At 54.4% G+C, this 141,030-nt stretch overlaps 3 protein-coding genes across 3 annotated transcripts; 1 reads left to right on the forward strand and 2 right to left on the reverse strand.

Moving 5' to 3' along the window:
• Positions 1 to 13,234: 13,234 nt before the first annotated feature.
• LDLRAD2 (low density lipoprotein receptor class A domain containing 2) lies at positions 13,235 to 23,270 on the forward strand (the record flags this gene model as incomplete). The annotated part of the gene is made up of 7 exons (XM_084244099.1): positions 13,235 to 13,316; positions 16,731 to 17,171; positions 19,095 to 19,226; positions 22,065 to 22,154; positions 22,546 to 22,635; positions 22,740 to 22,815; positions 23,249 to 23,270. 7 exons carry the CDS (start codon positions 13,235 to 13,237, stop codon positions 23,268 to 23,270), a joined length of 933 nt encoding a protein of 310 aa, XP_084100225.1.
• A 987-nt stretch (positions 23,271 to 24,257) lies between these two features.
• Positions 24,258 to 117,781, reverse strand: HSPG2 (heparan sulfate proteoglycan 2; the record flags this gene model as incomplete). The annotated part of the gene is given in 98 exon segments (XM_084243714.1): positions 24,258 to 24,430; positions 24,580 to 24,683; positions 25,114 to 25,197; positions 25,373 to 25,443; positions 25,593 to 25,668; positions 25,750 to 25,825; positions 27,296 to 27,349; positions 27,447 to 27,569; positions 27,672 to 27,843; positions 28,199 to 28,443; positions 28,719 to 28,940; positions 29,281 to 29,379; positions 29,747 to 29,855; positions 29,977 to 30,086; positions 30,238 to 30,337; positions 30,417 to 30,561; positions 30,845 to 30,956; positions 31,636 to 31,752; positions 31,835 to 31,982; positions 32,164 to 32,273; positions 32,908 to 33,174; positions 33,555 to 33,652; positions 34,147 to 34,345; positions 35,432 to 35,692; positions 35,983 to 36,162; positions 36,403 to 36,598; positions 37,015 to 37,196; positions 37,434 to 37,568; positions 37,889 to 38,029; positions 38,127 to 38,268; positions 38,591 to 38,742; positions 39,064 to 39,199; positions 39,605 to 39,744; positions 40,707 to 40,866; positions 41,050 to 41,201; positions 41,794 to 41,932; positions 42,167 to 42,318; positions 42,440 to 42,575; positions 43,159 to 43,310; positions 43,404 to 43,542; positions 43,900 to 44,051; positions 44,195 to 44,330; positions 45,020 to 45,171; positions 45,262 to 45,397; positions 45,573 to 45,724; positions 46,186 to 46,321; positions 46,406 to 46,562; positions 46,564 to 46,573; positions 47,220 to 47,352; positions 47,540 to 47,694; positions 47,778 to 47,913; positions 48,197 to 48,339; positions 48,433 to 48,585; positions 48,734 to 48,859; positions 49,754 to 49,934; positions 50,024 to 50,124; positions 51,740 to 51,850; positions 51,971 to 52,138; positions 52,350 to 52,408; positions 53,631 to 53,717; positions 53,852 to 53,979; positions 55,155 to 55,268; positions 56,541 to 56,771; positions 56,958 to 57,038; positions 57,375 to 57,467; positions 62,121 to 62,312; positions 62,668 to 62,808; positions 63,073 to 63,167; positions 63,477 to 63,526; positions 64,011 to 64,097; positions 64,448 to 64,575; positions 64,657 to 64,770; positions 64,941 to 65,052; positions 65,591 to 65,709; positions 65,852 to 66,031; positions 66,186 to 66,362; positions 66,461 to 66,601; positions 67,507 to 67,574; positions 67,733 to 67,791; positions 67,885 to 67,971; positions 68,330 to 68,457; positions 69,161 to 69,308; positions 69,416 to 69,612; positions 69,698 to 69,877; positions 70,352 to 70,515; positions 70,984 to 71,130; positions 71,224 to 71,375; positions 71,459 to 71,603; positions 71,713 to 71,844; positions 73,633 to 73,752; positions 73,841 to 74,083; positions 74,296 to 74,424; positions 76,239 to 76,399; positions 76,697 to 76,755; positions 76,854 to 76,963; positions 83,418 to 83,462; positions 83,977 to 84,118; positions 117,716 to 117,781. Coding segments are annotated over 98 exon segments (13,158 nt in total).
• An 11,242-nt stretch (positions 117,782 to 129,023) lies between these two features.
• Positions 129,024 to 129,854, reverse strand: LOC311177862 (uncharacterized protein; the record flags this gene model as incomplete). Its single annotated transcript, XM_084244100.1, has 1 exon — positions 129,024 to 129,854. One exon carries the CDS (start codon positions 129,852 to 129,854, stop codon positions 129,024 to 129,026), a length of 831 nt encoding a protein of 276 aa, XP_084100226.1.
• Positions 129,855 to 141,030: the final 11,176 nt, after the last annotated feature.

Below are 141,030 nucleotides of genomic sequence, written 5' to 3' on the forward strand. Positions count from 1 at the left end.
AGATTGACTGAAATACACTGCTGAGGGGAGCAGTGGGCGAGTCAGGAAAGGTCTGCTGCACCATGTGGGATAGGACTCGTGCTGCAGTGGCTGCGGAAAGCTTCATAGGTTGCGTCTTAACCCCTTGCGCCAGCAGGGAGGTCTGCAAGCACTTTCTTAACTTGCAGGACACCATTCTCTCCTGGGGTTCCCATCACTCCAGCCATTCTTTCTTGGTGTCCTTGCTGATTCTGTGTTACCGCTCTAACCTATAAACTTGAGTGGCCCGGGGTCCTCCTTGGGCTTCTCCTCTAACTACATTTTCTCCCTGGGTGAGCTGATCTCCTGTGGCTTTCATTACATTACAGTTGTGTGATGACTCCCAAATTCATCTCTCTAGACCTCACCTTGCTCCTAAAATCCCAGATCTTTATATCTTGCTGCATCTTTGACATCTCCCAAGTGCAGTAGGTGTTTCCCACTTCACAGGTCCAAAACATTTCCTTATTCTATTTCCAGCCCTTCTCCCCAAATATTCTTCTGCAGACTTTCCCATCTCAGCAGGTGACAGCTTAATTCTCCTACAAACCTTAGAGATGGCTTGAATGTCTTTTTCTTATATCCCCATCTAGGCCTTCCACAATCCTGTCAGCTGTGCCTGCAAAATATACACAGAATGCAACCACTGTTAAAAAAAAAAAAAATTCAACCCAGTAAATTTAGAGATCTAATTGGTTTTGTTAAAGGGACTCAAGAATTGAGCAGCATCTCAAACAGCTAGTATAAAGTGGAAAGTTTTTCAGTAGGGCAAAATGAGGGTGGGATTATTTAGCAAAAGAAAGGATTGGTATAGGCACCAAGCCACCTTCCCTTGAGGCAAGGGAGGGACCCCTAGGCAGATGTCTGGCTATTGTTGGCCCAGACTGATCAGCATTACTTCCCGGGAGGGGTTGAAACTACAATTACAATAGACATTAAATCTTGTTTGGTGACATGGGTTTAGCACAAGTGTCTCCATTTTGGGCCAGTTTCTTTTTGTTTTTAATACACTACAGTTACCATTGCCACCCTGGTCTCACCCAGGGTTATTGCAAAATCTTCCTAACTGGTCTTCCTTGTCTTTACCTCTGACAGTTCTTGGCATGTAAGCCAGATGGACATTCCTCTACTCAAAAAACCTCCAAAAACTTCCTCCCTCAGAATAAATAACAAATGCCCTCTCCTCTGTGCCTTGCTGCCCAGTACTCGTTGCCTACTGCTTTTCCTTCCCCCAGCTTTGTTCTGACAATGCTGTGGTCCTCCTTCAGGCCACAGAACTACTCAAGTAGCCTCCTGCCTCAGGGCCTCTCCTGTTTCTTTGGTCTAAAACACTTGCCCTGCACAGCCACTTGACAGGCTCCTTCACCTAACAAGTTTCAGGAGCAAAGGGAGGATCCTGGAAAGAAGGTCCAGAATGACTAATATTTAGATGTAAAGAGAAGCAGAAAAATTGAATATGGAGAAAAGTTTCACGTCAATGGGGAGTCCCTTTTTTTCCTCTCCATTCTGAAAAACTTTCCCTTCATAGAAAAAATTTTGAAACAATTATCTACAACCAGCACTACCCAACAGAAACATATGAGCCACTTAAGTCATTTTAAATTTTCTATTAGCCATGTTTTTTAAAAAGATATTTATGCATACAAGAGTTGGAGTGTAGGCCAGAGGTATGCAGAGATGAGAGGATTCACCAGAGACACAGTGGGGAGCAGAATAGGCGGATCTGCTGAAATACACTGCTGAGGGGAGCAGCAGGCAAGACAGGAGAGGTCTGCTGCGCCATGTGTGTCAGCTCCCTGGCCAGGGATTGAACTCGTGCTGCAGTGGTTGCTGACAGCTTCATAGAGCTAAGACTTACTAACCCCTTGTGCCACCAGGGAGGCCCCTCTAGTAGCCATGTTTTAAAAGAGTAAAAAGCAGATGAAATTGATTTGAATAATACATGTAACCTAATATGTCCAAAATCTTTACATTCCTACATGAACTTGATATTTTTACTATATTAATGAGATTTCAACATTTTTTTCACATTTTGGAAATTAATGTACATTTTACACCTACAGCCCATCTCAATTCAAACTTGACACATCCAAGTGCTGACAGCCACAAGTGCTGTGTTGATGGTAGTAGGCAGCAAGGGTCTCTACCCTCCTGACTTCGTCACCTACTCACTCTTCATCTAGCTCCAACCTGGCTTATACTCATATCACTGCTGCTTTTATTGACTTCATGGTACCAGACCAGGGATCCCTTCTGGCCTTAGCAGCCACTAGCACAGATGACCACTCATACCGTCTTGAGAGGTCCTCCTCTTGGCTTCTGGGCAGTATCTCTGGGTTTTCTATCTCCCTCAGTGACTGCTCATCAGTGGACTTTGCTGCCTCTTCCCTCTGTACTGTCAGTGCAAAGGAGAATCTCATTTTCTGTGCGTGTCTACTCTGTACTCCACTACCTCACTTCTGACACCAGATGTGTGGGTTTTCCACACATCAAACAATTCTGCAACACCGGCTAGGTGTCTAACTCAGTTTTGACACTAATCGACCTGGAGATAGCATCAGAGCAAACAGGGTTCAGTTACTGACCTCAAACAAAAGGAATTTGTTATTCCAACAACACAGTAGGGTTTATTAGGAAACAACAGAGCAGATTGTAGAATATGTTCCCAGTGAGGCCCAAGTGGACTTCCTGGAATCCAAGACTAAGACTATCAATCCCTCATGTAACCACTACAGAACCGCTCGCTGTGTCCCTTTAGCAGAAATAACATCACCTGGGGTGAGGAAGCTGAAAGGTGTGCTGGGTCCATGGCCTGCTGGTTTGCACATGCCTAGGCACACTCCAGCATCTTGATCTCATTTAAATCAAGTTCTGAAGAATAAAGATCACAAGTCCCATAAGACTGCACACGTAAGGCTTCCCTGATGGCCTTGGGCTTCAGTGACAGCACTATCCCCACAATGGCCCACCACAGTGGCTGGCCTGAGTTCAATCTCTGGCCAGGATGCTGACTCACATGGCACAGGAGACCTCTCCTGTCTCACCCACTGCTCCCCTCAGCAGTGTATTTCGTCATTCTGCCTGTTCTGTTCCCCACTCTGTCTCTGGTGAATCCTCTCACCACCACTCCACCCCGCCCCTCTGGCCTACACCCCAGTTCTTCTATGCATGAATAAATAAATCTTTAACAAAAAAAAAAAAAAAAACCTGCACACAGACCCCTCCAGACACTAACTGACCAACTGCAAGGCCAGGTTCTCAGTTGAGCTTCTGACCATCTGGCTATAAATCAGGGGTTTTCATGCCTCCTCTACTCCTCAGGTTTGATTAATTTGCTAGAAAGGCTGACAGAAATCAGGAAAACATTTCACCTATTAGTCATTTTACCTATTGCCTACTGGATATAACAGCCAGATGGAAGAGATGGATGGGACAAGAGCTTCTATGCCCTCCCCAGATATACCACCCTCTCAGCACCAGCTCTGCTCACCACCCAGAAGCTCTCTGAAACTTTTTGATTTTTACATTCATTATATAGCCATGGGTGATTAAATCATTGGCCTTTGGGAGCCTCCCTGGTGGCGCAGGGGTTTTTAAATCTCAGCACCATCAAGCAGCATGAGTTCAATTCCCAGGCAGGGAAGACCTCTCCTGTGTTGCCTGCTGCTCCCCTCAGCAGTGTACTTCAGTAGATCTGCCTGTTCCGCTCCCACTATGTCTCTGGTGAATCCTCTCACCCGCCCCTGCACCTCTGGCCTGTACCCCAGTTCTTGTATGCATAATGGCAACTGGGAGCAGAACAGGCGAATTGACTGAAACACGCTGCTGAGGGGAGCAGCAGGCGAGATAGGTGAGTTCTGCTGCACCATGTAGGTGCTCCCTGGCCAGGGATCGAACTCATGCTACAGTGGCTGTAGATATCTTCATAGGTTGCATCTTAACCCCTTGCGCCACCAGGGAGGCCCCATAAATAAATCTTTTTTAAAAAAATAAATCATTGGCCTTTGGTGATTGAGTTCAAGCTGTTATAGAGCAACCCCGATATTAAACGGGTTCCTAGCTGTGGGTCCTCACCCGCGCGCTTTAAAGGGACTTATGAATACTCTACTACAGACACACACAAAAGGGTTAATAAAAGGTTTATTTACAAGAGAAAAAGAAATAAGGAAAATGTACAACTCAGGGAGAAAATAGGGAAATAAAGTCTTTAATGTGTCCTACCCGATCCGACGACCTGGAAACCCAAAGTCACTCTCAGAGCTGGCCGGACGCTGCGAGCTGGTGGAGAGCCCAAAATGGGGTCCCCCAAAGCCCACGTGTCTGCCTTTTCTATCCATCTGGCTGCTTAACCCCACCCTCAGGTCCCAGCCACCTTCCCTTTGGTGGGGATGGGATTTGGAGTTCCCAGTGTCTTTGGCTTTGACCTGGGGTGGGGGTGGAGTCCACAAAGCCTATATGGAAATAGCTTTGGGACATCCTTTTCCCCCTAACATTTGGCCTTTGGTGATTGAGTTCAATCTAAATAAAACCCTTCAATGTCCCCTTCCTAGAGTAGAGGGGGGCTAAAAGTTCCAGCTCTCTAGTCACGGTTTATTCCCCTAGCAACCAGTGCTCGTCCCTAGGTTACTTCCGAAGGGCTTGCCAAACTTCAGCTCATTAATAAGTAAGTGTGCTTCAAAAGGGCTTGTTGGGAACAACAAAAGACACCTTCATCACTTATCACTTAGGGAAGCCCAAGAGCGTTAGGAGCTCTGTGCCAGGAATAGAGTAAGACCAAATCTGTATTTCTTCATATGAATCACAGTGTCACAGCTGGAGTTTTTCTAATCCATATTTTGGGCCCTCTCCTAAATCAATAAAAAGAAAAGAATTAAGTATAAACATAAATCAGATCATGCTGTTAGAGGGCAGGGAGAGGGGCACCCCAGACCCCACAAACCTGACTGCTCTAAATAGGTTCTGCCATCTGCCACATCAATACAAAACATATGAGAAACTTTCATGGGAAGGAACTTTAATACAATTAGGAAACAATACAGGAAAGGCAAAGAATATAGTTTCTAAATCAACCACCCAAAGTTACCCGTCCCCTCGTGGGTTAAAGTCCATCCAAATGGGATTGGCCCAGAGCAAGGCCCCAAAGCCTGCCCCAAGTCTAAAGCATCTTCCAGTGGGAACCCACAGAAAAGGGTCAGAAACAATCAGACAAGTCTGGGAGGAAAAGAGCAAAATCAAAATCAAGACAAAAACCGCCATTGTCACCTCCCCAAGGGTCTCTCACCCACATCTGTGTCACCCAGTCCATGACCAAAAGACAAGCGCAGTTTCTTCACATGTCTCTTGGCTCCATGTGCCTCCTCCAGGTCTCCTTCTGGCTCTCCATCCTGCTTCCTTTCTTCCTCAGTCCCCTCTGCAGCTTCTTCTCTCTCTGCTCAGCTCCACCCTCCCTTGGGTGGGGCAGGAACCTGGAACCTCCCCCTTTCCTGGGGACCACCCTGTTACAACGCCACTCTGTTTTGGCATTCCTTTGCACTTTTGTTTTTTTTTTAAGATTTATTTATTTACACATGCAAGAGCTGGGGCATAGGCCAGAGGTGTGGGGGGTGAGAAGATTCACTAGAGACAGAATGGAGAGCAGAACAGGTGGATCTACTGAAATACACTGCTGAGGGGAGTAGCAGGCAAGACAGGAGAGATCTGCAGCACCATGTGGGTAGCTCCCCAACCAGGGATCAAACATGTGCTGCAGTGACTGCTGATAGCTTCATGGTGCTGACGCTTAACCCCTTGCACCACCAGGGAGACCCTCCTTTGTGCTTTTAATAAAATCTATTTTTTTTATAATTTATAGGACTGCAATAGGCAGAATAACAGCCTCCACAAAGATTGTATACTGACTGCTTGTGTCCTCACCAGTCATATGTTAAATCCTAAGACCCAGTGTTATAGTTTTGGAGGTGTGATTTTGGGGATTAGGTCATGAGAGTTAATTGAAATAATCCCCTCTCTGAAATGAATTCAAAATTTAAAAGTTTAGGGGCCTCCCTGGTGGTGCAGGGGTTAAGACAGCACCATCAAGCTATCGCCAGCCACTGCAGCTTGAGTTTGATTCCCAGTGGGCCAGGGAGCTACCCACATGGCACAGCAGACCTCTCCTGTCTCTCCCGCTGCTCTCCTCAGCAGTGTATTTCAGTAGGTCTGCCTGTTCTGCTTCCCACTCTCTCTAGTGAATCCTCTCATGCCCCACACCTCTGGCTTACACCCCAGTTCTTGCATGCATAAATAAATAAATCTTTAAAAAAAATTTTTAAAGTTCATTAAAGAGGTTGTTCAGAGCCCAGGAGGACCCAGACTTGGGGACAGTCAACAGATTTTTCTGAGTCACTGACCTGCACTCAGCTTTGTCTCAATTTAAAGTTATTTGCACAGAAAGAATATGTAATTGTTCTTTAGAAGGGGCCTCCCCAGTGGCACAGTGGGTTGAGAGCTGTGAAGCTGTCCACAGCTTCTGCAGCACAGGTTCGATTCCCGGCTGGCCAGGGAGATTCCCACATGGCGTGGCAGACCTCTCCTGTTGTGCCCGCTGCTACCCTCAGCAGTGTGTTTCGGTCAGTCTGCCTGTTCTGTTCCCCACACTGTCTCTGGTGAATCCTCTCACCCATGCCTCTGGCCTGTAGCCCAGCTCTTGTATAAAAATAAATATATCTTAAAAAAAAAAAAACTCTGTAGTTTCAAAAAAAAAAAAAGAAGGCATCTAGTTAATTTCTAACATTTTCTGTTAACGAAAGGTTGACTTCTAACTTTCTTAGTTAATGATAAAAGAGAAGCATAACTCATAACTTCAAAATGATCCCTTCATTTTATAAAGTCAATTCGGAGCTATTGTTAGTGTATGACCAAGTGGTCTCCCAGGACACCAAACTGTTAAGGGGTACACGCACTAAAAGGGGTCCAGCCATCTGCTACAGAAAAGCAAAGGAAGCAGACCCTTAGAGTGAAAGATCTTTAGTTTAGTGTGCATAGAAAGAGAAGAAAAAGGGGGTCTCCCTGGTGGCGCAAGGGGTTAAGATGCAACCTATGAAGCTGTCCACAGCCACTGCAGCACGAGTTAGATTCCTAGACAGGGAGTTACCCACATGGTGCAGCAGACCTCTCCTGACTTGCCCGCTGCTCCCCTCAGCAGTGCATTTCAGTCAATCTGCCTGTTCTGTTCCCCACTCTGTCTCTGGTGAGTCCTCTCACCCCACACCTCTGGCCTTTACCCCAGTTCTTGTATGCATAAATAAATAAATCCTTAAAAAAAAAAAGAAAGAGAAGAAAGAATATCCCTACTAATAGTTTCCCAATAAAACCCCAAAACAACTCATCCCCTTTTGGGCAAATGCCCAGTCAAATAGGGTTGGTCCAGAGCGGGGCCACAGAGGCCCAAAAGCTTTCCGTAATTCTATAGTAACATCTGGTGGGGAACCCCAAGAAAGGTGTTAGGCAGGTACAAGAGAGCTGGAACAGGACAGGCTCAAATTTCAAACTAGAGTAAAAATCAAGAGAATGGCCACCATTGTCTCTGCCAAGGACAGCCTCTCACGTGTCTCTCCCAAGTACCTCTTCCAAGTGTTTCTACATGCCTCTCCTCCAGGTGTCTTCTCCAAGTTTCCTTCCCAGCACTATCAGGGTGCAAGTAGAGCTACAGAAGCAAGAAAGCAGATTTGCCTGCCTTCCGCTTTATGTAGGTCCGTCTGGCCACCCCTCATTCCCAGTAGCTCCCCCAGCAGGAAAGTCCAGTTCACGGCATACTGCCACTTTTAGTCCAAGTTGCTGCACATAAGTAGGGGCAGGGAAAATGGCACCTCCCCTTGACAGAGGCATATCTGTAACACTATCTGTGTCAGGAACAAATACACAGGCCCTTCATCGCCTGACTACTTCTAACTCCAACTTCTGGTTTTGTCTTCATTCACTGTGCTTTAGCCCTCAGTATCCGAGTACTCTCCTGCCCAGGGCCTCTGCTAGTAATGTTCCTTCCTTGCTCTTAACTTTCAGCTGAAATGTCACCTCCACAGAGAAGGCCTCCCTGACCTGCTGGAGGCCCCTAAGGTGTAAAGTGCTGAAGCAAGGAAAGTCTGAAGGTCATGACTGGAAGTCTGGTCAACATGGGCTGGGAAGACTGGCCCGTGTCCAGACTGTGATGTCCTTCCTTGTATCAGCAAAGCTAAGTTTAAAGGAGAAACAGGTGTGGGAATACAACAACCTGATAACGCAGAACCTTGGTGGTGAATGTGTGCCAGATTAATGCTCAATACCAAGAGAAAAAAATCATTGTCTTGTAACTAACCTAAAGGGGAGGGGGGCGTTTTGTCTCAATAAAAATGAGTTGCACTGGCACTTGGGGCGCTTGAGCTTGGACTGCGAAGCCTTGTGTCCCCTGGGTCCTGCTTCTCTTAAACTCTATTTTGTGTCTGTTATTTCTTTGTTTCTCAGTTCTTTCAGATTCCTCTCCTCAACCCTGTTCACTGGAACAGGCCTCCGGCACTGATCAGCCTGTTAAGAATAGATAGTCCTGGGCCTCCCTGGTGGTGCAAGGCGTTAAGACGCAACCTATGAAGCTGTCCGCAACCTCTGCAGCACGAGTTCGATTCCCGGCCAGCCAGGGAGTAACCCACATGGCGCAGCAGACCTCTTCTGACTCACCCCCTGCTCCCCTCAGCAGCGTACTTCAATCAGTCTGCCTGTTCTGGTCTCCACTCTGTCTCTGGTGACTCCTCTCACCCCCCCAACCCCCGCACCTCTGGCCTACACCCCAGTTCTTGTATGCATAAATCAATAAATCTTTGAAAAAAAAAATCATGTTTTAGTTTCAAGTAGTTTTTTTTCCTTGATGAGGGAGACTTGAATACTAAATGTTGTTAACAATTATTACTCATTTCACTAATACTTGTTAGTTAGATTTCTCTCTTGGCATCTCTGCTCCAGAAGAGGCGGGTTCCCGTGCTCTGTTCCCACGGCTCTGGCTCTTGCAACGCAGACTTGTACTTTTGTTTTGCTTGTCTTCTAGGCTCTGAGCTGCTTAAGGACAGACATGTCCTTACTGCTACCTCCCGCGCCCCCCCCCCCCCCCAGCTCCTAGTGCAGACCCAGGCACTTTAGAACTAAGGTCAAAGTGGGATGATGTAATAAAAATGGGGTCCAAAGCGCCTCAGACTCTAAGCTCCTGGACTCTGATAGGCAGCCAGTCCTAGCTGTGTCTCCCAATTCCTGGGCTCCTTTGAACAAATCTGAATCCCAAAATCAGCCTGGCCTTTTTTTTTTTTTTTTTTTTTTTTTTGTGGGACCCTCGCTGGCGGCCAGGGAACAAACCAGTACTGTAGAGGCTGTGGGCAGCCTCGCAGCCCTGCGCTCAACCTCTGCACCACCAGGGGAGGCCCAATCAGTCTGGATTTTGACTTCCGCCTTCAGGAAAGGAGATGGTTACACTTGCCTCGGGGCTTGCAGTCCAAGCTCTGGGCCTGGAATTGGCATCAATGAGTATTTACCAGTAGCTTATCAAACTCTAAATTGCATAAAAGAATGTGACAGATGAAATGATTGAGCCCATATCCAAGACTCAAGGGGGATGGAGAGGAAATTCCCTTAGGGATGACCCCACTGTACAGAATAAGGCACATTCATTGGGTGGGACAATTGTCCTTTCCGTCCCTAGTCACCTTAACTTGGGGAAGAAACCTTGAGATACTAAGCCCTTTCTTCTTAGCGAGCTGCCACCACCCTGGGCCTGTAAGCGAAGGGGTGTCCTGTAGCCTCGCAGCAGCAACTGTTTCAACGATGCAGCGAAACCCCAGTTGCGAAACCCCAGTTGGGGCTTGTTTTGCAAAAGGTGGTCAAAACTTTTTTGCAAAAGATTTGCCTCCTGACTCCCATTTTGCTTTTGTGGAAACCCCTCCCACTTATCTTACAGACGCAGCAGGCTTGACCAGAGAAAACCAGTTGGAATAGGAATGAACCTACTTTTGAAAGTGGGCTTCTGGGCACAAGCACAACCGCCAGGGACACTGCGCTAGAGTGACCCTGTGATGTCTGAACCTTCCAAATCCCCCAAGGATAAATGTTAACCGTCCCCATGCCCTCACCCCCAGAAGCACACGATCAGCCTGCGCGCTTGCCAACCATGAACTTTCTGTTTCTCTTTTCCCTTGACCTACCATTATTTCTCCCTGCCTTCCATCTACTTTTAAAAACCTGAGCCCCGTAACAGGACAGGCAGACAGACCTGAATACACTCCTACTCTTGCTTGGCCTCCCTATAAGTGCTTTCCACACTTGCAAAAGCGGGTCACAGAGTTTGGCTTACTGAGCGCGGCCGCCCACTTTCAGTTACTGCAGAGCAAGGAGCCTCCCCTGGAGTTGACCTTGACTGCCCCCTAGGGGACAGGCTTTTCTCCAGAACGGAGAGGGCCCGCGGAATTCCCCAGGAGGGGGGTTAGGACGCTGTGTAAGCCTGTGGTCCTCTTTCTCTCTCTCTCTCTCTCTCTCTTTTTTTTTTTGCTCAGACTCCAGCTCACATCACCCTCATCAGCAGTCTAATGCGTGGTGTAGAAAGTCATCACCGCGGGTACCCGCCGCTCAGCTACCAGAACCCAAATCCCGAGGGCAAACCTCCACTGCCCACCGCACACGGAGCCTCACCTCCTCAGCCGCAGAAAGCCAGCCATGGTCCTCTTTCATGTTCACTCCCTGGCAGTCTCACCTGTCTTATAACTTTACATACCACCCATGCGCTGACTACTCCCAACAATTAAACCCCCAGTCCATGCTTCCCCCCCGGCAGACCTGGAGATCCAAACACTACTTGTCATTATAGGGGTGCCAGGGAAATTCTTCTACCTCTCTGGGTTCTTCTAGCAAACAATCAAATGAATATTAGACAGATGAACAAGAAAACCAGGACCTCCCTGGTGGCACAGAGGTTAAGTCATAGTGCTATCAAGCCAGCCACTGCAGTATGAGTTCGACCCCCAGCCAAGGTGCTGACCCACATGTGCAGCAGACTTCTCCTGACTCGCCTGCTGCTCCCCTTAGCAATGTATTTCAGTAGATCCGCCTGTCCTGCTCCCCACTCTGTCTCTAGTGAATCTTCCCAACCCCTGCACCTCTGGCCTGTATGTACCCCAGTTCTTATATGCATAAATAAATCTTTAAGATTTATTTTTCTTAAAGATTTATTTATTTTACACAAGAACCAGGGTACAGGCCAGATGCACGGGAGGGTGAGAGGATCCACCAGAGACAGAGTGGGGAGCGGGGAGCAGAACAGGTAGACTGATGAAATGCACTGCTGAGGGGAGCAGCGGGTAAGGCAGGAGAGGTTTGCTGCGCCATGTGGGTTGCTCCCTGGCCGGGGATTGAACTCATGTTGCAGAGGCTGCAGATAGCTTCATAGGTTGCATCAGTGGAATTATTTTTGTTAATTTGTTTCTTATTGTATATATGGTCCATTGGCCCCTGCTAAAATTGAGTTCCATGAATGACCTGTTGATCTCTGAACCCCTAAATCATAGCACAGTGCCTGGCCCAGAGTAGGCATCCAAAAGCTAAGAATGAAAGTGTGATGTTGAGCCAATAATCTTTTTTCTTTATTTCCCTATGTGTAAAAGAAAGGCCCTGGACCATCTCAGCCTTTTTCAAAACTTGCTACTGGCGCCTTCACCTATAAAACTAAAAATTTTCAAGCCTCAGTTCTTTCTTCTATAATATAGGAAAATAAGAGTTTCAACCTCGGGCCTCCCTGGTGGTGCAGGTGGTTGAGCACAGTGCTGTGAAGCTGTCCGCAGCCTCTGCAGTGCTGGTTCGATCCCCGCTGGCCATGGAGCAACCCACATGGCGGGGCAGACCTCTCCTGTCTCGCCCGCTGCTCCCCTCAGCAGTGTATATCGGTTGTTCTGCCGGTTCTGTTCCCCACTCTGTCCCTGGTGGATCCTCTCACCCTCCCGCGCATCTGGCTTGTACCCGGGTTCTTGTATAAATTAGAATAAATCTTAAAAAAAAAAAAAAGAGTTTCAACCTCACAGGTATTTTGTAAGGATTAGTAACTTAATATAACGCGGGTACTTGGAATCCTGTCTGCCCAGTGCACGTTATGCTGGATGAAGCTATGGATGTCATCATTGTGTACCTAGAGGTAACCATGTTTCCAGAAGGCCCCAGCAGCCCGTAAGACACCACCTCACAGTCTGGGACCCTATGGGAAGGTTAAACCCCATTGCTATCTAAAGGTTCTCTTCTAGGACTGACATTTGCCACTCCCTTGACATCCTATGTATGTGAGGTCCAAGGCTAGGCCTGGGGGGCTCCATGAGGACACATGGTCTAAAGGATCTGCCATGGAGCTCAGGAAGCTGAAGTTTCAAAACCTGTCATTTGCACAGGAGAGGTCTGCCGTGCCCTGTGGGACCCTCGCCAGCCAGCCGGGATTGAACAGGTGCTGTAGAGGCTGCGGACAGCTTCATAACTTAACGCTCAACTGAGTGTTGGGATCATTTGGGGAGATGTGATTGAGTGAGAGGGAGGGAAAGTGCTGACCCAGACTAGGTAATCAGCAAGTGCGATTTGAGAAGCGACTTGTAAGCTGAGACCAGAAAGACCTGAAGAAGGCAGCCATGGAAGGAGGGGTATGGGAGAGCACTGGGAGCGAGCTGGGAGTGCAAAGGCCCTGAGACAGGAACACTTTGGTGCTAATAGAGCCAAAGGCTGGTCCAGAACTCTTTCACCATGTGCTGCTTCTGTAGGCCCTCACAGAGGCTCCTTGGAGTCCTGGGCCTCCTTTACGTCCTACGATGCCCACTTACCCAGGAAGGTAGCAGCTCTCTGAAGCCGTACTCCCCCTCTCCCCAACAGCCCTGCTGCTGAACAGGATCTGAGTTTCCTGGTTCCTTTTCCCCAAGGAGTGAGCAGACAACCTCCCCCATCATCTCTCCAAGCTCCAGCCCAGGCCCCAAATCTCCCAGGCAACCCTGGACACAATCCTGATCTGAAGGAGGATCTGCAACTGAGAGCACATACATCAGTGTAAAGACACCCAGGAGCTGGGGGACCTGCCTCCCCTTGTTCCTGGTGACCTGCTGGCCTCTTGGCTAACTCGCAGGTCCCCGCATCCTGGTCTCCCCCAAGACCCCAGGTGAAGAGTCCACAGGTCTGCCTCGTTACTGGGCATAGCAGGACCTGGATGGAGGCTTGTCTGCTACAGTTGCCCCTCAGGCTGCTCCTGTTGGGGGCCGCTGTTCTGATTGTGTCTGCTCTGGACACAGGTGAGTATGAGGGGGGTCCACTGGGGTGGGCGGGAAGTTTGGGCCCCACCACCCTTAGAGGCTGGATTTCCCCAATCAATCCTCACCTATATGGGCTGGGATCCCTTGAGTTGGGGGAGGTGGGGAAACCTTTTGCTTCATCTTGCCAGGCACCCCCTAAGTTCACCTCAAGCCCCTCTGGAAGGCTTGAGGTGACCCAGAAACAGGGACCTGGCAGAGTAAGGGACAGTTTTTGAGGTTTGGCAATGGAAAATATCATGGGCTTTGGAGTCAGACTCACTCACACCATTTCTTTCTACTCGAGATCATTGCTTCAACTCCCTGAGCCTTAGTGTCTTCAACAGTAAAATGGGAATAACAACAAGCCGTTGCTCCGTAAGAGATTATTATTGTGCATATGAAGATCTTGCAAGACACTTAGTGCTGGGCACACAGAAGGCACTACCTTTACCCACTCTCTGACCTCCCCCCACCTGTATGCCAGGGCTGACTCTGACTTTTTTTTTAAAGATTTATGCATAGGGCCTCCCCAGTGGCGCAGCAGTTGAGCACTGGGTTGTGAAGCTGCCTGCGGGCCTCTGCGGTGCCGGTTCGATCCCCAGCTGCTCCCCGGCCACCGGAGGAGGGTCCCACATGGCGCGCAGACCTCTCCTGCCGCCCGCTGCTCCCTTCAGCAGTGTACTTCGGTCCTTCTGCCTGCTCTGCTCCCTGCTCTGGCTCTGGTGAATTCTTGCACCCTCCCGCGCTTCTGACTGTACCCAGTGCTTGAATGAATGAATGGATGAATGAATAAATAAATAAATAAATAAATAAATAAACATGCCTCTATAAAAAAATAAATAAAAATAAAAATAAAGATTTATGCATACAAGAACTGGGATACAGGACAGATGTGTGTGTGTGTGTGGGGGGTGGTGGTGAGAGGAGTCACCAGAGACAGAGTGGGGAACAGTACAGGCACATTGACTGAAATACACTGTTGAGGGGAGCAGCGGGCGAGATGGGAGAGGTCTGCTGCGCCATGTGGGTCACCTCCCTGACTGGGGATCTAATTCATGCCTGTAGTAGCTGCTGATAGCTCCATAGTGCTGCATCTTAACCCCTTGCACCACTAGGGAGGCACCTGACTCTGACTTTCATAGGCCCACACAGATGCAGGAAAGTGCTCTCACATTCTGAGTCCTGATGGAAAATTTCTTCCCTGAAGCTTCACACCCAGGCTGGTCCTCAGGCACCTATCACACACCAAAAAAGTCACCTACTCTTCTCCCTCTAACCATAGGACACTTATTTCACTCAAGAAGAGCTCTTCGAGCATGGGCCTCCCTGGTGGCACAGGGGTTAAGTCTCAGCACTGTCAAGCTGTTGCCAGCCACTGCAGCACGAGTTCAATCCCCAGCCATGGAGCTACCCACATGGCATGACAGACCTCTCCTGTCTCACCCACTGCTTCCCTCAGCAGGTATTTCAGTCAAGCTGCCTGTTCTGTTCCCCACTCTGTCTCTGGTGAATCCTCTCAACAACCCCCCCCGCCCCCGCCTTTCTGCCCTACACCCCAGCTTTTGTATGCATAAATAAATCTTTAAAAAACAAAACAAGAGTGGGCACAGGTGAGTCAGAGATGTTCATTCAGTAGTTTGAGTTGGAGCTTCCCCATCATGCTCATGACCTCATCCTGGCAGAATGGTTGCTAAGGCCCTGGGCATCACATCCACAGAACAGCTTTCAAAAGCAGGAAGAGGGCCTCCCCTGGTGGCGCAGCAGTTGAGCGCTGGGCTGCGAAGCTGCCGGCAGCCTCTGCAGAGCCGGTTCGATCCCTGGCCGCCGGTGAGGGTCCCACATAGTGCAACAGACCTCTCCTGCCGCGCCCGCTGTTCCCCTCAGCAGTGTACTTCATCAGTCTGCCTGTTCTGTTCCCTGCTCTGGCTCTGGTGAATTCTCTCACCTTCCCGCGCTTCTGACTGTACCCAGTGCTTGTATAAATAAATAAATCTTTAAAAAAAAAAAAAAAGGGCAGGAAGAACCTTCTTACCACACAGTTCTCCCTCTTTAAACAAACAAACAAATAAATAAAACAACCAGGAACCTCTAATCCCAGGATCCTCCAGCAAACTTCTCCTTAAATCGCACTGGCCTGAACCAGGTCCCAAGCCAATCCCTAAAACTGGTGAAGTGAGTGAGAATTACAAGGCTTGGTTTAGGCCCGTCACGTGGGGTGCTGACATGCTGGTCCTTGACAGCTGAAGGAAATCAGGGTTCATTTAGCAAGGAGACACAGGGAATGGCTGCTGGATGGGCGGGTGTTAATCCACACCCCCTGCCCTCCTCCATTCTCATACTCTCTAACACTCATTCACCTCCAGGCACTGTCAGGACATGAACACATGTCCACAATCCTTTAGTTTCAAGTCCAGAATACAAACGCTTCTGCAAAGCAAATTTGCTCTTCAATAATTTACTGGCAGTGAGGCCTCCCCGGTGGCGCAGCAGTTAAGCGCTGGGTTGAGAGGCTGCCGGCAGCCTCTGCGGCGCCGGTTCGATCCCCAGCTGCTCCCCGGCCACAGGAGGAGGGTCCCACATGGCGCGCAGACCTCCCCTGCCGCCCGCTGCTCCCCTCAGCAGTGTCCTTCGGTCCTTCTGCCTGCTCTGCTCCCCACTCTGGCTCTGGTGAATTCTCTCCCCCTCCCGCGCTTCTGACTGTACCCAGTGCATGTATAACCAAACAAAGAAACAAATAAATAAATAAATAAAGCATGCCTCTATTAAAAAAAAAAAAAACTTATATAAAAAAAAATTTACTGGCAGCACCTGACCTGAACTGACAGGGTGCTGTTCATGTCATTATTTGCCCTCGAAAATAAGAGGGCTGCTGCAGAAGCCATTTGGGGTGCAACATAAAAAACCTTACATACATCATATTATCTTTCTAAAATCTGGAAAATTCTGAAGCACATCTTATCGTTTTGGTGTGTGTGTGTGTGTGTGTGTGTGTGAGAGAGAGAGAGAGAGAGAGAGAGAGAGCGAGAGAGAGAGGATCCACCAGAGACAGAGTGGGGAACAGAACAGGCAGACTGACCAAAACACACTGCTGAGGGGAGCAGCGGGTGAGTCAGGAGAGGTCTGCCTCGCCATGTGGGTTTCTCCCTGGTCGCCCAGGAATCGAACCCGAGCTGCAGAGGCTGTGGATTGCTTCATTGTGCCGTGCTTAACCCCTTGCGCCACCAGGGAGAACCGAGAACTTACATTATTTAATCCTCACAAAATTTTGACATTGCTTAATCACCCCCATTTTACCCATGAGGCAACTGAGGCTCAGAGAAGGCGAGTGACTTACTTGGGGTCACACAGCGAGCAGGGGCAGGGCCAGGCTGGGAACCTGGACGCGTGGTTCCAGGGTCCGTGCTTTTCGCGCAGCCGACCTGGTGGACCTCTGCGGGCAGACGCGGCAGGGGCCCGGGCTGCTGCTGCGCTCGCACTCCGCATCCCGCAGGTTCTACTTCGTGGCCCCCGACACCGACTGCGCGCTCTGGGTACGCGCGGCGGCCCCCGACGACAGCATCCGCTTCCAGTTCCGCTTCTTCCTGGTGTACAGCCTGACCCCCGCGCCCCCCGCGCCCCCCGCGGCCAACGCCAGCGCGTCTTCCCCGGAGCCGCCCGACCGGTGCTTCCCGGGATCCTACCTGCAGTTCTACGAGGGCCCTTCGGGGGCGCCCCGACCCCTTGGGGACCCGCTCTGCGGCCTGACCATCCCCGCCCCGGTGGCGTCCTCCGGACCCTTCCTGGGCCTGCGCCTGGTCACCAGAGGCCGCCAGCCCCGCGTGGACTTCGTGGGAGAAGTCACCTCTTTCCGTTTGGGTGGGTTGGGGCTGTTGTCCAAGACTGGGTCCTCCAGGCTGGGGTAGCTGCTCCCTGGAGCCACCACTGGGGCTCTTGGAACAGCAGAAGATGGAGGGGGCTGGGTCCTAAGAGGGTGAGCAGGTGGTGGCTGATTCCTGCCTTAGGGCGTCGCAGGACCGGACATTCCGGACCCAAAGAACTAATTCCACTATGTGTTCCGTGGATGTGGGCAGCAGACACCTGCCAGCACCTGACCCTCACTCAGCCTGCACTCACAATTCCCACTCCCACGTACTTACACACCTCACACTCGAACTCCACACACTGCACGTGTTCGTCACATACACACAGCTTACAACCGAGCATATTTAGATGCCTTACACTCTACAACACACAGCCCATACATACGTCTCACGCTGCACACATGCACAGCTAACATCACACACACAGTGCCACCTTGCACACTTCCACACAACTCATCTCATGTTCACACTCTGGCACCTCTGTCCTGGGCCAGCCCTTCTGATGTTTGACTAATTAGGGCTCTGGTGATTGTGACAGAGACCCACTTAAGCAAGGAAAGGAACTGATGTTAATAACCACGTGGGAAACAGTGCCTTTGGCTTTTGCATGCCTGATTTCATCCATTCCTCACAAACTCTCCTCTGCTGAGACTCTTACCCTCCTATTCACAGATGGGAAGCAGCCTTGGGGAGATTAAGTGCCCAAGGCCTCCCTATTCTGATGTGAAAGAGCTGGCCTGTAACTGCTGGCGTCCCTCAAGCCGAGTTCAAGGCCTCAGCACAGTCAGTCCCTCAAGGATTAGACACAACCCGCTGATGTCACAGCAGAGGCTGTGTCCAGTGATGGAGAACAGATGAGCTGCCCAAGCCCAGGAGACTCCAAAACCTTGGAGAAGCTTTATAGCCCCTTAAAATATCCAGACTAGACAATTAAACATGGGATCGTGGAACTTCAGGACAAGAACACGGAGGTCTCCGAGATCCAGCACAGGTACACCAAGAACTAGCCCTTGCCCTCCAGGCCCTGGACAGTCCTTTAACACTGAGTTGGAAAATGTCCCCAGGTGTCTCTTCAGTCAAGTCCCACTTTTCTTTTTTTTTTTTTTTTATAGAGGCATGCTTTATTTATTTGTTTGCTGGTTTGTTTGTTTGTTTTGTTTATACATGCACTGGGTACAGTCAGAAGCACGGGAGGGTGAGAGAATTCACCAGAGCCAGAGCGGGGAGCAGAGCAGGCAGAAGGACCGAAGTACACTGCTGAGGGGAGCAGCGCGCGGCAGGAGAGGTCTGCGCGCCATGTGGGACCCTCCTCTGGTGGCCGGGGAGCAGCCGGGGATCGAACCGGCGCCACAGAGGCCGCGCGCAGTTTCGCAACCCAACGCTCAACCGCTGCGCCACCGGGGAGGCCCAAGTCCCACTTTTCTTTCTTCTACCCTGGGGTTGTGCATAGTGTGAATTTTTTTTTTATATTTATTAGAAGATTTGGGGTATAGGCCAGAGGTGTGGGGGGACTGAATTCCCTCTCTGCTGCTTAGATTCAAGCTGTGTAGTCTTGATCAAGGGACCCGACCTTCCTGTGCCTTCTCCTTCTCATTTCTAAAAAGTAGGGCTAATAGCAACATTTATCCCCCAGGACTATTGCGAGAACTTAATGAGCTGAGATGTGAATGAAGTGTTTACAAGGGCGCCTGGCATGGAATAGGGACTCAAAAACTGTCACCATCACCACCACCACCACCAATATCATCACACTCGTGATCACATACTTCTCCCCTATGAAAAGCTCATCCACACTGTCATCCACACACACCTGGAAACAGCCCTCTTTGCTCACACCTCCCACATTTGCTCATTGCAGGGCCTTCTGTGTCATGGGAGACCCAACATACTCACCTCATGTGTCCCCTCTCCGTCCCAGGATCCTGCAGTGCCTACTTCCAGTGTCAGAACGGCGTGTGCATTCCCCCGAGCCTGGTGTGTGACCCCTGGGACATGGACAACTGTGGCGATGGCAGTGACCAGGCTTCCTGGCCGCCAGCCAGCTGCAGAGGTCAGTGGTGGGCACGCTCTGTGCCCTGCTGAGCCGTGAGGAGGGAAGTCCGGCTCTAATTTCCCTTCCCTGGGTCAGGGCTCCTGTGGGAAAGCTGGAGGCAGGGATAGCAGAGAATCCGGGGAGCACACGGGGGAATGGATTTAGACCAGACTACCTGAGGATCAGAGCAACTTAGAGCAGGAACGATGCTAGAGACATCGCCAGCTGCTTCCAAATGATACTTAACTGGTGGAAACTTTTCCTAAATGGAACTTTGCATCTCTCCTTAAAAGGAGAGATGTTTTATTTAAGTGAACTTGGGGGTGTTGATGCTCCACCAAGGAACCTGAACTTGACCCTCCACTAACCTTGAAAGCCCTTGATCTAGTTGGACTTCCACATTTTATAGATGGAGAAACTGAGGCCTTGGGAGGAGAAATGACTTCCCCAGGTCATAGCTTATGAGTGGCCAAACTATGAGCATTCTTGGTTATGGATGGGGGACCAGGTCACCCAGGAAGATCCTTCCTGGAGATATGGACATGCCCACCTCCTGATCAGGGCTGCCATGTACGATGAACAGGTTATTTAAGGTAAAAAAAGCACCTGGCTGAGTAGTGAATCCAGCTTCGGAGCACGCCACACCCTTACCTCTCAAGCCACACCTCAGAATCCTTTGTCGGAGGCTCCTTGTTCTCTCCCTGACACTTTGTGCCGTGAACACGGCTCCTCCATCCTCTCTTCCATCCCCTTCCACCCACATGCTCAGTGGTGTCCTTTCTCTCGCCAGCTGGACTGTCTTTGAACTCCTGTTGCATAACTGCCTCCCTCCTTGGCATCACACGGATGTGCAGGCAGCCTCTCCCACCTGACTCGCCCCCAACTGAACTCCTGATCCGCAGCCCCAGCCCCCAATCCTGCTCCTCACCAGCTTCCCCTTCTTCCAAGCTGTTGAGTCACCTGCATCATCAGCATTTCCCTGATGTTTTTTTCCTAAGACCAGGGCTGTGGGTCAGACCGCAGAGGTCAAGGGCCATCCCACCGCATCACACCCAACCAAGGCAGTCACCGCGATCGTGATCCGTGACCGCTGATGCTAGCCTTGGCCTCGGGGGTGAGGTCATGTTTGTTAGGTTTCTCCAGTGTTACTCTCTCTGCCTCCTCCTTCCACACCGTTGCCTTTGGAAGGAAGTCATTAGGTGCAGCCCACACTTATGGTGGAGCAGGGAGGCTTTTAAACTCTAAGTCACATCATGACTCCTGCTCAGCACCCTCCAGAGGCCTTGTCTCACTCAGCAAAAGCACAGCCTGCAGGGCCCACAGGCCCGGAGTCACCGCCCATGTCACCACCCACGCTGCCTGCTCACTCCCTCGGCTCTTGTGCTGCTCTGGGCTCCGCCTGGAAGGCTCTCAGCGATTTCCATGTGGGTTCCTTTGTCCCCTGCAGGTCTCCGCTCAACACTCACCCACAGAGAGTGCTCATTGAAAAACAGGAGTCCTGTGTCCACCCACACATGAACCAACAAAACGCACATGTACACACGGTGGAATATTATTCGGTCCTAAAAAGGAAGGGAATTCTGACACACATTATTATGTGGGTGGACCTGGAGGACATTATGCTGGGTGAAATAAGGGTCACCAACAGGGCAGTCTGCATGATTTCACTTTTCTCAGGTGCCTAGAACAGTCAGAGGCAGAAAGTAGGATGCTGCCAGGGGCTGTATGGAGGAGCGATGGGAGAGGGTCAATGGGTGAGTTTTAGTTTTGCAAGATGAAAATAATTCCGGCGATGACTGTACAATAGGAATATAGTTTATGCCGCTGACTGTCCACTTAAAAAAGTTAAGATGGTAAATTTTGTTTGGTATATTTTACTATAATAGAAAAAAACCAGGGCCTCCCTGGTGGTGCAAAGGGTTAAGCACAGCACTGTGAAGCAATCTGCAGCCTCTGCAACATGAGTTGGATCCCCCGCCAGCCAGGGAGCAGCCCACATGGTGCAGCAGACTTCTCCTGTCTCACCCGCTGCTCCCCTCAGCAGTGTATTTCAGTAGATCTGCCTGTTCTGCTCCCCACTCTGTCTCTGGTGAATCCTCTCACCCCCCTGCACCTCTGGCCTGTACCCCAGTTCTTATATGTATAAATAAATCTTTAAAAAAATTAAAAAAATAGAAAGAAAACCAGCAACCCCGCCCCTAGCCCAACGCTCTACCCCTTTACCCTGCTTAATTTTTCTCCATAGCACCTGTCTCCATTTGACCTGAGCTTTCTGTATTGTGAACTTCCCACCCTAAAATGCCAATTCCAGAGATGATATTTTTGTGTATTTAGCTCATGGTCACATTTCCCAGTTCCTAGAGCAATGCCTGGGGTAGAGTAGTTGCAGAAATACTGGTCAAGTGAGTGGATGAATGGACCTCTCCATGTCTGTCTCCTTGTCTGTAAGGTGGGGTGATAAACCCAAGCTTTCAGAGTTGTCAGAAACTTTTTCTTTTTAAGATTTATTCATTTATACAAGAACCGGGGTACAGGCTAGAGGCGCGGGAGAGTGAGAGGATTCACTAGAGACAGAGTGGGGAACAGAACAGGCAAACTGATGAAATACACTGCTGAGAGGAGCAGCGGGCGCGACAGGAGAGGTCTGCTGCACCATGTGGGACCCTCGCCGGTTGGCCGGGATCCAACTGGCGCTGCAGAGGCTGCGGACAGCTTCCCAGTGCGGAGCTCACCTGCCTGCGCCATCAGGGGAGGCCCGAGTTGTCAGAAACCTTAAGTGAATCGCCATAAGGGCTGGCCCTAGCGTGGTGCTCGGTACACAGAGAAGTCCTCCCACACTCCTGACTCTCCCCCCAGCTCTGGGGTCTGCGGGCACCCTCCGCACTACGGCCAACAGGAGTCCCATCACAGACCTGGACCCCGAACAACCAGGCGCAACTTGGGAAGGTCAGTGGCACTTGCTTTCCTTTCTTCCGCCAAGATCACGTGGTCCCTCTCCAGAGGACGTGAGCCCAGGCGAGGCCCGAGAGCTCTCCCTTTCCCAGGCCTTCACAGACACAGGCCTGGAGCAGGCAGCTGTGTGCAGGGCCCCCCAGCACTCCCTGTTCTGGAACCTGGGCAAGTGACTTAACCTCGCTGTGCCTCTCTCCCCTTATATGTAAAGTGGAACCACTGCTATTCAGAGAGGTCTGGGGACGGTTAAACTGGGCCTAGTCATGCCCGAGAAGGGGTAATGTCAGCATGTGGGCTCTCGTCTCCACTACAGGCCCCTCTCTGGTGCCCAGTCAAGCAGGGAGTATGCACGGTGATGCCGCCACGCTCCCGACTCTCCCACCAGCTCTGGGGTCTGCAGGCACCCTCCACACTGTGGCCGACAGGAGTCCCATTGCAGACCCGGACCCCAAACAACCAGGCATAACTCGGGAAGGTCAGTGGCACTTGCTTCCCCTCCTTCCACCAAGATCACGCAGTCCCCTCTCCAGAGGACACGAGCCCAGGCCAGACTCGAGTGCTCTCCCTTTCCTTCTACAGGTCCCCGACTGCAGGGGGTGGCACTGGCCTCCTTGCTGATCCTGGCCTCCACCGGCCTCCTCGTGGGCCTCCTCTGGTGCTGCTGCTCCTCCAGTCGGCTGGCCTGCTGGGCTGGTGCCCGTGGCCTCAGTCTTGGCTGTACCATCTGTTACCTGAGTCCTGGTCGGGTGGCTCCAGGAGGGCTGCGGCCGCGTGGGCCAGCCTCCCAGGGTCAGGAAGGCCATCTCTAGAGAGGCTGCAGGCATCAGAGGCAGAAGGGTGGGCTCTGGGGTCAGACAGACCCCCACCCCTCCCAAGGCCGTCGGCTTTTGGGCCTGACTCGTCTGCTCTCCTGGAGAGTGGGGGCTCCTGCCTCACAGGGTGATGTGATGGTCACAGGAGGTGAGGACCTGACCGCAGCTGGCATGAGGGCTGGCCCTCTGCTAGATGGGCCAAGAGCAGGGAGTGGGGCCCTCGCTCACTTCCAGACCGAACCGGCCCAGTTTTGCCCCATCCCTGTTCATCCTCAGGTCCCGCCCAACCAAGCCCTAGACCCAGGAGACGGCCCTGGCGGGGATAGCACCGTTTATTAAGAAAGATCAAGACAAAGACCACAGGAGGGTCCCTTCTAGCACACAAGAGGCCAGGTGTCCTGACCCCACAGTCTGGGGCTGCTGGTGGGGAGGGCGCTGTCTCCAGTTGGGCCCTCGGGCTCCCACAGATGGGGCAGGGCTGTCATGGCCCCTTCCGGCTCCTCCCAGTCACGAGTCCCCGCATCCCCTACTCAAGGCACTAACTCTTTTGATCACCAACACTCCCTCCCCCCATGTCCCCTGGGCCTTCACTTCCAGATCAGTGGGGGGATATGGCCTGGTGTAGGCGGGGGCCCTCTCAGTGCTGGGCTCTGCCTGTAGCAGCTCCTGGTAAGGGTGGGGGTGGTTTCCCTAGCAGCCCCAGAAGGCAGGGGTCCTAGGTGGCCATGGGGGTGGGGTGGGATGGGACGATGCAGGCCAGGAAGATTTGGCAGGAGGGGGCGGCTGGGACATGGGTTGGGTGAGGGCTGCCTGCTCACGGGTGAGCTGACTTTTGCTCCACAGCTGGCACTGAAGAGCTTTCCCAACCCAGAAGAGGGTGGCAAAGGCCCTGCCATGCCCTGCTCCAGGCTGGATGCAGAGGGTGGCTCTTGTAGGAACAAGGGCTGCTCAAGAGCTGCAGAGCGGGTGGCCCGGCTCTACCTTGGGGGCTCCATGGAGGGACAGTGGCGCCGTTCTAAGCCCACTCAGCCACCATGCCTGAGCCTAAGTCCGGGCGGCCCTCTGAGGCACTCGCTTCCATCCAACTGCCTTGCCTGCCGGCCTGTGGCTTGCCCAAGGATGTGAGTGGGGGTGACCCACCCCTCAGTCCAGCCCAGGGCAGTAGCAGCAAAGCGTGGCATTGCCTCAGTTTCTTACAAAATATTCATAATAATATTAATAATAATATACTCGACATTGTGGGGCTGGGGCGCTGCCCGGGAGTCCATGTGGGTCAGGCCAGTGCCTACGAGGGGCAGGGGCGTGTGTTGGCCCCCTCCCGGGCGCTGTGCTGTAGGTCCAGTGGCTGTGGGGGCGGGGCGCCGGGCCGGGCACAGTGCAGCACCAGGTTCTTGATACAGCCCGTGATGCCCGAGGTGAACCTGCCCCCGGTCAGTGTGGCCACATTGGGGGCTCCACCTGTGGGGAAGGGAGAGGACCGGCCCATCAGCTCCAGGGGTCCCATGTGAGGCGCCAGGGCCATGTGCTGTAGCTCTGCAGGAGTCCCGCTTCCCTCCTGGCCCCAGGAGGGGCCTGATGCCTGCACAAGGCCTGAGCCCAGAACTTACCGATGTAGATGCTGCCCTTGGTGTTGACCGCCACGTTGGGGCCCGGGGACTGGCCGGTGACCAGCTCCTCGCCGTCCACCTGGATGGAGCCTCTCCGGCCCTTGCTGCGGTGGAATGGGGTCAGGTGTCTGAGCACCTACCCCTACCCTCCTGTGTCGGTCCCTTCCCTCCACCACTGATTCTGGACGGAGAAGTCGCCCCCACTGACCCCTGAGATCTTTTCTCCCTCCACTGGCGAGAGCTGGCTCCACAAATGCTGCTTCCAGGTCCCCCTCCCAGGTTTCTTCCATCCCCGAGTTGCTCACTCGCCTGCCCCCCATGGAGTGATGGTCCCGGGCGGGGGCAAGGAGGGGGTGGGGGGAGGACTTGACCGATGTGCTGCCCCCGGGGGGGGGGGGGGTCTATGCTCTGGCTGGTGGGCTCTCCTGGACCCTGGCTTCAAGTTCTTATTTCCCAGAACTCATGCCCGCCTCTCTGCAGTCCCCCTCTAGAATGCTGGGCCCCTCTCCGCAGTGCCTGGGTGGGTTCCCTTACCGCAGTGCCGTCACCCGATGCCACTCGCCATCATTGATGGGGTCCTCAGAGACAAGATGCGCCTCCCCACTGCCCAGCTGGTAGCTGCAGTCACATAGGCCCAGAAAGTATGAGCTGGGGCAGGACTGCAGCGCGGGCGGGAAGGCTGTGGTGGTGTGTGACTGGGACACTGGGAGCTATAGCTTCCCATAGAGGAGCCAGGGGACTGAGTAAAGGTGGCTGAGGGGGTGCCAGGGAAGGGTCAGGTGCCAGGACCCACCTGAAGACAAGGTGCCCATCCTGAAGCCCGAGACTGATGAAGTCCTGGCCTCGGCCAACCTCTCCCAGCTCCTGCCAGGGAAGCACAGGGTTTTTGGGGTGCTCAGCCTGGAGAACTGAGGTCCCCAGTGGCTGTGGTCACAGCCTTCTTCTTTCCCACTGCGCTGGCCACCAGGAGGCTGGAAGCGTGAGGTACTGGGCTGGATGTCCACACTTACCACACCCTGCCAGAGCAGGAGGCCGCTGGGAGTGCTGCTCCGAACCTCCAGCTCGATGGTCTCGGGCACCTCGGGCAGGCTGTGGGGGAGCAGCAGGTGAGCACCTAACCTGCCACCCTCCTCCCCTGCAATCCACAAGCCCTTCCAACACCTTTCTCACCTCCTGGAGAAGACGCTGCTGGGGAGGGCTAGGAAGCCGTCATCATGGAAATAGGCTCCATACTGCCCAGGGGCGTCTGCAGGGGAACGGGACGGTGAGACACCTGCTCGCCTGTATTGAGCATCCATCTCACCTCGGTTCCCCCGACCCCCACCTCTAGCCTGACGTGTACCTCCAAGAGGGCGATGACCCACAGTCCCTGGATACCCGGGAGGGCTGTGAACTTGGATGGAAAAACATCACAACTCACTGAAATTGAGCTGTCCCCAGTGATGTTGGGAGCCAGTGAACCAAGGGGCAGCAGCAAAACTGTGGCTTTGTCACTAGCAGGTGATGCTGTATCACGTTAGCAGGTGCAAATATTTTAAAACAATGTTCATGCTTGTTGACGCTAATTGGTAGCTATTAGGCCTCTCATTGGATCTTATTATTTAATATGATAATAAAGCAGCACATATTGCAAATCAGAAACATTTAAGTATTTTGATGACCTTATGGAAGCATACTTTATTTATTTATTTATTTGTATTAATGATGTACCTTTATTTTTATTTAAGTATAATTGGCCCCCTTGGAATCCTATATATTTTAATTTATGAAGTGAGTAGGGTCCAGATAGGGCAACCCCCATTTACCAAGTTTGACCCTGGGTTTAGCTCTGAAAGTGCCACATCTGGAGAAACCCATCAGGCCTGAGCAAACTAGAAGAGTTGGCCACCTAGGCCTATACGCATAAGAGATCCAGAGCCCTTGTGCTTCCTCCATCACCCAGAGGGAGACTAGGTTCAGGGGGTGAAGGACTTGCCCAGGAGGTCAGGAGCGTGGATGGCAACCTGGGCCTTCATGTCCCATCTGCTCATACCCATCCAAGGCCAGTGCTGGCTACTGTGGGCCTGGTAGCTACAGGGGCAGGGGTAACAGCTAACATTTCCCAAGCTCCTACTGCATGCTAGTCACTGTGCAGGGTACAAACACCATTTCATTGAACTAAATCCGTATAATAATCCCATGACTTAGATATAGTGTTAACAAGAGCTAACATTCTATACCCAATCTCTACCCACTAGACATTTTTCTAAGCATTTAAATATACTAAATAGATTTTTCTCTCACATAACATTTTATGTAAAATATTGTGGAAGGATGTTATTTCTTTCTATTTTATACATAAGAAAAGCAATGAACAGAGAGGTTAAGTGACTGATCAAAAGTCACACAGTTGGCAAATGTAAGTATAAGGTAAATAAGGCAGGACCCTCATTCTCACAGGTTCTACAGTCTTACTGCTCTCAGGGCGAGGATGGGCACACAGATGTTTGCTGATGGAAAGCATGAAGGCAGAGGAGGAGACCAGTCAGAGTGGTTCAAGGGGCTGCCCAAGGTGGCCTAGCCAGTATGGACAGGCAGGATCCAGCTCCTTTATTTTGCCAATCTGTGCCCAGCAGATTCCCACTTGGGCCCGTTGTAGTGGGAGAGGGGGCGGAAAGCCGAAGCCAGGGAGGAGACAGCCCACCCGGCCTCTCTGGCTGCTAGAGCAAGTACGTACCGTTGCCCCCGCTGCCTTCGAGATGCCAGTCGGACTCTCTGCCATGTCCAGGGCCTATGGGGAAGACAGGGTTCAGTTGGTGGGCACAGATACCCATGAGTACTGGGTCCAGGGCCCCAAGAGGGCAGTGAAGAGAAGCGAGGGGTGTTACCTTGTTGGCAGCGTAGGCCAGAGAAGCCGGGGGGACAGAGGCAGCGGGTGCCCTGGCAGGTGCCCCCATGCAGGCAGGGTTCACGGAGTCGGCAGGGGTTCTCTTCGTGCTCACAGAGGTCTCCTGTGGGCCAGCGCAGGAATGAGGGGGCGGGCTGGAGGGGCGCTGACCCCAGGTACCACTCCCTCCCAGGGAGGTCCTCTGAGGACCCAGGCTGGCACACACCTTTGTAGCCATCTCGACACAGGCACTGGAACTCGTACTCTCCGGCGGGCATGCACGTGGCGCCGTGCTGGCAGGGCTGGCGCTCGCACGGGGAGCTGTCGTAGCACTGCCCGATGCCCCGGCTGCCCAGGAAGCTGTAGGTGAGGTCCAGCCGCTTTCCATTCACTGACACCTGTGGGCACAGTGACATTGCGGGACTCAAGAGCTGCAGGAGGCAAAGGCACAGCTAAGCCAGCGGGGAGGAGGCAGCACAGAGCAGCTGGGAACCCAAGTTGGAACTGGTTGAGATTCTAGGGCAGGGGAGGGGGGATATGACACACATCCCTGCTGTGTGCCGGCACCATCCATCAGTGCAGTCAATCCTTAGTACAACCTTTCCAAGCAGGTATTGGTAGCCCCCTTTTTACAGAGGAAGAAACAGAGGCTCAGGGTGAGGGGTCTGATCCCCAGGACCCTGGGCTGGCTGTGGGTGGAGGGGCCCAGTCAGTACCTTCTCACCCACCCATGCTCCCGAGACTGTTCCTCACCTCGCCCACACAGCCCCGGAAGTGAGTGCTGACGTTGGCGGCTGGGGGCAGCTGCACGGAGGGCTCCACGCCACCCAGGTAGAGGAAGGTGTGCAGGTTGAGGCCCTGGCTCTTGCCCGGAGAGGAGCGCAGCACGGGGCGGCCGCCGTTCACCTGCAGTTTCCCATCCTTGTTGAGGCGCTCGGCAAACACGCGGTGCCAGCGGCCCAGGGCCAGCGGCTCGGGGCTCCGCAGGATGGCCAGCCCTGGGGAGGACAATGGGTTGGGCTGGGCACGCAGATCACCCTGCCCTGCCCCGCCCTTGAGTGCTGAGCAGACAGAGGACTTTCTACTGTGTCCCGGTGTTGCAGGTCTAGGGACTTATCTTCCGTCACACCATGAGAGAAGGACGAGAAGGAACAGGGGGCACTTGGGGGGCTGACTTCCGAATTTATTCTTGTAAGCCTCCGTCAGACATGGAGCCGAGGGAGGCACAAAGCTTGATACCCAGAACCATGGGCATTTGGTGCCTGGTGCTCACCTGACCCCAGCTCGTAGCGGAACTCCAGGTGGCTGTCCACCAGCGCCAGGGACACGAAGTCCTCCACGGGCCCACTCTTCCCCCCACTGAACAGCAGGAGCCCATCTGGGGCCAGTGGCTTGAACTCCACATCCAGGTGCAGCTCGTGGTGCGTGTTGGTGAGAGCAGGCAGCGTCAGGTAGGAGCCAGTGCCCGACATGGAGGGGGTGGTCACTGTCACACCTGTAGCAGCCACAGCTCAGCTGGTCAGCGGGGATACTGCAACCCCTGACCACCCCGCTGTCCCTCCCAGAGGTGTAGGACAAGCTGAGCAACAGCAGCAGCAGGCAGAAGTCCCAGGCCCCGGCCCTGCCCACTAGCCTTGGAGGGGCCCAGTAACACGGGGCGCCCTTTGTGGATCTTCATGTGAAGAGTTCAGGCATAGCTCGAGCAGCTGACTTTGAGGCCCTCTAGATCTGAACAGTTTTACCATCCATAGGGCACATCATGCCCAGAGCGGCGCTGCCCAGCTGCCCCGCCTGCCTGTCTGGGCTCCCAGGGGTTCAGGCCTGGCTCCACTCACCTTCCTCACACCTCAACCCCGAACGGCCCAGGTGACAGCGGCAGGTGTAGCCTTGGCCGTCAGGTCGGTTTACACAGGTGGCGTCGGGTCCACAGGCCTCTGGGGGGACACAAGAGGAAGAGGAGGCATGGAGGTGACTCAAGAGAAGGTGGGACCCTGCTCATCACACCCTGGGGGCTTGGCTAGTCAGGGAGGGTGGGGAGGTGGCTGGGTGGAGCCTTGGGCTGTCCAGAAGACTGAAGTGGCAGGTGGACTAGAGCAAAAGTGGAGGCTAGGGAAGAGGAGGGCATGGGGGGAAGGGAACAGGTGACCCCGTGGGGTGCTCTTGAAAGACTATCTGGACAGCATATGGGGTGGCAGGGATTGGGGTGAGCACCAGTTGCAGCTGGGGTGTGGGTGAATATGAAGGGGCAGCAATTGACAGAGGCAGGTCCTGGGGTGGCAGGGATGGGGACAGGGCACACACCTGGGTGGCAGTGCAGGGCCTGCGAGTGCTCACAGCGGCTGCCAGTGAAGCCGGCCTGGCAGATGCACACGTAGCTGCTGCTCTCTGAGTCCTGGCACTGGCCGCCGTTCTGCAAGGCAGCCCCCCAAAGTCGGGCCCAGAATGCTCTGGCCTCCCACACTCCCATGAAGCCAGCCAGGGTAAGGCCAGTGACCAGGGGCAGCCAGGTGATGTGGGCAGTGTGGGGTTACCTGGCAGGGCCGATCCCGACAGGTGGGGCAGTGGGAAATGCCGTGCGCTGTGAGGTTGAGGTCGTGGAAGACGATCTCTTCACCCTGGATGCGCAGCTCCCGGACACAACCTGGGCCGGGGGTGCAGGATGAGCAAGGATGGGGCCCTGGGAGGCCTGTCCAGCCCCAGCCCACACCTGGCAGTACCTCCCCAGCTCCCAAGGGCTCTGCCAGCCAGTCAGGTGAGGCATGGCCAGGGCTGGAGGGCGGAAGGGCGCTCACCTACAAAGCCGCTGCTCAGCCCCACCTTGGGGATGGCTCTGTAGTCGGGGTAGCCCCCCAGGTAGAGCTCCTCATTCAGGTCCAGGCCCTGGAACTTGCCCTGGGGAGTGGGGGGGTCAGGAATGGCAGGCAGAGGTTCAGGTGAGGGGGCTGGAAATAGGGGATGGGCCTGCTCTTACCTGGGAGGTCCCGTTGACAGGGGCCAGGTTGCCCACAATCAGGGAGCCGTGGGTGAGGCTTCGCAGCAGGGTCACAGTGTGGAACTGGCCCAGAGCCAGCGGAGTCGGGTGGCGGATGGTAGCCATGCCTGAGCCTGCATCAAACCTGCTCCGTGGGATGGGGGAGGGCAGGAGAGCGTAGATAGGGGTTGAGTAAGGGGCCAGCCTGGGCATTTTCTGTAGTCCCTGCCCTGCTTCCTTCTCACCTAATACCTGCCCCTTCCCTGCCCCTCCAGGCCTTCTCTTTCTGTGCACCCCTGCCCTGGGGCTTGTTCAGAGCAGCACCCCAGCCCAGGCCTTTGCACAACTCAACCCAGGGTGGGACATGCCTGTCTAAAGCTCCCCCCATCCGGCCCCCTCTCCGTGAATGGGGAGGCTGAGGTTCTCACCGGAACTCGGGCCTTCCGCCCACGAGGCCGAATGAAATGAAGTCAGGCTGCCTGTTGGCCAGGCTGGTGGGGCTCCCTGGGATCCGCTTCTGCCCATTGTACAGCAGCATCCCTGGGTGGGCAAGGTGGTGTGAGGCCCCCCAGCCACCACAGGCTTCCTGTCCCTCCTGCCCCAAGAAGAGCCACCCCAGCTAGTGAGCCTTTCCAGCCCTCGGCTCCTGCCCATCACCCGGCACACACCGCACAGCGAGGGCCGGGGGCAGTCAGGGAAGCCCCGCCGTGGCCCAGAATGGTGCCCCGAGGAGAAGGGCCTCGCCTAGAGCCCCTGGAGAGAAACGGAATCTGCCCCAGTCACACCGCAGGGTCTACCTGAAGGAGCAGAGGGAGGCAGACTCACCCGAGAAGAGGAGGAGGCCTGGACAGTGAAAGTCAGAGACCCGGAAGAGACGGAAGAGACAGAGAAACAGATGAGACAAAGAGAGGAGAGGGGGAGGGATGGGAGGACATGGAGGGGGTGGAAAGAACAGAGCCAGGGTGGGGAGAAGGGGCGGGACTGGGTGCTGATGCTCCCAGGCCAGGGGGACCATGGGGAAGCTCAAGAGGGGAGTATGGGGGGTGGTGGGAGGCATGAGAGATGGCCCAGAGCGACTGCCCAGCAGCCTGGGGGCCCTGGGATAGGGAGGGCCACGGGAGGTGGTGAGACTGGGGCAGCCAGGGCTCATCGTGAGGGCAGTTACTCCAGGCCATCCCCTGCCCTGAGCCCCTCCAAATCAGCATCTCTCCCTGCTCACCATCAGCTGAGTCGGGCCGGAAAGTGATCTTGATCTCAAACTTCCTGTAGGCATCCTTGATGGTGGGCAGTGGCAGGAAGGAGCGGGGGGTCTGTGTGAAGTAGGGCACCACCCGCTCTGCAGCAGAGAGCACAGTTAGACGATGCCCAGCAGGGAGTGGGCACTGACAGTTCTGGAGGGGTGGTGGTTACTGTCTCACCTGGCACCTGCAAGTGGGCGAAGGCTTTGACCTTGCCCTGGCGGTTTGTGGCAGTACAGACGTAGGTGCCTGCGTCCTGGGGTCGCACCGAGGGCAGCACTAGCATGTTTTTCTCCAGGCGGCTGTCAGGTGGCAGGTTACCATCCAGCTGCAAACACACCCATACTTTGGACCCTGGCACCTCCACGGGGCCTACCTCCCATCTCTACCTCAGGGCTGCCCTCAAATGCTCAGCAAGTGCTCTGGGCCAAGCTTGAGCCATGACCTGGGGGCCTGAGATGGTGAAGACATGGCCCCTGCCCCTCAGGCTGGCCCCTGCTAGTATTTACCTTGCTCCAGGAGATATCAGGAGTGGGATAGCCAGAGGCCATGCAGGGGAAGACAGCGGTAGAACCAGCAGGCACACGGACCTCTGGCGGCGTGGAAATCAGGGGCAGGGCTGTGGGAAGGGGAGGAGATACAGGCCATCAACCTGGTGACAGCCATCATGTGTGAGCCCGGTCTGTGCCCATGTCCCCATTTCACAGATGAGGCTTAGAGGGAAAGGTGGCTGTCCTGGTGAGAAGTGACAGTCAGGGCTCAAGGACAGGAACATTTGACTGCACCATTCGAGAAATTTCAACACAGCTGGGCGGAATTGTGCAGTCCTCTGGGGACCTAGGATGGTACTAGGATGGTGTGGGTCAGTAGACTTGGAAGCAAGTCATATGTTTGGGGTAAAAAGGAATTGCCTCTAAAGAAAACACAGATTTGTGTTCACTCCTAGCTGTTTTATGTCTGTCGATGTCTCTGCCAATGAGGGGCTGCAGAGCAGGCACTCCTGTAGGTGAGGCCATATCCACTTTCCTCCTGATCCCCCATGGCTTGCTTTTGCCTGCAAGTTCCAAGCTGCCCTAGGGTAACACTTTTATCTCCTGCAGACACCGTTCATTATGAACCTGCTCCTTTAAATGTACAACATAGAACATTCCCTGGGGAGCAGGAAGGAAGAAAAAAGCAGGCAAAGCAGGAGACAGCAGCAGGGGAGTCCTGCCGCACTCCTGGTTCCTTCCGAGAGCCCCACCAGCCCTCACCTTGTACCAGGAGTAGCACGTGGGACTGGGTGGACCCAGCGGGGTTGGTGGCGGTACAGCGGTACTGCCCCGCATCGGCCAGCTCCACCTGGGCGATCCTGATGATGCCTCCGTTCTGTACAATGCCAGGCCGCAGGCGCCCTCCAATTTTGCTCCATGTCACCTGAGGCTTGGGGTCACCCAGCGCCAGGCACTCAAACTCCACCGCGTGTCCGACCACCACAGTGTGCACGGAGGTCCGGATGTTGATCAGCACGGAGGGCAAGGCTGGGGGAGGAGGGAGGCAGAGGCAGAGTGAGGCCAGCTCGAGGCAGGCCTCTCCCAAGAGACGGAGACTGCAGACGCCCCAGAAAAGGTGAGCCCTGGAGCCTAGGCGTTCACTCATTGTTGCATTCTCTTTTTCACACATTCACCTATTAACACCCTCATGTGTTTACTCCGTTTGCTTACTCCCTCGTGTATGCACCGAGTCAGCCCTCACTGGTTTGTCTGCGTACCCACTCTCTCCACCCATCTCCCTTGCCATGTCAAACTCCCTGACTCTCTGCTAGACACAAGATAGAACTGGATAATTCTCTTTAGGGTCCAGGTCTGGGGCCCCTCTCCTGGCCCCTGGTCTTAGCATAGGCCTGCAGCCACTCTCCTACCTTGGACAATCAACTGGGCACTGGCCTGGGCCCGTCCCCACGGTCCTTGGGCCTGGCAAATATACGTCCCCTGGCAGCTCTGGTCCAGGTTCTGGATTCTGTAAAGAAAAAATAAGACAGCAGGGAGAAAAAATAACTAATGAGAGTGCTTTGCAATTTCGAGGCTGGTGACAGCTCTGCATAAACTAGTCCCCCAAGGGCTAGGCAACACGGACAGGGCGGGTGGATGTCACCACCAAAGCCTTATGGTCTAGAGCTCAAGATCACAGTTATCAAGTAGTAGAGCTGAGATGGAGTCGTTTGTATCTATCTGGCCTCAGAGCCTGTCTTCTACCCTCTGAATAATAATCACAACAATAGTAATCACATCCATTTGGGCCACTGTTTACATAGGCCACCCCTGTGCTAAGCCTGTGTTGTATGAGACAGATAATCTCATTTCAGTGTTCTATGCCCACTGCACAGCTCAGAGCACTGAGGCCCAGGGGAGGCGAAGAGCTTCCCCGAGGATACCCTAAAAGTTAGTCTACCTCAGCCCTCCTGTGCAACTTGGGTTGGGGTGCCCATACAGTCCCTCCCCACCCCCACTCACCGGAGCACTCCATCCTGCACGCTGTGGTTAGGGGGCAACTGACCCCCTTCCTTGATCCAGCGGAGCTGGGTGCCCCCGTCACTGGGCACAGCACAGTGGAACTCGACGCTCGCCCCAATGCTCTTGGTCTCTATCTGAGGTGTGATCTGAACGGTAGCCGTGGACCCGGCTGGGCTGGCGGGATGGGAGCTGGAAGGGCCTGTGGGAACACGTTCAGGTTGTGTGTGTGTGTGTATGTGCGCGTGTGTGTGTGTGTGTTGCATGCACATTTGTGATATCCCTAAGGTCCCCAGGACCCAGGAAGTTTCCAAACATTCAAAGGCCATTTCCCGGCAGCCTCTCTGACCGGTCACTTGTACAGTCATTCAGTCAACACATCTAAGAGCCTGAGGAGCACCAGGTTCTGTGCACCCACAAAATCCTGGCCTTTGGGAGGGGAGAGCAGCCTATAACAAGAGTGGGAGGGGCTGGTCTTGGGAAGATTTAGACACTGTAAGGAAGGGCAGTGGATGCGTCCAGCTATAGCCTAAAATAAGAGGATCCGTGATGAAGGCACATGTGTGTACAAGGGCTGGGCGCAGATGCATGTTACCCTGTGTGAGGGGCCTGCTATCGCCACGGGCTTTATGTAAATGTATCTAAGTCAGTCTATGTGCCGGACCTGTTCTCCCCACTTTACAGGTGAAGAAACTAAGGCTTGGAGAGGGTTACTGACTTGGCCCAGGTCACATAACTAGCAAGGACCAAGCCATGAACTAAACCCAGACTCTTGGCCACTGGGCTACATGCTTTTCTGCTTCTAGAACGTGGGCCCCCACAGCACTCGTTTGGCCTTGTGTCATTGACAGAGGAGACCATGGAGATGCTGGATTCTTTGGAGGTCCACTAAATCCCCAGGGACATTGGGGGTGGGTGCTGCCCTGCCCTACACTCATTGTCTCCACTGTCCAATCACCCCCGTCCGTTCTGGGTCCTGTGGTGGAAAGATAAGGGGCTGCTGGAGATGACGGGTTCCGGGCTCTGTCTTGGGCATTTTCAGCCTGGCAGGTGAGGCAGGCTGGGGCACAAGGGTCAACAACAGCCACTGGCAATGCAAAGTCAATGTCAAGGGAAGGGGTACCGCAATGAGAGCAAGAGTTGCTGAGAACAGTATGGAGACCACAGGCCTGGAGGAGGCAGGCCTACCTCGGGCCTTGGGGAACTGGGGAGAGGAGGGCATTGTGGGGTAACAGAGGAGGGCCTTTGTGCCCCAAGTGCAGGTCCCCACGTGCCTGTAGCTGCTCACCTTGGACAAGCACCTGGGCGAAGGCCTCGGCAGTGCCCACCCTATTGGTGACCTGGCAGCGGTAGCGGCCTGAGTCCTCAGGAGCCGCAGGCTCAAAGCGAAGTAGCTCGTTCCTGGTGATGGCTCTTGCGGGGAGGCTGCCGCCCACCCGGCTCCACTGGAAGGTGAGCGGGGGTGTCCCGTGCGCCACGCAGTGGAGCTGCACCATCTCCCCTGCCTGCACTGAGATGTGCTCTGGGATTGTGGTGGCATATGGTGGACCTGGGGTGGGGGATGCAGAAGTCAGGATGGGAGCAGGTGTCCAGCCCTGGTGACTTGCCAAAGGCCCAGAGAGGCTGAACGGTAAGTCCATAGGATTAGGGATGTGGGCAGCAGAGGTGCTAGAAGGGGGTGTGGGTTTTGGGGTAGGGTAGGCTCTGGGGACCAGAGGTGCACAGGGCTCTGGATGGGTGTCCTGATGTTCTATCCAAGTGGAGCCTGGTGGGGAGTGGGGGCTCAGACCTCCATGCAGTACAGAGAATGGGGTCCAAGGAGGGAAAATGAGTCCTTACTCTCCACGTGCAGGGCGATGGTGGCTTCAGCATGCCCGGTAGGGCTGGTGGCGTTGCAGATGTACTGGCCGGAGTCTTGCTGGGCCACCCGGGGGATGATCAGCGTGTCACCTTCCAGCCGGTGCTGCCAGGGCAGCGGGGAGCGTAATTTGGACCAGTGGATGGTGGGCGTGGGGCTGCCTATGGAGTGGAAGACAACAGAGGTTGCTGGGATGCTCAGGACCAGCTGGGGGTGGGGGTGGCAAGGAAGGACCCCGGGTGATCCTGCCCTTTCATGGGGGCACTAAGGCATTGGTGGGAGATGCCCAAACAGAGTCCCCTCCCTAAGCCTGTATCCGCCTATCCTCCACAGCTCTCTCATGTTTACAATTCAGGTCCCAAGGCGCCTGCTTTGCCCTGTGTGCCAGACCCAGTCCACACCTGTGGCTGAACAGCGCAGGGTAGCTGTGTGTCCAGCCTCCACGGTCAGCTCAACCTCTTCAACCTGGACCTGGGGGGCGCCTGGGGCCACGGCACCTGTATCCACAATCACCTCTACCCGCTTCTGGGCTGTGCCCAGTGCATTCTGAGCGAGGCACACGTAGGTGCCTGCATCTGATGGTTTAGCTGATGAAATCTGGAAGAAAGCAAGGAGGCAGGTTATGTGGGGGAGGGGGAACAGAGCTTGGCATCAGCCCCTAACTCTGGCTTGGTTTTATTTCTTCCCTGTTTTTGCTCTCTTCTTTGGTTGGCTTCCGGAGAACTCACACATAAGACATCATATTAGACCATCTGTCCCCTTGTTCATCATCTCACCCACCTGTCCCATCCACCCACCCAGCCAGCCATCTACCCACCTCCCACCTAACCACCTATCCACCCATCTACCCATTTCTCACCTCCACCGTGACCATCCCCCCTTTTCTCTCCATCCATTCTCACCCCCACCCACACACCACTCTTTCCTGAAAGCATCTGGTCAAGGATGGATCCTGGAGACGGCGTCAAACCCACAGAACAGCCTTGGCTTCTGGCCGGGGAGAGCTGCCTCACCTGCAGCATCGTGTGGCCGTCCACGAGCCCATATGTCTGCTGTTCCAGGGTGGCAGAGGTGCCGATGCGGGTCCAGCGAGCAGAAGAGCGGGGTTCCCCAGCACTGACACACTCCAGGGTGATAGCCTTGCCCACTTTCACCCGCACAGGGCCCTCGGGGAGCACAGACACCACCGGGGGTCCTGCCCAGAGGAACAGCACCACTGAGGCACGTGCAGGGCTCAATGGCCACTGGCAGTCGCAGCCCCCTCCTGAGTAACTGCCAGGTGGGCACTGGTCTCCCCCCTGCACCCATGTGGAAACTGAGGCTCAGAGAGGGAGAATGCACAAGAGAGGAGCAATGCAGGGGGCAGAATTTTAACTGGAGGTTCTGAGCTCAGAATCGGGAAGGCAGAGCTCACATGGCTGATGCCCCTCACCGTGCACGCTGAGGCTCACGACGCTCTGGGCCACGCCGTAGGCATTGGAGGCCACGCAGCGGTAGGTGCCCTGGTTGCTGGGCCGGGTGCCCACGATGGTGATGATGGAGCCATTGGGGCTGATGTGGACATTGTCTGTGGGATTGGCATGGGGGGAGCTGATGGTCAGTGGGGTTGACCTCATGTGTCGGTGATATCAGCAGAGGCACTTCCACCCCCTGCCCCTGACACCTCCAGTCTGCTGTGTCCAGCTCAGCCACAGGTGACAGAGGAAAGAGCCCTTGGAGACTCCTGGGTCTAGCCCCCTCACCACACAGATGGAGACACCAAGGCCCCATAGGGAAAGGGCCTTGCATAGGGTCATGGGGTGAGCCTGGTGCCATCCCGGCCTAGCCCTGCCCGCAGAGGGGAGCACCACACACTCACGCCTCCAGCCCCACCCTCCCGCCGCTCACCCTCCAGCTCTTGGTTCCGGGTCTTCCACTCAAGGCTGATGGGGGCTGCCCCGTCGTGGATGAGGCACTTGAAGCTGGCATCTTGGCCCTGCTGCACAGTGCTGCTGGGTGGGTCAATGGAGATGACAGGGCTCCTGAGGCCTGGGGTGGGGGACAGAGGGCTGGCTCAGCAGGGCTGGGTGGGCTCCGCCCCCGGCCCCAGCCCCTCTTCTCCCCCTGAGTGACATGTGCCACTCACGGTAGGAGGACCCGGCACTCGGCGGGACGGTGACCGTGAAGGAGGCCTCCTGCTCGGGCCCCGAGCTGCCGACCACGCGGCACACATACTCTCCGGAGTCCGCGGGGGACACGTGGTGGATGCGCAGCCGGGAGCCGTGGGCCTGTCAGAGTGGGGAGGGGCAGCCATCAGGCTGGAGCGCTCAGGACAGGGCACGTCTCTGAGTTCTCACGGGGCCTCAGGCTCCAGCTGGTGGGGAGGAAGCTTCATCTTTGGAGCCCTAGAAGTCCCACCCGCCCACTTTATAGAGCAAAGGGGTCAGGAAAGTCAGCAGCAGTCAGCAGAGACGCGCCAGGTCTCTTGACTCCCAGGCTGGCGAGCGCTTCCCCCCAATGTATTTTATTTATCCCCTGGGGTCCCTGAGCAGACTTGGGAGAGCAGGTGGGCTCTCTGCCCTGGACCCCTCCCACTGCTGGACGTTGTACCTGGTGCCGGGCGGGAAGGCTGCCCCCGCGCTTGTGCCATGTGACCTGGGCATGGGCCTGCCCAGGCACCACGCAGTTCAGGTCCAGAGTCTGCCCCTCGGCCACATGGGAGGAGGTGCCCTCAATGTAGATGGGCTGGGCCAGTCCTGGGGCTGCGGGCAGAGGGTGGGTGAGAGAGGGAGGCAAGGCTCCTGGGGCTGGAAGAGGGACTCTGCGGTGGGGGCAGGTACCAGCTGGTCCTCTGGGAGGGGCAGCAGTTTCAGAGGATGGACAAGGCTATGCTCCACAGACCTAAGAAGGGTCTGCGTTCCCTGGGGGTCCAGGTGCCAGCCATACCAAAGCCCAAGGCTGGTGAGCCCCAGTGGGTGGGGGAGGGGCTGGCGGCCGGTCCTGGAGGGGAGAGCCAGAGCTTGCTGGGGTAACTGGGAGGAGCAAGGCCAGGTCCCAGCAATGCTCCAGTGCCTGTCACTCACCAGGAATGGGGCTTGGGTTAGCGGCCTCGATGGTGACCAGGACAGAAGCCTTCAGGGAGCTGCCAGTCACCTGGCACGAGTACTCGCCAGAGTCAGCCGGGGACACCTGGTTCAGCCTCAGCAGGGGGCCGTGGACCTGGCAGGCAAGAGTGGGGAGGGTGAGCTGGGGGACCCTTGGCCAGGGCCTTTAGATGTCCAGACCCTCTGGCCTTGCCCCCAGGGCAGTCCTGTACCTGTATGTAGGCATCCTGTCCAAGGTGACCCCCTCAACACTGTAACCCATGTTTACTATGACTTTTTTTTTCTGGCAGGAGGAAGTCCAGGATCTCGAGGAAAAGGTGTCCTTTCCTAATTGGCACCAAGGTGGCACCAGGGGTAGCCCTGCCTTGCCCAGCCTGTTCTTGGCCTCCTGACTCCAAGTCAGCTCCTGACACAATTTCCCCGAAGTTCCAGATATTGAGGCCACCTTCTCACATTCAGGCAGGGATGCTGGGACAGGGGGTCGGGACTGCCCACATTCTGCTTTCTGTAGCCCTCATACCTGGTGCCGGGCAGGGAGGTTGTCTCCACGCCTGTGCCATGTGATCTGGGCATGGGCCTGCCCGGGAACCACGCACTTCAGGTCCAGGGTCTGCCCTTCAGCCACGTGGGAGGAGGAGGTCTCGATGTGGATGGCTGGGGCTCTGCCAGGGGCTGGGGCACAGAGAGGTCGGTGAGTGAGCTGGCACTCCTACTCCTGTGCCCTCAGCCCTGCCCCTGCATTCCCAGATGTTCAGACCAGAGGTCATCTGCAGAGGAGGTCTCAATGCCCCCATTCCCAGGCCCCTGAGGCCCAGAGCAGGTGGGCTAGCCTGGTGGGTAGAAGCATCGCATTCTCCTGGAGCCACCCCAGGTAATGGGCCCAACTCCTCCTTCTCCTGTGCTCCCAGCAAGATGGTAGCTCAGCTTGGGCCCAGGTAACTGGGCACAGATCACTAATGTTTCCCAGACTCAAGTAGTGTGGGGCTATGAACCTGGACTCCAGGCTGACTACCTGGGTTCAAAACCAAGCTCTGCCACTTATTAACTATCTGACTTCAGAAAGCTACTTCACTGCTCTGGGCCTCAGTGTCCCCACCTATAAAATGGAGAGCACATTCACACTTATCTCAGAGGAGGAAATGAACAGACAGGCAAAAACACAAGAGGGCCCAGCTCCTAGCAAGTGCTATGTCATCACATCTGTCACTTATTCACTCACTGCTACCCTGATTTAGCCGTGTGCCCCTGTGATAATCATTTTATGTTTTCCTTTTAATTGAGCCACTGAAAAAGTCTTAAATACTGGGTCCCATGTACAGGTAACAATATCCATGAAGCCATCACAAGTTTGATGGGTGGCTATGCTTTCCCCCTAACATGCCACTATCAATATAAATGATGTTTATCCGAGCACCACCAGCCTCACATCTGCCCAGAAGTGCAGTTCCAGGTGTAGGGAACTCATGGGATGGTGGTAAGAGGAGGAAAGTGGAACCGGGAGAGGCAATGTCCCTGGGGTGACATCCACAGCCAGTGCTCTCAGGCCCTACAGATGAACCCCACTTGACCTAGCTCCCCATCTCTGCCTACTGGTGTCCCTCTCAGCCTCCCAGTCCCACCACAGGGACCCTCACCAGGGGCAGGAACAGCGCTAGAGCCAGAGGCCTCGATGGTGACCAGGACGGAGGCCTCCAGAGAGCCGGAGCCACCCACCACGCGGCACACGTACTCGCCCGAGTCAGCTGGGGACACCTGGTGCAGCCGCAGCAACGAGCCGTGTGCCTGAGCAGGGACAGGACGGGAGACAGGGCAGCAGAGTGAGATGGGCTCCTTGAAGGCCTGCAGTCAGGGTCTCACCACTATGCACCCCACAGGGTTCCCAGCCTCCTTCCCCGGCAGAGCTTGAGGGTGGGTTCCTAGCCAGGGCCTATATCCAGCCGCCCTCCCCCCATCCAGTGCCAGTACCTGGTGGCGAGCAGGGAGGCTGCCCCCTCGCTTATGCCAAGTGACCTGGGCGTGGGCCTGTCCAGCAACCACACAGTTCAGATCCAGGGTCTGCCCTTCAGCCACATGTGAAGAAGATGACTCAATTCTGATGGGCACGGCACTGCCAGGAACTGAGAGCACAGAAAGAGCAAGTTGGGGCTTTGACTATAGTCAGATTTGGGAACAACTGAGTTGGTGGGAGACTCCACAGTAGAAACCCCCATCCCTCAAGGAAATAGTTAACAAAAGTTGGCAAGAGCTGACAAGTTAACACTTATTAGGCACTTGCAACTTGCCGGGTTCTGTTCTAAGCACGTCATATGTATTACCTTATTTCATTATTACAAAGTCTGTAAACTTTGTGTCATAACAGAAATGTCCTATTATCTGCATTGTCCAATACAGTGGCCACCAGCTATACGAGGCTACTGAGCAATTGAAATGTGAGCATTTGCAGCTTAAAAGTGAACAGTTAAATTTGAAATAATTTAAAGTGCCATAGGTGGTTAGTGGCCACCACACTGATAGCTTGACAGGGCTGGAATGGTTCATATCACCATTTCGCTAAGGAAACTGAAGCTGAGAGTAACTCCAAGTTCCTTAGTGGTGTAGGCAGGACTTGAACCCAGGCATCTTCTGCAGCGCCGTCTGTGGGCTCTGATTCCAGAGCTCTTTCTCCCCAGCGAGTCTCCCTGCCCCCTCCTGGTTCTTCGTTAAACTCACTGGAGGGGCTGCCAGCAGTGGGGGAGACCGAAACCATGATGGAGGTCTCCTGGGCATCGATGTTGTTGTTAGCTCGGCACACGTACTCGCCGGAGTCAGCCACAGACAGCTGGTACAGTCGCAGGCGGGAGCCATGGGCCTGGGAGCAGCGAGGGGAGAGAGGCCAGCCAGTCACTGGCTGGCTCAGGCCTCCTTTTTGGTCTCCCTCATCAGACCAGATCAGGAGGCTACTGTCTGTCTCCCAAGAGTGGGAAAAAGAATGTCCCAGGATTTCCAGTTAAGGCTTCAGGCACTTTTGCCCCGGGGCTTCCTGAGCACTGCCCACCCCATGAAGCAGCAGCTCTATTCCCAGGGCGAGGGCACCACATTGTACCTGGTGGCGGGAAGGAAGGCTGCCCCCACGCTTGTACCATGTGATGGTGGCCTGGGGCTGCCCAGCGACCATGCAGTTCAGTTCCAAGTTCTGTCCTTCAACCACTGTGGGGGATGAGGACTCGATCCTCATTGGTGGGGAGACGCTGGGCACTGGGGAGACAGTAAGAGAGACCACACAGGCAGAGTCAGACAAGGGTGTCACAGAGCAGGGACCTCTCTGCCTCCCCTGTACCCACTTGTGCGAGCCCCCCGCTCTATGCACTGCTCTCACCGTGGGAGGAGCCACTGCCCTGGATGGTGACAACGAGCGAGGTCTCCTGGGAGCCGGCACCGTTACTAACATGACACACATACTCGCCCGAGTCAGCAGGGGTCACCTGGGGGATCCGCAGCCGGGAGCCCACGATCTAAGGGAGAGAGGGTGTCGGTGGGTGGGGGAAGCACCTCTGTGCCTTGGAACTGAGCAGCCTCCCAACCCACATTTCCAATGCCTCCCTGTCTTGCCTGGGGCCAGCTGCCAGCTCCTTCAGAACTCCCTCAGTGGCCTTCCTGAGGCTCCAGGCTGGGGTGGACTGTGGTCACCCCTGCGGAAAGCCCCCTGGGCCCTGCCTGGGTTCTCCAGTGCTCTGTGGCTACTATTATACTATCTGCATCGTCATTTCTGTCTCACCCTCTAGTCCACGAACACCCCCAGGGCAGGGACCTTTCTCAACCCATTTGGAATCCTCAGTGCCAGGCTAGGATCTTGGCCTGGAGTAGGTTCTCAGGGAAACTTAATGAGTGAGTAAATCAATGAATGCTCTGTTAAAATATAGGGTCCAACTAAGGGCAGGGGGACTTATCTCTGTATCCTCAGCATGAGTCCAAGGCACATCCAGCAAGAAGGTCAATGTTTGCTGAGTGACTAAATGAGCAATGTGGAGCTGAGTCCCAACTGCTGTCAGGGCTGGTGTGCCCTGCTTTTGCTCTCCCTGCCTGCTGTCTCCATACCTGGTGCCGGCTGGGCAGGCTGCCTCCACGCTTGTACCAGGTGATGGTGTGGGGGGCTTGACTGGCCACCAGGCAGTTGAGTTCCAGCATGTGTCCATTGGCTAGGGACGCTGAGGAGGACTCGATGCGGACGGGGTACACCACGCTCTGGGCTAGAGGCAGGAAGAAGCAGGGTGTGTTTGTGGCTGAGGGTGAAGTTGGGCCACTAACAGCCCCTCTCATTTGCTATGACCCCAGATACTCACTGTGGGAGGGGCCAAGGCGCCTTTGGATGGTGACAAGGACTGAGGCTTCCTGGATGCCTGAGCTGCTCACCACGCGACATACATACTCCCCAGAGTCAGCTGGGGTCACCTGGGGTAGCCGGAGCCTGGAGCCATGCACCTGGGAGAGACAAGGTTGGGGGTTGCAGACTCAGAGCCAGCACTGGGGCTTGTGGCGGACCCCTGTTCTCTTCCTGGGCTCCTCCCAGGATGGCCCAGCTGGTGCTCTCGTGGAAGCTCTCTGGGAGAACCACCATTCATGATCTTTCAATTCCCCTGGGAAGAAGTGGGGGACCCTGTCCAGCAGGCAGTGTGAGCCCACTTGACAGATGAGGACACGGAGTCAAAGAAGGTCTGAAACAGGCAAATTGCTGAACGGCCTCTAACTCGAACATGCCGGAATTCACAGCTCCTGCTACTTTCTCTGCAGTTACAAGGGTCTTCCAGCAGCCCTCCTGCTTTGGCTCCTGCCTCCTACCTGGTGCTGGGCAGGGAGGCTGCCACCACGCTTGTGCCAAGTGACTTGGGCATGGGCCTGTCCAGAAACTAGGCAGTTGAGATCCAGAGTCTGCCCTTCAGCCACGTGTGAGGAGGAGGACTCAATCCGGACTGGTGGGGTGACCCCCAGTGCTGGGGACAAAGGACACAGAGTCAACCCCCTGTTGGGAGGGGACCTAGTGGAGGTAGGGGCTGTTGATCCCATAGGATCCTGCCGCTGCTGGAAGGGAGAGCCTGGCTGGGCCGCTGCTCTTCCCTCCACCAGCACCACTCACCAGGCACAGAGCTTGCAGGCTCGATGGAGACTAGGACGGAGGCCTCCAGGGGCACAGAGCCCCCCACTACCCGGCACACATACTCGCCTGAGTCAGCCGGGGTCACCTGGTTTAGCCTCAGCAGTGAGCCGTGGGTCTGGCCAGAAGAGAGGTGAGGTCAGAGGGGGCCCTCGTGAGACTCTGGCACCTGCCCTCTCTGGCCCACCCAGGCCTGACCAGAGCAGGATCCTGCTCAGGGATGGGGACATGAATGTCTTGCTCCAGGAGTGGGGCGCAGACAGGAGCCACAGGGAGCTGGGCAGGCACTAATACCACTTTCCCCCAGTTCTAAGAGACTCTCTCAGGTGTCTGAAGTCAAGATGCATATTACAGTGAATAATCCCACAATTACAAGTGGCAGCTTTTCCCTTAGAGATCCAGAAAAATCACGCAATCAGTGGCATCCTAAATTCTATAATATACAATAATAATAGGTAAAGGGGTTACGGTAATAATCATAGCTCAGAGCACTTTCTAAGCGTCAGAGTTCTGAGCACATTGCATACATGTAATTCACTTTAATCAAAAAGAATTCTACAGGGCAGGCCCTATTATTACCAGTTTACAGATGCTGATGCTGTAAAATGTAACTTGCTTAGGGTCACAACTACTAAGCAGCAAAATCAGGATTCGTACCCAGGCTGGCCAGTCCTGAAGCTGTACACACCTTGTGCAGTGGGGTCCAGGTGTCCTGTCTCAGAGGAACCTCTAGTCCTCCCCATCCTTGACCTACACCCTCTCCCAACACTCAGTGTCCCCTTCCTCGTCTTGGCTCATTCACTGTACCTGGTGCCGGGCGGGGAGGCTGCCCCCACGCTTGTGCCATGTGATCTGGGCATGGGCCTGCCCAGGCACCACGCAGTTCAGGTCCAGGGTCTGCCCCTCTGCCACATGGGAGGAGGAGGACTCGATGCGGATGGGCTGGGCGCCACCAGGAGCTACAGTTAGAGTCACTGGTCATTGCAGCTCTTGGCAGCTGTCACCCTACTCCCCTTCTCTGTTCCAGCCCAGCCTGGGGCTCCACTCACGGTAGGCGAAGTTGGCCCCTTGGGTCCCTGCTACTGTGACCCTGAAGGAGGCCTCCACACCATTGCTGGCCCGGCAGACGTACTCGCCCGCGTCAGCTGGTGAAGCTTGGAAGATGTACAGACGGGAGCCACGGACCTGGCAGCCATAAGCAGGGGTTTGAGTGGGAGTTGCATGGAGCCCAGGGAATGCCCCTGTGCTACTCCTCTGTCCAGGGAACTGCCAGTCCCTCACCAAGGGGCTGGGTACCCATGGCCCACAGCCCATAGCTTAGCCCTGGGTAGCCCCCTGCCACCTCCTTGCCTCTGGGTACCTGGTGCCGGGCGGGGAGGCTGCCCCCGCGCTTGTACCAAGTGACCTGGGCGTGGGCCTGCCCTGCTACCACACAGTTCAGGTCCAGGGTCTGCCCCTCGGCCACCGTGGGGGATGAAGACTCAATCCTGACGGGCGGGACAGGTCCTGGGGCTGGGGAACAGAGGCAAAGGTCATAAGTGCACCCCTAAGAAAGGGCAAGAACTGTCCACCCTGGAGCCAGCCCAGCCTTGTCTTCTGAGGCCAGGCCTATACTCTTTGGGGCCTGGTGGTCTAAGCTGGTGGTCCTCAGCTGAGCAAGCCAGAAGAGGAGAGACAGGCAGGAAGCAAGTTTTACAGAGGGGAAGAGGATATATGAGGTTGCGAGAGAGAGAGGATGAGGAGGCAGCACAAAGACAAAACAAAATAAACAAAAAAACCGTGGTGTGGCCAGAGAGAAGTGATGGGAAGACGGTGGATTGCTGAGAGCACTGAAGTCAGCTGGGCCTGGGCCAGCTCCAAGGTCGGTCCCCCCCTGCCCCTCCCGGCCTCCGCCCTCGTCAGCAAGAGAAGTCCCGAGGACCTCAGTGCCTGGCAAGACTCCCTGCTCCATCCCACCATGGGCAGTCACTCACCAGAGAGGGAGCCAGCAGGCTCAATGGAGACCAGCACGGAGGTCTCCTGGGGCCGAGAGCCAAGGACTACTCGGCAGAAGTACTCGCCCGAGTCAGCAGGGGACACCTGGTACAGTCGCAGCAACGAGCCGTGGGTCTGAGTGTGAACAGGGGCGTTAGGAAGGGGCCAGAGTGGCCCTCTCCAACCCCTTCTACAGGCTGGTCCTGGGGGCTACTGTACCTGGTGCCGGGCAGGGAGGCTGCCCCCACGCCTGTGCCAGGTGACCTGGGCGTGGGGCTGCCCGGGCACCACGCAGTTCAGATCCAGGGTCTGCCCTTCGGCCACGTGGGAGGAGGAGGGCTCAATGCGGATGGGCTGGGTGTTGCCTGGAAATGGGGTACAGAGGGACTGGTCAAAGGCCTGGGCTTCTGCGCTCCAGCCCTGCAGTTGTGAGGCAGGAGGCCCTGGGACATGACCAGGTCCTCCTGGGCAGGCTGGCAGGAATCCTTCCTGGGGCTGGGACCATGCTCAGCATGGCCAGTCAGACTCCTCCCCAAAAGCGAGCTTGAGTCCCTTTGTCTACCCACGACCTCTGGCTCTATAACAAGGTGCTCTGGCCTAAGGGAACCAAAGTCCTCTAGCGCCTAGGCTGGTGTCAGGATACGGACAATATCCTACCATCCCCTCTAAAATGCGAGTGCCAGGGGCTGACACCACATGGTGGTGGTATTGACTCCATTTCACAGATGAGCAAACTGAGGACCCAAAAGGAAAATTAAGCAGTTCCAGGCAGATGAGGGGCTGAGTCACCCAGGTTAGCCTGACTCCCAACCCAGTGTTCACCCCTGCCTCTGTGGCTCCCTGAGGAATTCTGAAAACAGAATGCTCACCATGGGGCGCAGGAAACCTCATCCCCACGCTCAGTCTGTACCACTCTGAGTGGGAGTAGAGGGCCAAAGCCTGCCTAGTGTCCCCTCTTGTCCTGATGTCTGTCACTGAAGAGACCACAGGTCCCTTCCCTGGGGACACTGGGAGATGCCCTGTCCAGCCCCACCTGGCTCCTGGGAGCCGTGAACAGAGATGATGATGGAGGCCTCCTTGGGGCCCGAACCGTTCTCCACGCGGCACACGTATTCCCCAGAATCAGCTGGCGACACCTGGGGGAGTCGCAGGCGGGAGCCATGGACCTGGGCGGGGCGACAAAGGCATGATGATGTGGTCATCACTTCTGGGCCTCAGTGAGTCACTGAGCTCACTAGAGGCTCCACTCTGAGCTGCCCCACGAAAGCTGGGGATGGGGGGGACAGGGCCACCGCCTGGCCATGTGAACCTCAACCTCTGCCCAGGGCACTCCCAGGTCAGGGCCCCTCATACCTGGGTGCGGGGAGGCAGGCTGCCCCCTCGCTTGTACCACGTGACCTGGGCCTGGGTCTGCCCTGCCACCACACAGCTGAGGTCCAGCGTCTGCCCTTCAGTCACAGAAGGTGATGAAGTCTCGATCCTGACTGGGTGGGAGCTGGAACCGGAGGCTGCGGTGGGAGAACAGTGAGTAGGCCTCTGGGGAGCCCTGAATAGCTATTCCCACATCCTCAGCCCCCGGGCGCCCCCGCACCTGCAAGGACGATCACTTCGATGCGGGCCTGGGCAGTGCCCGCGGGGCTGGTGGCCACACAGAGGTAGAAGCCAGCGTCGGCGGCCGTGATGGCCGGGATGAGCAGCGTGGCGATGTCGTTGAGCTCAGACCGGGCCTGCCACACGAGAGGGGTTAGCCAATGAGGGGATGGAGGCGGCTGCAGGGGCTGCCAGTGCGGGCGGGTGAGGGGCCAGGCAGGCACAGAGCCAAGAATTCAACCAAGCACAGGCCCTGGCCAGGCAACACGGAGGGCAATGCCAGGCAGCAGAGCAGGTCGCTGAGAGCAGGCAGGATGCACCGCAGGCTGTCTGAGCAGGCTGCCATCTTGGTGACAGAAGCGAATGGAGAAGAGGATTGGTGGGGGCCATGGGCAGAGTGGCCTGGCTAGATTGCCTCACCTGCAGGGGGAGGCTGCCTCCTTCCTTCCTCCAGGTGATGGTGGCACTGGGGACACCTGTGGCCCTGCAGTACAGCCTGACAGTGTGGCCTTCCTGTACCTGGGTGCTCTCTGGGCTCACCTGGACCCTGGGCCCGCTGCCCCCTGCAGACAGAGCCCCATGAGAACCCCTGTCTGGGTTGCCCATGTGCTCTCGCTCTGTCCCCACCAGACCCCGCCCATGCCCTGTCCTCTCACCATGCACGTGGAGCACAGCCCTGGCCATGTGCTGCCCAGCACTGCTGTGGGCTCGGCACAAGTACTGGGCCTGATCGGCGGGCTCAGCGGCTGGTAGGCGCAGGATGCCACCGTGGATTTGTGCCTTCTGCGGGAGCTGGCCGCCAGGGCCCCCTGGTGGGGAGAAGCAGGGTCAGCGCCCACTGGGACTGGCACTTCTTGGGCCCCTCTGGGCTGTAGACCTCACAGCCTAGATTCCTGGTGCAAGCCTCCCAGGCCAAGGGCAGCCAGGGCCCCAGAGTCATTCCTGCTGCGGTCTCACCTGACCACTCAATGGTGGGCGTGGGGTGCCCTGTGGCGCTGCAGCGGAACTCAGCCAGCTGCCCGGGCTGTACTGTGAGCTGCGGCGGGTGGATGGAGACCACAGGCGCAGACTGGGTGCCCGAGGCTGAGGAGAAAGAATAGGAGGGGCATGTTGCCTGACCAAAGGCTGCAACCTCCTGCTTCCATTCTTAGCCCTCAAGGCCATTTTCCATAGAGCACCCAGAGGGAGCTCTTAAAACAGTCATGGGATCTTGTTACTTCTCCACTTAGGAACTGTCTGTGGCTCTCTACAGCTTTTAGAATAAAACCCAAAGTCCTGCCGTGGCCCACCACACTCTGCGTGCACTCAACTTTGCCCACACCGTCAAGTTCCTCACCCACCCTCCCTTCCAGAGCTCCAGCCATGCTGGCCTTGCCCACCTTGCTCTTGGCTGTGCAGATAAAGGCCTGTGTACATGATACTTCCTCTACCAGTTCTTTTTCTTTTTCTTTCTTTTCTTTTTTTTTTGTGGGATCCTTGCCGGGGGCCAGGGAATGAACCGGCGCTGCAGAGGCTGCGGGTAGCCTTGCAGCCCAGCGCTCAACCGCTGCACCACCAGGGGAGGCCCCTCTACCAGTTCTTTAAATAGTCCAGTACCTCCTCCCGCAGGTCTCAGCGCAGATGTCCCCTCCTCCTGGAGGTCCTCCCTGACAACCCCATGTAGAAGTTCATTTTCTTCCCCTCATTTCTTACTCTCCCATTCCTGTTTCTTCCTATCCTGGCACTCATTGCCAGGTGCAGTCATGTTGTTTTTTTTCATTTGCTCCCATGCTTACTGTCTCCCTATGAGTACATGCATTGCGGGAGGGCAGAAGTTGTTTGTCTTTATCTCCCGCATTGTATCAGAGTCTAGGCCAGGGCCTGGCTCCTATACTGCAGATGCTCCAAGTGTCAGTTGAATGAAAAAATGGTTGTGAGTCTTGTGGGGTGTGGGGAAGGTTGGGCTCGGTGGGTCAGGTCTGGGAATAAGCCACATACCTTGCACATGCAGTGTGGCTGTGCCCTGGTCCATGGCGAACATGTTGGAGCCGGTGCACACGTAGGTGCCCGCGTCGCTCGGCTGCACATTGCGAATGGTCAAGATGCCATTGAAGTCCATGGCGCGGGCTGGCAGTTTCCCATTGTGCAGGCGGGTCCACACCAGGGTGTAAGCTGGAGACTGCAGGGAGGGCGAGGTGATGGGGAATCAGCGTGGAGACTTGGAGACCCCAGAAGACAGGCGCTCCCTGATGACCCTCCCCTGCCCACCTTGCTCTTGGCTGTGCAGATAAAGGTGACGTCAGCTCCGGGGCGAACACTCTGGCTCCGCTGCTCCTCCACTGTCACTGTGATGGGCTTGCTCGGGGCCTCTGTGGGGATGGCAGCCCCGCCCCTGTGAGTGGGGTGCTAGCCCAGCCCGGCCTGTGGCTACTCTCTCTCCATCCGTTCACCTGGGTATCACCTCTGTCCCAGGCGAATTTAGAATCCATCCCCCACCCTGGCACCACGCTCCCCAATGTCTACTTTCTTCCTGTTGGCACCAAGAGGCCAGCAGAGCCAGGGAATGATGGAGAACATCACACCCTGCCTCTTGGCTCCATTTCATGACCACAGACCACAAATGAGCTCTGAGCACTTCACACTTCACTCCAACTGGGCTTCTCTGTCTGGTTCGAGTTTCTGCCTTCCCAAAGAACTCTTCACCTCCGCCCATTGCCTCCCCAACACCCCCTCCACTTTTACAGTTAATGGCTTCAACTCACCCTTTTTGAGAAAATTGAAACTACCAGTCTGGATTTTGCCCAACTTCCCAAAGGAACCCACCTTCCACCTTCCTGGTCCCCAGGGATAAGATTCTCCCCACCCCAGACACTCTATGTTGCAGGTGCAGGATCTCCCTGCCCAGGACTTCCTCCCTCTCTGGCTCCATCCAGTCTTTTTCCTCCCTTCCCCACTGGATCATTCTGCTCCACAGACAAATGTGTTCTAGAATTCCAGCTCTGGAAAATGCACCTTGGCCCCATGTTCTCCCAGGTACTGCTCCATTTATTCACCTCCCTTGAGAGCCAAGACTCTTGAGAAATGTTTTCCATCTGTTCTTTGCCTCACTTCAGTTTGGTTTCTATCCCTTCCCTCACTGAAGTTGTTGCTCCTAGCAGGGGTCCCAGTCAATGATCAGCAGGGCTCATTGGGGGATATGTGTACCCCACCTCTTTTGACCCTGGGGTAGGGTGACTCCAAGGGGCTTGTTTTACTCTGGGGTTTCCCTCGGCTTTTTTTTTTTTTTTTTTTTAAGATTTATCCATTTTTATACAAGAACCGGGCTACCGGCCAGATGCGCGGGAGGGCAAGAGGACCCACCAGAGACAGAGTGGGGAACAGAACAGGCAGACTGACTGAAATATACTGCCAAGGGGAGCAGCAGGCGAGACAAGAGAGGTCTGCTTCGCCATGTTGGGTTCTCGCCGGCTGGCCGGGATCAAACCCGCGCTGCAGAGGCTACGAACAGCTTCAGAGTGTGGCGCTCAACCGTCTGTGCCACCAGGGAGGCCCTCCCTTGGTTTTATCAAGCAATAAGTCCTCACTGGGGAACCAGCTCCACAACACATGCTTTATTGGATGCCTCCCGATCTCTCCCAGTCTCACTTCACCTCTCAGACAAACTACTGTCACATCCTTGTCTCAGCTTCTGCTTCGGAGAGCCCGTAGGAAGACACTGCTATTGGGGCCTCTCTCCTCTAAGTAAGCGGCACCCCATTTGCCCAGCTGCTAGGACCAGACCCGCTGGGCATCCACCTAAACTTTTCTTTCCCTGAATGTCCACAATCAAGTCCTGTCAATTCTGCCTCAGAAACCAGCCTGGCCATCTCCACGGACAGTGCCCTGGTCTAGGCAACCACCCTCCCTCTGGCAGATGAACACCAGCTGCTGGGTCTGAAGCCAGTCCAGGACAGGTGGCCTGGGGAAGGAGGTGGAGGGACTCACCAGTGACCAGCAGCTCTGCCCGGCTGGTATTGGCAAGATGGAGGTTACGGCAGGTGCAAATGTAGACTCCCGCATCTGAGGGCTGGATGCTGGGGAAATGGAGTTCGGAGCCTGGTGGGGAGGGGATGGGAGCTCATCAGTGCAGATGCACTCCCTGCCCCCGCCGTGTGTAGGGATGTGACCCTGGTAGGGAAGGGACTCCCCCTCCCACTGCAGGGTGGCTTGCATCACCTTGATGTCGCTGTTGGGTGCTGCTGGGCACTGGCTGTCCATCTTCACGAGACCAGTAGAAGTAGTGGGGTGGGGTCCCGCTGACCTGGCACCGCAGGGAGTGGGAGCCACCTTGGGGTACTATGCTCCGAGGAGGATGGACCCGGACCACCAGAGAGGCATGGTCAGCTGGGGGAGGGACAGGAGAGGCCATTCAGGCAGAGGTCCCCAGACCGCGGCCTTGTCTCAGAAATCTGCCCTGTTAAGCACTGGTGTGCTGCCCCCGCCCTTCCCCCACCTGCATCCCTCTGGTGCTGTTCTCCAGACTTAGTATTTCTCAAAACTCCCTGGACTCCCTGCCTTGCTCATCATCCTGACCCAAGGCCACAGTCCTACTTACCCTGTGGCAGACACCGGCTTCCCCGCACATTGGGGTTGCCCACATAACCTGGGGCACACCTGTAAGGAAGAACAAAAACCAGCTCTGTGAGTGCCAAGGGACCCAGGGGACTTGGGGAGTCAGAGGTCAGCCTGCTGCCAGGATTGGGGAGGAGTCTCAGAGCTCTGGAATGACTTCAGAGACACAGAGGCCCAAGACAAGGTCTCAGTGACCTGAGCAAGGGGTGTATCAGAGAATGTCAGCAGGTTGGGTAATGTGGGTCTTTATTCCCTAGGGAAACAATCCTTCAACAAATGTTTACTGAGCAATTGCTCTGCTAGGTCATGGGAATACGCCAGTGACCACAATGGAGTCCCTGCTCCCAAAGAACTCACTATGAGAGCGAGGACACATGTGAGGTGGTGCAGGCATGGGGCACGGAGGCACTAACAGCTCTGGGCATCAGGAGGCTTCCTAAGGAAGGGGACTGCTGAGCTGGAATATTACTGTGGCACAGACTTCTCTTTAGAGAACTACCATGGTTTATAACTTCATATTTGCATGGTGGCTTGTCTCCCATTTAGGTGGTTTACTCCCTAAAGCTATGACCAGATGGACTTTGTTCACTACTTCATCTCCAACAGCCTGGCACACTGTAGGCGTTCAATAAAAAATTGCTGCATGAGGGCCTCACTGGTGACGCAGGCGTTACAGTCTCAGCTTTATTAAGCTATTGCCAGCCACTGCAGCATGAGTTCAATCCCCGGGCAGGAAGCTGACCCACATGGCACAGCAGACCTCTCCTGACTCGCCCGCTGCTCCCCTCAGCAGTGTATTTCAGTAGATCTGCCTGTTCTGCTCCCCACTCGGTCTCTGGTGAATCCTCTCACCCCCTGTACCTCTGGCCTACACCCCAGTTCTTGTATGCATAAATAAATAAATCTTTTTTAAAAATTGCTGAATGAGTGAATGAAGCTGAGCCTTGAAGACTAAACAGAGTGAGACAAGAAGTGGAGGTCTGGGGGTGAAGAATGTTCTGTGCAGAGGGAACAGCACTTTCAAGACCTGGACATCAAGAAGTCAAGCCCAGCGAGAGTCCAGAGTTGGGTGCCAGAGTGCAATGGGACAGAAGCAAAAGGCTGCCTGAGGTGCCTGGACTTAAAGGAAAGACAAGGGGCACCTTGGAAGGGTTTTGGGCACGGGAGCGACATGGTCCTGAGCAACTCCATCGGGGGCTTTCACCCAGGAGTAGATCAGATGCCCGCCCCCACCACCACCACTGCCTCCTATTTGCAAACTTACTGCTCACAGTACTGGCCGGTGTAGCCAGGTTCACAGGCCGTGCAGCGGTACCCACCAGCTTCCAGACTCTCACAGGTGCGGGAGAACCTGGGATAGAGGTGGCAAAGGTCAGATCCTGGGGTGCCCATACCCCACCCTACTCCCTTCTGCCCCGAAAGCCAATGCAGTGCCCTCCACGCCCAGGTGGGCGTTCTCCTCTGGGCCTTGAGCAGGAGACCCACATGTTCTCCGGGTTGGTCAGTGGGCAGGCACAGGGCTGGCAGTCCTCGGGTGTCCCGGCTGTGGCATCTCCGTAGTAGCCAGGCGCACACAGCTGGCAGAACTCCCCGGCGGTGTTGTGCTGGCACTGCTGCAAGGCGAGGGGATGTCAGCCACATGCCACTTGGCAACACCTACCAAAAGCCTTACAACTCTGCATTCCCTTGACTTGGAAATCCCAAGCTTGTGAGCTTATCTTAAAGAAATAATCACAGAGGAGCATAAAGGTTTCACTGTAGAATGTTCAGTTTGGTGGTGTCTATAAAAGTGAAAGCTTGGAAGCAAACCTCATATCCATGAACAGGGAACTGGATATATTAAAAAAAAAATCCACCCAAATAGCTATCAAAAAGATGACGGTCATTGTATTTCTTACATTTTCCTATAAAAATACCTAGAATAGGACCTCCCCTGGTGGCGCAGTGGTTGAGCGCTGGGCTGCGAGGCTGCCCGCAGCCTCTGCAGCGCCGGTTCATTCCCCGGCCACCAGCGAGGGTCCCACCAAAAAAAAAAAAAAAAAACAAAAACCCTAGAATATCACAAGAAATTAAAGATGTGTTCTCCGGGTCTTTGGGGGCAGAACTTTGAAAATACTGTTACATCATCATAACATGTGGATTTTACATTCTCCTCCAAGGAGATGCACATTTGTTTCATTAACTCAGCACATTCCTTGCCCGTGTGTGGTTTGTGGTTCTGTCAAACATCTGGTCCTGACCATATACCCTGAAGGGCTGGACACACACTATTCAGAAAAGTTCTGATGTAAAAATATAGTAAATGATATGGAACGATGTTCATGAATTTGTAAGTGAAAAAAGTTGATTACCCATGTTCATTTGTAAATCAGAAAGGATATGAAGCTGTGTAAATGTTTGCCACTAAAAAGAAGCCAAAAGCTCTATTCTACCCTTGACAGGGATTACCTCTAGGTGGGAGGCTTATAGGGAATTTTCACTTTCTTTTCTTTTGGGGTTCTCTCTCTAGTCTGGCTCTTTTACAAAGAACAGGTGTTACTTTGGGGATCAGAGACAGTAGCAACCAATGTGTCCTTTATAAAGAAGGATCTTATTCCATAGTTCTTGGCAACCCACCAGTCCTTCAGCCCCTTGGAGATCGGACGCTAGGGTGCATCACCCCACAGGCCAGGCCCTATGATCCTGCCCTAGACCCAGGTCTACTTGACAGAGCCCCTCCCTATCTGGCAGCCAGTGCTGGCGCCCCACCAGCCCCAGGCTGGCTGCCCCGGCCTTGCTTGCATCTTACCGAGCAGGCCCCGGTCTCTGGGTGGCACAGGTCCGAGTGGCCATTGCACTCACACAGCTCACATTGGCCGAGGTAGAGCCCACTCCCCGTGCGGGTGTAGCCCGAGGCACAGTCCTGGGGGGCGGGGGCCAGAGAGAATTGGTCTCCATCCTCAACAGGTTCCCATCTAGAGCCAACAGACCCCTCCCCCTTCATCCCCAACCCACCATCCAGACTCCATAGGCCCTTGGAGGCAACAGCCTCCGCCCCAGTCTCCCTTTCAACATCCCTCTTCCCATCACTGTCTTCATTTTATTGACACTCCAGAGCTGGGGTAGTTCCCGGCCCCCTCCTGCCTGGCATCTTCTGCCTCTCTGAATTTACTGAAATAATACATCATCCTTAATGGAGAACACTCCTCCACCCCCAGGATGTTGTCCAGGAAATTCTTCTGGCAGAATCTGTGCTGAAAACTTAACCCCTAGATGGACAAAGAGGGTTTAGGAGCCCTAGATCTGCAACGATCTTTACAGCTTGCTGACATTCACCAAATAAAGTGAAAAGGGCAGCACAGGCACAGTCAACGAGGCCTTTGCACATCCTGAATGAATCACCATGGGTTCTGTGAACAATGAATTTCTATTCACCAGCCCTTTGAAATCTCTCCAGGCCTCCCCTCTCCTACCATTTCAAAGGGATGTTTATAAATGGTTTGCTTTACTGCAGAAAACATGCACCAAGGATTTTGCTTTCCCTAGAGGTTCTCCTTTAAAATGTGTTAGATTTTATAACTTCTAGGATGTAAAGTTCAGCTCTCTGGCCCTGAAGGCTCCTGCGGCCACAGAAGCAAAGCTGCAGAGATGTGGTTTTCCCATGGGGAGTCCCTGAGTTGGGGCATTGATGTTCCACAACCTTCAAGCCCAGCACCTGGCTGAGCAGCCCCACCCTCTGCACTCTGTGATCTTCCTTCCCCAGCTCCTCACTGATGGATCATAAGCCTGGGATTTGGGGCGGTGGGGTGAGGGGCGGGTGCAGTCAGCTCAGGCCCTGCCCTCATGGACTTCAAAGTCTCCAGTGAAACCCTACAGATGCTCTCAGATGCTTCAACTGACAGCCCTGGCTCCCCTCCTCCCCCATGTCCCTGCCACTAAATGGGACTCTTTCGCTCCTGTCTCTGCCCCATTGCCTGGCAGAGGAACAGTCCTGGGTCCCAGCTGCCATCCTGCAGCACCCCCTCACAGTCTGGTGCTCCCCACTTGACAGAGCCTCATGGCTGTTGGGAGGAATAAATGAGGTAATGCAGAGTATGTGAAAGTTACGACAGCAGTCATGGGCCAAGGAAATGGAGGTTGGTCAGTTACTGCTGAACTGTGCCCGAGCAGCGGTGTCTGGGCCGGCCACACTCACCTGGCAGGACAGACCGACATAGCCCGGGGGGCAGCGGCATTCCTCCACCTCGAGGGCCCGGGGTCCATTTGAGGGCCCAGGCTGGGCCACCTCCAGGCTGACAGCGCTGATGCTGGCCGCCACCGGCACGGAGGAGAAGGTGGCCCGAACCAGCAGCTCGTCCAGGTCAGCCAACGCCATCAGGAGGTGCTCGCGTGTGGCCGGCTGCCCGTCAGGCCGTTGCCAGAATTCCTAGGGTAGGGGAATGATGGCAAGTGTGGGCACGGGGTGTTAGGGTATGTGTACCCCTTCTGCAGCCCACCCTCACCCCAACTCCTGCCATCTGGGTGCTGGCCCAGGACGTTGGGGTGAGGCTGGAGGAGCAAGAGGCACGGCAGCTAGCGTTAAAGCAGGGCACATTGTGGCCAAGAGGCTCACCTCGTGGAACATGATCTCGTAGCTCTTCCTCTCGGGGCCCTGCGGTGCCGGTTGGGAGGCCACCAGCATGATGTTGTTGCCCTAGGAAAACCGCAGCTGGTTAGGAGAACTGAGGGGTTCTTGGCACAGCGGGCTCCCCCGCCAGTCCCAGCCTATTACACCAGCCTCCATCCATCCTATATTCCAAGTTCTATGCCCAAAGGGATCAAGCACATGCTGCTGCCCTCTCTGCCAGCAGCTGGGCCTTTGCCTGGGTAGCATCCAACCAGGCTGTGGGCAGCAGCGAGGTAGCATCCAACCAACCCGGCAGCCTATGTCAGGCCGACGGTGGGCTGGCCTCGAAGGACAGAAACAGTGAGAGTGCCCCCTGGCTCCCACCGTCCACTCTGCCTGCCTAGGTGTAGTCTACGTGCTCACCGTGATCTGGACATCAGGGTCTGAGAGCTGGCTGCCCTGCGGCCCCGCTGTGTAGGAGAGGGTGTAGCGCAGTCTCCCGCCATAAGCTGCTACCTGCAAGAAGGCAAGCCCTGGAGTCACAGCCTGACCTTGCCCTTCTCTGGGGGCAGGGGGTGAACATGTGTGCAGGTGGCGGGGCAGAGCCTCTGGAGCTTTTTGCACTGTGTGCACCAACCAGAGGCTGGTTGCATGGCCTGTGGGCTCCTGGGAGACAGGATTTCTCTCAGTTCCTTCCGGGGGCAATGACCCCAAGTAGCCACATTTCTGTTTTGGGAGTGTTCCTCATTGCCTTGACAATCCCAGCAAACAGCTCCAAGTCCCTTTCCATTGGAAGAAACTGCCCATAAAGCTCACAGGGGGAAGAACAGTGGCCACCATGGGGAGGAGCCGAAGGGTCTCAAGTTCTCAGCTGTACTCAGAAGCCATTTCCCTTCCTTTTGAAAACTGCAGTCCTGATTCCTTACTTTTTTTAAAAAAATTTTGAAGTAATTACTACATTAAATACAAAAATCCAAAGAGAAGTGATTAACTTGATAACAGAAGCTATGAAATGAGCTCTGACTTCCTTTCAAGGAAATTGTCCTATGTGCAGGCCTTGTGGTTTGTGGCCTGGTCCCCAGCCAGGCCTGGCCAACCTGCATATTCCACTGCTCCCTTCTGCCCCACCAGGGATGGACCTGGTACTGATGCTCCTTCTACTGGACCAGAGGAACTCCCTTTACTAGTCAGATTGGAGGCTGGAGAATGCCAACCGAGACAAAGAACTAATGAGCCCCTGGAGCCAACCATGCCTGAAACCACTGTGCTTGTATTGGCTTACATGAGCCAATATACTCAGTTACATGAGCCAGTAGATTCTTTGTTGCAGACAAACCGCTGGACTTGGGTTTTTTGTTGCTCACATTGGAGAAGCCCCCATGTTTGCCACAGGGGCCCCAGCAGGGCTTTCTTTCTCTTCTCTGTCACCACACGGGGTCAGATCTGTGTGTTTGTTCCATTGATGAGCATTTATTAAAAACCTACTGACTACATGCCAGGCTTTGGGCTATATAGGCCCTGAGGATGTTCTCCATAAGCTTGGGGTGGGGTAACGACACAACCATGGGACAACTGGCTTCCCATTACCTTTAGATGCCAGCAAGTTCACAGCAATGTCAAGGATCAGTCTGTAGGGTGACTACGAGAGCAGACTCTGTAGTCAGACCAAGGTTCAAATCCAGCTCTAAGGGTTGGGAAGCCTTGGACAAGTTACTTAACCTCTCTGAACACTACTTTCCTCCCATGAAAATGGAAGTAAGAATATGCCAACCTTGAAGGGTGTCTTGAGGATCAAGTTACATGGGCACATAAATACTGCCCCTGAGCTCGGAGACCTCACCCAGCCTCCTCGCCAGTACACCCAGCTCCGCTCTCAGCGTCAGTAGAGCTTTCCTGTCTTCACTTCCCTCCAACCTGGCTGCTTCTTTGAATATTTTATTGCATGTTCTGTGTATTATTAAGAGCATTCTAGATTGTTTTTTGGAACAATATGGAGGCCAGGCTCTTCTGCCTCCACACAATACCATGGAGAGTACATACTTAATGTGTGTGAATGAATGGATGTCGTGCCAAGAGCTAGGTCAGCGAACTGGGTACAGAGTAAAGGAAGCCCAAAGAAGGGGTGCTGATCTGTTAGGTGAGTCAGTCCCTCTGTGAGGGGCTGGTGGTTCACAGGATTCAATTTCAACCCTCTCTGTGGGACCCCAACAAAACCCTTCCCTGCCTGGGTCAACCCATTTGTATCATAAAGGACCCTCTGACATGGTCAGATTCTGTGATACCCTGCTCCCCCCCAACTTCTTGTTACCTTGTTCCCCAGGAAGGCTTTGGGCAGCTGCCAGTAATAGAGGCTTCCAGGAAGCAGAGAGAAGCCTTCATAGGAGAGAGAGAACTAGAACAGAAGCAAAGGCTGTGAGTGCTGAGGGAGCAGGCGGGGGTCAAGGGGAAGATGGTCCTGACGAGGGCGGGATGAACCCTGGAGGCGGATTGAGCAGGCCAGAAAGAGGGACCCCCAACACTCAGGTCCCAGCCTGCTGTTTGGATGACTTGTTCCCTCATCTGACTCAGATACCCGCCTACTCTCGCTGGTTGTGGTTTGGGTGGGTGTCTGCTTGTGTCTGGTGTGTACCTTTTGTGAACCCCAAGATGGCTTATGCTGCACGCCAGAAAACATTTTTAGATTTAGGGGTGACTTTAGTGTATGTTAAAAACACAGCTAGCATAACTGTGCACAGGAGACTGCAGAAATGGCAGGATTTGTGGAGTTGGTATAGAAACAACTGGAGCTGGGAAAACATGCTGAGCGGGGCCCCTTGGAGGGTGCCCTCACATACCTGGGAGCCTGCTGTGGAAGCCAGAGTAGCTGAGGAGGAGGAGGAAGAGAGTGGGGCTGCTCGAAGAGCAGCTGCAGGCTGGGGACGGGGCACAAGTCCCCAGGGAGGGGGGTGGGGGTGGGCAGCAAAGCTGGAGAGGAGCTGCCAGATCTTGGCATCTATCCGCCTCTGGGCCTCGTCCACCTGGGGGGCCAGGAGAGGAAGGACGGAGGAGGGAGCGGAGGGACAGCAAGGACACTGTGAGCCTCTGCACCCCCAGGCCTCGCCCAGCCCTAGCCAGCCAGCTGCTTCAGTGCCATAATGCTCTCTTGCTTCTCGGGACCCTGGCAGGATGATCCTGGATGGGCCAGCTGACTGTGAGCCATGATGATGGGGAGAAACCCCATGGGGTACCCAGCAAGAGAGGGGCAGACAGCTGTAGTGGCAGTTGTGGTGGGAGCGCTGTCCCTCAGACCCCCTCTCTATGTGTGACCATGATGCCCAAGCCACTCACAGCTGTGCAAGGTTTCTCACAGGCAACACTGGAATGAACTGGGCATCAGGCTGTGGCCAGGACAACAGCCAGAAAAGCCAGGGCCTCGGTTCAAGGCTCCGACTTGGACTACGCTCTCTGGCCTCCTCCCTAGGGGCCCAGACATGGCCAGTCCCAATCAGGCCCTGAGTTACCTATGAGAGCCTCTGCACCCAGCCCCTGCCCTCTGGGGGCCCCGAGATCCTCCCAGTTGTCATAGCTGTCCGCAGCTGATCCTCTGAGAGGGATGTGCGGTTCTGGTAGGTGGAGGGTGCAGGCCGGCTCAGATCTCCCAGAATCCAGAGCTGGAGCCCTGGGGAGTGCCCCCTCCCCGTACATATGGTGGTGAGAATGGCCCACACTGACTGGAGAGAAAACGCATGCTCCCTCTCTAGGCTGTCAGAGCATGATTAACTCCAGGCTGCTGGAGGGACATTTGCACACGGGGGTTGATGGAGGCTCCTTGGGAAGCAGTGCTGGAGTAACCTGGGGGGCAGGTGAGTTATGGGTTTAGCATCGGGTTAGTTTCCCCACCACTTTGGCCACCACTGCCCACAGCTGGCTGGTACCAGTACCAGACCATGAGGCGTATAAGCTCACACTCCTCCTGGCCCTGAGTCCTGGCCAGGCAGGTCTGAGGCATGACAGTGCTCTCACAGGCTGTTGGGCACTGCCTGGGTTCATACAGACCCACTGGGACCTGGGGCATCTCCCATACAGGACTGAGAGCATCTAAGCACACACCATGCCCACGTCAGATAGACTTCACACCCCTCATATCTTGGGCCTACCTGGTGAGCCCGGCGCATCCGAGCAAAATATGCCTCCCTCTGTGGGGCACCATGAACACCAGAAAATGGAATAAGAGAGAAAGGTCTGAGAGTGTAGCACAGAAGGGAGGCAGAGAGACCAGGAGGAGGAAGAAGGGAGAAGGCACCAAAAGGCAGGCAGCCTGGAAGGGGGCTGGGATACTTGGGTCAGTGCATAGCACTCAACAGCATGGCCTCAGGACTCCCCTCCTCCGAGCCCCTGACCTTCCTGGGACCCTGGCCCTGAGCACTGGCCTCAGTTAGCAGGGGACTCCTATACTAAGAACCCCTTCCCTGGGTGCCTGCTCCAGGTACACATTTGAGCAGGCTGCCCCGGAGTCCGCCCCTTAGACCCTGCCCCCCACAATGTTGCCATCACCATTACCTGCCCACATGACCCTGGAGTGGAAGAGACAAGTTCACTGCTGACTAGTATAGTCTTTGAGGGTAGTCTGACCTGGGCTGGGATCCCAGCACACCCACCTACTGGCTGCAGGTGCTCAGGCAAGTTCCCTAACCTCCCTCCCCTGCGTTTCCTCATCTGTGGGATAGGACAGTAGCAGTCTCCAGTGAAAGTGCCTGTTGCAGAGTACCTGACCTAGAGTAAGAGTTCTTAGCAAACCCAACAGCTGCACAGTGCCAACCAGCGGACGAGTGAACTTTGAGCGAGAAAATGAACGAAACGGAAATTGTGTCTCATCTGTCTTAGTGTTTGGAAGGCCTCAACCGGGACCTGTGCTGACCAACTGCCTGAAAGCTAATAATCATTAGCGGGTGAGTACCACTTATGTGCCAGGTGTGAAGAGCCCCAGGCCTCCCGCCACCCAGAGCTGAGGTTTATCAAAAAACAACGAGTGGGAAGTGGCAGAGCTGGGTTCACACTGAGGCCTAGCTGGCTCCAAAGGTCACAAGCCTAACTACGACGTGGCCGAGGCACCTCTGAAGTCAACTCATGTCTGAGTTGGGCTCAGAGCTGGCAGGAGGGTGGCCTGTCAGCCCCTGCTGTGCTTCATACCTTGTCTCCCTGGTACGTCTCTGGCAGCTGCCAGTAGAAGGACTCGTGGCCGAGGTGGGCGAAGTTGCTGAAGGATAGCTGGGCCCCCTCGGGCACGGGCTCCACGGTAAAACCCCCCGTCAGGTGGCTGTTCCTTTGTGGGTTCACCAGAGCAAAGCCTTGGAAATCCCCGGGGGCAAAGTGGGTAGAGATCTGCCAGCAGAAGGAGAATGGGACGTCATCTTGGGCAGTGGGGCAGGCATTTGGGGGGGCATTAGAGTGGGTAAGGGGGGTTGCTGAGCTCAGGACTGGGACAAAAATAATGGGGGAATAGGGTGGACAATGGGGGGGACTGGCTCAGGCTGAGAATGATAATGAGGTTGTGGAGAGGATACTGGGGTAGGGGCAAGGGTTGCCAGGATCTGTGCTCACGTGGGAATAATGGAGGCATGGAGTGGGTATCCTCATAGGCAATAGAGACAATGCAGGGTCAGGCTTCTTGCCCTGAGGGCAAGTCAGGAGGAGGCAGGGGCCAGCCCCAGGGTGGGGGCAACTCACAGGCTCTTACCAGGTGGCGGGTGTAGGAGGAGCTGGCGCACTGCTGGGTGACGCCCATGCAGAAGCAGGTCAGGCAGCCATCAGGGTTCCTGGCACTCAGGTGGAAGTGGTGCGGTCGACAGTGGCTACAGGTGAGGCCTTCTACTTGGGCCTGGGTGGGCGAGATAGGAAGGGTGGGACTCTTGCACTCCTAACAGCAGCTTCTGAGGTCAGCCTTTGCAGACATTGCTGGTAGTCAAGGTGAACACCTGTTGCCCCCATGTCTGGACCCCAGTTCTTGTCAGATGTTGCCTGACTTCCCACCAGGTACCCAGCAATGGGGCAGAGACGGGCCCTCTAAGTAAGGAGGTGGGGGTTTGCAGAGATAGCCGTAGGGGGAGTTAGGGCCTCTGCAGGGGGCCAGCGCAGGACTCACCTTGCACTGGCACTGGCCAGCAGCGTCACACTGGCTGCCGATGCTGCCCTGGGGGTCGCAGCCGCAGCCGTTCAGGTCTGGTATTTGGCCATCTCCTGAGACAGGGAGGCCACAGCTGGGATCCCAAGCCCACCACCCAAGACCCCCTTCCCACCGCCCTCTGGTCACCTGACTCACCACTGAGAGGGAATGCTTATTTCTGAACACCCCGCATGTTCACAGCAGGCTTCTGGGGTGGGCGGACATATTACTAACCCCATTCCCCAGACAAAGCAGCCGAGGCCCAGAAGGGTCAGGTCAGGCTGACCCTTGGCCCAGGCTGGCGGAAAACAAAGGCTCTGCCCTCGCTTAGCCCTGGGGGGAGACTGGGTAGCCCACCCCAAGGGCCTCCGGAGCCTACTCACTTCTGCATGGCTGGCCTTGGCTGGGATTGCCATAGTAACCGGGGGCACACCTAGGAAGAGAGCAAGCATTTGATGAATGGGGGCAGAAGCAGAGACTTGCGGGGAGCCTGCTGCACCGGGAGTGGGCCAGGCGGCCTCTACTGAACTCAGTGACCTCCCAGGTTGGGAGCAACAATCAGCCTGACTCACCCCATCACAGCCGGGGACAGGCGGGAAAAAGGCAGGGATATGTCCCAGATCCCCAGGCCCCCAACCTAGCACCTCCGGCAAGAATGAGGGATTTTGTGGGGAGACTTTGCCCTCACTGAGCAGGGGTGCTGGGGGTTGGCGGTGGACTGCAGACTGGAATCTGAAGGCCTTGAATGTGGGCTATGGGGGGAGGCTTTCAGGGAGAGGAGCTGATTATCTCCTGGGGTCTGTGTGAGGTGAGACGGAGGCTCTGGTCCCTCTGGTCAGGAGGGCAGGGGCCAGCCTGAGGACTCCAGAGATAGTTCCTCCTGCACGACCCCCCACTTTGCCCACCCTGCACCTCACCTCTCACAGTGACGCCCACTGTGGCCTGGGGAGCACGCATCACAGGTGGGGTGGCCGTCTGTGTCCAGAAAGCAAGTGTGGGTGGCCCTGAGGGTGTGGAGGGCAAATTTCCAGTGAGAAGGGGGGCAGCCCTTCGTCCGGGGCAGGAGATGGGGAGTGGGCATGGGAACTATGTGATGTGAGTGCCAGCTCCATGCCAGTTCTGTCCTGAGTTTATGTCCATCACCTCAATTGATGGGGCATTGGGGTGGGGCATCTCTGTCCCCAAATCACAGAGAAGGAAGCCAAGGCCAGGAGGGAAGTGCATCTCATGCCAAATTACACATGAGGAAGGGCAAGGGCAGGATTCAACCACTGCCTCTCAGAGGGGCCTGCTGGGAGGAAGATTCGGGAAAGGGGCAGGTGGACATCTCAGGAAAGGGCAGGGATGGACGCACTGGCCACTGGCGGGGGCTCCATAGCATGGGCACGGTTGGCAGTCCAGCGGCGTCCCCCTTTGGGCATCCCCGTAGTACCCGGGCTGGCACTGCTCACACCGAGGGCCCTCCGTGTGATGCTGGCAGCCCTGGAGGAGTAGAGATGGGTTAAGGCCAGGCTCCTAATGGCCACAGATCCCTGGGGCGGGAAGGAAGGCGGCGGGGCTCACCTGGCAGGCTCCTGTTTCGGGCTCACAGGCCTCCGAGTGACCATGGCAGCTGCATCGTTCACAGGTACCCAGGTAGAGGCCGCTGGGCATGCGTGTATAGCCGGTGTCACAGTCCTGGGGGGCAGGAAGATGACAGTGAGGGGCTTCCCTGTCAGACTCAGAAGGGAGCAGGGACACTGGGTGGCCGGGCAGGGCGGGAATAGGGCGGTGGGGAGAGTGACAGAAGGCAGGGCCGGGGAGTACGAGGGAGGGAGCGGGCTGGATGGGTCAGGGTCAGGGCTCACCTGGCAGGAGGGTCCGCGGTACCCAGGTGGGCAGGTACACTGCTCCACCTCCAGGGCAGGATCCTGGCCCGTGTGCTCAGGCACAGCCACGTCCATGGTGATGCCAGAGACCCTGGAGTGACAGGCCCCCTGTGAATGTGCACTCCTTGGGGCCAGGCCTCCGTTTATCCCCAAATGCCCTGTCTTGGTGCTACTGGGGCCCCATACTGCCCAGCTGCTGACAGGGCTCCATGAATGGCTCACACAACTGCTTTCCCCAGGGCAATGAGCCTTCCTTGCCAGGTAGGTGAACTACCTGCTTCCCTGGAGTGACCAATGACAGACTGCCCAGGGTGCAAAAGCCCCTTTGTCTCAAAGCACGATGACCCTCAGAGCTCCGTGGGTGAAGCTGAGGCTAGAGGCCTCTTCCTCTCCCTCTCCCCACTCCGAGGTTCACCTTGCTTTGCTTTGACAGAACCTGACCTAAGCCAAGCCCTGTGAGGGAAGCACTGTTATCATCTCCATTTTACAGAGGAGGAAAGGGAAGCAAAAGAGGGCCATGTGCGGCCAGTGTGTGGCAGAGCTGGCAGCCTGGCTCTTCTGCATCACCCCGCTTAAACTGGAGCCACAGTGCCATGCCCCCTCTGTCCTCCCGCCCGGGCCCCAGGCACCTGCTCTCAGCTGGCCGCTGGGTATAGGATGCCTGGATCAGGAGGGCATCAATACCCGCCAGCGCCATCAACAGGTGCTCCCGTGTGGCCGGCTGCCCGTCGGGCCGCTGCCAGGCTTGCTGCCAAGGAAATGATACAAGTGCTGCAAATCCGACATCCTGGCACACTGACACTCTTGAGTGAGGAGCAGGGGGCCTAACAGCCCCGGCCCTCCCAGCCCCACACCCCAGCCATGGAAGGTTCTGGGAGCGGCATGCTCACCTCCCGGAACGGCACAGTGAAGGTGCTGGGTTGGCCAGGAATAAGGTCCTGGGAGGTGTGATGCTCCAAGACGATGCCGTTGCCCTGGAGCACCACCAGGGGCTGCCGGTGTAGGGGCAGGGCGCCGGGGTGGGGCCGCTGGGTCACCGTGAAGCGCAACTCTCCTCCGTAGGAGGTGACCTGGGGCACAGAGTGGACGGTGCTCAGCTGCACCCCGCCAGCGCTCCAGCCACCCTTCTCGGCTCCCAAGGCACCAGGCCTCTCCTGCTCCCAAGCCTTTGCTGTGCTGGTCCTGCTGCCTGGAATTCCCCTTCTCTTCCCACCTGCTGCCTACCTTGTCCCCGCGGAAGCGCAAAGGGAGGCTCCAGAAGTAGGGTCCGGTTAGGAGGTTGTGGAAGGAGGAAAAGACCAGTTCCCCGGGTGAGGGGGATGAGATGCCCTCGCTGGTGGTGTGGGTGCCTGCAGCGTTGGTCAGGCTGAACTGAGTGGGCTCCTCAGAGGTCCCGTGCACCTGGAGGGGAGAATAAGCCAGGATGGGGGCTGTGGGGTGGGAGACTGGGGCTCAGTGGTCCCACCTGTGTGCCCGCCCTCCTGCCGTTGCATCAGTACCTGGTCTCGGCTCCAGGAGGAGCTGGTGCACTGGCGACTGACACCCATGCAGAAGCACTTGAGGCAGCCATCGGGGTTGTGGTTACTCAGGTGGAAAGAGCCAGCCACACACTCGTTGCACAGGCGCCCCACCACGTTGTTCTGCAGGCACAGAGCTGGGAGCTGCAGGGTGGCCCACGGTGGGGCTTCCTGGAGCTTCCTGGCTAATTCGCTCACATTCTACATGGGGACCCAAGGCCAAAGGGAGCCGTGGAAAGAACATAAGTAGAGGGGTTGCCACCATGTCAACAATTCCCAATTAATGGGAGCTTATACAACCAGACATTTTTCCCCTTTCTCTTTGGTTGCTAGAGGGCTCACAGATAAATTCAGAGGTGAAACATAGCCACTTGGGTAAATTAATGATTGCTACTATTCATATAGTGTTTCATGTCTGTGCTAGTTTCTGTTCAGTTATCTCATTTAAGCCCTCTAGATCCCTGGAGAGGTATGTGGCATCTCCATGCTTCACACGAGGAAACTGAGGCTCAGGGATGGGAAATGATTCACACGAGGTCGCCTGGCTTACCAATCCACCCTGAGAGTTAAGATCAGGAATACCTGATTTCAAAATCTGTCAGTTCTTTTTTCCACTGACACTTGATTCTCCCACTCTAAATGCAAATGACTTCCCTCCTCTGAGCCTTCATTTCCTTATCTGTAAATTGGGGATGCTAATACCTGCATTACTGTGTCAGCACGAGGATTAAGGTGTGGTCAAAGGTACAATCGGACACTACGGTTACACAAAGAAGACTGGCAAGGGATCTGGGACTTGGACCCAGGCCACCTGACTCCCCAACCAGCGCTCTCCAACCAGAGCTCCTTCCCTTTGCCAGGCTACCTTTTTGGAGGGGGAAGATGAACCAGCCAGGTCCATCTACCTCTGCCTCAGTCACCACCCACCAGCCAAGGAGCTACAGAGAGGAAGAAGCCTCCTTGCCCCATCTTCCAGCTTTGTGCCGGGACCCACGGCCGAGGGGCCGGGGCGAGGGGGCTACACGTACCTTACAAAGGCAGGTCTCCCCAGAGGTCCCTATGCTGCCTCGATTATCACAGCGCACAATCTCCTGGGCTGCAGGTACAAAGTGGGTGTCAGCAGGGCAGATGGAACGGACTACACAGTCTGGGCAGATGAGGGATAGTGGGCGACAGCTCCCAGAGGTTCATGGGATTTGGACTAGCCTCCAGGACTGGAGATCGGTCCCCAGAGATGGTGGCTATAATACTCACTGGTGGCCCTGCACTTTCCGCCTGGCTGAATGGGGTTGCCCACATATCCAGGGGCACAGCTGGAGGAGAGGTAGGATGGTCAGCGGCATTTCCATGTCCCCCCGTCCCCCAGTACAGCCTACTTCTCCCAGGCCCTGCCAGCAATTCCTCACCTCTCGCAGCGGCGGCCCGTGTAGCCTGGGGCACATGCGTCACATGTGGCTTGGCCATCTGTGTCCAGGAAGCAGGTATCTGAGAATCTGTGGGTATCAAGTGGACATAACACGGGGCAGGGCTGCAGTGGTGGGTCAGGTGAGGTCATAGACTGTCACCCTGTGAAATGTCTGCTGTCCACAGGGACACAATAGGTTGTGAGGTATGATGTCATGTCTTTGTCCACTTGCTCTTGATCTACAGCCTCAGAGCAACATTAAGAAGACACATGGGTCCATTATATGGAAAAGGAAACTGAGGCCTTAACAGGTCAAGGGGCAGAAAACAACTGAGTGTCCACGATTTGAACCCAGGTCTCCCAGCTCCCTGCCCAGAGTGTGCCCCTAGCATGCTGCATGGCCCACACCCCCAGCCATAGCTGCCCCACCCCAAGCTGGGTCTGACCTGCGGGAGGTGTCGATGTACGGACAAGGGCAAGGTCGGCAGGCAGTGGCCGTGGCCTTTGTGGCATCCCCAAAGAAGCCAGCTTTGCATTTGTTGCACTGTGGCCCCTCTGTGTTGTGTTGACAATTCTGAGAAAGGGGGAAGGGACAGCTTCAGGTTTAGCAGAGCAGTCCCCAGGCCCCAATGTGCAGCCACACTGGGCCAGATGGCTCTTTGAGGATGGGCCTTTAGGACTGTCTGGTTCAGCCTCCCCCACCATACTGGAATAACTCCACAGCTTTGCTGAGAGAGGAACAGCCGGCTGCCTCCAATGGGGAGTTCCTCACCTCACATGGTAGCTTTTCCCATCACAGCTTGCCTCCTTTAACCTGAGCTAAACCTGCATCACTTTCTAATCTACACCCACTCGCCAGTTCTTTCTCCTGGAGTCTTTTCCTTCTACGCCTGATAGTTTTTCAGGGACTTAGAGATAATAGTTTGCCCTGCTTGAGCCCTCCCTTCCAGCAGCTTTACAATCCTAGCTCCCTCCTCTATTCCTAAGAAATATATATAATTTATAGGATCTTACCACTTAGAGCTGCCCTGGTAAGGGCCAAGCTTTCCATAGTACTCAGGATTGGTTTGACTAGGGTAGATGAAAATTAAGATCTTCACCTCCCTTAGTCGATATGCTATCTTTGTTAATATGTCCAGAGATTATGATAACCGGCAGCATGGTAGTCATTCTGGAGGTTTGTACTTAGCTTACAGACATAAGGAAGCCTCAATCTGGGGTCTCCCACTCTGCCCCTGTTCCCAATCAATGTCCAAGTGTGAGTGGACACTACTTACCAGGCAGTGGCCATACACGGGATCACAGGAGCTGGCATGGCCATTGCAGTTACAGCCAGAGCAGGTGCCCAAGTAGGGCCCACCAGGCACTCGGGTGAAGTGGGCATCACAGCTCTCACAGGACAAGCCGGTGTAGCCAGCAGGGCACCTGTGGGGGCAGGATCAAGACAGGGCTGCAGGAACCAGGAGGGCCTGCTATTTCTCTCCTATCTTGGCCGGGGTCTTTGTGGCCCCCTGCCCTGTCGGGTCAGGCACCTGCATTCCTCCACACTGTGGGCACGGCCATGGCTGGTAGCATGGGAGACAGTGGTATCCATGATGATGTCGCTGAGCCCCACACTAGCCATCTTGGTGTTGTACACTGTCTGGATGAGCACGGCCTCCAGGCTCTGTAGCACTTGCAGCATCTCCGCCCGCTGCACTGGCCGACCAGACTCATGGACCCAGTGCTCCTGAACATGGACAAAGGTGGAGGGGTCACACATCAGCGCCCACACAGCCTGAATCCCCTTCTGAGGGGAGGTAGGCACCACCTACCTCAGAGAACTGGACCTGGCGCTGGTTCAGGGTGCCGGGTTGGGTGGGCGTGTGGCCTCGGGAGAGAAGGCGATACCCAGCACCCACGAGGACTACATCTGGCCGCTGCACTGGCTCCAGTGTGCCACGTGCTAGCTCGTAGTGCACCTTGTAGCGCAGGGAGCCACCGTAAGAGTCCACCTGGCCAAGACATGGTAGGTCATAGCAGGGCAGCTGTGGGCAAGCTCTATGCCTACTGTGTCCAGCTGCCCTCTCCTCCCTCCCTCTGTATACCTAGTGCTCCTGTGTGCCAGGCACTGAGCTGGGCACAGGAAGCAGAGATGGGTGGAACTTGGGCTCTGCCTTTGGCATGCTCAGTCTGATTGAGGGGGAGTAGGATAATGCTGTGCAAAAGCAAAAGAGGCCAGAGGCAGGACACGAAACCTTATCCAGCAGCAGGGGAGTGACCCAGGGCCCTTCCCAAAAGCCAAATCAGCATTCCTCTCCACCTGAGAGCCCTGTGTAGGGGCCCTGTCCACAGGGGGCTGCATGGGGGCGTCACAACACCTTTCCCCCAGAGTTGAGTTGGCCCTGCTGGCTACTAGCTTCAGAGGGAGTGAAACGCCGGCAGTTTCTGGGGATGTGAGGCATGGTGGCAGCAGCCCAGCCCCTTACCTTGTTACCCAAGAACTGCTCAGGCAGAGCCCAGAAGGAGTCATGGACCAGGAAGCGGCGAGACAGGTCGACCAGCTGGAACTCCTGCCTGGCAGTGTCAATCTGCAGCTGGGTGGAAGAGAGGGGGGGCATGCCGGGCTGCGAGGGCATCGTCACATTCACGCCTGTGGGCAGCGAGAAGGAGGGGTGAGGGTTGTGGCAAGTACTAGCCTGAGACACCCACCCTGACAAGCAGTAACCTAGAAAAGATGGGAAAGTTCTAGGAGAAATTTTATTTAGACAATTTTAATCTCTCTTCTAAAAGTACAAAACAAATGTACTTTATTTCATCTTTAGTTCTGGAGGTGTTGAAATATTCCTCAAAGGGTGCTCTGGGGGAAACCAGTGCTGTAGAATAGTATCTGGGAACCAAAGGGTCAAAGAAAGCTCACAGAGTTTCTTTGCTGCAGGACTTCTCAGAGCCTTTTGCTCGCCATTAGATCCATGGACTGTCAGGGCTGGAACAGCCCATAGGGGGCAGTAGAGAGCCACAAAGCTGATGAACAGGTGCCCAGACCTGGTTCTACCACTTTCCAGATGCGCCTTCTGCCCCCACAGCAGTTGCCCCCCCGCCGGGCCACCCACCCACGCACCCTTGAAGTCGTCAGGCTGGTCAAAGCGCAGTTGGATTTGGTCTCGGAAGCGGCGGCTACTCTGGCACACCCTGGTGACACCAAAGCAGAAGCAGGGCAGGCAGGAAGCGCTGTCTTCCAGGTAGAAGTGTCCTTCAGGACAGGGCCCTGAGGGGTGGCAGGGGGGGTGGGTTGAAGCAGAGCACCGGCAGACCAGCCCACTCACCCCAGCCGGGGGCCTGCCCTGCCCCCTGGCTGTACCTCTCTGTGGGATGAGCTCTAGGACACCGTCAGGGATGCCGAACACCATGCCTCGGGCGTTCATGGCCTCACAGGTGTAGGCGCCCTGGTCGGCCTCCTTCACATCGCGGATGGTCAGCGTGCCACGGCCTCTTTCGCTGGTCATTGTCACCCTGCGGGCCCCAGACAAAGGTGGGATCAGGCCTGGATCACCTGGACCAGCCTCCCTGCATCCTCGGCCCCCACCAGACCGCACCTGGAATTAGACGGGATGTGGCCCCAGTTGAGCCTCCAGTTGATGATGGGGGTAGGGACCCCGATGGCCTCGCAGGTGAAGGTCACTGTCTGGCCCCGGGAAACCTGGATGGACTCCTGGGGAGGGGTCACCACCTGAGGGGGCACTGGGGAGAAGGGAGGAGGAGTGAGGGGTATGAGGAGGGGCGGGGAGGCTGAGAATGCAGAGAAGCACCCAGAACACAACTCCCAGTTTGCCCCCAGCTCCCTGCTCACTGCAGCCAATCTCGTCACTGCGATCGGGACAGTCACTCTCCTCGTCACAGTGGAAGCTGGCCGGGATGCACGTGCTTGTGGAGACGCAGCGGAACTGGGTGGGCCCACAGACATCCTCGGGGCGCTTGGCGGCTGGGGGCAGAGGCAGGTGGTATGGGCAGAGGGGACTGCCCTCAGGGAAGGCTATCCCTATTCCCCTCCTACCTCCAACAACCCACCCTATCCACCTTCTCACAATACTGTCTGCGATGTCTGGGTGACCAGTTGGCCAGCCTACAGCTAGTCACATCACCCCACCCCCCACCCACTCATCTGCACTCCCCGAAACAGTTATACCTGGCATGCCATTGTCACTTAGGCCCTCCCACCCTCAGAAGCACAAGACCCCTGTCAAAGGCACAGCCCACTTGGCCAGGATCTTCAGACACCAGGTAATACCCGGCACTGTTCTCTCCACCAGAAAGGCCTCACCACACACCTGGCACAGCCCGGACCTTGTTCGGTCCTGCCCAGAGGTGGCACCTGACCTGTGGACTGGCACCTGGAGTTGGCCTGGCACCTGGGCTGGGCCCCAGCTAGGCATCTGTAGGAGGCAGGGACTGTGTTCTTCCTCAGGGAGACTGAACTTGAGACAGACACACAGACAGGAATAGGGGTACAGAGAAGGAAGCAAGAAGAGGCCGCAAGGCACCATCTACTGACCCACTCAGGGGCTTCTGTTCCAATATACGATGAGCCCCCAAGCCAAGCGGCCCCATTCTCTTTCCTATACTCGGTCAATAAGGGCTTGCCTTCCCTGGCTGCTCCCCAGCAGAGGCCTCTGAGAAGGGCTCCTCAACCACAGTCCCCAGAACTTTCACTCACAGGGGACAAGCTAAATGTAGAGCCCCGGGCAAGTGTCACCAACTCTGCCAGCCTGCGGCAGACACTGCCTCTCTCCAGCTGTGGAGTAGGGAGGTGAGGGAAGGCAAGGAGAGGCTGCACCAACAGACAGTAGTCATGCCCACATGCCCTCAGACACATGACCCGGCCCACAGAGAAACAGTTTTGAAGATGATCCTGAGTTTTGAGGTAACAAGCCCCAGACTTCACCTCACAGGACATGACATGCAAGATGCTATCTGACTGTGGTCTCTGGCTCTCCAGCCTCATCCATTTAACTGTTGTAACATCCATAACATTGACTAGATGGATGATGAGCAATGGGTAGATGGATGGTTGTTTAGATGGACTGGCAAGGAGGAAGGATGTTGGTTCTATGGATGGATGGATGGATAGATGGATGGAAGGAAAGATGGACCAATGGAAGGAAGGAAGGAAGGAAGGAAGGAAGGAAGGAAGGAAGGAAGGAAGGAAGGAAGGAAGGAAGGAAGGAAGGAAGGAAGGAAAGGAAGGAAGGAAGGAAGAATGGATGGATGGATGGATGGATGGAGATCTGGAAAGATGGACAATGGAAGGGCGGGTAGGTGGTTGAATGGACGACTGGATGGATAGATGGATAGATGGATGAAGAGCTGACAAGATGGAAGAACACACCAGCTCTAGATGAAAAACCTCTAGGTCCATAAAGGGAAGGCTGTGATGCACCCAGACATCAAGACACCACCACCAGACCCCAGTATATCAAGACCTCTTAGCCACTCACCTGACCCAGATGCCAGCATAAACAACAAAGAGAAGATTAATGGTAATAAAACATAGACAGGAAATAAAAATAAGCACAGGCATTCTAGCCACAGCTTGGTACCAAGGAGAGCTCAGAACCCAGGAGCCCTTCTTGCTGATGTCAAGAGAGATACACTGCAAAGCTTGTCCCCAGGGACTGCTCTGCCAGGGAGAGCAAACAAACCAGCTCAAGAAGGGACAGGCAGTGGAAGGAGGCCTGGAGGTTGGGGCGCCAGGGGGACCCAGGGCACTCACTGCAGTTGGCCTCATCAGTGCGGTCCTCACAGTCGTAGTCGCCATCACAGTGCCACAGCTTGAGGGCACAGTGCCCGTTTCCACAGGCAAATTCATTGGGCTCACAGGGTGGGGCAGGGCCTGGGTGGATCAGGCAGGGTTCAGCCAGCAGCCCTCCCCCGCCGGCTGGTGGCCTGCACCCCGATCCACACCCCCGCCCGGTCCTCACCGCAGTCCAGCTCATCACTGCCATCCTTGCAGTCCTCCTGCCCATCGCAGACATAGTCTTTGGGGATGCAGTGCCCACTGTGGCACATGGCCTCATGGGGCCCACAGCGCAGAGTCCCGGGCAGATGGGGAAGCAGCTGCTGAGGGGTGGGGGTGACTGGTGGCTGCAATGTGGTTGTCTCTGGCCGGGGTGGTAAAGGTGATGTCTCCACCAGATGGGGTGGCGTGGAGCTGATGGGCTCCTCTGTGGGCAGAGCCCGCTTGGCGTTGGTACAGGGGGTGGTTCCTCACTCCGTGTACCTCCCTGTACCCCCGTACCTCCATGCCTCCCAGCCCCCAACCCTGTTATCACTCTTTCTGTGTCCCTGCCCACCTCCCTCCAGCTCTTCACAGCCCAGACTGACCCCTGGCCCTCCCTGGGAGTCCACAGGCATCTTGCCCCAGGCAGCCCCTCACCACAATCGAGCTCATCGGACATGTCCCTGCAGTCGGGTCTCCGGTCACAGCGGTACTCCAGAGGCACACACTCGTTGTGGCTGTGGCAGGCAAACTCGGCCTCAGTGCAGACTCTTGTATACTGGGGCACTGTGGGGGGGCGGAGGCAGTCAGAAGGGCAGGTGAGGGTTAGTGGAAGGCAGCATGGATGCACAGGCACCACATGGGTGGCAGTGGGCTTCGGGGCCCTGTGTCAAGCCTTTTTGCTGCTGCTGATTCAGTGAAGGCAGGGAACACGTGACAGGCACATCCACAGCACACACGGGGCATGACGTGTGGCGGTGGCCTTACCCATCCCTAACACAGACCCCACACACTGTTAACATGCCACATGCATGCAACCATATCATGTCACACGCATGCAGGCCACAACCTGGCCCGCAAGGACAAAGAGGGAGGGGAGAAGGGCAGCGGTGGGCGATGCCCCATCATCTTGCCCTCATCCTTTCTTCCCCTCCATCCATTAACTTCTCTTGGTACCTGCTGGGCCAGGGTCTGGCTTACACTCTCACCTGGTGTCACCGCGGCCGCCACAGCGGCTGGGGGGGGCGGGGGTGTCTGTGCTGGAAAGGAAGGTGTGATCAGCAGCCATTCCACTTGGGACGTGGGGGCCGCAGGGCTGAGCAGCATGCATCCCACCATCCTTATTCAGGAAGTCTCATTGAAAAGAGGGAGAAGGGCCTGGTGGTGCAAGGGGTTAAGCACCGCACTATGAAGCAATTCACAGCTTCTGCAGCACGAGTTCAATTCCTGGCAGGCCAGGGAGAAATCCACATGGGAAGGCAGACCTCTCCTGTCTCGCCCGCAGCTCCCCTCAGCAGTGTACTTCGGTTAGTCTGCCTGTTCTGTTCCCCACTCTGTCTCTGGTGAGTCCTCTCACCCCCCGCACCTCTGGCCTGTGCCCCAGCTCTTTTATGCATAAATAAATAAATCTTTTTTAAAGAAAAAAAGAGGGAAAAGAGGGCTGAACCCCCAGCAATATTGAGACCTGGGCCCAGGGATGCCAAAAGAGCAAACTTGATCTTCGGGCACATTAACTGAGGTTTTATGTGCAGAATGAAGGAGGTGATGGTTTCACTGTTTTTCTGATGGGGCTATACCAGGGAAGGGATGGAGTTTGTTCAGTTCTGGGTTCCACTGAGACAGGGATGGTAACATTTTCCACTCCCAGGGAGTAGAACCGAGATAGAGATGGGGCTATAGCCTGGTCTAGAGAAGAAAACACTTGGAGTAAAATGGGTAGTAGAGGAACAATGAAAAGAAACCTGGGCTGATTGAGTATAAAGGCCAGGCCTTCACATCTAATGCTGTGTGACTTTGGGCCAGTGTCCTAGTCTTTCTGAGCCTCAGTTTCTCATCTCATCTTATCACAGGTTCTGGCAAGATTAGCATAGACACAAGGCTTGGTTTTAATTTTGGTTATTCTACTAAATGCTTATCTGAATTTGGACAAGTTGTTTTTCCCTCCTAGGTCTCAGAAGCCTCGTGTCTAAAGCAGGAGGAATATCCACTTCACAGGAGTTGTTAAGAAAGCTTGGGAGGCTGCGAGGGGCCTTACAGAGTGGCTGGCATCTAGTCAGTGCTCAGGGAGCAATTGATGGTTATTACTAGACACAAAAGTGCTTTGGACCTGAAAATACTGTGTGAAGAAAGGAATTTTTTACCTCTTGTCTCAATATAAAGGTCTACAGAGAGACAGCAGAATTGTCTGAAGGACACATGTTAGAGGAGACAGATAATGCTCCACCAAAGCCAAGACTGCCATTGATGGATGCGCCAGGTATAGGAGGTGGTGGGTACCCTGTCCCTGGTGGTGGGTAAGCCCAAATTAGGAGCCTCCATGGTGGGAACACTGAGAGGGAGCCCCCATGAGCCTGGGAAGCTGGAGGAGGGCATGGGATTACCTGTGCCTAGACGTCGGAACTGGAATCCCTGGAGAGAGGTGGTGTAGGAGGCGATGGAGCCATTGGCGATGACCGAGCGCAGCACTTCCTCAATCTGAGCCCCGTCCGCATTCCCTTCTGAGCCCACGTCCAGTTCCACAAAGACCCAGCTGTCCAGCTTCCTAGGGATGGCAGGAGACAGGATGAGAAAGATACCTGCCATCCCAGCTCCTCCATTAGCTCCCTGCCTGATGCTCAGGCCTGAGCTGTGATTCCCCTGCTCCTGGATGGCCCGTACCCCAAGCAGGACAACTTAAGCTCCAGCTCATCCCTCCAATAACTCCTGAACTTCCACCTATGGGGATTCATCCCATTAGGCCCCTCCTGCCTCCACTCCTGGTGCCCAGGCCTCTGCCCATCTTGTTAGCCCTACCAGCTTACTCCCCAGTCCCTCACCAGCCCCCAGGGACCCTTCTCACTTGATGAACACGACATTGACAACCTGGTCTCCAGGAATCTTCAAGTACTCTGCCTCCAGCTGGAGAGGGACACAGCACCATCAGCCTCCAGGCACCTTTACCCCACCCTAACCCTGCCGCCACACCCAGGGGATGCCCCAAAGCCCCTTCACCTCACCGTGTTTACCACAGCCTCGGACACCTCTAGGAACTCCTTGGAGCTTGCATCCTCCAGCTGAGGGCTATAGTCGATGGAGCGAGTGAAATTTACCAGGGCCCGGAAATAAACTGCAGAAAGGAGAAGGGTGTCAGCAGGAAGGGCCCAGCTGGCATGTGGTGGCCTCAGACATTTGGAAAAGTGGGTGGAAATGGAGGCACAATGCCCAGACATTTCTTGCTGAGGCTGACACTTGTGTGTCCACAGCTATGTCCAGCATGGCCCATAGGAATAGGTGTGTTGATGGACCTGGCAGGCCAGATCAGGGGTCAGGACGGAGGACCCAACCCACATGAGGGGTTTCAACTATGGGAAAATGTCCTGACCCAGAAACCAGGAGATGGGGAAGAAGAGGGATCCCCTGCTGCTCAGTGGCAGGAGAAGGAGTAGCTTCCGGGGGAGATTGGTCCAGATTACTCAGAGGGGATTCCCGTGAGTGACCCCAACTTGCTTTCCCACTCTCCCATAGCTCCAACTTCTTCTGAGTCTAGCTCAGTCATCACCTCCTTCAAAATGACTGCCTGAATTGCTCTCCTTACCTCCTCTGGCTCCTCCTGCCCCTCTGCTCCCCCCATCAGAGCATCCTTCCACCCCGCATTGCACAGCTCCTGCCTGCTCATACCTGGACCCGAGGACATCACAGTAGCAATCATGGGTCCTGAAATTAGCTACAGCCCAGGCACTGACCTCACCTCTCTGAGCTCTGCTTCCTTCTCAGTAAAAGAGGGTATTTATTACATCTGCCACATCGGGTTGCACAGGGAACCCCTGGAATGCTGTCACATGTGCCATCTTGCTCTGCACTCACACCGGTGCTGGCATGGGGCAGGTGCTGGAGTGTCAGAGGCTGTTACTGCCTATACCTCTGCGCCATGAACTCGATGTGGGGAAGAACCTTGGGTGTCATTCTCCCCTGGATCCCCAGGGCTCGTGTAATGCCCAGTACACAGTAAATGACTAATAAGGGATGGCCAAATCAATTCATATAGATTGGTGTGACCATACACACACAGCCAGTGTTTCTTAAACACCCACTAAATGTGACATTTTATACACATTCAATCTCATAATGTCCATGAGTTCATGAAGAAGCTATAAATACAAACTCATATGAGTGGCAAATGAGCTATCCATACACACACAGTGCTTAGAAGAGAGACTGACAAGCAGCAGATGCTGAATTAAGATTAAATCAGTTCATTCCATGTGCCTGTGGTGTACACAGACTAGTGTACACACAAACACACACAGCTGATCCTTTCTTGATGACCTACTATGTACAAGTTTTTTTTATTATTTTTATCTTTGCATCAAAGAACTGGGTTGTAGGGCCTTCCTGGTAGCGCAAGGGGTTAAGTCTCAGCACTATGAAGCTATCCACAGCCAATGCAGCACAAGTTCTATTCCCAGGCCAGCGAGCTGACCCACATGGTGCAGCAGACCTCTCCTGTCTTGCCTGCTGCTCCCCTCAATGGTGTATTTCTTTTTCTTTCTTTTTTTTTTTTAATAGAGGCATGTTTTTAATTTATTTATTTGTTTGTTTGTTTGTTTGTACATGCACTGGGTACAGTCAGAAGTGCGGGAGGGTGAGAGAATTCACCAGAGCCAGAGCGGGGAGCAGAGCAGGCAGAAGGACTGAAGTACACTGCTGAGGGGAGCAGCGGGTGGCAGGAGAGGTCTGCGCGCCATGTGGGACCCTCCTCCGGCGGCCGGGGAGCAGCCGGGGATCGAACCGGCACCGCAGAGGCTGCGGGCAGCTTCGCAACCCAGCGTTCAACCGCTGCGCCACCGGGGAGGCCCTCCTCAATGGTGTATTTCAGTCAATCCACCTGTTCTGCTTCCTACTCTGTCTCTAGTGAATCCTCATCCCTCCTCCCCTTACCCCTGCTGCACCTCTGGCCTATCCCACAGCTCTTATATGCATAAATAAATAAATGTTTTAAAAAAAAGAACTGGGGTACAGGCCAGAAGTGCAAGGGGTGAGAGGACTCATCAGAGACAGAGTAGGGAGCAAAACAGGCAGATCCACTGAAATACACTGCTAAGGGGAGCAGCGGGCGAGACAGGAGAGGTCTGCTCTGCCATGTGTGGGTCACCTCCCTGGCCGGGCATTGAACCCAGGCTGTAGCAGTGACAGCACTGAGACTTAACCCCTAGGCCAACAGGGAGGCCCTATGCACAAGTTTTTTATGCCTTAAGTCTTATGATGTCTGTAAATTAAGGCATAAATTACAAATGCTAGGTTAATATGAATTAAAAACAAGTTTACAATCTGTACAAAGTGCTTACAACAGAGCCTGGCACATATGTGCCATATAATAGAAACTATTATTACATGAGAGGCAGTGCAGCTCAGCAGTCTCTGAGCAAATATGCTACTTGGTCACCCTGTGTGACCTTGATCGAGCTATTTAATCTCTCTGAGCCAGTGTCTTCAACTGCTAAATGGGATGCTAGTCACGCTCACCCTAGAGTGTTGTAAGGAAGATAAAGTACTTAAAACTTGACATGCACCCCACGTAGTAGTAGGGGGACCTGGGATTATTATCTCTGGTCTTGTAGCAAACCTGAGGGATGGCTTCGGTTACGTTACTTCCCATCTGTGAGGGTCATGTGTTGCTTTAACAAATCTACACTAGGGCCAACTATATGCCAAGTAGTGTTCTAGGGGCAGGGGACAGAGCAGTGAACCCCACAAATGACAAGTCTTGTCCCCACAGAGCTCACTTTCTAATGGGACGATGAAGGAGATAAAACAGAGGTGCAAGGACGACAAGGACTATGGAGAAAGGGAGGGCGGGGCAGAGTGGATGCCAGGGAAGCCTTTGCGCAAAGGGGAGCCTTGAAGGAGAGAGTGAGCCATGGGAGATTTTGGGGAGCACATTCCAGGCAGAGGGAACAGCAGCTGCAGAGTCTCTGAGGCACATGCGCACTCAGAGAGGTGACGGAGGATTTGCTGGGCAGGGAGTGGCTTCAGCTGGGTCTGAGCTAGGCCTGACCTTCCACTCGGCAACCACTCCCCTCCCAAGCCAAGACCCTTTCCCTTGGTGACCTGGACTGAGGCCTGGGGGTCAGGACAGGGCGGCCCAGCAAGGTCAGAGTGGACTTCTGCACCAAGGGAGGGGCCGTGAGGCAATGCCTCAACCACAGGGACCGTGGTGGGCTTGGCTTCTCGGTGCAGGGAGGGTGGGGCTCTGAGGGCCAGACTGTTGGGGCCGTGAGCGTGGCCACAGAGGCCCCTTGTGAACAGGCACAGAGGCCCATTGAGAGTCCCCCAACTCCAGCCCCTGGCCTCAGCCCCATGGCCCAGCATAGGCTGGGAGACAGCGTCTGCCCAGGAATGTGCCCACTCCCGGGGGAGGAGGCTGGGCCTCCACAAAGACCCTTTCTCCTCGGGCCTGGGAAGGGCATGGACCCTCCAGCCTGACCCACCCCTGCCTTCTCCAGATCAGAGGCAGGTCAGGGCAAGCACCACCCCTCCCACCCTGAGCTGCCTCCCTATAGCCAGTGCCTAGGGTGGGGGCAGAAGGTGAGGCCCAAGTATTTCAGTCACCAGCTCCACAGCTGAGGCTGCTGGAAGGAGCGAGGCTGCCTGGCGGTGGCAGAATCCACTGGGTGCTTTCCTGGTCAGCCCTCGCCCTCCTGGCCCTTGTTCTAACACTCTCTGGAAAGCTCATTTGGAGGCTGGAGGGGTGAGAGGCCCAAAGCTTCCCTGCACCCAGGTGGGTTGGGGAACACAGACCTGACCAGCCATCTCCAGAGCCCGTTAACCCTCAACATCTGATGCCCACTCCCTGCTCAACAGAACTCGCCCCACACACACCCAGGCCCCCAAGCCCAGTCTTTGATCCCTCCAGTTTCCTTGGGTGGACCAGAGATCAGTTGATAAAAGTTGCTAAGACGTGAGGGGTTGGGGGGTAACACCCCCATCCCTGTGTAACCAGCACCTCGTGGGGGAGGGATCTCAGTCTGAATTTAGATCCATGTGCCCAGGTGGGGCCTGGTATGTCCTGGCAGAGGCAGGGAGAAGGTGGGGTGAGGCAGTGGCAGGCCTGGTTCCAGACCCTGCAGGGAGGTGCCTCTGAGTCTCGCATGTGGCTAAAGGCAGGCTGGAGAGAAAGGAGAGGGAGGAGGAGGAGCTGAGAGAGGGACAGAGAAGAAGAAGTCCTCACCAGCTGGCAGCATCACTTACTGAGAGGGGACTCCTCATCAAGCTCCGGGACCATCATGCCAGCCATGGGAGGGGGGCTTGAGGAGGGCCCAGGGCCTGCAGAGTGGAGCAGTGGAGAGTGGGGAGAGCAGCGACAGACAGACAGGGAGGTTGAGGATCAGAGAGACAGACGTGGTGGGAGGAACAGAGACAGCGAGAGAGACAGTGAGAGAGGCAGGGATAGAGACACAGAGAAATAGGGACAGAGAGATGGGGACAGAGATGGAGATAGACACAGGAATTAGAGGGAGAATGAAAGGGGAAAAAAGGCAAGACAAAGCAAAAGGAAGAGAGGACAGGCAGACATGGAGGCCGAGACGTGAAGCCAAACAGATGGAGGGATTAAGACAAAGACAGAGACAGGATGAGGCACAGATAAGACAGAGTTACAAGTAGGAGAGACAGGCCAAGGCCAGCGAGACATGGAGGCAGGCGGCAGAGTTGGACAGTCAAGAATGGGAAAGACAGAAAGAGACAGGTCAGAAGATGGAAGGAAAGGAGTTACAGGGAGAGGGAGGCGGAGCGGAGAGATCACGGCCCTGTTGAGGGACGGCAGAGGGAGGTGGCGTCTCAGGGACCACGATCCAAGTCTGGTCTGGGGTTGGACCGGGGCCAGCAGGGGCATGGCACCTTCCCAGACAGTGCTGCCCATGGGCAAGGCTGAAGCAGGGGCCTCCCTGGTGGCGCAAGGGGTTAAGACACAGCACTATGAAGCTACCCTCAGCCACTGCAGCACGAGTTCAATCCCCGGTCAGGGAGGTGACCCACATGCCACAGCAGGCCTCTCCTGCCTTGCCTGCTGCTCCCCTCAGCAGTGTATTTCAGTAGATCCACCGGTTCTGTTCCCCACTCTATCTCTGGTGGATCCTCTCACCCTCCCACACACCTCTGACCTGTGCCCCAGTTCTTGTATGCGTAAATAAATCTTTAAAATAAAAAAAAAAAAAAAGGCTGAAGCAGGTGCACGGAGACCCTGGGAGTCAGGGAGACACACCTGCTGCCCCCGGGGCTGAGATTCAGCCCATCTGCCTGGACCTGCCCAGGGGTGGCGGGCCAGAGCCAGCTCTTAGGCCTGGAGGGTCTAAGGTCCTGCATCTTTTCACAGATGGGCCCATTCACAGGAGAAGTTCCTGTCCTGCTCTTAGGCCTGCCCAGCAGCTGTCCCCACCCCCCCACCCCTTCTCCCACCTCTGGCCTCGCCTGCCCTCACAGCTGTTTCTCCAAGGGGGAGATGGGCTGGCAAACACCACTCAGAGTGGGCAGAGCTGCCACAGATGCAGGGGGAGAACTGGACCAGGGCCTCGGCGGCAGGCCTGGCAGCATCAGCCCAACCCAGGCCATTCTGGGGTATGGGGCGTGTGCCTGAGGCCCACCTGATACCTGCTCCAGGGCTGTACCCAGCCCCCCATGCATCCTGAAACTTGCGGAACACTACATGTGGAAAAGCTTCAGGCAACGTACGTCCTAGTGCTGGAGGTCACAGACAGGACCACTCCTCCCAGGCGCCCACCCGCCTTTCTGCTCTGGCCAAGTACGATGCCACCAGCTGAAGAGCAGCCGCCCTTCCCTCACCCCCAGAGGCCCAGGTCAGACTTGCCCCAGGCCTGCGGGGTGGGCAGCACTGGATGTCTCGGGGCTGCCCTGGGACCCAGCTCCATCCTTGGTCCTGACCACAGAGTACCCAGGTGCTGGCTCCCAGAGAGGGCAGCAGTAGCCGTGTGGAGCTGCAGGACCTTGTCACAGGGCAGTTCCTTCTCAACCTAGAATCCCGGGATGGGAGGGAGCATGGACTCTGAGCCATGGTCCTGGTGCTGGACCAGCCCCTACTCTAACTGCACTCCACGTGCTAGCAGAGTGGACAGCTGACGGACCTGAGTCTCTTCCCTCCACAAAGCCCAGCCCTCCCACCCAGCCCAGGGACCCTTGGCTTCCCAGCAGGTGACCCAAGCTAAGCAGCTTCCCTCCCAGGTCAGGGCGCGGCTGACTTTCCCCCTACCAGTCCTGGTGGCCTGCCTGAAAGCCTCTGCCTGCGGCCCCAGCTCTGCCTGGGGCCCCAGCTCTGCAACAGTCACCCCCAAAAGGACTCTGGAGAAGGACCCCACAGCTGAGCCCACCCTGGGAGGAGAGAATAGCTGGTTTTCAGGCCCCATTGGCACTGGACATTTCCCAGCAAAGAACCTGGCCATCTCCAACCTTACAGGGACGTACCAACCACCCTACGGCAACCCCAAGGAGACCTCAGGCCCTCAGCCCAGGAGATTGGGCCTCTGAGGCTTCCCCAGAGGGCAGTCTATGGGATGCCCTTAGCAACTTACCCATCTGGAAGTCCCCACTGCCCAGGTCTCCACTGCCCAGGCCCTCTGCAAGCAAAAGAGATGTATTCAGTAACAACAAATGTCTGTGGCGTACCCCCTGGGTGACAGGCACTGTCCTGGGCACCTGGCATGCAGTGGAGGCCATGAAAATAGAACTGTTGCCACACCTCTCCCCATGCCTAGGGTGGGCTGGCCTATAAAAGTCAGCGTGGAGCCTCCAAGGAAGAGCATGTGGACAGGAGGGCCAGTTCAGACCAGCCTCCAGGAGCGGACAGGAGGTGACTTCACTGGGCACCACCCACCACTGCCCCGCCCAGTCCTGATCATCAGGGCTGCATGTGGTCTGCAGCACAGAGGAGCAGCCACCAGCCCAGGTCACAGAGGCAAGCGGAGGATCCTGGGATCAAGGGGACCAGGACTCAGGACGGACACAGCTCATAGCCCATCCTTTGAGGTGCCACCTCAGGCAAACTTCCTGGGGCATCTTTAAGGACCACTGGGAAGAATCCTGACTTTGTCCCTTACCCTTCCACCTATTGTTACCAGACCCTCTGCTCACCTCCAGATGCCTCAGCTTCGTCAGCCAGCAAGTCCTCATCATCAGAAAGGTCTGGATAGCTCCAGCCAGCCCGGCCCATGGTGACCGTCTCCGCGTCTTCAGGCAGAGACAAGCCATCATATGCCCGCAGCCCTTGGGTCACCTGTGGGAGACCACACAGCAGACTTTATTACCCGCTCCAGTTGCCGCCAAGCCCTGGGCCCCTCACTTCAAGGGGGCCCAGAATCCCACCCAAAGCCCTTCTTGGTGGTTAAGTCAGACATGGCTTGGCTAAGAGATAGGTTGGGTCTGAACCACTGATTTTGACTCAGCCCCAAATCCCATGAGCCCCTGGAGGCTTCAGAGCCCAACCCTGCAAATTCACCGAGTTTGAATGAATCCTTAAATAAACAGATGGTAAAATTAAAATCATTTTGCTAAGTGATGACTCTTCTTTCTTTGGCAAAGACAAATTCAGCTAAACATCACCTTCTTGAATGGTTCATTAATAAAAAAGATAATTGACATACACAATGACCAGGATGAGTCCCAAACACATTATGCTAAACGGAAGAAGCCAGATGGAAAGACCATCTACTGCAGTGACAGGAAGATCACTTGTTGCCTGGGGCCAGGGCTTGGGGTACAGCTGACCAGGGAGGGGCACAGGGAAACTCTGGAAGCCACAGTTTCTGGGTACATGCATCTCATTCTCAGAATTGAACTGTACACCCAAAAGAACATATTTTATTGGATGTACGTTATACCTCAATGAAGATGACTAAAGAGGAAATCTCCTTGGGAGACTTTGCCCTAAATCTTTGCCCTTCACAGCCACCTTTGGGCCCAGGCTGGGCTCCAGGGTCTCCTGGGCACACACTGGGTTTGCACTTTCACTGGAATGGAAGCACCTTGAAGGTAGGGCCTGTTATTAAAACCTCTCTACCTTCTCAGCACCCCTGTTCAACAAATATTTGAATGAATGAATGAATGAATGAATGAACAGTCAAAAATCAGTCCTATCAATCCTGGCTATTTCCTGAAGGTGACTTGCTTTGGAGGGGTACCACACACCCCCCCTCCCCACGCAGGTATAGGCAATCTCCGTTCCTAGGCTGAGAGCTCTCTGTAGGCAGAGGCTGGATACCATGTTTCGTGAAGATGCTGAGCCTTGTATAAGGTCTGCACTGCCTACTATGGTCTAACACCCTTTCCCCCCACAATCCATGGGCAAATCCTGCCTCCTGTTCCCTTGCCCTTCCACACACTCCCTTTCTGGATAAGTACCATCCCTGTCCCGAAGGCCAGTAGACTTCTGGGCTGTGTCCACAGGGTTTGTATCCAGATGAGAGCATTCAAACTTTTCAGGAGTTGGTGATAAATGCAGATTCCTGCGACACTTCTCAGAGCCACTGAGTCAGGCCCTCTGCAGCCCAGGCAGGAGGGTTAGAATTGTGGGTGCCCAGGGGCTCTGATGTTCACAGCTTAAGAACCACAAGACCAGCCCCATGCCAAGGGTTCTCCCTCCTCTCCTGGGTAGGGGTAGAGGGCAATGCTCTCCTGGGGTGGGGCGTGGGTCCTGATTGACCTAAGGGGAGTGTGAGGTTAGGGCTGGTTAGCAGCACTGATACTGGGCAGAGGGGATTAGAGAGGCGGGTTTGTAGCCTCCCCATCTGGAGGGGCTCTCCCTCTCCCTCTGTGCCACTGCCACCTGCCCCCCCATACCAGCAAGGTCATGGAGGGTGTGTGGGGGGCACAAAGATCCTAGCTCCCCCTAGGCACTGCAGTCTGGAAAGGGAGGTTCTCGCAGGGAGCAGCAGTGGGGTGGGAGGGTGTATAGGGTTGCATGGAGGCGGGTGGTGGGGGAGGGGGTGTGTGGGGTGGCTCAGGACCGGACAGGAAATAGCAAACTAAGATTCAACTTGGAAAAAATGCCAGGAACACACATCTGCAGTGAAAGGGGAGACAGAATCCAGAGCATGTTGGGACCTGGACAGAAGTCTTCCCCATCCGGGTAACTCCAGGGAACGGGCCCTTCCACGTGCCAGCCTGCCCTTCCTGGCAGCCCCCTCCCCAGAGCCAGAGGGTCCAGAATCAAATCAGAGCCAGCAGCAAGGGACAAGCCAGAAAGAGCACAGACTTCCTTTTTGAAAAGCTGAAGATCAAAAGGTTGCAGCAGTTGTATTTCACATCTGGGAGTGAAGATGGAGCCAGACCGGAAAGAGGGTCCAGGAAAGAGCCAAAGGAGCCCGAGACTCAGCCATAGAAGGGAACTTGGATTCCTATCTGGAAAGTCCAGGGTCTGCTTGGGGAATAGAAAGAGCCAACATTTACTGAGCACTCACAATGCACAGGCACTCCTTTTATAAGGGTTAGCCCAGGTGACAGGCGCTGAACAGCCGCACAGTCCTGATGGGCTAACGGAGCAGAGACTGGTCACCTGCCTGGACATCTAGCAGGTAGCAGAGCTGGGATTCCAAGCCTGTGGTCCAGTGCCAAGGCCCAAGCGCTGACCACTGTGCTTTTACATCACCTCTGCAACCAGGGCTGTGCAGCGAGCCAGAACACAGGTCACTGGGAATCACTGTGCAAAGCCTCAACCACATGGTTTTTTACAGTTTACAGAACATTTCCTCAGCCTCAGTGTCAGATGATCCTCTGGCAGGTGAGAATGGCCCCGTTTCACAGAAGAGAGAACAGGGCCAGAGAAGGATCTTGCACAAGTCCACAGGTGAGTGGCTTGCAGAGCCAGGACTCAGGGCTCTCCACTCCCACCCCTTGCTTGCCAGGAAAGGAGGTAGGGCCGGTGCTGGGCTCCAGGCTGGCCACGAGGCCTATGCAGAGGGTAGGGGCAGAAAATCCAGGGGTGTCCTCCCCCAACCAAGCAGCTCCCAAGATGGACCAGGGGATGCCTGCTCTTGGGTCCATGCAGCTGGGTACTAAGACTCCAAGGAGGACCATCAACAGCTCCAAGGTCAAAGGCAGAAATAGAACCCAGGTTTCCTGCCCCCAGCCCGTCTCCGGTAGTGATGCAGCAGGCTTCCTCCCAGAGGAACCCTGTACTCAGGCAGGCGTTGCAGCCGGATGGGGAGGCGGGGGAGGAGGGGTCCAGAGTCAGACCTGAGCCAGAGAGGAAGGAGCCAAGCTGTGAGGGGGATTTTCCAGAGGTTCCTGGTGGGGAAAAGGGGGAGAAGGGCAGCTGACTCATTTAGGTCAAGGCCAGAGGACTGTTCTTGCATGCTGGAAACAACTGCTTGGTGGGGGTGTCGACAGGGTGGCCCTCCATTGGGCATGCATTCCCTGAACACAGGTATAGGGAGGAAGAGGGCTGACAGGTAGGGCACCGGATAGGTGAGGGATGTCCGGGAGGCCCCTGCTCCTGGAGGTTGGGTTGTGTCCAGGCCCAGCTGGTGAGGATGACGATGTACAAGGGACTCCAGATCTAGGTCCCATAGAGACCTTTGGACACAAGTGACAGAGGCACCTTGCCTGGTTTTATTTTTTGTTTGTTTGAAGATTTATTTATTCATGCATACAAGAACTGGGGTACAGGCCAGACAAGCAGGAAGGTAAGAGGACACACCAGAGACAGAGCAGGGAGCAGAAGAGGCAGATAGACTGAAGACACGCTAAGGGGAGCAGCGGGCGAGACAGGAGAGGTCTGCCACACCATGTGGGATTCTGGCCGGCCGGCCAGGATTGAACCCACACTGCAGAGGCTGCTGCAGACAGCTTCACAGTGCGGCGCTCAACCACCCGCGCCACCAGGGGAGGCCCTTCTCACCTGGTTTTAAAAGGTGATTTAAAGTGAGGATTGTGGGTCTTTCATAGGCTACACACATAGATGTGGGTTTTGGTGTGACTAAAATCAAAGCTGTAGGAAGACAGCGGTACAGGAAAGAGATGGCACAGAACTGCCAGACTCCAGGCAGCCTGCTCTACATCAGGCACGTCCTTCGTGCTGTGGGGCCAGCTCAACCGATCCTCGGAGCAGCCCGGGGAGGGCGGCCCTGCGGGGCCACTATCCTTCCTCTGAAGTAAGGGAAATCCAAAGAGCTTGGGAAATCAAGTGCGCTTTTTTTTTTTTTTTTTTTTTTAAAGAAGTTTACAGCAGGGCCTTCTCGGTGGCACAGCAGGTTGAGCACCACACTGTGACGCTGTCTGCAGCCTCTGCAGCCACAGGTTCGATTCCTGGCTGGCCAGGGAGAAACCCACATGGTGCAGCAGACCTCTCCTGCCTTGCCTGAGGCTCCCCTCAGCAGTGTCTTCAGTCCATCTGCCTCTTCTGCTCCCTGCTCTGTCTCTGGTGAATTCTCTCACCCTCCCATGCCTCTGACTATATCCCAGTTCTAGTATAAATAAATAAATCTTTAAAAAAAAAAAAGTTTACAGCAATTGGGGCCTCTCCCATGGCACAGCGGGTTGAGCATCATGCTATGAAGCTGTCCGCAGCCTCTGCAGCACAGGTTTGATTCCTGGCCGGCCAAGGAGCAACCCACATGGCACGGCAGACCTCTCCTGCCTTGCCCGCTGCTCCCCTCAGCAGTATATTTAAGTTAGTCTGCCTGTTCTGCTCCTTGCTCTGTCTCTGGTGAATTCTCTCACCCTCCCATGCCTCTGGCCTATACCCAGTTCTTGCATAAATAAATAAATCTTAAAAAAAAAAAAAAAAAGAAAAAGAAGTTTACAGCAAGCTCACTTGGCGCCAAGTCCTGACCTGAACTGACAGGAAGCTATTAATAGCATATTCAGTCCACGTAGGGTGAACAGTCATACATTTGAGGCAGCAATATTAATGTGTTTGATTATGGGGTGTCGCCTCAGCCTCTGCTGAGGACGTCACATCACAGCTGGCACATGCTTGATGTCAATTTTCTCCAACTTGAAAACTTCTGAATTCCAAAAACACATCTGACTTCAAATGTTTCAGTTAAAGGATTGTGAGTGTGTATTATTTCCATTTTGCAGGTGAAGAAACTGAGGCTCTGAGAAGGGCATCTTTGTAAGTGGGATGAAAAGCACGTAAGGCACTCAGTGGGATACCTCGTATACAGTATACAGTAAGCGCTCAATAAGCACAAGAATTAGTACCATGCCAAGGGTACTAGTGCAGGGTAAGGGCGAGAGGTGGTGTGAATGATGCCTGGGAATGTGGGGTGTGGGTCCAGGCCTGCATCAGCCTTCAGGTCTGGGGTGGAGGTGGATGTCTGGCTCTACCCTGGGCCCTGGCCTGGCTGGCTGGGCAGGACCTGGCTGGGGGTGGGAGCAAAGCTTGTTTCCAAGGCTCAAATTATCTGCTTGCTCTGAGACTGACTCTGGGACTCACTGGGGGAAGACCAGTGGCTTCTCCGGAGACATTCTTCGCATGCCTTGGGCAGCACGTCCGAGCCCCCTCCCCATGGCCAACGGCCTGGGGCTAAATCCTGTGTGCGTGCATGTGCGTGTACGCACGTGTGCACATGCACACGTGCGCGCGCACACACACACATGCTGGGCAGTAAGGTCCTAGCACCACAGTGGTGGGTGGTGGGGGGGAGGGGAGTTGCTGGGGCTGCAGCTGCCTAGGGCAAGGCTCCAGGCATCTGGGCCTGGTGAGCTCACCCCATCAAAATCCAGAGACAGTGCGGAGGCTGGGGACAAACGAGCCCCTGCCTGCCCACCTGCCTCCTGCCAATAGACTCCTCCTCAGTGCCCCTTCCTCATCCAAGGCAGATGAACGAGCAGACGCCAAAACCCACAGCCCCCAAATCTCCAGGGAAAGACACCAACCCAGACAACCACAAAGATGCAGGGTTCCAGGTACTTCCACAATGAACGCTCCCCCCTTCTTGCCACAACTCAGGCCCCATAGGCCGGTCAAGGCGCCCTGTGCATCCCTGGCTGCCCAGCACGTTGTCCACGGGCTGCAGATGGCAAAGGGGAAGGAATCTGTCGGGGCAGCATTTTGTTGTGTGAACTGCCAGGGGCCAGTGAGCAGACACAAAGGCCAAGAGGCCCTTAATCCCCTGGTAGGCTGAGAGGGGTGCCAGGCTGGAAAGGAGGTGGCCACAGCCTCCCCTGGCACGCATGCATTGCCCGTGCCACTGGGATGGCCTGCCAGCTCCCCAGGCTCCCAGGGCGAAGGCCCTTGGCCAGCTCGCTGGCCAGGCGGAACGATCCCCCAAGCAAGGAGAATGGCTCAGGCTCATCCCTGCGCCAGGTGCTGAGATAAGTAAGGTCTTTACAAGGTTTATCTCACACAAACCCACAAACCGTGAGTCACAGGCTAGTGCACTCCCATTTCACAGATAAGAAAGGAGGCTCAGAGAGGTTAAGTCATGCAGCTACGGTCATGGGAATCTGGTCTGAAAGCAGCCTCCCCTGTACTCTGCTAGCTCCATGCACAGCTGCTGGCAGGCCCCTGCTTCTGACCCCTGCCCCGCGTCAGCTTACACCAGCTGGACCTAGAACAGCCTGCATTCCAGCAAGGGGAGGATCGGTGAGGCCTTCAACAGAGGACAAGGGAGCATGAAGCTGGGGCCTGGGGTCTCTCATCCCAGATCTTCCCTGAACTCCCCGTGTGGTCTGGGACAAGCCCCCCGGCACTCTCCCCTTTCGGCAAACAAGCCAGTCCCTCTGCCCCCTGTGCTCAGCTTGACACCAGTCATCTCAGTCGATGAGAACAAAAGCACTGGGAGGGCAGTGATTTCCTTGAGTTTTGGCCATCACTGCATCTTTGGAACATAAAACACAAAAATTTTCTGTAGTAGTAGACCCCTTCAGTCGAATGAGTGACTTATAACAACCCTGAGGTAGACATGAGCCCATCTGACAGAACAAAGGGCTTCCCAAGATCACACAGCCGTGGAATGGCCACGATGATCTCTGAGCCTCAGTTTCCCCATCAGTAAAATCAAGCATGACACCTCATCCCAAGGGAAAGTGGGGCTGGATCACACAATCCCTGCAACCAGGCCTCAGTGCCTTCAGTGATAGAATTGAAGTAAACCCTGCTTGGTTATCCTCCAGCCTAGCACTGCTGGGAGAGGCCGGTGGGAGAAAAGCCATGTGTGGCTGGAGAACCTGAAATCGCTCCAGCCCTTTCCCTGGTGGACCCGACACGGGCTGTCCCAAAGGTCCCAACATGGAGTTGGGACATGCCCCCAAAGGGCTCTGCTATTGCCATAACTCGGCAGGGCTCTCTGTCCTGAGTCCCCGAGACTGGCGGGCAGGGCAGGGAAGGCAGACTCTGCTCGACACCCTGATTCCAAGCCGCCTCGGCGACTATCCAGCTGGGCAGTCTTGCTTCATCATCTGTAAAAAGGGGTCATCAATGAGACCTGCCCCCAAAGACTCAATTCAAGCTTACGTTGACCTCTACCTATCAAGCACCTACCAGGTGTAGGGCCCTGGGGGGAGCAGGGGAGAAGACAGTCATCGAGCTCCACGTTCCTAGGGGGACGAGTCCATTAAACAAGGTGATGACACCGAATGTGTGGCGAGCTCTGCAGATGAAGGAGAGGGTGCTGGGACAGCCCAGAGGAGGCCTCCTCACGTAGCCAGGCAGGACAGGAATTGGGGGGCTTCCCAGGGAAATGGCAACCAGTTGGGTCTGAGAGATGATTTTGCCACAGTAGGTAGAGGAGGAGAGAGTGCACTCGGCAGCAGGCAGGGCACACGCAGGCCTAGAGGGCACACGGCATGGCGGAGGGACTGGATGAGGTTTGGTGCAGCAGGGCATGTGTACTAGGTGGCAGGGGATCAAAGGAGAGCAACCCCAAATGGGATTTCCCACTTGAAGAGCAATGTGCTTTGTCACGGTGCTGGTCACAGCGCAGCCCTCCCGGTCCTTCCTGAGCCCCTGTACTGTCCTCCAGCCCCCATAGACACCCCAAGAATGGGCCGCCCCACGTGCTGAGTGAGCTGCCCACCAGTTTACAGGGAGAGGGCAGGAAGCCACTGGGAAATGCCCTGCTCCACCCGTCTGCCAGGTGCCGCCAAGGCATGGGGGTGGCCAAGCAGGAGCTGCTTCTGGGCCGGGCCGCCCAGCAAGAAAGTCCCTGAGGGTTGAACATTATCCGCCAAGCACTGTTGGTGCCAGCAGTGCCTGCGGTGTTCACGTGCCTGCCTCCTGCCCTCAGCACAGCCTGGCTCTCAGATTCTCCGGCTCCGGGGTGGCCTTGCTGCAATGGAGCACTGGTGCATTAGCAGTGGGACTTCAAGGCCGCACCAACCTGGCCCTCCGGCATCCACAGGTTTCATGAAGGAAGCCTCTAGCACAGTGCTAGGCCTTCTGGAGGAGGGAGGCTGTGCCACAAATTTTGGTTGAAATGAGACACCACTAACAATAACGATCACTGAGTAAACCCACTACATCAGACCTTTCCATTGTTCTCAATTCATTGACGTGTTAGAAGAAAAACCCTCATTCTGGTCAACCTGCCTATGCGCACACACACAATGACACACCTTTCCAGCCTTCTTCTGTGTACTCCCCATTTCCTGCACGTTTCTCTCCTCCACAGTCTTCAAACACGCGGAGTCCCTTCCCACCTCAGGGCCTTTGCACTTGCTGCGTCCCCTACTGGGACACTCAGTTAGGCTCCATCCCTCTCCAGCTCCTCTTTGCATTTGCAGCAAAGAGTCACCTCTGTTGACTCTGACCACATCCCAGCCCAGAATCTGTTAGAACCAGCTGTCACTTCCCTTACCCGGCTTCAGAGCACCTCACTGACACGTGCTCACCTATATTTACACACACACCTACTTATCACCTGTTTCCCCCAGCAGAACATCAGGCAGGGACTTTATCCATTTTGCTCATTGCTATACTCTAGCCCCTAAAGGTTAACTGGCACATAATAAATGTTCAACAATATTTGTTGAATTAATTCACGAATGGAGTTTACAAAGGAGACAAGGCTCAGAAGGGTGACTTGCCTGCTGTCCGTTAGAGGCGTTGGGGCTTGAGTCAGACCCTAGGTCCTGATCCTGGATCTCTGCTACCTGAGTGCTCCTCCCAACCATCCCTAACGCCCCAGGCTTTCCAGCTGGAGCCCATCTGGGGGAACAGATGCTGCTCACCATCACTGAGGAGAGACCTGCTGGCTGCCCACCGGCATCTCGGAGTTGGGGGGTGGGCGGTGTCTCTGAGGCGAGCAGGGGCTGAAGCTCTGGCTCAGAGGCCTTGTGCCGGGCAGCCAGGCCCTGGTGACTCCACTCCCACTCGCTCCTGTGGGCATCAGCAGCAGGAAAAAACAGGCTGGAGCGGCAGCCCCACAGCTGCAGCCAAGGAGGCCAGCTCCCCCTGGCCCCCAGCCTTTCCTCATCTGCTTCCTGGAGGGGGGGAGGGGCAGGCAGGCCTGAACCCACAGCTGAAGACAGCCTGTGGGCAAGAGAGCTGAAAGAAAAGGGAGGGCTCTTTCTTTTGAAGTGCCCAGCCCCTCTGCTCAAGAGGAAGGTCCAGAGCACAGTGACTGGACAGGACTGGGAATGGGGGAGGTCCCACAGACAGACACATCTGGTAATGGCTGCTAAACGTGGCTGAGCCAGTTCCCCTAAGTCCAAGATGTCTCAAACACCAAGATGAGGGCAGCAGAGACTACTGCTTCTCAAACTTGCTTAAGTTGGAACACTTTTTCACAGAGCTCCTGGGACTGGGGTTCCACAGAATGCATTTTAGCAATATCTACCCCAAATGCACTCTTTTCCCTCAGCCAGTTGGCAAACTAGCTCTCCCTAAGTACAGCCTTAGAAGTACAAGATGTGACCCCACAGGGGTTGTGAAAAGACAGAAGGGGTTGTTTCTTGAAGGCAAAAGGCCCAAGGCCCCATGAAATGAAGTGCTGACGGAGGGAACGCAGGCCAGGTGACAGCTAGTTGGTGACAGGCGGGGCCTGTTCTCTCACGGTAACACCCTGTCGCCTGAGAAAACCCAGACAGGAGCTGCCCCTTCCCTCCCTGGCCATCAGCCTTCCCTCTCAAGTGATGAGCCCCAGCGGAGGAGGCAGACAGGGGGGCCCAGCGAAGAGGGGCCCTCATCCCCCAGGACCACGCAGGGAGTAGCCACGCAGGAGTGGAGGAGCTGAGTTCAGGGGAGGGTTCAGCTGCAGAGAAGGGGGCTGGAGCTCGCTGGGAGCCCCAGAGGCAGCGAGGGGTGGGGCGTGTGCTCTTCTGGGCCACATGTGGGCCAGGGAGGGGCTGAGAAGGGGCTTTCAGCTCACCCACTCCCTTGGCTAAATCCTTTGCCTTTCTGGGCCCAAGCTCCCTCAGCCAAGTAATGGAGTGGGTCTAGATCTCCGGTTTCCAGGTGAGAGAACTCTCAGATGCTCAAACTCAGAGCAAATCCAATTTTCATTTTATGCTCTGACCTTCTTTAATGTCTGGCTCAGCCCCCGGTTAAGCTTGAGGCCATGAGTAAGTTACCATCTGTCCCTCTGTAAGATGGACATGACTCACAGTACCAGCAGCTACTTCATGGGGTTGTTGAGGATTAAATAAAAATGTAAAATGGGACAAAGAGCACAAGTACATGGAAAATGCTCTGTAAGTGTTTGCTGTGATTATGACTATGATTTTGTATTACTACTACAAGCTTTTCTAGTGTTACCACTATTTTGACTGAAATGAGGGTTTCGCTGCACAGTAATAATAAGTTTTAAAAGTTCTCAACTGAGATGATGCAAAGGCCTCTTCTGGCTTCGACGTTTTAGGAGAGTGAAATCCTGAAAATTCTGGGTTGTGACCACCACAATAAAGAGGGTGGGGCTGGAGCAGGGAATTACAAAGCGGAAACCCAGTCACAGGGAGCGAACGGTGGGGGCTGCCCAGCCAGAGGATGACTGCCCTCATCCTCACTGTTCATCTATTTTTATCTCCCCCACCACCCTGTTCCACAAAGACTCAAGCAGCTTATAAAGAGGCGCCCAGAAGAGCAAGAGAAAATGAATGTAAGAGACTAATGTAAACTAAACAAATGTAAGAGGAACGCAGGTAGGACAGACATGGAGCCAGATGAGACAAGCAGCCGAAAGGCATAGGCCGAATGCTTGAGTTCTGGGAAAGTGAAGGCTCGTTTGGCTCCAAGCTTTCCAGTGACCAATGGGAAGAAGGAAACCTGACCAGCCCCTGGATTTCGTGTCCCATAAGGTCAAAACAAACCAGTTGCTTAGAAGAAGCACAACTATTCCTTATTCTGAGAGCAGGCACTGTCTGGAGAGTAAAGGTTTGTCCGGTGCCCTTCTTTGCCCTTGTCGGTGGGGCTGGCCTCTCCTGAATCCACTGACCATGACCCTTTGAGGCTGAAGTCAGGGATTGAGGCTACGGCAATGATCAAAGAGTCAGGAGTCTGGAATGGCGGTCCGGGGAGCCACCCCAGCATCCTTGATCTGGGCTGGATTACCCATCCCTCCCCAAGCCTAAACACAGCCAGTGCCCAAAATAGCTGGAGCAGGAGAAGGTGCCAGGAGGCCCTGGGCGGGGGCCTGGGCTAGGCCCACCCACAGGGGGTGGGGGGAAGCCGAAGGGCCAGTATGCACACATCCCCTGCGCACAAAGGAGCACCTTCACTTGGGGCACACGGCCCTCCCTGGAAGTCCCCCACCCACCAGGTTCCCCCCTCAGCTGCACGTTGCTCACGCAGAACTCAGGCAGCTGCTCCGCCCTTCCCACAAGGCGGGTCTTCCTACAGGAGCCAAATGGAAGTGTCTTTCCAGAAACACCACCGGCACCATATAGGGAAGTAGCTGGAGATTTCCTGCTCCCCATTTCTAGGATCAGGCTCCCTCAGGATCCTCTTGGGTCCCCCAGCTGCAAGCCTGGACAATGAGGGCTATTCTGGGCCGCATGGGTATTTAAAGTCCTGGCTGGGCTTTGTCCCTGAGGTAAAAAAGAAGGAGGCCTTGACCTGGACAAGACCTTCCTGAAATTGTTGCTGCCCAGACTGTGGTGGCTGCATCCCATACCATTCCCAATCTCTCCTGCCAGGCCCTGAGGTCCTTCGGGATGCAGCCAAGTGCCACCTCCTCCAGGAAGCCCTCAGGGCCACCACCCAAAACCCTCAGAAAAGCTGGGTCCTGGCTCCTCCTCTGACATCAATCTTCTCTGGGTCCCAGTTTTCTCATCTGAAAAATGTGAATAATACCAGTGTGTGTGTAAAAGTGACCGGAGGTTTCTATTATTAGATGAAGTCACGTCTCCCCAGCCACCATGTGGGATAGAATGTAAGCAGGAACATTCTACTCTGTTCTGTCGCTGCTCATTATTCAGCACCTGACACACATGTAGGTGCCAAATTAATAAATTTTTTCAACTGATAAAAATATTTGTGGAATGTGTCTATAGTTGCCATACAACCACCCACAGTGCTGGACACACAGGTGGCTAATACTCTGTGATAATATTAGTGGCTCTCATTTTGCACTTAGAACACGCTAAGTTCTTTTCTTTTTAATGATCAAATTATGTAGTTTTTCTACTAAAATCAGGGGGACACAGATTAACTGAACTGTCTTGAACTTTGTGCTTTTTTTATGCCCATTAATATACAAAAGATACATGGACTTTTAAATTTAGGCAATTCTTTCCTACTGGAATGTGTTTCATTCAAATATACTACATTGTAATTTCCTGTAAGATAAAATATGGATCAGACAAGTAGGTAAATTTCCATTACTGAAATGGCAGTGTAGACAAGCCATCATAGTTCTTTTTTTTTTAAATGGTCTCTTATGGTAATTTTGTACAGATCAACTAGAGAAACACAGAGGCACCAATAGAAAAAAATGGCAAGGATATGCATCAATGAAAAGTTAAGTAAGATGCCAAAGTGTTTGATCAACTTACATGAAGAAATACAACTTGAACAATAAACTCTCACTTCTGAAAATCACTAGGAAAAAACATGTTCTTTATTTTTTTGGGTCTGGTGATTTACTGTGGTATGATCTGGAGAATAACTCCTTTCCAAAAAACAATTTGGAGGCGTATCTTAAAAGCCTTTGAAATGCTCACATTCTTAGAAGCAGTAATTTGACTGTCCATAAATTTATCTTGGAGGCTAATCAAATGGATCTCCAAATATTTCTGTATAGGCATAGTCACTGTGTTATTTATAATAGCAAAATATAGTATGTGCATTCTGATGGTCAAAATAAAGGACAATTAGAATGTTCAGTGTATTTACATTATGAAGTAGATTAGCTTTATCCATTATACTTTATGCTAAGTTCTTCACATTGACTATCTCATTGAATTTGCTCAACGATCCCAAGAGGTGGGTATTATTATTATTTTATTTTAGAAGCAAGAAAATGAAAGTTCCATTCAAGCTGGTTAAGGAGCCTGAGGTCCTTACTCAATGGCCACACTGAGAGTCAGACCCATTGACCCCAAAGCCTCTGTCATCCTACACAAATACACCCCAAAGAAAGGAAGAAGGAGAACACTGAGGTGGAAGCAGGAGCCTGAACTCAGCTAAGTAGCTGTGTGACTTCAAGGAATTCACTAGGTCTCTCTGAATATGTTCTCTCTTGGGGCTTCCCTGGTGGCGCAAGAGGTTAAACGTCAGCACTGTGAAGCAATTCACAGCTATGCTACTGCAGCAAGAGTTTGATCCCGGACCAGGGAGCTGATCCACATGGCACAGCAGACCTCTCCTGTCTCGCCTGCTGCTCCCCTCAGCAGTGTATTTCAGTCACTCCGCCTGTTCTGCTCCCCACACTGTCTCTGGTCAGTCCTCTCACTGCGCCCCACCCCCACCTCTGGCCTATACCCCTGTTCTTGTGTGCATAAATAAATGAATCTTTAAAAAAAAAGAATATGCTCTCTCTTTCATAAAAATATTAGGAGTATTAAATCCTATTTTTTTCAATTGTAGATGGCACAAAGGGATGTGACCATGTTCCCCAATGTTGGTACCAATCCCCCCACCCCAAGAGCAGTGGCTATGAAGGAGGGTGGGAAGGTGTGGGGATGGGGGGAGGGTGCCCAGTGCTGGCTCTGGAACAAAGCCAAGCAGCTGCTGACAACAGCTGGTAAAAGTTCTGGGTCGGGCCCAAGCAGGGGGAGAAGGGCAGGATGGGAAGTCACCTCTGGCCCTCCTCGTCACCCTTCCCTGCAGACAGCTGCTGGGGCCTCAGGCCCAACAGCAGGAGGGGGTGGGAGCAGATTGGCTGGAGTCATATCAGTCCTCTTGCTGCCAAGTGCTCAAAACCCAGGGTGCCTGGCCCTGCTGGGCCCACTGGCCAGGACACAGGCCTCAGGCCCCACCCCACAACCCTTTACCCAGTTCCTTGGGAAGGCTGGGGTGAAGGTGGAGGGGCTGGAGCAAAGGTTTGTGGGTTAAGCATATCTTGCCTGGAGCCTGGGCTGCCCTAGAGACCCCGGTGGGAAGGTGGGATGGTGGTCCAAGGAGACGCCTCGCAGTGTTCCTGGTGAATGGACCAGATACAGGTCCTTGAGGGAGGCTTTTGAAGGCTGTGAACTGGGCCCTGCCCGGCTCCACCCCAGGATCCTCTCAGCTCCCCCCCCCCCCCCCCGCTCCACTCCCAGCTCAGTGCCAGTCCTTTCCAACCCTCTCCAGCCCACGCTGCTCTAGCTCCTCTGAACTCTTGTGCACCCGTAATTATAACTGGCCATATTTTCCGAAGCAAACATGGAAAAACAGTTTAACAAAGGATTCCCGGGCCACTTCCCATGTCAGAGGTGCTTGGGAGATGTAGTTTGGATGCACAGGTTTCAAATTTCTGGGACACATTTATAGTTTTTTAGAAAGATTACTATTTTAATTACATTTTATTGATAAATCAAAACTATCTGAGGAAACAGGTGATGGTCACCCCACACCACTTAGAGCTGACTGGACACCCTGACTGGCAACGTAACTGCTGTGCAGCCTTGGGGAAATCACTTGGCCTCTCTGAGCTTCTGTTTCTGCATCAATAAATGGGAATGAAAATGGCCATTTCACAAGGCTGCAGTGAAGATTCAACAGGGCCACGTAAGAGCTTAGCTCAGCATCTGGCACTCACTAGGTGACCGTGTCACCTCTTCCCTGCCCTCCCCCAGTCAGCCAAGGGCCCGCATGCCAAGAGAGTGAGTCCAGCAGAAACCCCGGGAGAATAATTCCTACTCTGCCCCTTCAGGCTTGGCAGGCTCAAGAGAAACCTGCCCGGCAAAGGTTCCAAGGGATTCCGGATGGTGGGCTGTCAGGACTGCACCTAATCCAACACCCTCACTTCTCAGAGGGGGAAAATGGGGCCCAGAGAGGGCAAGTGAGGACCCCCAGGAGGACCAAGCAGTGATGGAGAGCCTGACACTGACAGCACACTGGGCAACTTTACCTCCTTGAGCCCCGCCCCAGGGTTGTGACAAGCATAGTTGGGTCACCGACATAGAACAGCGCGGGTACTCAGAGGTGGCATGGCAAACCAAGAAGAACCCCCCCAGCAAGTGGGCGGCATAGCCACCAGACCTTGGACACAGGTCTCCTGGCTCCTACCACAGGGTCCTTTGCCTTCCATGATGTCAGCTCCTTCCCGGTCCTGATGGGCGGGCCCCCCACTCCAAGGCTGAGGTCAGGGCCACACAGAAGAGGATGGCATTAGTCTGGGTGTTTGTCAGGGGCTGATCAGGGCCCGAGACACTGGTCTTAACCCCTGGGACCAGGAGCTGTTCCCTGCAGTGGGTCCTAAGCCCCATGCAGGCCAGCAGGAAGGGCTGCCAAGGGAGGGTGAGTGTCCTTGGCAGGAGAACTCAACCTCCTAGGGACTCGGGTTACCGGAAATGGTAAATCTCTTGCTGCCTGCCACCTCTGACCAGGAATGTCTGCTGCCTGAGGGAACATCCTGTCCACCTGCGCCCAGTCAGTCCAGGGAGAGCCCAGGACATGGGCCCACCTCCTCTCCCTGGCCCACCCCTCAGGTCTCAGGTTGGCCTCCAGGGCTCCCCAGCCAAAGGGCACCTGTCATCTCGAGGCAGTGGTGGCGGAGATAGGAAATCAATCCAGGAGAGAAGAGGGCTGGAAGGCACACACCAAAAAAGACTGAGTCACCCAAATTCTGGTCCATTCAGTCCTGTCAGACGTGGATTCTGAGCCCAGGTTTGGGGGAAGGCTTTGCTCTTGCTAACTCAACACAGGGAGGTGCACCGTGCAAGCTCTGGGGCAGGACTAAGCCTGAGGGAGGCCAAGTTCTGCCTCTTGCCAGCCAAGCGGCTTTGGGTCGTCACTGCAACACCACCCACCCCTCATCTCTGATGTGAAAGTGACAAGGCCGTGCCGGGGACCCTGGTAATTCATGCCGCTGAGCTGTGGGTCGCTGAACACAGGACCTGGCACCTAGAAAGGTCCCAATAAACAGTGGCTATCAGGTACTGGGAAGTACTGGGGAGGAGAGGGGAAATAACCAATAACTGGTGCGTGAGCAGTAGCAGGAGCTGTGCATGTTCTCTGCTCCTGCGGAGCTGATGCTGCTTGAAGTGACACAGACCTGTTAAATGGCAAGAGGGCTGAAAAGAAATGACAGCAGGTCAGGGGCTGGGAGTGGCTGGGTGGGGGTGCTACTTTACAGGTGGCACAGAGAGATGAGGAAGCCGGGGTATACATGGAGGAAGGGCACAAAGAGTAGCAGCTGTAAAAGTCCCAAGGCAGGCGTATCCTTGGGAAGCTCTGGAATGGCCAAGAGGTCAGCTATCTAGCCTTCAAATGGCACTGAGAGCAGGGTATAATTATCCCCATGCCCCAGAGAGGAACACAAAAGGCTCAGAGAGGCCTGCCCAAGGTACTGAGGGAGCAGTGGCAGGGCCAGAATTCCAACCTTCTCAGTAAAGTGTCCCAGGGCTACTTGGGAGGGACAGAAAGGAGAACAGCAACTAAGGTGTTTGAGTCCAGAGCTCTGATTCCTCCAGAAGGCTGCATGACCTCCTTGTAGGCCTCCGAGTCCTCAGCACTCATGGAGCAGCCATGCCAGCTTTGCCTACCTCCTAGGTAATGAGGGTGGTGGTCAAAAGAAGGGGGAGAAGAGAAAATGATGCTGGGACGTGGGAGGTGACTTTAAGTTTCACTGGCATCTCAGATACAAAGCTCCAACCTGGACAGCTTTGATCCCATGTGTTATAAACGCCATGTGCAGACCCTACTAACCTGAACCACCCAGAGCAACACCTTCCTGGTTCCCAAGTGTGTGCACCCTGCCCAGGCCTAGTCCCCACTCAGCACCCAGGCCCAGTCACAGCCAGGGATCTGGCCCTAACTCCAGCTCCGGGCAGCTGACATGCCACTCATCCCCAGGCCCCAGCCTAGGAACAGCTCTGGGTGTTCCACCAGGCGGAGGTCCACATCAGCCTTGCTAACCAGGGGTGCCAAAGCAGGCCAGCTCTCATGGGCACTGGGCCAGACCCTGAAGTCCAGCCAAGTGCAAACAGCATGCTTGGCGCCCAAATACGGGCACGCTAAGTAGGCAGGCTGCCTACTGCCCCCGTCACAACAAACCATCATCCCCACCCTGCCGAGAGGGGCCTCAGGCAGCCGGAACCTCCACTGGGAATGGGGGCACAGCCAGGGGACACCTCCTTCCAACCGCCAGCCCAGCTGGCAATGGGCAGTGGGAATGTTGGAGGCTGGACATGGAGATTCCAGATGCCAGCAGCTGAAAGGGGAGATAGCGGAGGTGGGCTAAGGGGAGTAGGTGGGAAATTAAGGGGGAAAGGGTGGCCTAGATGGAGTCAAGTTGTGGACTTTTTAGCATTCTGGGAGAAGTGAGGTAAGCGGAGAAAGAGAGCTTTCTGGCGGCTGAGGAAGGTGGGACAGGCAAGGCCTCCACCGAGGCTCAGGAGTTTCGCAGGCCTCCATAGCCTGGGGTTAGAAGCTGGGACAGGGAGCCAGTAAAAATAACAATAGCCATGCCTTATAGAAATATTCTGTATCTACATCGTCAATAAAGTAGCTACCAGCCACTTGTGGCTACTGAACACTAGAAATGCAGCTAGTGCAACCGAGAAATTCTATTTTTATTTAAAATTTAAAAAAATTAATTATAGCTTACATTTAAATAGTCTCATGTGGCTAGCATTTATATTATATAGTGCAGAATACACCATCCCTAGTCCTTAATTCGAGCTTGGCACTAGAGTTGTCTCCATTTAACAAACAGGAATGGGGCTTGCCTACAGCCCCACAGCAGGTAAACCACAGAGGCAAAATCAGAATCAGGCCCAGCTCCTCCACTGAGCTCCCCACCCAGGGCCATTGTCAATACCGGAAAAGACTAACATGTACGTGTGTGATGATAAGGCTGCCTAATCGAGTCCCTTGCTTTTGGCCCAAATTCTGTCAATTATGCGGGTTATCATACACTGACCAGAGCTCGAATGGGTTACTTATAAAAGTATTGATTTCTGGACATGAAGAAAGGGCAGAATGATGATAGAATAATCCCAACTGGTTAAAGAGCCAAGTCTGTGAACACTGGGAATTTTCAGTGACAAGAAAGCTGGCTTGGCCTTGCCCGTTCTCATCCCTGCAGACCCCACACAACCCCCTCAGGTCCTGAGAACTGGAGGACACTCTCTTGGGAACATGGCACATTTTCCTGCCTCTAGGCCTTTAGATAATGCTGTTCCCTCCTCCTAGGATGCTGTTCCTGTGCCTCCCAATCTAATCTCCGCATTCATCCTCCAAAACCTGGCTCAATTCCTACCTCTACTCTGAAGTCTTCCTGGGCCCCACCAAAGACATCTTTCTTTTTTTTTCTTTCTTTCTTTCTTTCTTTTTTTTTTATTTATTTATACAAGCACTGGGTACAGTCAGAAGCACGGGAGGGTGAGCGAATTCACCAGAGACAGAGCGGGGAGCAGAGCAGGCAGAAGGACCGAAGTACACTGCTGAGGGGAGCAGCGGGCGGCAGGAGAGGTCTGTGCGCCATGTGGGACCCTCCTCCGGTGGCCGGGGAGCAGCCGGGGATCGAACCGGCGCTGCAGAGGCTGCGGGCAGCTTCGCAACCCAGCGCTCAACCACTGCGCCACCGGGGAGGCCCCCAAAGACATCTTTCTCCCTCAGATGTCTGAAGGATTTAATTTCTACCTGTTAGGGCACTCTGAAATATAGCCATTTGAGTAAAATGTCTACTCCCCTGCTGGAACCAGTTACTTGGGAACAGACATTAGGTTAGTGCTTTGATTTTCTTTTTGCTTTTTAGTTTACTGCCCCCCCATTTTTATTGATATAATTAACATACAGCACTGTATAAGTTTAAGGTGTACAGGATGATTTCATACCTATATCATGAAATGATTTCTATAATAAAGTTTAGTTAGTAGCCATCATCTCATGTAGATACAAATTAAGAGGAAGAGAAAAAAAATTCTTTCCCTGAAATGAGAACTCTCAGTCTCTACTCCCTTAACAGTTTTCCTATGTATTACACAGCAGTGTTACAAGAATCCTCATAATGTACATTACATCCCTGAGACTTATCCTATAACCAGAAATTTGTATCCTCTGATCACCTTCCTCTAATTGGTTTTCATCCACGTTGGTGTTTTAAACATATATAAAACATACTTTAAAAAAGATTAGCTTTTAGATACTTCCCTTTACCAAATAGCTAGTGGATAATAAACAAATATTTACTCCTTTGAATTGAATAATAATAGCATCACAGAAGACTGTCTTCTGGCTCTGTTCCATTCTACTGTGATTCTGATCAGTAAGTCCCTTCCCGGCTCCAGACTCCAGTGTGCAGATCTGTTAGTGGGGGCCAGAAGCTGTGGCCCCTTGGGGAGATTATTTGTACTTCTTACATTTAATGTGCCACACATTTGACAAATATTACATTCATAGCAATCCCACGAGATAGATATATTACTTGCCTTATTTTATAAAGGAGGAAATGGACAGGAAAACTAAGTACATAAATAAGATAATAAAGTCAAGTGCTTGGTACGTAGTAAGTGCTAAATAAATTAGTAACAAGTCTTTTCCTCTACACTTGACCCTTGAACAACTCGGATGTGAACTGCATGGGGACACTTTTGCTTGGATTTTCTTGCTAACAGCTGATGCCAACTTAAGGTATTGATTAAAACAGTGCAATACTATAACTATATTTTATCTTCCTTATGACTTTCTAAATAACATTTTCTTCTGTGCGCTTATGGTCAGAATACAGCATATAGACATATAACGTGTATGTGTTAATTGTTTATCAACAGCAGGCTATTAGTTTTGGGAGACTCAAAAGATAGACAACACTCCAGCATCCAGAACCATGAGAGAGATAAATCTCTCAAGCATCCCATGTATGTATTTTGTGAAGGCAGCTTGTGCAGACTAAGACAACTCCCAATGACAAATTCGTTTACAATTTCTCACAACAGAAAACAAGACGTAACGGGCTACTGTGATAACTGTTTTTCCTAGGCTCTAATATATATCTTAGTTTTAGTCAAGAGATTGGCATTTAAAAAATCTACCTGTCGGGCCTCCCCGGTGGCGCAGCGGTTGAGCGCTGGGTTGCGAAGCTGCGCGCGGCCTCTGCGGCGCCGGTTCGATCCCCGGCTGCTCCCCGGCCACCAGAGGAGGGTCCCACATGGCGTGCAGACCTCTCCTGCCGCCCGCTGCTCCCCTCAGCAGTGTACTTCGGTCCTTCTGCCTGCTCTGCTCCCCGCTCTGGCTCTGGTGAATTCTCTCACCCTCCCGCGCTTCTGACTGTACCCAGTGCATGTATAAACAAAAACAAAAACCAGCAAACAAATAAATAAAGCATGCCTCTATAAAAAAAAAAAAAAAAATTAAAAAAAAAAAAATTAAAAAATCTACCTGTCAAAGGCTTCTAGTCATTTTGAAAAATAAAGATGTGAAGAAAATATGATCTTAAAAAACATATATGTGTGTGTGTGTGTGTGTATTTTTCTACTGGTTGGGGTTGGCCTCCCCAATCCTTGCAATGTTTAAGGGTCAGAACTGCAGGAAATTTAAGGTCCTTCCCCAGGCTGGGCAGCCTTGGAAAATAGATGTCCCTCAAATATTTGTTGCTAGATGGCCTCAGCCCCAAATGTACCAGTGAAAGGCAGGGTGATCCTAAGTCCAGGGCAGCCTCTGCTCTGACTCGCACTCCCCACTCTGGCCTGCCGGTCGTGGTCACTGTCTGTACCACAGGCCACGTCAGTAGAGAACCCCTTGCCAACCCTATCTCTAAGGATGGGGAGAACATTGGAAGACGACTCTCGTGCAGCGTGGGGACCCCATGGGTGAGCGGAGGGAATCTGATTAGGTCTCAGTGGCAAGGGATACTTGGCTTTCTCCAGTGTTGCCAGGGTCTTCAACATCCCACTTCTCTCCCTAAAAGTGGCCCACACCAAAAGAGAGGAGGGCAAGGCAGGATGTGGGCAGGGAATGCACACAGATGTTGCTCCTGCGTGGGCCATCTCCCCAGGCCCTGTTTTCAAGACTTTCTAATAACACTGTGATCCCTACATCACAGTGTGCTTTTCAAGAAAATTTGAGGTAATGTACACAAAACAGAGCTTCTCCAGCTTCAAAACATACAGGAACCTCTTGGGATCTTGGGATCTTGTGAGTCTGAAGATTCCGATGCAGTCAGGCTGGGTGGGGCCTGAGATTCTGCAATTCTGACAAACTGCCAGGTGAGCCCCAAGCCACTGCTGCATGGGCCACCTTTTGAGTCATGGGGACAGAATGGGATTAGAAAAATGCCTGGCATAGAGTAGTGCCCCCACCCATAAGCTTTTTCTCCTAGAGACGTGACCCTTAAGAAACATCTCTAGGGGGTTAGAATCATTCATCTCACGGACCACTATTGCCCTGGTTATCCAAGACTAGGATTCAACTTTCACTCTTTCCTAATAACAAAAACTATAAAAATAGTAATTGCTACTATTCTCCAGGTATTAATTATGAGCTAAATACTTCCTACATCTTGCCTGGCCAACACCTGCAAGTTTGAGAGATGGAATCTCAGATGAGAAACGGGTGCTGGGTGCTCAGTAAGATGAAGTGACTTGCCTGGGGTCAGAGAACATGGGTGGCAGAGCTTGAGGGTGAGGAGCCAAGCGGAGGTGGCCCAAAGCCCGAACCTTCATACCACCTTCCGGCTGGGACTCCCGAGGGTCTGGGCCTGTTTGTGCTGGAAGGGGCTTGATCAGCTGGTATATTATATGCGTTCTGCTCACATGTTGACACCAACCACAGGGACCTATTACATCGTATTTCACATTTCATTCTGCACCTGTGGGCCCTAAGTTTGATCCCAGGATCCCAAAGGTGCAAGCTGCCTGTCAATCTGTGACTCCAAGACCCTCCTCCCTGCTCCCCCACCCACAGCAGGGCTGCCACATTAAAGTAGGGAAAACCCAGGTGCTGACATACCTCAGGTGCAGCCAGTGGTTCAGGAGCTGGGAGGGACAGCCTCCCCCATACCTGCTCTCCTCCTACACAGAGTAATCATTAACCTGGGTAGTGCCAGGCAGAGCATGGATGCAGGAGCCCAGGCTCTTGCATCTCTAAGGTCAGCTCCAGGCTCCTTCCCAGCTCAGGAGTTCTAGGGTCATCTTCCGAGGCACACAGTGGACTGGTCGGGTCCCTGTTACAGGGAGGACCTGGCTGACTAAGGTTGGCCAGGAAGGCTCATCCTGGTATCTCTAGGGCAGGTGGCCCAGCAGGCGCCCAGAGGGCCCTCACAGTCTAGGTCCTCTTAACTCTCAGCCCTACTTCCTCTCTCCCCTCTCAACATTATGAAGACCCCTAAGCTAAGAGAGTTGGACAGAAGGATGGAGCCTGGGGCTGGGGCCTTCTGAAAAGAGGTGGGGGGAGACAGAGCAATACCAAGCCCCAGGTTTACCTAGGACCAAATAGCAGGGGCAGTCTTGAAGAGGGGAAAAGAAAATCAGACTAATAGCTCCCTTTACATGTCTCCTGCCTATTCTGATTATAGGAGATTCACAAGATCTCTAATCTTGACCAAAACCACTGCAAAGAAGTATTACCATTCCCCCTGACAGATGAAGCCCAGAAAAGTTAAGCCACGAGCCCAGATCACACAGTTGTAAGTGATGAAGTTAAGACAGGACTCAGGCCCACTGGTCTCAAGTACAACCCGGAGGATCAACCAGAGCAGAATTAACTGATGGACGAAAGGAGTCTCTAAGTCCTGGCCAGAACCCCCAGGGAGGCCAGGGCTGGTGGGGGTGGTAGGGAGGGAGTCTGCCCTCCCCCCCATCTGAAGTGCCAGCTGAGGCTTCCAGCACCCTCCTGCGGGGTGGGGGATGGGGTGGGAGGGAGAACCACAGACCTTCTCCAGGTGGGGCCTCTTGGAGTATAGGAGAGAAGAGGATGGGACGGAGCAGCTCCCCTCCCCCAGGAGGTCACCAATCTCTGGCTCTCCAAACTCCTCCAGCCCCTAGAGAATTCCCTTCAATTGCTCAGGTGAAACCAAGGTGAGGCCCAAGCCGGCTGAAAGCTTTGATCTTATCACACATTCCTACTCCAGAGTCCCTGTCCTCCCAGCCCCCTCCACTCCCCCTACCCGGAGGTGGGAAACCAGGCTGACTTAACCCTTTCCTCCCATTCCTTAAGTCAAGTCCAGGCTTGAGCTGATCTCTGCTCCCCACGCCCCCATACACAACCCCCAGAAGAGAGGGAGGAAAGTGAAAAGCAGGAACTGCAGGACTCCCTCATTTCACAAATTCAGTGACACAGTACCCCAAGCCTGAGCTCTGCAGGCCGAGGCTTTATCTCCTAAATTAAAACAACCAGACTCAGTATAAATAGTCCTCACTATTTTTCACATCCATGAACTCAGCTGAGATTCTGACAACAGGCCCTCTCCCTGTTCTGGCCCAGGGGGGCCAGCTTCCTAGACCCTCTCTTCCCACAGCTAATTGCAAGGGAAACAGATCACAGCACTAACTGGAATAACAAGTGGGGACTGAGACAAAGTCTCAACGAACCCCCCCAGGTATCCCCCAGAGGTCATGTAGCCCTGAAAATTCTGAGAAATCTCTTCCTTGAAAACAGCCTGTCCCCCTCTCCTAGGTCACCACCCAGCTTGCCTCTCCCATCAGACTTATTTGGTGTTAATACCTAACACAGGACCAGCACAGAGCTGGCACTCCATAAATGTTTGCTGAATGAATGGATGAATGAGCTCAGAGATGTTAAGTGATTTGCTCTAGACCACACAGGCAGGGTCAGACATGCAGGAATTTATGATTCCTAGCCCCATGCTCACATGCTAAACATCCGGGGGCAGAGAGGCGAAATGATGTGGCCAGGTCCACAGGGACAGGCTAGGCTTCAGGGAGGCCTAAGGGAGCAGGGAGCCCACTCCTTCATCCGCTTCCTTTGCAGGGGGCCTGGCACTTGCCGGCTGGTAGTGTCAAGGAAGGACAAGGTGGACTTGGTGATGGGGTGGGCTCCGCAAGGTGGCTACCATGGCAAGCCCTGGACAACAGAGGACCACCAACTCAATTCAGGAGAAGCTGCCATTTCTCCAAGAACTCAATGTCATTTTCCTTGGAGACAGAGGGCAGCCTAAGAGAAAGGGGCCCATTTTGTGGGTAGGAAAAGCAAGACCCAGGGAAGAGGGGCCGGCAGTTGGCTGGCAACCCAGGGAGGCTCTGGCCTTGACCTCTAGCCTCCTGGTCTGTCCAGGTACAGGGTAGGGACTGGAATGGAGGTCACCTCAGCTATCCGGTGACTTCCTTTCATTCTTTCCTCAGCGTTAAAGACTCCAGCAGCAGGCCAGGGCCTTCCTGCCTGCACACTTGACAACAATTCAATTCCAGAGACAATGGGGACGGCTTCTGGACCCCTGCCTCGGATACCTTCCTCTTCACCAGCCAGATCCTTCCACCAAATTGATCTCTTCCTTCCCTGTCAATCTGCTATTGTCTGGACTTTGAGCTGCGCTGGGACTTATGGTTTGTGGCTCCGACTTCCCCAGCAAGACCCAGAGCTTTGGAGACTAGAGACCATACTGCTAATGTCTTCCAGGAGCATTGACAGAGCTGGGTTCAACCATCCTCTGCACATGGCTGTGTGATCTTAGGCAAGTCACTACTGCCCTCTGAGCTGTTTCTCATGTGAGAAACAAAAGCATAATCCCAACTACATAGGAAATATGATAATGCAGCGGCACAGATGTCTGATACAATGTCTGGCACACAGTAGGCCTTCAGGCAATGAATGAGTGAGTAAACGAGCGAATGGACTCACTTATTTATTTAGTCTTCCATTGCACGGGAGGGTTTTAATCCCAATTTAGGACTTGTATATACATTCCACCTCCCAGCTGGGCCATGTATGCCAGTATTGAGGTGGGAACAGGACTCAGAACAAGTCCCACTCAACAAAAATTCACTGAACTCTGAACAGGGCAAAACCTATAGGCCCCAGAGGGAGCTGGGGACCTGAAGGAGAGGGATCCAGATTCCCAACAGAAATCTGACAGAAAGCCAAATCCATCTCTCTGGGGAATGTTATAACTAAGCTGAGATGAAGGCCAAGGGAAAAAAGGCACCCACATCTGAGAAACAGGAGCTGGGTAAGCCCACATGGCAGGTTTGCAGCTTGCTGTATAGCTCCGCCAAGGCTGGCCCAGGCCACCTCCTCATGCAGCCTGCCCTGACTATTCCAGCCCTCCCAGATCATCCTCTCTGCACTTACAGGCAGGAAGGGACAACTTTGGAGTCAGACAACCTGGGCTCCACTCCCAGCAACACACATACCCCAAGATTTGGGCCTTTCAGGACAGTTCCTTTCTCTGTGCCTCCATTTCCCTTTCTGCACATGGCTGGGTGACCTTAGGCAAGTCACTGCTTGCCTAAGCAGTTTGGGACATGCCCTAGCATGTGAGTCAGTCCAACACTGTCACCATCCCCAAGCCATCCCCTCCATGGAGATAATAATACAACAGCACCTCGAAAGAGCCTTGTGTGGGGCTCAAGAGAAGGCGGTGACTTTAATCTAGAGGAGATGTGAATATCTGTTGAGCACTGGCTGACAAGGTGGGTGACTGAAGGCTGTGGGAGGAGACCCTGCGGGTGTCCCAGGCCAGGGAAAAGCCTGGTCTGTCCTCAGGAAACCCCTAGGTCTCTGTTCCTCTGGCCCAAGGGTCACAGGAAGGCAAATGTTGGAGAGGGAGAAAAGCTGTATGTGATAGGCTACTGGGGCTAGGATTCTTGAGGCCAGAACTTGTCTCCATCCAACCCAGAGAGGGATCCAAGAAGAGGCATGATCCCAGTTCCCAACTATTTGGAAACTGGAAGCGCCAAACAAGGAGAGGGATGAGTCAGCTGGATGAAGAAGGGAGGCCAGGGCCAGAGGAGGGGGCCAGAGCTAGCTCCTCAAGGCAGAGGCAAGCATGGGAGGAGGCGGAGGGAGAGTTGGGGCAAGGACCAGAGGGGCGCTGGGAGGCGGCCAGAGGCAGCTGGGAATTCCAGCATCTGTGGGATGGGAAATCACCTGAGGCTGCCTGAGTCCTACCCCAGCCTCTGGGACTGGGGTTGGGGGAAAGTTGGGGAGAGACGTCAAATGTTGAAAAGTGAAACACCTGGATGTGACCCACCTAGGAGGACTTCCCCAGCAGGGAGCGCAAACCCCAGGCACAGGGTGTGGGAGAGGCCACCCAGCACTTACTGGTGTCCCTTCCCCTGGAATCCTGCTGTTTCTCTGAGGCCCCCCTGGAGCCAAATTCAGAGCTTGCAGCCCCTCCCCCCCCCCCCCCCCCGCAAATGAGGGCCCTCTACAGGTTTCCCAGGGCTCCCAAAGCAAAGTCCTGCCTCCTGCAGAGCTAGACAGGGGAGAATGGGGCTGGGATGGGGTCACAGGAAACCCCCCTCTGCCGCTCCTCTTAAGATGCCTGAACATCCTTTCTGCACCCCAGGGAGCCACTTGGCCACACCTCTTATTGCTCAGAGCCCACCAACTGGACACATCTGGGAAGGGGAAAAGGCGTCCGCAGACTCCAGCCTTTCCCAGGCCACACCCTGGGGTGTGCCCCCCTCCTTTTCCCCCTCCAGGAAAGCACAATCAGGATGGAAGGGTGGACTCTGTCCTGCAGCTGTGGCCTCAGTGGGGGGAGGGGGGCAGTGACAGATCAGATGAAGTTACATCCGGGGCTCTCACACCGGGAAAGAACAGCAGGGGGGGGACGATCCCTTTACTTGGCCATTTGGTCAGCAAGTCCAGAGCAGGGTGTGGATCAGTAGGTGGCAGCAGTTCTGATCAGGAGGAGGTATGCCATGCTGGGCTCTGGGGAACCCTGAGTCTTGACCTCATGGGAGCAAGACTAACAGAGCAGCCAGACACCTGTCACATTCCAGACACCAAGACAGGTGCATCTACCTGGTCTCACACCCACCTGGGAAACAGGAATCACGATTCCCACATCTGAGGCTCAGGGAGATACAGCAACTTGCCCAAATTCCCACTGCCAGTCGGGGTGGAGCCAAAACTGGGCCCTCGGAACCACAACTTTCCTTCAACCACAGAGCCCAGAGAAAGGGGTTCCGAGTCAAGTAAGGGCACAGGCAAGCGGAACACAGCAGGGAGAACACAGCTCCCTGCTCAGCCCACATGCTCCAGGGCTCAGCAGACAGCAGAGGCTGGAAGGACAGCTCCCCTGTGGCAGGGCCAGAAGCAGCCCCTTCCCAAGCCCCACTGAGGACTGTGGGCCTTCTCAGCCTCCTGGCTTCCTCAAGGTCACTGATGTATTTGCTTGATAAACGTCCACCTACATGGATTAGTGCGGAGCAAACAGCAAAGAATAAAACCAGTCTCCAAGCTCCAGGAGCTTCCATTCCAGATTGGGGGGGCGGGGGGGATGGACAATAAACTCTCCAAATCAACACACAAATGAATGAGCTCAGGCTGTGGGATCCAAGAGATCAATGTCTGTAGCTCCACATGTCTATACAGTAAGGGCCGCCCCTGTATTTTGCAGCACAGGTGGATGGGGGTCAACCCAACACTGCCCCCCTTTGCCAAGTTGTCTCCTCCACCATCTGCCATTCTCCATCACCCCCCCCCCCAAGCCCACGCCTCCTGTGGTTTTCCCATCTCATCGGCACAGCTCCATCATCTGGATGCTCTAGTCAGAGGCTGTGGAGATGTCCATGACTCCTCTCTGTCCCCCTGCACCCAGCCATCGGCAAACGCTGTTGCCCTCCCTGCAAAAGACTCAAGATGCAACCACTTCTTCCCACCTCCCTCACCCTGGTAGCAGCTCCCACTGCCTCCTCGCTTTTGCCCTTGAATATCCATGTTCTCTTCTCTACCTAGCAAGTGGTCTCTCATCTCACCCAGAGCAAACCCAAAGTCCTCCCAAGGCTGCAGCTCTGCCCCATGACCTCCTCTTGCCAACCCCTGGCCACATCTACCAAAATTCCCAAGGGCAGCTCATGCTGCTCCAGCCACAGAGGCCCTCTTGCTTTCCACAAACATGCCAAGCATGCCTCCGGGCCTTTGCACGAGCTCTCCTCCCTGCCTGCCGTGCCTCTTCCCTAGAGATCTGCAGGGCCCACTTCCTTCAGATGCTTTCTGTTCAAATGTTATCAGGGCTCTACACCCTCCCTCCTCACTATCCTCTTCCCTGCTTTATCCCTCCGCCTGATATGATATTGTTTTAATCTGTCTCTCTACACTGGCTCCAAAGCAAGTTACCGAATAGGAAGAATTCGGCGCTTTTCCTTCCCCAGCTCCTAGAATACACTCAGATACCTAGAACATGCTTCATAAGTGTCTTTTAATAAAGTTTCGGTGTGACACACACCTGCAGGGAACTTGACGGTGTTTAATTGCATGCACCATCTGCCCATTCATCCATTCAACATAGATCCGAGCCTTTGCGCCCCAGATGCCCCCCCTAAAATCCAGAACCACAATAAGACACCCTCCTCTGTGCCTCAGGGAAAGCCTTCTGGCATGAACTGATCCCAAGGACACCTCAGGGATGCTAGGCGGCCTTGGGACCACAGCTCTGGGGTCTCCGCAGTCCTGGCAAAGATGGGCATCAGGGCAAGGAGGGGAGGGTAAGTTGTGGGGGTGGCTGAGATGTGAAGGCCACACATTCCCAGGCCTCAAAGAACTGCCTTGTTCCAGGGCCTTCATGCCGGTGTCCCTGGCCCAACCACCCCCAGCAGCCATGAGCCACTCCCCTCTCAAGGCTGCTTTTGACACAAACCCGACGCCACTGGGCTGGGCAGTGAGGCTGGTGGCTCCCCGCGAAGCAAGTTCCACACATTCTTCTGGGTTTCAGTCAGCCAGCTCTGGGTGCCGGGGCGGCCAGCAGGCCCCAGCCAGGCCCTGGGAGCAGGGGGAGGCAGCAGGGCCAAAGAGGCCAAGGCCCGGGTTGTGGCAACTCTCCAGCAGGCCAGGACCTTCAGCCCAACCGCCCCCCTTTCTGACAGGGTTGAGATGAGGGGAGGGCCAGAGTGGACCCTGGGAGAAAGGGACAAGACTCAGCAGATCCTGGGGAAGCTACTGGAAGATGAGGCCACCCTCACCGCTCCTCCTCCAGCCTGACCCATCACAGCTGGGACTGAGCTGGGAAAGAGGCAACAGGCCAGGGAGGGCTGGAAGTCCTTCCCTCAAGCCTCAAGTGGTCTGAGGGTCCGGAACCCACATGTCTGGCCTCCAAGTTGCCGCTGAATCATTGCTCCAGATCTTTCCACAATCTGAGCAGTCCCTCCCGCCCTCTCTCCTAGGACTCCTGCCCCAAAGCCAGGCAGCCCTGAAGCTGCTGTAGATACTTTCTAAGCCTTGAACCCCCAGGGAACAGCCAAGGGAACTCAGAGGGTTCCAGGCAGGCGGCTAGTTGTTCTTTCCATTACCTCCCACATGGGATAAGGCCCAACCTGGCCTACTTGGGCCTCAAAGCCCCTGGATTTATATTCAATTGTCTATAGGGCCTCCGGGAACATTTGATGAGGAAATTAATTAATTGACAAGCCTACAAATGAACAGATAATCCCATAATGACCGCCCTAGAGTTTTGCCTTTCTAGGCCCCTGTGGTGTCAGCCATTGCCAGGAGGCGGCAAGGTCAGGCACACCCATCCTGAGTGCCTCTCGGAGCCAGGCCCTGCCAGTCCTTCCCTGAGGTAGCCTCTGCACTACCAGGACCTGAGTGCTTGATTTTATCAACATCAATGACAACAGTTTCATCAACATCGAGAGTCTGTGCTCAAGTGGGACGTAGGCAGAAGAGTGACAGAAGCTCATGGGGCTTCAGAGTCAGCCTTGTGGTCCCTCCAAGGATGTGTGTGTGTCACTGGGCAAGTGTGTACCACCCTGTGCCTCACTGTACTCTGAGATTGGGGACCACGCTAAGAGCTATCAGATAACACAGCCAACAGATTTACGTGCACTCACTACCTGCAGTGAACAAAAAGTACATGAGGTCCTGCTTTTGGGGAGCTTCAGTGAGGGGGAGGGTAGCTAAACAAATAAATACATGCCAGACAGTGTCAAGAAAAATACAGCAGTAAATAAAGGGGATAGTAAATGACAGGCAGAGCAGTTGGGAATGGAAGGAAGTGAGGCGGAGGGTCACCTAGCTATTGGGGGACACGCATCCTAGGCAGCACGTGTAGAAGCAAAGGCCCGAAGGTGGGAGAGTGTTTGTCAGGTTCGAAAAGCAAAAGCTGGCACACGCAGCAAGCAAGGGAAAAGTTGGTAGGAGGCGAGATTTGAGAAGGAGCAGGGGCTGCAAGGCCCGTGGGCTGCATGAAGTCAGGGCTTGGGTCTGATTGTGAGCAACAGCGGGAGGGCGGGAAATGTGAGGATGTGCAGGGGAGCCCTCCCTGTCAGACAGCGGACACCCCATCAATGTGAACTGTCCATATTCTTTTGTCCCCATCTGGCCTGGCACCCCAAGACTTCCCTCCTCACTGCTCCAAGCCCTGAACCCATTCACCTTCTGCCACCTTCCTTCCACCATCTCCCAGGCTGGGCCTCAGACCCACAGATCCCAACTTGCCTGTGCTCAGCCTGAGAACAGGCCTGGGCTAAGCCAGGCGGAGGCCTCGACTCCCCAGACACTGGCAGCTCGGGCTAAGGTATGGGGTGGGTTGGGGGGTGGTTTCCATCTCTGCCCCTCCCAGTCACCTCCTCCCTCTATAGATGGAACTGCAGCCGTCCCTCTGGAAATCCTAGGGCACACTCACACTCCCAACCCAGCAGCAGGTCTGGAACATAGTGGGCAGGAGGGCCAGGGCGGGGGAAGGGCAGTCAGATAAGTCAAGGGGAAGGGAAGGCTGAGGTAATGCTGCCCCTGAGGGAAGGGGAGGCTCCTCCTTTTCCCGCCTGCCTGTAGCCTCCCCAGTAAAGGCAGGAAACAGGTATCTCAGTAACTTCCCTCTTCAGCCTAGAAAACACTGTAATCACCGAGGCGCGCTCTCCAGACGCCTGTCTCCTGGCAGGACCAGCCCCAAGAAAGGAAGGGCTAAGGCCCCAGCAGGAAGAAAACGGGTCACCAGGCTAAGGAAGGCCCTGAGTCACCCAGGCCCAGCCCCCTCCCCCAGCAAGCTCCCTACCACCTCTAAACTGAAATTACTCCCACGCTTGATCACAGACCACTGTGTCCTCCCCTCTCCTGCTCTAGGTGAGGGCCTGCGCTTCCTAAAGTTCATCTTACCCTCTTCTGTGTCCTCCCCCTGCCTGCTCATTATGAACTGAAGGGCACAGAGATAAAGGATAGTGGACAAGGAGGAAGGAGCTCAAGGCTCCAGGCTCCAGGGCCAGGGGCTCAGTCACTTAAAACTTACAACAAGCTCCTCACCCCATTTTACAGATGTGGAAACTATAGGCTCTTGCCCCAGATGACACAGCTAGAAAGTGGCTGAGTTAGGATTGAAACTCCTGAGTGACTCCAGAGGCCCAGCTCTTTCCAGCCCCCCACCATCAGCCTGGGGTGCTACAGTGAAGACCTCAGTGTGGTGGTTGTGGGCTCAATGATCCCATAGGATGGGGGCTGCCTGTTTGCACATCTGAGTTGTGGGAAAGCCCAGGCAGGGTCTGTTCTTGTTCACCATAAACCCAGGCCCCTAGTGTTGAGCCATGTGCCAGGCACAGTAGGTGCTGAATGAATGAACCACTGAAGGCCACGACTGTCATGGAACACTGGTCAATGAGGACGTGCTGAATGAACAAGAGGATGAGATGATTGGCTGCCATCCGGAATTCCGTGGAAATTCCTCCCCCTCACAGGAAACAGTTCCAGGCCTTCCCCACTCCTGCTACCACAGAGCCCAAGTATACAAGAGCCCAGCGGGTATCAGGGGCCAGGGCTGAGGGATGGTCAGGAAAAGAAGGCACCCCATGTGTAGGTGGGCACCTATTTTTTTTTTTGAAAAGCTAGTATCAGTAGCAGGAGTTGCAAGTTCAGCTCATGACTGGGCAGCAACTGGATGGCTCTGCTGGGTGTGCTGGTGGGAGGCTGAGACAGAGGGCTGAAGAGGCCGCGCAGATGGGGAGAGGGGTGGGAGAGGTGCTGGGTGGGTAGGGCAAGAGAGGTGAGGAGTCAGTCAGGTCTGGGGTGGGGGCTATGAGTGACTCAGGAGGGCAGAGGTGAGAGAGCTGCGAGGGAAGGACAGGGAGTCAGTCACTGGGCAAACACAGGCCTGGTTTAGAAAAGTCCTCTTGGCTCTAAGAATAGGGACAGGGACAGCCCAGGACCACCTCAAAGAGGGTGGGGGTGGCTCTGTGGTTCACCATGGCAGGCCCAGCTCCTCTGCTGTGCCCCCACCCACATCTGCCACCAGCTCCCTGTCCACTGGCCAACCCCGCCCTTCTCGAGTTCACTCAGGTCCTCAGAGCCTCTCCTGGCCAAGCCCCTTCTAGGCCTTGGGAGCCGAGGAATTCCCTTTTTCTCTGCATGAATCCATCCATGCTCAGAACAGAACACTCGGCTCTAGGGGTAGGACACCCTGCACCTTTAGGATCTAAGAAGGGGCAAACTGGGGAAACAGATCTGCTGAGGGATCATCACAGAACAGGCCCAGCAAACACCAGGCACTTTCATGCACATTCCATCTACTCTGGCCAACCACCTTCCAGCTATGCACTTGGAGGCCACGCATTTCGCCCTCCCTTGAGGCATGTGGGCTGGTCTCAGCGAGGTTAACTAGCTTGCCAGAAGTCACACAGGCACTAAGTGAAGAGCAGGGATTGATTCACATCCTAGGGTGTAAACTCCGGGGCCGTGGGTGTGCAGCACAAGCCTCAGAAGTGTGTCTAGAAGTGTTCTTTACTTGTGCCTGCCTAGCCACACGCTCCCCAACGGGACAGAATACATGGCAGGGCTCCACTGAGGACTGAGAGGGTCCCCATCACCACTGAGTAACACTTCTCCAAGCTGGCACAGAAAAAGGTGCCATCGTCCTGCCAAGTTCCCACTCTGCTCCAAGTTTCTCCGCCTAGTCCCCAAGAATGGCAGGCCGGGCCATGCCTGGCGCGACTCGCAGACGCGGCAACGTGGCCGGGCGACCCACGGACCCCCAGGCCCACCGGCCCTACGCGGACCGCCCCCACACCACGGCCACCCCCGGCGCCCCACCCCACAGGCCCACGCTGGAGGGAGGCGCCGGTCAGTGCTGGCCCGGGGTCCCTGGCGGGCACCACGGTCCCGGGCCAGGATCTCGGGCGCGCAGCCTCGGGCGCACCGGCCAACTTGGCTCGCGCGGCCAGCAGGCCCCGGCGCCCCCCGGCCCTGCGCCCCGGCGCCCCCCGGCCCCGCGCCCCTGCGCCCCTGCGCCCGCACACTCACCGCGAGCAGCTGTCCGTGCAGCAGCAGCAGCGCCAGGAACAGCGCGCCCGCCGCCCGCCGCCCCATGTCCCGGCCGGCTCGGCTCGCTCGCTCTCGGCGCCCGCCCGCAGCCGCCCGCCCGCCGGCCAGCCGAGTCCTCCGGGCGGCGCGGCCCGCTCCGCCGCCCCCACCCCGCCCGCCCGCCCCGCCCCCGCGGCCGCCCGCCCCGCCCCCCGCAGGCCCCGCCCCCGCAGGCCCCGCCCCCGGCCGCGGCGCCCCGCTCGCCGCCGCCGGCCCCGCAGCCGCCTGGGCCTTTGTCTGGGCCCCCGGCCCCGCCGCGCCGCCCGCGGCCCGCCCGGCTCCCCGCCAAACCCGGCCTGGAGCGTGGGATGGGATGGGGGCCGGGCCCCGCGCGCGGGACCCCGCTCTTCCTCCAGGCGCACGCGCCCCCGCACGCGCCAACGACGCCCCCAGCCTTCGGACGCTCGCACCCCCTTTCGCGCGGCCCAGAGGTGATGTTCTCACCGCGGCTCGAAGACGCTCGGAGCTCAGCCACTCGCCCCAACTTTACCACATGCGCCTCCACTTCACTCCTCGTTGACGCGCTGACGGCCACCGCGAGCGGGCGCTCCTCTTGCCCCCCCCCCGCTGTGAGACGCCAGCGACCTTCTGGCCGCGCAAGAACTTCGTCTCTTCAGAGCTGTCACCCCCGCGGGTGACACAGCAGCCGCAGCCGCGCACACCTGGCTGCTCACGTCCACACTTGCATGTGTACAGACTCAGGTGAATCCCAAGAAGGAAAACACACCTTGCCTCACATTCCTCACAGGTGCTTGCAGTTCACACACAGCAGACACCACTCCTCGTGCTCGCGGAGGCCGGCGTTCCTAGGCTTCCTCACCCGGGAACGCGTGCGTTATACCGTGGGCACCCAGCACTCCAGATCACCCCCCTTGCACACGCACACCATCCGCTTAAATCACTCACAGAGGGGACCTCCCTGGTGGCGCAAGGGGTTAAGCACCACGCTATGAAGCAATCGGCTGTCTCTGCAGCATGAGTTCGATTCCCCGGCCTGCCAGGGAGCTACCCACATGGCGCAGCAGACCTCTCCTGTCTCGCCCGCTGCTCCCCTCAGCAGTGTATGTCAGTCAGTCTGCCTGTTCTGCTCTCCACTCTGTCTCTGATGAATCCTCTCACACCCCGCATCTCTGGCCTGTACCCCAGGTCTTGTATGCATAAATAAATAAATCTTTAAAAAAAAAAAAGGTGTTTTAAAATACATAAATAAATAAATCACTCACAGAGCGGGAATTGTATGGGGTCTACAACCAAGATGAAAATGCACACATTGTGCAAAAATGAAAAATGATGTAAATGATATATAAAATTAAAAAAAAAAATCCCCCCCAAAAAAAAATCATTCACAGACCAACTTTGATTCAGTGCCAGAGATGCACCAACTGGCACAGCTAGGCCCAGACACAAGCAAACCCTGCTAAAGGCCAATCACAGATGCTGGGGCGGTAAATCACAGTCCCTGATGATCCACCTCTGACACAGGCCAGCAGACAGCCACCCAGCCCTGCCACGCGCCTCTCCACGCCCACGTTCAGAGCTCCTTTCTAGTCCCAGCTGATGGGTGGAGGGAAAACTGGGTGCGTGTGGGTGGTTTAGAGGGAACTCTTTGAGTAGTGATAGAGGGAGGAGAATGAAAACTAAAGTTTCCATTGTTTCCTGTGAGTTGCTAGGTTCCAGCGACTCATGGCTGGGTTTGCAGCCAGGAGTGAGGTGAGCTGTGGACAGAAGGAAATGCCCGGCTAACTGGGCGCCACCAGACCTGGCTCCGGAAGGCATGTTCACTGTGATAGGGGCTGGCAAGCTCATGTTGGCATCCTGAACTCTATCCCAGATAAATGCCTCATCTCCTAAAGAGTGGGAGCTTTTCCACCCTGTGGGATTGTCTCTGGGGCACCAGCGAGAGTTATAAGGGGCAGAAAGTACATCCACAGTGGCTCAGCCAAACCCCTGCCCCCAACTCAGATGCCAGGCACAGCACTGAATAAGGTCCATGTGCTCCACACAGCAGGACCCCTAATGTGAAGGAGGGAAGGGGAAGATGCTGCCCCTCCTCAGCCTGATGGAGAACCCTGCCCTCACCACCACACTGTGCAATCTTTTTTTTTTGTGGGACCCTCACCGGCGGCCGGGGAATGAACCAGCGCTGCAGAGGCTGCGGGCAGCCTGGCAGCCCAGCGCTCAACACTACGCCACCAGGGGAGGCCCATACTGTGGAATCTAGAGTCAGTTATTCAACCTCTCAGTGACAGCCTCATCATTTAGAAATGGAGAATAATTCTAAGATCTCCCTCATAGTGTTGTGAGAATTAAGATGAATTAATGTATTTATTTTTTAAGAACAGTTTCAGGCTCATGATCAGCACTAAGCGGTTGCCATTTCTCCTACTGTTTTTGAGTGAACTCCCAATCTGAGGGCGGTAGCACCCTACCCTCAGGGAGCCCCAGCCTGATGGAGGAGCAGCATCTGCCCCCAAGTGTTCTCCCAGCTGTCCTGGTCTAATGACCAGATGCAGGTCCCACCCCCAAGGATCTCCTGTCTGTGGGGTGAGTAGAGCTGGTCCTTGGGAGCTCCCAGTCTGATGAGGAAGGCCACAAAACTCTGCTGACTTCAGAGTTGGCAGGTGGCCAGCTGAGTGGCATGGTTTTTTCCAAGGCCTTGCCTATCCATGAAGGGTCAGCATCCATGGAAAATAGCATTTCATGAGCTGCCTCAGTGTCTGTGCCCTACCTCAGGCCCTCTAAAGCCCAGAGCTTTGGCTTCCTGGATGACTTGCTCATGAGCAACGGGAAAAAGGGAACAAGCAACCCTTTGTAGATGTTTGGTCAAGTCTAAACCCGAGCTATAAGTCTTAATTCCTAAAAGAGTTTGGGGAAAGAGATGGGAAAGCTGACAGGGAGGGCAGGAAATCTGGCCTGGCTAAAAAGTCTTCCAGAGTAACCCCACCCACCTCTCAGCATTGGTCATCCACCTATTTATTCTGCATCTCTCCTTCCCACTAAGGGATTTGGCTGGCTCTGTTTTATTTTGCAGCCCTTGATATCTTTAGTAAATGTTCTCAAGTTGCTTTGTCTAGAGCCTGGCTCTCTCCTCATATGGCTTAGAAGAGGAGCAGAGGCCGGGCCTGCTGGCCTTTGCTGAGCAAGGAGGCGCCTGCGCTGTACATACACATACTCATACTCATAGCTCAGGGTGCTTGTCACAATCCAGGAGAGAAACAACTCAAGCCTCTCACAAGGTTCCTTAGATAAGGATAGACTACAAGAGTTTGGATAGGCAAGAGAGGTCAAACGATCTGGCTTCTGAGAAACAGTAGTTAGGGGGATTCTGTACCAACGCCCAGAGCTTGTGGTTCACCTGTCTGCTGCTCCAGAATGGAGAAGACTCAGCTTCTCCTCCTGGCTCGCGCTGTTCCCCTAAATGGTCTCTCTGCCATAGAGCTGCTCACTGACCTCAGTGTCCTCCCTCCTTCCTTCCTTTCCCCCACCCCTCTCTCTTCCTAGTTCCTTCCTTCCTTCCAGACTGCAATGGACAGTTGGGCAGGTAGCTCACTGAACAAGGGTATGCAACCAAGGGAACCCTTTTGTGGCACTCGATCCACGCAGAGGGGATAACTTTTGTTAATGAGCAGGGGCCCTGTACGGGCCAGCTGGGGCTCTGCATTCATTCAGTAAAGAAAGTAAATACTGGGCCGGGCGTGGTGGCGCGCGCCTGTAGTCCCAGCTACTCGGGAGGCAGAGGCAGGAGGATCGCTTGAGTCCAGGAGTTCTGGGCTGCAGTGCGCTATGCCGATCGGGTGTCCGCACTAAGTTCGGCATCAATATGGTGACCTCCCGGGAGCGGGGGACCACCAGGTTGCCTAAGGAGGGGTGAACCGGCCCAGGTCGGAAACGGAGCAGGTCAAAACTCCCGTGCTGATCAGTAGTGGGATCGCGCCTGTGAATAGCCACTGCACTCCAGCCTGGGCAACATAGCGAGACCCTGACTCGAAAAAAAAAAAAAAAAAAAAGAAAGTAAATACTGGGCCTCCCTGGTGGCGCAAGGGGTTAAACTCCGCACTATGAAGAAATCTGCAGCCTCTACAGCACGAGTTCGATCCCCAGCCTGCCATGGAGAAACCCACATGGTGCGGCAGACCTCTCCTGGCTCTCCCGCTGCTCCCCTCAGCAGTGTACTTCGGTTGATCTGTCTGTTCTGCTCCCCACTGTCTCTGGTGAGTCCTCTCACCCCCCATACCTCCGGCCTGTACCCCAGCTCTTGTATGCATAAATAAATAATTTTTTTTTAAAAAAAGAGAAAGTAAATGCCTATTGCATGAAGGATTCCAATCCCGTGTGGGAAAACAGATAGTGGCAGGGTAAGGCGATATCCCTGGGGAAGAATATGGAACTGGAACTTGGTATGAAAGGGGGTGGAGAAAGAAGAGATGAAGCAAGCAGATCAGTTGGAGCAGAGAAGGAAGGGCAGGATGGAGATGGTTCTAATCAGGCAGTTCCCAAGGACAGGGAAGGAGCCCTTCAAGACCTGGGAGACAGAGTTCTGCCCATTTCTCCAGCCACATCCCTCCCCCGTGTGGTCTCTACACATTCCCTTCCTTCTGCTGTAGTGCGTTTCCCTCCCAGCATGCATTCCCCTTCACCCTACTTTCCTTTAGAAATTGGCTTAAATCTCCAATCACCATGGAATCTGCCCCAGACCTCCCAGGCTATATTGTGCCAAACCACACTCTACTCCCCAGCCCCAACCCCCTGTGTTTCTCCCTCTTAACATTTTTGACAATTGCAGTACTTTGCAAGGTCACATGAAGGCAGGAGCCACGCGGTCTCGTTTCTGTCTTAGCCCCAGCTGCAACCCCTGTGAAAAACAGTGTCTGGCACAGAGTTGGCACTTGCATCACTTTTACTTTTACTTTTATGAAAGAATAAGTTGTTTCAAGAAGGGCATGAGATGTAAATGCCCTCCTGGTTTGTACTCAGGGCAAAGATAAAGTCTCCTCACTGTTTGATCAACATTGAATCTCATTGATCACTCCCATAGTCCTGGGTAATAGACAAGTGAGTACATGTTATTTCCACCCTTTTTCAGACAAGGAAACTGAGGCTCAGGGGGTGGGAGATTACGCAGTACGTGGTGAAGCCAGGATTCACGTCCACTTCTCACTCTACAATCCTCATTCTCAGTCAGACCCAGTTCTGAAAATGAACTTGATCCTTGTTCTACTTCCTGTTTTCTCCCCACCAACCCTCATCTTTATAAATCCCTTTCTTGCGTTCCTGCCTTAGGCCCCAGGCTCAGAGTGTGGGTCCCACACTGTGCCCTTGGGTCACGTTAGTGAAGAACTTTGAGAACCCTCTGCTCTTTTGAATATGTTGACCATCACAAGGGCCATCAACACAGGAAATTTTCTGAGTAGGACCAGGAAAGTCTCCTGTCCAGCTATGTTCAAACTAGCATGCCTCAACATATTTGAGACTGAAACCCACTCAGTTTTATGGACATAAAAAAGCCTAACATCTCACAAGGCTGGTGTTTCTCATAACACTTTGTAAATACTTCCCCAGACTCTGGCTCCTGAATGGTGTCTTTAATTTGAATTTGTCACTGGGGGCCCCACCACCCCCTCACTCCCCTCCAGCCAGGCTGAAATTCTTGTGGCCTCCTTACACCCCCTCACATTCCTGCCCATGCACCCTGGCTCCGCTGTAGAAGGCTTCTGTGTGGGGCTTGTAGTTGGAGCCCTGAAATGTTCATTTCCCCGTCCATGTGTGCATTTCACCCGATGGGATCAATGTACGTACATGATTTCATGTCTTCCTTTTCTCACTTAACGTTATTTTTTCATAAGTAGTTCTTTACGTCAGTAAGGATGAGTGCTACCTAAAAATGGCCAGGTGGATGGACAGGTATCAGTCTCCGAACTGTTTATGACCCGTCTGAGATAAGAAACTTGTTCAGAGTGTAAACCAACTGTGTCACAAAGCACTTTGACCAGCTCAGATGACATCTTTCTCTTGCAATACTTGCGCCGTGTTGGAAGCAGCACCCGATTTACATTCTGGGGCAAATGCTTTATTGTAGATGGTAACATTAGCAATATGTGGACCAGCTTCTTTGAATTGCTCTCATATTGACTTTGCACATAAGATTACTGACATTGTGTTTCATCATCACCATACTTCGTTAACCCTGTCCTGTTGCTGGATGTCTAGGCTGTTTCCCGTGCCTTGTGATTAATAAACCATTGTATGAACAGACACATGTGCCTCTGTGTGTTTACTTTCCAGCTCCCTTGTTTTTTTTAAGATTTATTTTTATTTATTTATTCAAACAAGAACTGGGGTGTAGGCCAGAGGTTCAAGGGGAATAGGGTGGTGAGAGGATCCACCAGAGACAGAGTGGGGAGCAGAACAGGTGGATCTACTGAAATACACTGCTGAGGGGAGCAGCGGGCGAGTCAGGAGGGGTCTGCTGTGCCATGTGGGTCAGCCCCCTGGCCAGGGTTCGAACTCATGCCCCAGTGGCTGGTGATAGCTTGATAGCACTGAGACTTAAACCCCTGCACCACCAGGGAAGCCCACCAGCTCCCTCGGTTTTTAGAGCCAGCCAGTGGGGTGGCCTGCACGGGGTACTGAGTGGCCGAGGCAGCCTCCCACCCGGGCCTCCTGACCCCCAGCCCCTGAGTTCCTTCCTCCCGCCTGCACAGACCTTTCTTCTGGGCAGCTCTTCCGTCCCTTTCATGCTTTTCTTTGCGCGACTACGCGCCTTCTGCAGTGTTCCCACATGTCTTTTGGAGCTTGAGAGAACTCCTTTTGGAATGTCCTGTGCCTTCTCCCTCAGAGTTCCCGGCTTTGTTCAATTGTTCATGAGAAATTCCTGCCCTGTTGGGAGGGGCCCGGAGGGCTGTTAAGAGAATTTGCCAAAAATGGTGGTACCAGCTCAGGCATAGCACATGTCTGAGGCTCTTTGCTCTTCCTGAGATTTCAACTTAAAAGGTGCCAGTGTGGATGCATGGGGTGGAGGAGGGTGGGGTGCTCCATTCTTAGTTAGAAGTTTCCCTTGTGGAGTAAGTAGACCAGCCTTGTGTAGACAGAAAAGACAGTACTGGCGAAAGTGGATTTCAGGAATGGGGTGAGGGGCGGGCTGGGCTAAGGCTCAGAGGGTATGTTTGGAGGTGAGGAAAGGTTAGTGGTGGAGGGAGGGCAGGAAATAGGATGAGTGCAACTCTCCCGCAAGCACCTTGGTGATATTAAAGGCGCATTTATTTTCTAAAGCATAGATAGTGATATCAAGTTATCTGTTTGAAAAGGGCAACATTGGATTTCACAAATTTTAAAAATCATTCTAAAATCATGCCCTTAGACCCAGAATCACCCAGTTATGCAGGGACCAATGGACTGGGCAACGAAGACCATAGGTGACCTTGAGGAAATGTCTCTCTTTGCTTATTTCTCTCTTTTTTTAAGATTTATTTTTTATTTATACAGTTGCTGGGGTATATAAGCCAGAGGCACACGAGGGTGAGAGGATTCACCAGAGACAGAGCGGGGAGCAGAACAAGCAGACAGACTGAAAGCACTGCTGAGGGGAGCAGCGGGCGAGACAGGAGAGGTCTGCTGCGCCATGTGGGAATCTCCCTGGCTGGCCGGGAATCGAACCCTCACCGCGGAGGCTGCGGACAGCTTCACAGCACTGCGTTCAACCTGCTGCGCCACCAGGGAGGCCCTCTCTTTGCGTATTTCTTGGGAAGAACTTATGCCAGGTTATTGCTGCCCTGTTCAGAATGCTGGTGTTGGGGCAACCCAAACCTCCCAAGTTAGACACGAGCCTTGCTATGTCTACTTCACTGCATATCTTGGAGATCAAGATCAACCCCTTTCTTTTGGAATTCCTCAATAAACACTGCAAAAGAAACCACACTTAAAAAAAAAAAAAAAAGAAACCACGCTTTTGGTGGAAAGGGCATTGGTTGATGTTCAGACCCCTGGGTCAGAATCCCAACCCAGGATTCATGGACATGTCTCACTCTAAGACTCAGTGTCTGCCCCCCACCCCTTGCCCCATGAAAAATGGAAACTAAAACTTAAGCATCCAGGGACCTAAGGGCTGAGCCCATGTGTCAGACCTTGGCAGCAAGCCTGGCACACAGCATGGGTGCCCCATAAATGACGTACCTCTGCAGGCGTGAAGGACTTTCCTTGGCTACCCCCAGCTGCGGGGACACCTAGCTGCTTCTGTACACAAGGTGGCCAGCACAGCAGGCTGTGGCATTGTTCTGCAGTCCGCATGCTGTTTCCTGTTTACATGGCCCCTGCAGATGCATGACTCAAACAGTGGACATAGGGGCCTTCCTGTGGCCTCTGCATAGCTACACATAAGCAGAGGGTCTTTTCTAACTAACAGCTTTATTTTCTCTGGATTTGGGCTAAATGATCGGTGGAAGGGATTCGTTCATAAGCAATGAGTATCTACTCTGAGTAGTAATTTGGACCAAGCACAGAGATCCTGTCCCTGAAATTACAAGCCCATCTCCAACCAAGAGTCAAACATCATTCCAGCACCTACTATGCTATTATGTTCCGTCATGATATCTAACATGCATTGAGCACCCACTGTGTGCATTTATGGAGCACCTACTACTTACAAGATATTGTAAACATGAAGAGCATTATTATTGTGCATCCACTCTGCACACAGAGCTGCTGCGTTTGATACACTGTAAGCACCTTTATCATAATCACTTGCACGTGACCTCTCTCTATGCCTCAGTTTCCTCATCTTTAATTACGGACAAAAGGGGCTTCCTTAAAGGCTTGTATTAAAGATTAAATGAGTTAATACAAACAATGCACTTAAAATAATGCCTGTTGTTTACTGAAGAGTATAATAGATGTTGACTGCCATCCCTGATAGTTACTGAACTATTGCATGTGAGACATGATAGTCACCTTAATATCATGGTAGTTACTGTTGGTGAGCACATACTGGTACAAGGCCCTGTAATCAACATCAATGTAATAAATGAACCCCTATTGTGAACTGGCCTAGATACTGGAGACTTGAGAGCAAGGGTCTCGCTCTCTGATTAGGGGAAGTGGTACCGTTTTGGAGTTGGGTATCTCCAGGAGAGTCAGGGGTGAGATTCTTAGGCAAAAATGACCTAGAGCAGGAAGGGTATAGCTTTGAGTGGCCAGAAAATGGGTCTGGGGATCAGGATACTCTGGAATTGTTTCTTGAGCTGGGCCAAAATGGTTTCTAACAAGCTGTATTCTTGTGAATATTCATCTGAGCAATGGGTCACTGGGGGGCTAACCCCCTCCAACAAAGGCCAGGTCTTCATGACAAGGGAAGGGATTCAAGAGATAGAGAAAGGAGCATGTTCTACAATTGAGCTTAGGACCCAGGGAGGATCTCCCTTGTCCTCCAGAGATGGAAATAAATGAAAAGAGGGTGAATTCAGTGGGCTAGGTGTTCAGTACACCCCCCTTTCCTCCTGCCCTGGGACCATCGTGGTGATCTCATGGTGGGTATGTTCAGGCATGTTGTCTTCTCTACTCAGCCATGGGGTTCGGCCCTGGCAGGCCATTGCCCCCAAGAGCCATGGAACCTTGTAGATCTCTGGGTTCTGCATTATTTCAATGCCAGCCCCATTCTACACTCTGAGCTGCTATTTGCCCTCCAACTGCCAAGGAGTCAGGAGCACTCCATCAAGAAAGACATGGGCTTGAAGTTCACAGTCACACAGAAATGGGTCCTGAGGCCTGAAATGGCCCTGAGCATCCTGGAAGATGGCTCAAGACTCAGGAGTTCTGGGGAGGGTGGGGGTTGCGGGGTGGAGGGCACTCTCAATATTCAACTCACAAAACTCCAGGTCTGGGAGGAGGAGAGACTCAGAAATAACAGATTCCAGGGCCCGGAGAAGCTGTTAGCCCGTGAAGTTATTAGCTCCACTCATATTGGAATAGTGGGACCAGGCTGGAGATCATCAAAGCTACCCCATTCATGGTACAGAAGGGGACAGACAGCTCTAAGAGGGTGAGTGGTGCACCCAAGCTCTCAGGGCAAGTGAGTGGCAGAACTAGGCTGCCAGCGCACCTCCTCTGCCAGCAGGACGGTGCATAGCTGGGTGCCTGGTGCGGCAGCCTTTACAGAACCACATCAGCTAAGTCTCTAAGCTTTAGAGACCTCAGTGGCCCATGAAATAATTTCTCAGAACTTCCTGGCAAGAAATTCAGGTCCACTGCCTTCTGACCCTTCTTGGCCTCCCCTGGTCTAGACAGAACCACTCTCTTCAGAGATTTCCCTTCCGGGAAGGCCCCCAGCACCCACCATCTGTAACTATTCCCTAGGCCTCTCAAGTGTCATCAGGGTGTGTCTCTACCACCACCAGGCTCTCATCCTGTATCGTCATCATTGTTACTATTACTTTTCTCTTTCTGCTCACATGGGACTGTGCTAAAATCAACAATCCCCCAAAATAGAAAAGTATGGCTAAAGATCGGGAATGGACAGCCAGTCTCTCTTTACCAAAGCAAAGAAAGCCAGGAACCTCCCCAGTGACACTTTCAAGATAGAAACCAGAGCTTCCAAACTCAGACCCGTGGGCTTCACATTGTACTCACAAGTATTTTCAGTGCCCAGAGTGCTGTGACATTCTGAACTTGGCCACTAACATATAAAAATCTGATTTCTGACTCCTTTTGAAAAGGCAACCATCCATTTGAAAGCAAGGTTACCCCCAGGTAGTCCCTCTCCCTTTAGCCACAGTCCCCACCACTCCCCCAGCCCGATTCACTCAGTAACTGTTACCTGCTGGGCCAATGGTTGAGTTTAGAATTCCCAGTCTAGGGCCTCCCTGGTGGCGCAGGCGGTTGAGCACAGCGCTGTGAAGCTGTCCGCAGCCTCTGCAGTGCTGGTTCGATCCTCTCCGGCCTCGGAGCAACCCACACGGCAAGCAGACCTCTCCTGTCTCGCCCGCTGCTCCCCTCAGCAGTGCATTTTGGTACCACTCTCTGTTCTGTTCCCCGCTCTGTCCCTGGTGAATCCTCTCAGCCTCCCGCGCATCTGGCCTGTAACCCGGTTCTTGTATAAATAAGATAAATCTTTAAAAAAAAGGTACTTAATAAAAAAAAAAAATTCCCGGTCTAAGCGACTGTTCCCCCAATGGAGCCTTGGAGCAAGCATTTCACCACAATTTATTTTCTGCAACTGCAGCCTGATGCACATGTGCCCATCTTATGGCTGGTGTTGATATCACCACCAGTTACAGGGTTTGGAGGTGAGCTCAGGAGCTCTCCAGCCCGAGCGGATTGCTTCCCAGAACTTGGGGAGGCGACCTAAGGAAAAGATCCCATTGCCAAACAAGGGGAGCTCAGGCAACTTTATCCCCGGCCTCTGTGGCAGCTGGGGAGTGAGGTTCCGGCTGTAGAGTCGGAGCGGGCTGCTCATGTTGGTGGCGTCATCCATGCCCTGCAAAGCACTGCCGTTCCTGGTGGACTGCACCATGCAGGTGCTGTGCTTGGAGGTGTGGGAGGCGGCCGTGCTGGTGCTGGTGTGGGAATAACTGGGGGGGTAGGGGTGGTCCTGCTGGTCCAGGCAGATGGAGTTGGCGGCTTGCTCCAGGTAGTTGGCTGCGAGCCTTGGCAGGCTCAGTGACGATTTGGTGCAGAAGGCGTTGGTGGATCTGTCGAGGTAGTTGATGCCTTTGATGATTTGGTCCAGGAAGGTGGGGTTGGGGGTGACTGAGGGACGATCTGTACAGGGCAGGCTATGACCAGCAGGTTTTCTGATCTCCCTGGAGTAGTTCATCAGGTGACTTGTCTCCACACACTTGGAGTTGTAGGGTCTGCCCATGCAGATCCTCCTCACTGGAAGTTTCGGGGAGCAGAGGTTGTAGGGTTTCTCTGAAGGGCTGTTGTAGCTGCTGTACTCCAAACCACCGGGGGTGCGGGGGCGCTTGAAGCTGTTAGCCCCGCTCAGGTTGGGATAGTGGGACCAGGCTGGAGTCCGGCCCTTAAAGGACTCAATGTTGGGACAGCCCAAATGGCTGTAGGTGTTGGAGCTACTGCCCTGGTGTCCAGACATGGTCCCGGCTGAGCAGGTAAAGCTTCGTGGCACTGAACTACTGTGCGTTCCCTGGAGCCTGGTTCCCTGGGCCTGGCGAGGGCAGAGTCGGGTCAGCATCCTCGGCTCCCTGCCACATTCCCCCAGCCTTTCTCTCTGGTCTTCCCTCTGCCTGTAGAGCATCGACACCACCCTCCTCCCTCTCCTCACCCTTCTCCAAGGTTTAGGGATTTTCAAATAGGACAACAGACACCCTATTCTTCAGGAGAGCACAAAGGTCAAGGACAAATCTCTAATGGTGAAATTCCAGGCACTGAGGTAGGCCTTTCAAACTAGTTGTCAACCCCACAGTACCGCTGATTTCAGTGTCTTAGAAGCGCCACGGTGCAGACTCTGCTCTCCGTGCCCAGGCCTTCGCTTGCGTCTTATATGTAATTCTCACCCCAAAGCAAGGAGGTAGCTACTATTCTATTCCTACTTGACAGATGGGGAAACTGAGTCTCTGACAGATGCCCTGACTCACCTCAGAACACATAGCATGTAAGTGGTGGCACCAGAGGGTACTATCTTGGGTGAGTTTAGATGACCCCTGAAAGACAATGCTATGTTGTCAGGGTGACTTTGTCTGTTCTCCCAGTCTGCTAAGGAAGAATTCTTATCATACCTGCTCTGCCCACCAGGATGGGGACACAGTAGGGAGAATTGAATGGAGAGGGACTCTTGTATAACTCTGTCACTAAATTGATCCTGAGTTTATGAACCCCAAATGACAGTGGCATTACAAATGCAGGTGGCGTTACAGGTCTACAAATGGGACTAGACTTGTGTGATCAGAACCTTCAAGTATGTTTGGTCTTGTTCCTCTGACAGTAGGGGCTCACCTCACCCACCCCAGGAGGGGAGCGGGCATCAGGATTCCTTCTCCTCCTGCACCCAAAGTGGACATTTCACAGGGACAATGGCCTGATAAGGCCAAAGAGAACCCCAATCTATTGAACCCTCTAACCCCAAGGTCCCTCGCTTCCCCAATACCCATGCCTACCAGAAGGAGAATTGACTTCTCTCCCCCACTGCTGCCCACTGGATGTGAATTTTCCACTTCTGCCTCGAGAGCAGAGCAGTATCTGAACCTGTCATACCCGGAGCACAGCTGCCTGTCTCGCCCAGCTCATGGCCCCTCAGCTGCCCTTGTCCTTTGGGTCTGACATGCGTGGAATGTCCAGACCCTGTCTCTTCCCTCCCTGGTCCCCGACCACCCCATCCCCTCCTCCGAGGGTCCCACAGCCCAGCCCAGTCCTCCCTGGTCACGTGGCCCCGGGCCCTTTCCACTCTCACTCTGTCTTTAGGAGGTAGATGACTCAAGCCCTCCACTTGCACTCCACTGGGGGCACCCTCACGAGTCACTCCAGACTGTTGGCCATGTCATAGAATCACGGAATCCTCTACCTGGGAGGGGCCTCGGGGGTCAACCCAGTCAGGCCCCCGCCCCAGGCCCCCATCCCTTTAAGTGCTCCAGGACAGATGGGTCCTATTTTTAAAATGAGACCGAGGAGGTGGGGATGCTTTCCAGTGTTCCCTGTTATTTTGGGGGTGTTTAATTATGCTAACTTAGAAGTCTAATATAACTCCTGTTGGCATCAATTACTTGTTTCTTCACTGGGTCAGTAGACATTCACCAAGTCCCCTGAAAGCGTCGTTCCTTTGAGTGACCCACCTCGGGCATGACTGCTCTCTCCCCTCCTGTCCCCCATCGAGTGACCACCAGAGCACGCTGAGTGCCTCGGGGCCCTGGGCTAGACACTGAGGATTCCTTCGGAAGTCCCGTGTCCTTCATAGGGGCTGATCCATAGGGGCCACTCAGCACATATTAATGAGTGAAGAATTTCCCCTTTGAGTTTAAGTCTTAGAGCTATCACCCTATCACAGCTGCAGCCTAAGTTCAATCCCCAGCCAGAGAGGTGACCCACAGGGCTCGGCAGACCCCTCCTGTCTCGCCCGCTGCTCCCCTCAGCAGTGTATTTCAGTAGATCTGTCTGTTCTGCTCCCCACTCTGTGTCTGGGGAATCCTCTCACCCCCCCACTCCTCTGGTCTGTACCCCAGTTCTTGTATGCATAAATAAATAAATCTTTTTTAAAAAGAGAAAGAAAAAATGTGCTTCTCCATCATTTTCTTCCCTTGAATACTGAAAATACACTTTCACTTTCTATTTTGGAAAAATGTTCAAACCTAATGAAACCATCTAAGAACATGACACCCACAAGCTCTGCATCCAGGGGCACTAATCATGAATAATTGCCACTTTAATGTCCCAGGCCCCAACACACACACACAGATTATTCTCTTTTTTAAAAATTATGCCTTTTATTCTGGTTCTTTTTTTTTAAATGTATGCATGCAAGAACTGGGGTGTAGGCCAGAGGTACAGGGGGTGAGAGGATTCACCAGAAAGAGTGGGAAGCAGGACAGGCAGATCCAGTGAGATACACTGCTGAGGGGAGCAGTGGGCGAGACAGGAGAGGTTTGCTGTGCTATGTGGGTCAGCTCCCTGCCTAGGGTTCGAACTCATACCCCTGCACCACTAGGAAGGCCCCATACAGATTATTCTTATTCTGAGAGTAACTTGCAGGCCTTGGCATCTTTTGTCCCTGAACACTTCTGTATCTCCTGTCTGCTGCAAGAACAAGGTCATATGCTTTCATGGCCACACCGCGATGACAGGGCAGTTAACCTTGACCCAGTAGCACTAGCTGACCTACAGCCTGTATCCACATTTCACCCACCCTCCCACTGCTGTTCCTCGAGGCATCCATTTTCCACTCCAGGCTCAGGCGCTGCCTCTTTTGCTCACGTCTCACCCACCTCGAAAAACTGGATCCCGCCTCAGTCTCTTTTATGAAGACAGAAGTGCCAGAGAGCTGTTCTGGAGAATGCTCTCTAGTTTGGGCTTATCTGATGTTTCCTGATGATGAGATCCAGGGTCACAAAGCACTGTAACACAGAACTCTCCTTGTGGGTCTCCCGCCCCATAATCACTGAGTGAAGGGCCTTCTGCTCTGGGGTGTGGTGGTTATGGTGACTAAAATAGGGAACCAAGAGAAGGAATCAGACCCCTCCCCACCTGCCACCCTGTCCCAGAAGAAGTGGAATGTGGGGGACTCAGTGGACCAGGGAAGCTGTGTCAGCAGTTCCCTCGTGGGGCCAGAGCCAGGCCTAGTTCTGTGCTGGACCTGGGCCTGGGGCTGGGCAGGCAGGCAGCCAGCCAGCGACAGGGCTGGGCCTCTGGGCCATTTGACCTGAAGGTACCCAGGCATCGAGATCACTGGCCGTTTCTGGCCTGGGCACTAAGAGCCTCTGGAAATAGCTCTAGGACAATTATTTCATGAAGAGTGTGCTATTCTCTTCCTTCCCAGAAAGCCAGGCTGGGTCCTCTAAGATCAGAAATGTCTCTTCCCAACCACTTCAGCTTCAGGGGGCCACGGAGGTCTTTAGGCCTACAAGGGGCTGGGAGTCTGCCCGCCTGGGGTGAGGTCAGGGGACAAACAGCCCCATCCCTACAGGGGGAGGGGTGGTTCTGTCCTCATGTCCTGCGTTGCAGGGCCCAGGCTGGAGTCAGGCGGGCAGGGCAGGCTGAGGTCCAGCTGACTCCAAGCCTGGGACACATGACGGTGAGACACCTGCCCCATCTCTTGCGCTGGCCCATCCTTGAGAAACCGTCACGGGTGGAGGGAGCACATACTATGTGCCAGAGAATCTGACATTGTGGGTGCCAGGCCCTTCACCCACACCCTCTCATTTAATCTTCACAGCACCCCTAAGGGGTAGGTAGTTTGTTTTCCAGAGGAGGTCATTGAGGTTCAGAGAGGGCAAGAGACTTGCCGAAGCTCACCCAGCAGCCGGCCTTATAAGCCAGACTTCTGGTTCTAGAAACTAAGGCTGTCCCCCGGTGGTGCAGCGTTTGAGTGCTGGGCTGCAAAGCTGCCCACAGCCTCTGTAGTGCCGGTTCGATCCCCGGCTGCCGGCGAGGGTCCCACATGGCGCGACAGACCTCTCCTGCCGCACCCGCTGCTCCCCTCACCAGTGTATTTCATCAGTCTGCCTGTTCTGTTCCCCGCTCTGGCTCTGGTGTATTCTCTCACCCTCCTGCGCTTCTGACTGTACCCAGTGCTTGCATAAATAAATAAATAAATAAACAATAGAAACTAAGGCTTAAGAGCTAAGTGAGGAAGAGGGTGTATCGCCCCTCCTCTCGGTGAGGACTCAGTGACTCTGTGAGCTGAGTGGCATTGCAGGGGTCCAGCCTGGAGACATAGTCTGGTGGCAGCTGGAATCCCATCCCCTACTGAGACTCTTCCGCTCCCACCCTGCCAAGGCCAGCTGCCTCTCTCACCTCAGCACTGCAGGGAGGGCTGCCAGGGCTCCTTAGCTCCATCCCGAACCAGCTGCTAATTGTGGGCTTTCCATCAGCTTTATCCCTTCTACTCTCCCCCCTTCTTCCCTTTCCCTGAAGTCCTACTCACATTCTTGTCCTCTCCTGTGCCCCACCAAGTAGGAGCCCTTTCCCCACCCGAAACTCACAGAATTTCTCCCGGGATCCCACAGAATGAAGGAACAGCCCCCTTCTCCAGAGATCTTAAGACCCTGCCCCACAGCACACAGGTTGCTCTCTAACCTCTCACCTAGCGATAACTATCCCCTAGGCCTGAGTGGATGTCCCCCTAGGAGGCCATGCAGATAAGGAGCAAGCCTAGCTCAGCAGCCACAGATGTGAGACACCCACATCAAGCCAGGAGACAGAGCCAGGAGCCCAAACTTTCGAAATTTCAGCTCTCCGCCCTGCCTAGAAGACTTATGTCCTAGCCTCAGGCTTCTGTTGGCAGCATGACTCACCCAGGACCTTATCTGGTGTGGGACCAGCAGCCTGCAGGGCTGCAATTCCCCCCTGGGCTGGGATTCTGGCCCTCCCTTGCTGCAGCCTTTCCCCCACCCAAGCACAATGAGTCACACACCTCATCCCTTAACACCCACAAGGATAAGGGCCCTCTGCTCACCAGCTGCCAGAACACTTTCCCGAGCCCACATGTGGCAGGCACAAGCCAGGACAGATCTGTGCTCTGGAGTACTGGAGCAGGTGTGACTTGGCAGGAGCCCCAGCCAGGAACTTCCCTTCTGCCAAGCCACCTCCGGGCTTTGGGAGTAGATCAGCCAATCTGGGAAGGGACAAAGTTCCCATCTTTATGGGGCCTGGGAAATTCCCTCTAAGGAGTGCGGGGGGGGGGGGGGGGGGGTGTGATGGTCTTGGGCAGGATTATGCACCCCCTTGCTGAGAGAAGACGTCAGAAATGGGATAGCAAGCAACATGCGCTTGACCTTGGGTGACAAGTTGAACTTCTCCAAACCTCAATCTCTTGTTCTGTGAAATGGGGCTAAGGGGGTGCCCGGTGAACACTGCTGACTTACAATAAGCTAGTGTTTATGAGATACCCCTCCCCATTTTCCAGGCACAGGGGAGCTGCAGTGGTGTGTAGGAGCCACCTGAGAGCCCATTGTTAAATAGTCAGGGATTTGGTGAACCGGTTGTTAAACCACTGGCAACTTGAAATCAGCCACAGTGGGAATATTTACACCACAGGCATTGGCAAATGCAACAAATCAGGGGTGTTGTTTTTTCTGTTTTGAGACCCAGTTTGTTAGGGGGAAAAGGATGTCCCAAAGCTAATTCCATACAGGCTTTGTGGACTCCACCCCCACCCCAGGCCAAAGCCAAAGACACTGGGAACTCCAAATCCCATCACCACCAAAGGGAAGGTGGTTGGGACCTGAGGGTGGGGTTAAGCAACCAGGTTGATATAAAGGCAGACACGTGGGCTTTGGGGATCCCCCATTTTGGCTCTCCACCAGCTCACAGCGTCCGGCCAGCTCTGAGAGTGACTTTGGGTTTCCAGGTCGGCGGATCTGGTAGGACGCATTAAAGACTTTATTTCCCTATTTTCTCCCTGAGTTGTACATTTTCCTTATTTCCTTTTCCCTTGTAAATAAACCTTTTATTAACCTTTTGTGTGTGTCTGTAGTGGAGTATTCATAAGTCCCTTTTAAGCGCGCGGGTGAGGACCCACAGCCAGGAACCCGTTTAATATCGGGGCTGCTCTATAACAAGTTCACCAGCATACCTTTGTAGCCATGTGACTGGCCAAATGACCTAATCTTTTTGAACCTGTTCACTTAAACATAAAACCATAACAAAGGGGCCTCCCTGGTGGCGCAAGGGGTTAAGCACTGCACTATGAGGCAATCCACAGCCTCTGCAGCATGCGTTCGATCCCCGGCCGGCCAGGGAGAAACCCACATGGTGCAGCAGACCTCTCCTGACTCGCCCGCTGCTCCCCTCAGCAGTGTACTTAGGTCAATCTGCCTGTTCTGTTCCCCACTCTGTCTCTGGTGAATCCTCTCACCCCGCACCCCCATCTCTGGCCTGTACCCCAGCTCTCATATGCATAAATAAATCAGTCTTAAAAAAAAAATAACAATGATCTGTGTATATGGAATGCCTGTGTTACAGTTGCTGTGTATGATTTTATGTGTCAACTTGCCTGGGCCACCGGATGTCCAGATATCTGGTTAAACATGATCTCTGGGTGTGTCTCTGAGGGTGTAGCTGGTAGAGATTAGCATTGAAGTGGTGGGTAAAGCTAGTGACTCTCCCCAATATGGATGTGCAGTATCCAGTCTGTTGAGGGCTAACTAGAACAGACAGACAGAGGAAGGGTAAATTCTCTCTCTGACCAAATTAAGCTGGGACACTGATAATTATTCTTTGTACTCCTGGTTCTTAGAATTCAGACTTGTACTAGAATCTACACCATCAGCTGTATGGCTGTCAGGTCTTTGATCTATAGCACTAGATTTCCTGGATCTCCAGCCCGCAGGCAGCAGATTATGTAACTTCTCAGTATTTATCTACCCATCCATCCATCCATCCATCCATCTTGAGTATATATAGCTAGAGGCTGAAAGTTTGTGACCCTCCCACTTAAATTCATAGTTGAAATCAAATCCCTAATATGACAGCATTAGGAGGTGGGACCTTTGGGAGGTGAGTACGTCCTGAGGGTGGGGCTTTCCTGAATGGTATTAGATACTCCAGGAAGGTCCCTCACACCTTCTGCCATTGGAGAACACTGTGAGAAAACAGAGAAAACATGTCTACCACCCAGGAAGTGGGATCTCATCAACACCCAATTTGCCCATGCCTTATTCTCAAACATCCCAGCCTCCAGCACAGTGAGAAATGTTTATTATATAAGTCATCCAGTCTCTAGCAGCCTGGACATGGACAAAGATATAGACATTTCCTGTGAGCTCAGTGTCTCCATAGAACCCTGACTATGAAACTGTGCTAAGTCACATGTGTTAACTCATTTATTCTCATTATAACCATGAGGTTGCAGCATCCATTTTTCAAATTAGAAACTGAAGGACATGAAGTAACTTACCACAGTCACAATGCATCTCTCGAGCACTCTGCCTCTAACCACCACATCCGCTGCCTTGGGGGGATTGTCACAAGTGCCATTGATTAAGTATTTATGGAGTGGAGACACTGTGCTAAGACTTTTCCACACACAAGTGGGCCCAATGCCCTTCAGCCCCCTGGGGTTACCCTTCCTCAATGATCCAGCAAAATAGCTAAAGCCTTCATTCTATGTGCCTTGGGGAGTTCAGAGTCCCCTGCTGTATCTGAGGAAGCCCAGGGAGCTCTGATCTCTTGTCACCCCTTATGCTGAATCCCCTGTTCTGGGCCAATTCCCTTTTTCTGTGACTGTCATCTTCTCTCAGCAGAGTTGGCCCCCACTGTGGCCACCACTCCCTCCTCATCTGTGCCCTAAATCACGAGAGACTTGCAGCTGTTGTATGACAGGCTTTATAAAAGGCCCAGGCGACAGAGGGGATAACAGCACAGCATAGGCCAGAAATAGCCCAATACAGAATAAATGGCCATCACCCTCCTCTCTCCTCAAACCTGAGCCTCCCACCAAGCTCACAGGAGACCCTTCCCCATCTCAGGGTCTCCTTGTCCCCATTCTGGGCACCCATCCCCACAGGCCTCCTGTGCCCCATGCTCAAGTGCTGGGTCAACATTTATGGTTCTTCATTGTTCCCGTGAGGTCACCCTATCACACAAACCCTGCGGGGGAGCCATGGGTGTTATCCCAGCTGGAAAAATGCAGGTATCTTTGTCAAGGACATGCAACATGTCTGGAATTCAAACCAAGTCTTGTGCTGCCTAACTCCATTGTCCATACTTTATCCAGATCAACCCCAAGAGCTGTGGGGGCATAAAAGTAAGAGGGGCTGATCCCAGTGGTGGTTCAGGAAGGCTTTACGGCCTAGAAAGATGGAGAACATTGCAGCAGGCAGCACTGGAAGGCACTAGGAGAAGACACTGTAGGTCAAGAACTGAGGCTGCAGATTCCAGCTCTTCATTCTTCCCTGTTCCCCACCACATGCTTTTCTTGCACTTTTCTCTATCTTTCCATCAGTTCCACTCTAATCTGTCTGCTGTTCATTCATTCATGCATCATTCCATCCACTCATCCATCCATTCATTTATTAATTCATCCATTCATGTAACATGAACTGGGCACCAAGGCTCAGCAGGAGCCTGGGTGATGCAGCCCCTAGAATTGGCGGTGAGTGCATACATAAGCAAAACCCCCATGAGGAACTCCTGAGACCTGTCCTCTCCCTCAAATACACAGAGACAAAACCAGGCAACCTGCTAGAAAAGGAAACAAAACCTGAAGAAACCATCATGGAGCTCTGACGTCCCCTGCTGGTAATGCAAGGTATTACATCCGGGGCTGGAGCACCTTGGCATGACTTGGGGACAGAGTGACTCTGGCTCCCCTACTTCACTCCCCTGGCACCAGAAGTTCCTCTTTTGTGGCTCCTAAGGGGTGGGGGTTTTTGTCAGACTGTCAGACCCAAGCCAAAGGCCAGAGTAAGAAGCAGTGAAAGAGATTGTGGTGGATGGTGTGCCCCCCCAAATCCCAGTGTTGAAATTCTAACCCATGAGATGATGATATTGGGAGGTGGGGCTCTTTGAGTGGCAACCAGGCCACAAGGGTGGTCTCATGAATGGGGTTAGTGCCCTTAGGAGGAGAAACAGTAGCGCTTCCATGTGAGGACTCACAAAGACGGCCATCTGCAAACCAGGCACTAGGTCTGCTGGCTCCTTGGTATTGAACTTCAGGCCTCCAGAACAGCGGGAAATAAATGTTTGTCATTTAAGTCACTCTGTCTATGGTATTTTGTTACAAGAACCTCAGCCTGCTCAGGTAGAGATATTGGCTTGTTTGAATGAGGAGGAGGTGAGCTCTCTAACTTGTATGTGCTCTGGCATGTGTGTTGGGGAGGGAAGTAAATCGGGGAGCCAGACACAGTTCTGAGCAGGTGCTCACGGGTACTGGGAGATGCACCCCCTACCACCCTTGATTACTCATGTGCCTGCATGAGTAATCCTGACGTGCACACAAGGTATTCTTCACACGAAGGTGGAACAGCTCTGAGGCCGTACCTAGTGGGCCTGGTCTCAGCTTCCGTCATTTCCCTGTCCTGCATCCCTGCTCCCGTACCTGTGCTCCTCAGGATCACCTCCCAAATAACATACCTGCATGCACATCCTTGTTTGCAGGTCTGCTCCTGGGATGAGGAAGAAAGCAGCCCAGCAAAAGTGGCCAGTGCCCTGAGGCTGGCAGAGGTCAAAGATGGCAAAAGCCTGGGTCCATGTGACATCACTATGTTAGCCAAGTCTGCCAGCTGTAACTGCCCCACCCCCACCCCCTGATTAGGTGAGAGGATGCTAAACATTTAAGTACATTTTAATGGAGTCATCTATTTCTTGTGGCTGAAAGTCTTCCTTTACACAAACCAGGCAACCTTCTAGAAATACCCATTCCACAAGAGCATAGTCCATGTGATGTACAGGTGGTGGCCAGCCAGGGGAGGACCGAATGTGCCCAGCCATTCACTGTGAATCTGAGTGACGTCAACCCAGGAAATGGCTTGTTGCCTTGTAGATCCCCAGCTTGTAGATCCCCAGCTTGTTGCCTTGTAGATCCCATCCTTGCTCTCTCAGATGGGACAGCCCACCGCAGGGATGGGAAGGAGACCCAGGATCAGGCCAGTGCCCCATTAGCCCTCTGTGGGCACAGCTGGGCTGAGTGTGCGTGCAGTGGCTGTCTATGTGTGCTGCACGCAGTGAGTGCCTGCTATGTGCAGGCCTGCTGAGTGCCTAATATATGCAGGCCTGTGTATCTAGAACACAGAATTGTGTGGTCTTGGCCTCCCTGAATACACTCTGGGTCCTAGGCTTCATCTTCCTGGAGCACCTCTCTCGTCCTCAGCCCATTTGCTTTTCCATTGCCCCTGCCCTGGTTACCTGGACAATCTCTGTAGAATCTCACTAGTTCTCCGATAGTATTCCGCCTCCTGTTTGAACTATTTTCCTCTCAGCAGTCAGAGAGAGAGAGTCTGAAAACTTAAGCTGATCACGTTGTTCTCTTGCTGAAGACCCTCCAAAGGCCTGCCCTTGCTCCGAGAAGCCTGCCCCACAGAGGTCTCCAGTGCCGTCTCTCTGCTCCCTCCCACGGGATTTCCACCTCAGGTTCCTCCAGGTGCCATCACTATTGGGCCAAGGGAGTGGGGAGCGACTTGAAGTCAATCCCAGTGCTTGGCTACAATTTTTGATTGTTCACCTAGACAGGGCTTCCTGCTGCTTGCATCCAAAAACGCTTGTGGTACTTGCTGTCAGAGACCAGTAGCCACAGAGCCACCCCCAACACCCATTCTCCTCTCTCCCAGGCTAAGAGGCATTTCCCTTTTGCTGGGGGCATTTCCTGGTCCTCCAGGCACTCAGGCGAGGCTGCAAACCCATGTCAGCAGTTGTATGCAGATTCCAGGTTGGGTGCTTAGAGATAAAGCTTGCCCTTTGTCTGGAATGTGGGTGTGGTGAAGTAGCTGGGGTGCGGTATTTTTCCTAGAGCCACAAACTGGGTTCCTTAAAAATATATTCTCTCATAGTTAGAGGTTAAAACTCTGAAAGCAAGGTGCAGGGGAATTGGTTCCTTCCAAGGGTGCTGGAGGAGGATCTGTCCCCGGTCCCTCTCCTGGGCTGGGAGAGCTCCCCTCCCCATGTCT

Source organism: Talpa europaea (genome assembly GCF_964194135.1).
Source record: "Talpa europaea genome assembly, chromosome: 9".
NCBI lineage: Eukaryota > Metazoa > Chordata > Mammalia > Eulipotyphla > Talpidae > Talpa > Talpa europaea.